The sequence below is a fragment of the Setaria viridis genome, chromosome 7 (assembly GCF_005286985.2).
Source record: "Setaria viridis chromosome 7, Setaria_viridis_v4.0, whole genome shotgun sequence".
In the NCBI taxonomy this organism is placed as follows: Eukaryota; Viridiplantae; Streptophyta; class Magnoliopsida; order Poales; family Poaceae; genus Setaria; species Setaria viridis.
The window spans coordinates 22,982,719-23,116,018 of record NC_048269.2 but is presented as its reverse complement, the minus strand read 5'-3'; the positions used below and the strand labels follow the sequence as shown (position 1 = coordinate 23,116,018).

General features: G+C 48.7%; 19 protein-coding genes, 2 long non-coding RNA genes and 1 other non-coding gene across 30 annotated transcripts; 14 read left to right on the top strand and 8 right to left on the bottom strand.

Moving 5' to 3' along the window:
* Nucleotides 1–207: 207 nt before the first annotated feature.
* LOC117863053 (aldehyde oxidase GLOX) lies at nucleotides 208–2,289 on the bottom strand. The gene has a single exon (XM_034746632.2). The coding sequence runs from the start codon at nucleotides 2,069–2,071 to the stop codon at nucleotides 374–376; it is 1,698 nt and encodes a 565-aa protein (XP_034602523.1). The 5' UTR covers nucleotides 2,072–2,289; the 3' UTR covers nucleotides 208–373.
* Nucleotides 2,290–10,748: 8,459 nt separating this feature from the next.
* LOC117863191 (VAN3-binding protein) lies at nucleotides 10,749–13,566 on the bottom strand. Its single transcript, XM_034746807.2, has 7 exons — nucleotides 12,948–13,566; nucleotides 12,791–12,862; nucleotides 12,635–12,703; nucleotides 11,785–12,142; nucleotides 11,479–11,670; nucleotides 11,265–11,372; nucleotides 10,749–11,156 (listed from the first exon to the last, which is right to left on the bottom strand). The coding sequence occupies exons 1-7, from the start codon at nucleotides 13,122–13,124 to the stop codon at nucleotides 10,942–10,944; spliced, it is 1,191 nt and encodes a 396-aa protein (XP_034602698.1). The 5' UTR covers nucleotides 13,125–13,566; the 3' UTR covers nucleotides 10,749–10,941.
* Nucleotides 13,567–15,491: 1,925 nt separating this feature from the next.
* On the bottom strand, nucleotides 15,492–17,726 carry LOC117865763 (uncharacterized). The gene has a single exon (XM_034750004.2). It carries the CDS (start codon nucleotides 17,643–17,645, stop codon nucleotides 15,798–15,800), a length of 1,848 nt encoding a protein of 615 aa, XP_034605895.1. The 5' UTR covers nucleotides 17,646–17,726; the 3' UTR covers nucleotides 15,492–15,797.
* A 3,272-nt stretch (nucleotides 17,727–20,998) lies between these two features.
* Nucleotides 20,999–22,598, bottom strand: LOC117865803 (zinc finger protein CONSTANS-LIKE 3). The gene is made up of 2 exons (XM_034750041.2): nucleotides 21,687–22,598; nucleotides 20,999–21,568 (listed from the first exon to the last, which is right to left on the bottom strand). Exons 1-2 carry the CDS (start codon nucleotides 22,311–22,313, stop codon nucleotides 21,215–21,217), a joined length of 981 nt encoding a protein of 326 aa, XP_034605932.1. The 5' UTR covers nucleotides 22,314–22,598; the 3' UTR covers nucleotides 20,999–21,214.
* A 2,259-nt stretch (nucleotides 22,599–24,857) lies between these two features.
* Nucleotides 24,858–29,739, top strand: LOC117865094 (la protein 1). The gene is made up of 10 exons (XM_034749175.2): nucleotides 24,858–25,016; nucleotides 25,118–25,196; nucleotides 25,291–25,443; nucleotides 25,752–25,894; nucleotides 26,212–26,360; nucleotides 26,840–26,917; nucleotides 27,011–27,347; nucleotides 28,281–28,428; nucleotides 28,950–29,028; nucleotides 29,425–29,739. The coding sequence occupies exons 1-10, from the start codon at nucleotides 24,954–24,956 to the stop codon at nucleotides 29,525–29,527; spliced, it is 1,332 nt and encodes a 443-aa protein (XP_034605066.1). The 5' UTR covers nucleotides 24,858–24,953; the 3' UTR covers nucleotides 29,528–29,739.
* Nucleotides 29,740–32,108: 2,369 nt separating this feature from the next.
* Nucleotides 32,109–33,704, top strand: LOC117864108 (ribonucleoside-diphosphate reductase small chain). Its single transcript, XM_034748121.2, has one exon. It carries the CDS (start codon nucleotides 32,514–32,516, stop codon nucleotides 33,528–33,530), a length of 1,017 nt encoding a protein of 338 aa, XP_034604012.1. The 5' UTR covers nucleotides 32,109–32,513; the 3' UTR covers nucleotides 33,531–33,704.
* Nucleotides 33,705–34,315: 611 nt separating this feature from the next.
* On the top strand, nucleotides 34,316–38,170 carry LOC117864110 (6,7-dimethyl-8-ribityllumazine synthase, chloroplastic). The gene is made up of 8 exons (XM_034748122.2): nucleotides 34,316–34,700; nucleotides 34,787–34,908; nucleotides 35,137–35,232; nucleotides 35,722–35,817; nucleotides 36,373–36,451; nucleotides 36,897–36,943; nucleotides 37,690–37,749; nucleotides 37,830–38,170. The coding sequence occupies exons 1-8, from the start codon at nucleotides 34,592–34,594 to the stop codon at nucleotides 37,866–37,868; spliced, it is 648 nt and encodes a 215-aa protein (XP_034604013.1). The 5' UTR covers nucleotides 34,316–34,591; the 3' UTR covers nucleotides 37,869–38,170.
* A 1,751-nt stretch (nucleotides 38,171–39,921) lies between these two features.
* LOC117862538 (ubiquitin-like-conjugating enzyme ATG10) lies at nucleotides 39,922–41,805 on the top strand. Its single transcript, XM_034746030.2, has 7 exons — nucleotides 39,922–40,284; nucleotides 40,409–40,462; nucleotides 40,562–40,612; nucleotides 40,858–40,957; nucleotides 41,041–41,138; nucleotides 41,253–41,444; nucleotides 41,521–41,805. Exons 1-6 carry the CDS (start codon nucleotides 40,129–40,131, stop codon nucleotides 41,442–41,444), a joined length of 651 nt encoding a protein of 216 aa, XP_034601921.1. The 5' UTR covers nucleotides 39,922–40,128; the 3' UTR covers nucleotides 41,521–41,805.
* A 117-nt stretch (nucleotides 41,806–41,922) lies between these two features.
* On the bottom strand, nucleotides 41,923–45,075 carry LOC117865956 (endoglucanase 12). The gene is made up of 3 exons (XM_034750233.2): nucleotides 44,691–45,075; nucleotides 43,860–44,167; nucleotides 41,923–43,750 (listed from the first exon to the last, which is right to left on the bottom strand). Exons 1-3 carry the CDS (start codon nucleotides 45,073–45,075, stop codon nucleotides 42,554–42,556), a joined length of 1,890 nt encoding a protein of 629 aa, XP_034606124.1. The 3' UTR covers nucleotides 41,923–42,553.
* Nucleotides 45,076–47,165: 2,090 nt separating this feature from the next.
* Nucleotides 47,166–50,003, top strand: LOC117865477 (uncharacterized). The gene is made up of 4 exons (XR_004642539.2): nucleotides 47,166–47,291; nucleotides 47,924–48,011; nucleotides 48,834–48,909; nucleotides 49,813–50,003. It is a non-coding gene; the product is annotated as an uncharacterized lncRNA (long non-coding RNA).
* A 4,562-nt stretch (nucleotides 50,004–54,565) lies between these two features.
* LOC117865426 (endoglucanase 12) lies at nucleotides 54,566–58,471 on the top strand. The gene is made up of 4 exons (XM_034749622.2): nucleotides 54,566–55,215; nucleotides 56,009–56,316; nucleotides 56,944–57,714; nucleotides 57,817–58,471. Exons 1-4 carry the CDS (start codon nucleotides 54,837–54,839, stop codon nucleotides 58,228–58,230), a joined length of 1,872 nt encoding a protein of 623 aa, XP_034605513.1. The 5' UTR covers nucleotides 54,566–54,836; the 3' UTR covers nucleotides 58,231–58,471.
* A 10,460-nt stretch (nucleotides 58,472–68,931) lies between these two features.
* Nucleotides 68,932–75,887, top strand: LOC117863589 (uncharacterized). Of its 7 annotated transcripts, none has more exons than XM_034747386.2 (16): nucleotides 68,932–69,187; nucleotides 70,071–70,172; nucleotides 70,274–70,921; nucleotides 71,033–71,345; nucleotides 71,435–71,581; nucleotides 71,686–71,774; nucleotides 71,840–71,932; nucleotides 72,205–72,331; nucleotides 72,511–72,575; nucleotides 72,651–72,822; nucleotides 73,447–73,644; nucleotides 73,738–73,785; nucleotides 73,868–74,014; nucleotides 74,942–75,024; nucleotides 75,155–75,270; nucleotides 75,373–75,887. In XM_034747386.2, the coding sequence occupies exons 3-16, from the start codon at nucleotides 70,335–70,337 to the stop codon at nucleotides 75,453–75,455; spliced, it is 2,268 nt and encodes a 755-aa protein (XP_034603277.1). In that variant the 5' UTR covers nucleotides 68,932–69,187; nucleotides 70,071–70,172; nucleotides 70,274–70,334; the 3' UTR covers nucleotides 75,456–75,887. The 7 variants fall into 7 exon arrangements, with proteins under 7 accessions (XP_034603277.1, XP_034603274.1, XP_072150940.1 ...); XM_034747383.2 differs by adding an exon at nucleotides 69,826–69,954 and having other exon boundaries at nucleotides 70,071–70,921; XM_072294839.1 differs by adding an exon at nucleotides 69,820–69,954 and having other exon boundaries at nucleotides 70,071–70,921.
* Nucleotides 75,888–76,280: 393 nt separating this feature from the next.
* On the top strand, nucleotides 76,281–78,669 carry LOC117863591 (uncharacterized). 2 transcript variants are annotated; one of them, XM_072294841.1, is made up of 5 exons: nucleotides 76,281–76,514; nucleotides 76,752–76,853; nucleotides 77,525–77,675; nucleotides 77,809–77,855; nucleotides 78,074–78,231. In XM_072294841.1, the coding sequence occupies exons 1-5, from the start codon at nucleotides 76,419–76,421 to the stop codon at nucleotides 78,089–78,091; spliced, it is 414 nt and encodes a 137-aa protein (XP_072150942.1). In that variant the 5' UTR covers nucleotides 76,281–76,418; the 3' UTR covers nucleotides 78,092–78,231. The 2 variants fall into 2 exon arrangements, with proteins under 2 accessions (XP_072150942.1, XP_034603278.1); XM_034747387.2 differs by having other exon boundaries at nucleotides 76,285–76,514; nucleotides 78,069–78,669.
* Nucleotides 78,670–79,518: 849 nt separating this feature from the next.
* TRNAV-CAC (transfer RNA valine (anticodon CAC)) lies at nucleotides 79,519–79,592 on the top strand. The gene has a single exon. It is a non-coding gene; the product is annotated as a tRNA-Val (tRNA).
* A 644-nt stretch (nucleotides 79,593–80,236) lies between these two features.
* LOC117862804 (uncharacterized) lies at nucleotides 80,237–81,193 on the top strand. Its single transcript, XM_034746326.2, has one exon. The coding sequence runs from the start codon at nucleotides 80,376–80,378 to the stop codon at nucleotides 80,955–80,957; it is 582 nt and encodes a 193-aa protein (XP_034602217.1). The 5' UTR covers nucleotides 80,237–80,375; the 3' UTR covers nucleotides 80,958–81,193.
* Nucleotides 81,194–83,765: 2,572 nt separating this feature from the next.
* On the top strand, nucleotides 83,766–87,945 carry LOC117865293 ((+)-neomenthol dehydrogenase). Its single transcript, XM_034749449.2, has 4 exons — nucleotides 83,766–84,081; nucleotides 84,219–84,480; nucleotides 85,996–86,178; nucleotides 87,254–87,945. The coding sequence occupies exons 1-4, from the start codon at nucleotides 84,044–84,046 to the stop codon at nucleotides 87,653–87,655; spliced, it is 885 nt and encodes a 294-aa protein (XP_034605340.1). The 5' UTR covers nucleotides 83,766–84,043; the 3' UTR covers nucleotides 87,656–87,945.
* A 1,260-nt stretch (nucleotides 87,946–89,205) lies between these two features.
* Nucleotides 89,206–96,117, bottom strand: LOC117864293 (26S proteasome non-ATPase regulatory subunit 2 homolog A). The gene is made up of 25 exons (XM_034748339.2): nucleotides 95,828–96,117; nucleotides 95,630–95,730; nucleotides 95,433–95,553; nucleotides 95,289–95,348; nucleotides 95,109–95,176; nucleotides 94,867–94,909; nucleotides 94,269–94,334; nucleotides 94,123–94,161; nucleotides 93,947–94,029; nucleotides 93,696–93,804; nucleotides 93,535–93,618; nucleotides 93,215–93,373; nucleotides 93,033–93,137; nucleotides 92,837–92,941; nucleotides 92,602–92,742; nucleotides 92,418–92,522; nucleotides 92,116–92,337; nucleotides 91,753–91,866; nucleotides 91,466–91,681; nucleotides 90,593–90,652; nucleotides 90,394–90,507; nucleotides 90,206–90,291; nucleotides 90,005–90,113; nucleotides 89,733–89,911; nucleotides 89,206–89,640 (listed from the first exon to the last, which is right to left on the bottom strand). Exons 1-25 carry the CDS (start codon nucleotides 95,903–95,905, stop codon nucleotides 89,568–89,570), a joined length of 2,640 nt encoding a protein of 879 aa, XP_034604230.1. The 5' UTR covers nucleotides 95,906–96,117; the 3' UTR covers nucleotides 89,206–89,567.
* Nucleotides 96,118–98,378: 2,261 nt separating this feature from the next.
* Nucleotides 98,379–99,763, bottom strand: LOC117863136 (uncharacterized). The gene is made up of 2 exons (XM_034746733.2): nucleotides 99,370–99,763; nucleotides 98,379–99,274 (listed from the first exon to the last, which is right to left on the bottom strand). Exons 1-2 carry the CDS (start codon nucleotides 99,423–99,425, stop codon nucleotides 98,545–98,547), a joined length of 786 nt encoding a protein of 261 aa, XP_034602624.1. The 5' UTR covers nucleotides 99,426–99,763; the 3' UTR covers nucleotides 98,379–98,544.
* A 20,664-nt stretch (nucleotides 99,764–120,427) lies between these two features.
* Nucleotides 120,428–124,021, top strand: LOC117863559 (uncharacterized). Of its 2 annotated transcripts, none has more exons than XM_034747341.2 (7): nucleotides 120,428–120,860; nucleotides 121,415–121,514; nucleotides 121,616–121,681; nucleotides 121,871–121,985; nucleotides 122,787–122,887; nucleotides 123,003–123,064; nucleotides 123,613–124,021. In XM_034747341.2, exons 1-7 carry the CDS (start codon nucleotides 120,646–120,648, stop codon nucleotides 123,719–123,721), a joined length of 768 nt encoding a protein of 255 aa, XP_034603232.1. In that variant the 5' UTR covers nucleotides 120,428–120,645; the 3' UTR covers nucleotides 123,722–124,021. The 2 variants fall into 2 exon arrangements, with proteins under 2 accessions (XP_034603232.1, XP_034603233.1); XM_034747342.2 differs by having other exon boundaries at nucleotides 120,434–120,860; nucleotides 122,787–122,869.
* A 375-nt stretch (nucleotides 124,022–124,396) lies between these two features.
* Nucleotides 124,397–128,108, top strand: LOC117863558 (probable transcription factor PosF21). Its single transcript, XM_034747340.2, has 4 exons — nucleotides 124,397–125,066; nucleotides 126,112–126,244; nucleotides 126,987–127,071; nucleotides 127,507–128,108. Exons 1-4 carry the CDS (start codon nucleotides 124,525–124,527, stop codon nucleotides 127,884–127,886), a joined length of 1,140 nt encoding a protein of 379 aa, XP_034603231.1. The 5' UTR covers nucleotides 124,397–124,524; the 3' UTR covers nucleotides 127,887–128,108.
* Nucleotides 128,109–129,239: 1,131 nt separating this feature from the next.
* On the bottom strand, nucleotides 129,240–131,944 carry LOC140223276 (cytochrome b561 and DOMON domain-containing protein At3g07570). The gene is made up of 4 exons (XM_072294829.1): nucleotides 131,444–131,944; nucleotides 130,822–131,221; nucleotides 130,434–130,732; nucleotides 129,240–129,730 (listed from the first exon to the last, which is right to left on the bottom strand). The coding sequence occupies exons 1-4, from the start codon at nucleotides 131,639–131,641 to the stop codon at nucleotides 129,494–129,496; spliced, it is 1,134 nt and encodes a 377-aa protein (XP_072150930.1). The 5' UTR covers nucleotides 131,642–131,944; the 3' UTR covers nucleotides 129,240–129,493.
* LOC117863557 (uncharacterized) lies at nucleotides 129,653–132,070 on the top strand. The gene is made up of 2 exons (XR_004642250.1): nucleotides 129,653–129,791; nucleotides 129,934–132,070. It is a non-coding gene; the product is annotated as an uncharacterized lncRNA (long non-coding RNA).
* The last annotated feature ends 1,230 nt before the right edge of the window (nucleotides 132,071–133,300 follow it).

The following is a 133,300-nucleotide window of genomic DNA, read 5'->3' as shown; positions in this document are numbered from 1 at the left end:
TTAATTAACATATCAGCAAATTAAGTATAGCTTAGTTAGTTGGATTTTTTGCGCTGGAATTTACCAACATGAATCCATGTGTACTCGATTTTATAATTAACTAATTTTTTTAATTGGTAGGCTGCTCATGCCCATCGATAGCCAGACAAATATTATGACTTATCTCAAAATCTACTTGTGAAATGTTAATAATGTTGTCATGAGAAATTCGTAAAATAGCTTGATGGTGTTACCAAGCATCTCATTAAATTTGAACTGATTACATGATGCATTAGAAGAAAGGTAACACACTTTATGACGACCATTCTCTAGCGACTAGCAACTCCTGAACGACTTCAAGATGGGATGATGGTGATGGTCCAAGTATCCGCCGTCACTGAATGCGGACCCAGATACCCTGGCTGGGAATGCGGCCATTCACGACGAACAGCATGTAGTAGCCCGGCGGCGCCAAGACATTGGTCGGCATCGTCACGGTCGCCACATAGGCGTCGGTCGGGAGTATCGCACCGCCGACCCCCGGGAGCTGTGCCTTGTTCACCTGGGCCTGCAAGAACAGCAGCCTCTGGTTCTGGGCGTACGTGTGCGTCGTGAACGACGGCGCGACCATGGTGACCGACACCACGGGGTCGAGGACAGGGACCCTGAACGGTAGCATCAGCTGATCCCGTGAGTTGACGTTCACCGGCGCGCCTGTCAGCGACGGGTCGACGATGTTGGGGCGGCGCTCGTCGTTGGAGGCGTCGAGGTAGTCCGGCGAGAAGGCCTCGAGGCTGAGCTCGGTGGGGTACTTGACGTTACGGAAAACGTATCCCTCGTGCGGATTGCTGCCGCCCAGCAGCACGCGGCCGTCGCGGAGGAGCACGGCCGAGGAGTGGTACATCCGCGGCCGCGGGGCGCCCGCCGGCCTCTGCACCTCGAACCGGCTCCCGACGGGAAGGTCCGGGCGGTAGATGACGGGCGTGGGGTTGAAAGTGTTGGCTTTCCCCCACCCGGCGATCCCGTCCGTGGCACCGTTGATGATGAGCACCTCGCCGTTGGGCAGCAGGATCATGTCCCCCATCACCCGCGGCGACGGCATGTCCTCCATGACCCATGCCGCCGCGGGGTCAGGGTCGGTTATCTTGATCCGGCCGCATGTCCTCAGCGCCGGGGGGAACTGCCCCCTCTCCACGGCGTCGTTGGAGCTCGCCGGCGCCCCGCCGCAGATGAGCACCTCGGCCTCGGTGGCGTCGGGCTTCAGGGGGAGCAGCACCGAGGAGCCCGCGTTGGGGTTGTTCCTCGGCGCGCCGTCGCCGAGCGTGGGGTACCTTCGGACGACGCTGCCGCTTTTGTAGTCGAATAGGATGGCACGGTTGTTGGAGAAGACGAAAAGGTTGCCGTCCACGTTGAGGTGCACGAAAGGGTACAGGTACTTGCTGTCCTCGTCAGTTTCAGACAAAAACGGCAGCGGCAGTAAGGTGGTAGCGGAAGGGCCTGCCTTTGGGTAGAACTCGTAGTTGGGCTGGTCCCGGCCCCCAACGATGATGGCGCCGCCGTCGGGGAGCTTCTGGTTGGTGGCGTACCACCGGGCCCCGGCGAGCACGTCCGGGTCCGCCAGCTTCTCGGACCAGTCGCAGGCACCCGCGGTGTCAGGCCCGGTGCACGCCGGCATGAGGCGCACCTTGCGGTTGCCGTCCTCCCACCCGCCGGTCTGGACGAGGGTACCGTCCGGCGCGACGTAGCCCGACGAGCACCAGGTGTCGGTGACGATGGAGAGCGCGCGGAAGGTGTTCGACGCGACGTCGTACTCGACGGAGTGCGCGGTGCAGTCCGTGCTGTTGTGGAACCACCGGTCCTGGGGGTTGCTGCGGCAGGGGTGACCAGCGGGGAAGGTGAGGTTGGACGGGCCGACGTTGGTGCGGTCGAAGAGGATCACGCGGTCGTTGTGCAGCAGCTGCATGTGCATCGCCGACACGCCGACGCTGTCCTGCAGGAGCTGCCAGCTCCCGCCGGCGGCGCTCGCCGGCGCAATGTTGCTGCCCAAGGCGAGGAGTAGGGCGAGGACGAGGTAGCGGAAGCCGAGCTCCATGGTCGCGCTGAGAGGGAGATACACCAGTGCTTGTGAGTTGTGTGCTTTGCTCGTAAGCTGTGAGCCAGTATTTATAGTACGTAGTTGGGTTGCATTGCATGCACGGCGACGACTTGGCGAGTCTTCTCTTCAACCAGTACGGTCTGACGTTCTGTTCCCTCGCTAGGTAGAGAGAACCCCCTACAACACTTGCATAGAAGCCTGTCAACGTCAGCATAACCTGAAGGCTATACGTCACTTGCCAATAAGCTGCTCAACGTCAGCAGAATCTACCGTGGTTGTGATGAATCGCCGGTGCTCCAATTTGAAACCGTTGCCCAGCATTGGCCATAGCATCAACAAGCTCGGATGGCGACTTCCATTCCAACACCAGCTCGCGGACATCTTGGCCATATCACCACCCAGTCATCTCTCTATTTTGAAGAAAGGAGAGAGCTAGCTCAACTGTATATATACGTTGATCAGATTTAACTCGTTCTCGGATACTTGATTTTTTATTAGCTATTTCTCAAGATTGGGATTTAAGGTGGGGGGGGGGGGGGGGGGGGGGGGGGGGGTTTCTGGGTTTGGAGGGTGGGGGTTACCTGTGTGGTCTTCAAGTTTAGAGGGAGCTCTAGGGAGGATCGCTATTGTTGAGGTGGGAGAGATGGTGGTGGAGTGGAGACGGTGTGAGCGCCGCTGGTGCTGGACGGAGGGAGACCTCGATGGACGGTGTCTGGCCCCAATGGATTAGCGTCGGGCCATGGTAGAGGGTTGTGGCGAAGGCTGGCGGAGCTAGGCAGGTGGTGTTGGCGATGGGGCATTACGCGTCGGGTGACAGGAATACGAAGCGGAACCGGTTACTTTCGTGTTCACTCGAATCAAAGAGATAAAGCGCGTGGGGAGGAGGGGGGATCCTAACGATCGGAAGCGTTGATTGAGGCTGAATCATTTTCCAATCGACCGATATGGAGACACTTCCCTGATCGATAGACACTAAACTCTTCCATGCATGCATGTACTTGTTTTGGAATTATTAGAATAGGCCATTTCATCTGACAACTTGCAGAAGATTTTAATCTGATCTAGTAGTGGCAGACCAATTTGAGAAGTGCCTTGGTCTATTTGTGATGAGTGATTGACTAGATGATGTGAGGCTTTACCGGTTGAGTCCATATTTTATCTGTGCATAATTATGCTAACGGCTAACCAGATGTTTGTGTAAACCATATGTTGTGTGTTGTGTCTCTTGGTTTGTGATGTGCAGGTATAGGATGCAACATGACGGTCGACAGCATGAGGTGAAGGTCAAGCGAAAGGTTCATACCGATATACTAGGGCTGTGAAGGGTGGACACGAGTAGGCTTGGACCGAGGGACCCGAGGAGTCTAGGCGGAGTCATGAGCGATCCACATGGTGCACGGAAGAGCAAGAGTACATGGACGATGATGGAGATGGCGTCGGTCGAGTCAAGAAGGATGGAGGCGAGTCGAGTAGGCGGCCCGGGAGTGGGAGTGAAAGATTTGGAGGTGTCGGAGGCTTGGCAGAGGCCGAACACACGTCAACATCAGTGAGTCACATTAGGTGTAGCGTGCAAAAGGGTTTGACCGTTTTGACCTCAAAACCGGGGATGAGTCACGCCTGTTGGGTGTGCAAGAGAGTTTAACCAGTTTGGCCTCAAACCGGAGGACGAGTCCGGTGTGGCTGAACGGCGTCGAGTCGGTGGACGCGTGGTACCATCGCGAAGCTTGCGTTGAGGCGAAGCTAAGTCGTGAAGGCGTCGGGTCCGTCTGATGTACGAGGAAAAAGTTGGACAATTTTACCCCTAGGGGTATTTGAGTTGTGTGCTTCATGTAAGGGCATTCTGGTCATTTTCTGGATGCCTATATATAAGTGGAGAGGGCTGTTGGCCAGCTACTCTTTGGACATCTCTTTGGTGGTAGACTACTCATTTGTTTGTAAGAGCCTTTGGTAGAGGTGTGAGGGAGGAGAGGTGAGGGATCTTTGAGTTGATCTTTTAGCCCTCCAAGCTTTGTTTGTGCTTAGAATTGGATTGTAACTGGACATGATGAAGTAATCAAAGAATCAATTTCGCGCTCAATTGCTTCTCCTTCTCAAGATTTGAAATTTATCTTTTTCGGTATTTTCGTAGGCATTTTTTTGGGGATTTCTTGTTATTCGCGTTTGGCTTCAAATCCCGTGAAATCTATTGGGGTTTTTTTTTGTTGGTATCCTTGTGAGGAACCTTTTTATGATTCCCCCTCAAATCCCTAACTAATTTGGTCTGGATTTGGATTTCCTCGAAATTCCCTTTCTCTTGTGTTCTTGACAAAAATCATAAAATTCAAGATGAAATCTTGATCTTTTTGAGGAAATCTTTTGGACGAAGACTCACTGCTTCTGGGAAAACCTCTGGCTAAAATTTCATGAAGTTTGGATATCATTTGATCGAGTTTCCCTTTTCTTTGGATCTTGACCCGCGCAGGGAAAAATAGGAAGTTCCGATTTTGCAAAATAGAAAGTTCTGGTTTTTGCAACTTGCTTATTTTGGGGAGATCTCTTGGGAGTAGACTCTTGACAGTCTTGGAAAGCCATGGTTCAAATATCGTGATTTTTGGAGTTTGTTTGATCGAGTTTTGCTATTTTTCTTGGAGCTCCTTCAGGTTGTTTGGGCAAAATCGGATGTTCCGGTTTTGAAAAGAGGAAGCTCCGGTTTTGGAAAATTCCCCTCCGGTTTTGGTTCTAGTAGTACCAGTTTTTCTCTAAAGCTTCTGTTCTGCTTTAGCTCTTTCTATGCTTGGTTTCGCTTTGTGTCAAGGGTTTTCTAGTATTGTTCCTTGATCCAGTAACATCTCATTTGGCTTTGTGGATCTAAAAATTCTACAAGAGATGTGTGTAGGGTGATTTTTGGATATGGGCTGAATTCCTTTGTTCAAGAAAAGAATTTTGATCGGTTTCCATTCACCCCTCTGATCGTCCATCTCGATCATTCAGGTAGCTCATTCATGTATGAGACTAGTGGACACTTTTCCTTACTAACTATACGATATTCTGGTACGTTTAGCTCGGCAATGCAAGGTGCCAAGGTCTCCCATGCAATGCATATGTGTGGTCATGTGGACGTACGTTGACGTAGCTAGATATTTTAATATTACCTAGCTTCCCACACCGGGGTTAGGCGGCCAGCGGGAAGGCAAGCCGGCGTGACTTGAAACTAGGAGACAGTAGATGTACGCGTCGAGTAGCTGAAGAAGGTGAGAAACAGGCAGACGGGAGGAAGATCCTTCTACTGCTGGTCTCGGCACGGAGACCATCATCAGTTTGACGCGCGTCGTCGTCGCAACGTTTTTACTATGTTACCATGGGCTACGGTACGCGCACTGCTACCCACTGACAAGGCGTCCACCGCCATCAAGTTGCTATTCATGGTCGTGCGTGACCATGTACGCGCACAAGCTAGACGCAGGGAGAGAGCAGTGGCGCCATTTACCGCCCCACTGCCCACCGTCGTCCCCCGGCCGCTCGCTCTCTCGATCGGTCCATGAGATGACTAGATCTAGATGACAGACTCTCGCCGGTGCAGTCGTCGGGGCGCCTGTCCTAGATTTTAAGGCTGGCACGGTGGTACTGGTACCCAAGCGGCAGTCCGTCCGATCGAGTTGGCATGGCGGGCCTCGTCAGTCGTCAGCATTGAGACCCGCGCGTCGTGGCGGACGGGACCGACGGGCCGGCGGCCGGTCCATTCCGTCCACACCGGCCACCGGCTGGCGAGGAGGTCCGCGCATCCATATGCGGACAAGCGCAGTGAGGCTGTGCCACTTGCGTATTAACAGCTAGCAACGGGAAGGACGTGACTATACTGCTGAGTTAACTGCGGTAATGGCCGGCCTACCGCGTACGCCGTGCTCGCGCCCTATGTCCCTAGCTATCAGAGTGTAACCATTGAGAAACACTCAACTGAAACAGGCAGAGCGATGGGTAAAAGAGAAAAATTACAAAGGGTGGCGGTTTACACACTAGTATAACGAAACCTATCCACGTTTCTTTGCTCGGCTTTCTTCCTCCCCTCAGGGTCCGTTTCTCTCCGCATTCATGCCGCTCCGATCCTCCGCCAGCAAACCATTGCGCAACGCAGGGTCCACCATCTTATATTAGACGGTCGGATGTTTATCTCATGGTTGAGTGCAACTTATACTCGTTTGTCAAATAGTTCGTCGCCTTTTTCTTTTTCTTTTGCCTCTCATCCATTTAGACCTGGATTGGAGCGGCATGTTTCAAAGTCAGGCACAAGATGAAATTGTTGTTCGGTTCGAGCCAGCTCAGGAAATAAACAGGCTCGGAACAGCCTTTCCACCTCCTCCACGGACCACATCTCCAACCCTCCGGATCGGAGTCGGCCCAGGTTTGAGTGAGTCATTAGGATCCACTTGATCCGGTCCATGAAGAGAACTGGATCCGTATTGAAAACATGTCTACCGAACGAGACCTTATTGTATATTGCCATCCTGCCATCCGTCCATCCATATTTTCATTTTCTCAATTTTTGTACGATCTAGTCATACAGGTCGAGACATCATTTTTCTCAATTGTGTGAACCTAGGTGCATTTGTGAGATGACTCGTGCTGTTGTAGATTGGAATAAATTGGCACTATCTAAAAAGCATTGGAACAAAATGAGACAAGGCAACAACCTCATAAACATAACAAATTTTATGAAACAGCACCCCGAAGAGCGCGGTTAATTTGGAGAATATCAGTATGTTTGTATGACATACATATGCGCTTATATTTTTCAGAAACACACGGTACATACGTGATGTGCTAGCATACACACACGCAACCATGCGTATTAGATGCTCACATGTCACTCACATCTATGGATGCTCTACGAGATTGGGCCGGTAGATCTTATAGATTAATAAAATCACCACAAGCCAAGGGTGGATCTACGTTCACTCGAGCGAGGGTACATAGGCCGCCGGCGCTTGATTTTCTGATTTCGATGGACATAAAGCTTATCTAGTAAAATTGTAAAGACACATAAATTAGCAGGCCGCCACTCATTTTTTTTCCAGCTAGATCCGCCCCTGCCACACGCGTCTTGTTTTCAATTAGCACGTGAAATAATAATTAGCCAAAAATACAATTGTGCTAATTCAAGAACTCAAACCAGATTCCACAAACCTAACAAAACGCTCATCAGTTACCAAAGTGTGGCAATTCAGATAAGAGTGTTTCAAATGTTTTCCTTCAGGGACATCTGTTGATAGAGATGATTCTCCATGAGGGCAGCCCAGTGTGTAAATCGATTTGGAGCGCAAAGTGCCGCAAAGTGCATTTCAGTTTTTACGTAGTTTCATGGCTGCAGTGTGTGCGGTCCCACAAGTGAACTACAGATGAAAAGGTGTATTTTTCATCCCTTAACTATTGCAAAAGTGTGACATTCACCCTTATATTTTATTTGATGCAAATTAACTCCTTAACTAGCTAAACCACCTTAGTTTAATAATAATTTAGTATCATACAACATCAGATTAGACCATGTAATCATCTTGCTAATCAATACTTAGCCACATTTTTTGTTAAGTCGATCGTTATAACAGTTGAGTGTGAATTGGTTCCGTTAATTTTTTCGAAGAAAATTATATGGTAGCTAATTTAGAAGGGTTACTAAATTTTTTGTGGACTTTATATTTTCGACCCAACATATTAAACCGCTAAGAAATGATTGTTCAAATGACTATGTGGCATAAACTATCATTACATTGCACTAAACCATTGTTCAACTGAGGTGGGATGCAAGTGCATCGATACAATTAGGTAAGGGATTGATTTGCACCAATTAAAATATTAAGAATGAATATCACACCTTCAAAATATATAAGGGATGAAAAATACACTTTTCCCAATACAGAACTATATTACTTGTTTTGGTACTTCTTTGTATCGCTACGGTGAAAGATTCTCGCCCTGTTCGCTTCAGCTTATTTAGCCGGCTTATCAGCCACCGAACAGTATTTTCCTCTCACAACAAATCAGCCGTTTCAGCTTTTCAGCCGGCTTATAAGCTGAAGCGAACAGGCCCTCTAGCTGCTCATCCCAGTCAAGAAAGAATATTTTAGGTAGCGTTTGATTTTGGGACGATGTGGGTTGGGTTGGAGCCGACTCACTTTTGTGGGTTGGAGCCGATCCATCTCATGTTTAGATGAGTGGGTTGGAGCCGACGTTTTTTTTGGTTAAAGGGGTAAAGAGGGTTGGATGGATGTCCTTTTAACACCGTTAGTTGAGGGCCCCACCTGTCAGCCGTGGAGCCCACCTGTCAGCCTCTTTTTTTCTCCCTCCCTTCCATCTTCTTCCTCCTCTGCTCCAGCAAGCCATCCTCCTCCACGGCTCCTCCCGGGCCGGTCCACGGCCGCCAGCGCGCCGACCCCCGCCGGCGGCTCCCTGCGCCGTCGGCTCCCACATGCACGCCGCCCCTCCCTCCCTAGCCACCTGCGCGCCGCCGCCCCTCCGGCGGCCCTGCTCCCCACCACGCTAGCCTGAACCCACCCCCGTTGGCCTGAGCTCCCTCCCCACGCCGGCCTGAGGGGTCGCGGCCATGGGGCGCCCGGAGGTGGAGGAGCTGCGCCGCGGGCCATGGGGCAAACGGCGGCAGGGTCGGGCGGGTAGCGGCGTCGTGCGGGCGGAGGCGGCGACGGGCGAGCGCGAGAAGACGGACGAAGACGCTGTTCATCTGGGTTGGACCGATCCCTTCATTTTGGGAGGATGGGATGAACCCGGATATTAGAGGAATATTCCTCTACTGGGTTGGACCTAACCTTCACCCTCTCCAACCAAATATGGGTCGAAGTGGGTCGGCTCCAACTCAACCTATTTCAACCCCAGAACCAAACACACGGTTAGTCAGCAGGCTTCCCATGGTTCGAGTTCGATTTACGATCTGAGGCCGAACAGTGAAGGCGTGACGGTTCGATTATTTTCAACACTGGAGTGGCCTTGAAATACAATTACCTATAGTTTTAGTGCTTTACCCAATTGATTTTTCATTCAGCCTAAAGTGCATTTGTGATATGAACTTTTTCCTTCTCTCCCTTTACCGTCGTGTTCCAACTTAACAAATGATTTGCGACCAAAGTAAGTAGGGTATTTTATAGTTTATATGTTGATAGATTTCATGAGTGAAATTTGTCACTTCCTTTTACCATGCATTGAATGACAATCCAATAATTTATATTAATCTCTATACGACCAACACCTTTTTCTTAGACTGGAATTAATATTGCAAATCACCACATTTTTTTAAAAAAAAATCTGTCATCTCTAATTTCTTAAGAACATTTTGTTTCCCTACATGCAAAATTTTATTTCATTGTCGGGGCATTTATTTTTTCCTAGACCAGAACATTGCAAATCTATCGACAGATAAATATACCATTTCTCAAAAGTTAAATGTTAAATGCATAGAAGTTAGTACTATCAGAGTAAACATATTTCAGTCGGTATAGAGCGAAATTATTCCTCTCCCTTTCATCTGTCTGATTTCATTTATCTCAAGATTAGGGTTGCTACATTGTATTGTTTTTATATTAGCCTAAAATTAAAAAACTATTTGCCATTTTGGTGTGATTATTGTTTATATTTTGCAAAATATACAGGAACCTAATTATGAATTTTTTGTATGACGCACATGTGATTTCCTGTTAGTGTGGCTGGCATTCCCATCATTTATGAGTCAATAATTCAAGAAAAAACTAGTGTCAAGTATGTGATGTCCATGCCTATTGCCTACAATCATGAAGCAAGGTGCCATATCAGACACAGAAATTAGTAGTCGTATATGAATATATCTGCTAAATGGCGTTGAATTAATAAGTGCAGCATAACTAGACATAGAATAATGACGCCATGGCTACGTTGAGTTAACATAATCTAATCATTATACCTCATCTGTCTCCACGTGCACAACTGACATATGATTAGCAAAGGTCAATCCAGCGAACTCAGCCGGTGTTCGCAACAAGCAGAGGGAAGGAACGTTATCCGGAAACGCAAGCTGCACGTTCATGTTCTGAGTCTCCCCCGCCGACCCACAACCCCCCCCCCCCCCCCCCCCCCCCCCCCCCGCCCAAAAAAAAAAACAAAAGGGAAGGGAGTTGTCGTTTCGTGGGCCACATTAAGCTGATCGAGAGCTTCTATGGGCTATCCAGTGAATCTCTGGCCCGTTTAGCAGACGGCCTTTTTCATGCTGAATGCCTGAATTGCGGCAGAGCAAGAGGGCATATCACTATCAGAGTCAGAGATGAAGTACGCTCGGGTGGCTGCTGGCGAGGGTGTTCGTCCAATCCGTTCGGGTTCAATCCCTAGGATCGGATCTAGATGCTTCACCGGGATTTTTTCCCAATTGCGCTCAGATTAGTTCTGAGTTCGCTAAGATACACACGCGTGCACGTAAGTGGTACTACCGTTTTCTGTGCACTGTATGTTTAGATCTCTCAATCTGTTCCATAGGCGTGTGTATGGACGCGCGCACGTGTATGTACGTGTGGTATGAGTATAGAGTGCGTTGGTCGTATGCGTCCGTACCCTTAAAAAATCAGAGTCAGAGATGAGATCGTCGCCATTCTTTCACCCTTTTCTCGCGGGGTAAGAGCGTCACCTTTCACGGGGCATCGTCAATAACATGTCTCTTTTAGTCCAGTTGGTGAATCGTTCGCCGAACGGGTAGTGCCACGGCAACGTCAAGTTCATGGGAATGAAACCGCGAACACAAATCTCTGATAGGTGCTAGTAAATACTGTATACAAGATACAATGGCATCGACACGCGTGCGGTCGTCGGCACGGGAGGATGCCGTTCGTGCCGTGCGCGGCGCCAGCCGGCCGGCCGATCGGTCAGTCCCGGCGCGGCGGCTCGTGCCTGGCGGAGACCACGGCGGTGGACATGACGAGCATGTGGCTCAGCGTGGCGACCCACCGCTTGTACACGCCGTAGTCGTCGGCGCGGAGCTCCACCTTGCCCTTGCTCGTCGACACCTCCACCGGGTACGTCGCGCCCTCGTCCGGGCTCGGCTTCTCCGGGGCGCACGGGCGCACGTCGCGGATCACGCCTGCGGGTGCGCATGGGCAGGTGGCTGGTCAGTTCGGTCTGTCCGATCAACTGATCGATCAAGAAAACAGGCGAGACAGGGAACGGGACAGATGCTGCTCGTTATTACTTTCTTTCGCGTGGGAGAAGGCCATGACCAGGTTCGTCTTCTTGATCCGCAGCACGATCTCGCCGCGCTTGTTCGGCGCCGCGGACACCGTGTGGAGCTTCCATTTCCCTGCAACCCATGTCATCGTCGTGTGCCAAGAGAACGCGACGCGTGTTCAGTTTCGCATGCATGCGGCAACTGGTGGCGTGGAAATGGAGTACATGGCGGCACTCACCGTCCGGCATCGCGACGAACAACTCGTCGCCCTTAGCGAGCGCCGCCCGGGACCTCGCGTGGTTGAAGTCGAAGTCGAGGTCGTCCTGCGACAGCGCCGGGCCGGTGTGGTGGTCCCCTCTCTCGTTCGGGCCGTGCCCGCCGCCGCCGCTGCCGCAGCGCCGTCCTCTCAGCGTCGCGGCGCCGCGCAGCGCTGCGACATGTCCGACGAAAGTAAATAAAGTTACTCCCAGGAATTCTTTTCAAGTCGTTGCGGCGCAACGATGCGGTCTGAAGAAGAACAGTGTGGGCGGGCACGGGCACGTACACGTGGCGGCGGCCGCGGTGAGCGTGATGACGTTGCTGGCGTCCGTGGAGGCCCTGGCGGCGTCGACGGCCGCCGCGACCTGGTCCCTCGTGGCGCCCGCGGCCTCGGCCACCTTCGCGCACTGCGCCGCCACGAGCGCGGCCGCGGACGCCACCGCCGTCTCCCGCATCCCCGCCGCGCCCGGCGGCGCGGCGTTCTCGGCGGCGATGGCGGCGAGCGCGGCCGCGACGCCGGCCACGGACACCGCGGCGTGGACCTCCGCCCGCTGCAGGCGCGCCTCCTCCTTCCGCTTCTGCTTCCGCTCCTTGACCCACTTCTTGAGCGAGATGCCGTTCCATGGCGCCATCTTGCGCGGGAGCTGCGTGCAAAGTTCAGAATTGTAAGATCTGGCAAGCCATCACAATTCACAAATAAATAGCAGCACATCTCATCATTTCCTTGATCTCCGTTGATGCGTATCTCGGAATAAAACGCTGTGTACTAAGGATTTAGAAAAAGAAGATTGGAAACGAGATATGGCTGATCATAACATCCTAATCAGATCGTTATCTTTCCCAGAACATGCTACTCAGAATGTGTAACAGACTGAACCATATTGGCCGGCCCAGAAGTACTACCAAAACCAATGGATTAGTACATGACCAAATTTCATGATCACAAAAAAATCCTTAAAGAACTCAAGATTAATCAGAACTCAGAAGGATTGAGAAGAGAGCCTGCAAAACATCTCCGTGCAATTTCAAGTTGTACAGTATGTGTTGCAGGAAATGATGCATGTTAGTGTAACTTCAGAGATGAACAGAACTAGCACTGGCTTTGACCCATCAACAATACGGTTTCTATCACTCACCCATTTCTTCTTGAGGCAGAGATCATAATCCAGTTCGGGATGAATTGCCTTCTGCAGCCATATCCATGACTGAAAAGGGAAGAACGCCAAAGCCACGCACTCGAGGTCAGGTTAAAACGAGTTTGCAAATGAACATCCCATCACACAGTTATGTACCTTCAGATCGTCATATTTCCATTGGGCCGTGCTGAAACTGCTGTTGTCAACCACCAAGCTACGATTACTTTTCTGCAAATTGTTACACACCTCAAATTTCATCCCCAGCACAATACACTGACAAAACATTTGCTACAGTTACTGAATGTACACTTACTGACAACAGGTCTTTCCGGTCAAGCGACATGACCGGATGCTCCACCAACGCCATCGAGCACTCCTTGGGTCCTGTCTGAAGAACTTGGATAGCCGAGCTGCACCACGCGCTCGAGAGCAGGTCCGTCGACTCTGGAGGCGGCTCCTCGTAGGCAACTAGGCCTCTGTCCGGCTCCATGGCCAAGGCAGGGCAGAAGCCAAGCTAATTCCCTCAGAAGCAGCTCAGGAAAGGCAAGGGTCAGAGATTTATAGTGGACGAGTAGATGTCACTCTTGGTAGCTGTGCAGGTGTAGCCTCTCTGTCTTTCTGATGCGCAACCTGCAGCCGCAGAGAATGTCTCAGTAGGAGAACCAGATCCTTGATCGAATCACTAGGATAGCTCCAACCACTAGAACCAACTTTTAGCTGTAAAAAACCTGAAACAGTACAGGTGTCACTGAGAAAGGCAGTGAGAAAAAAACTATAAGTACCAAATAAACAAGCATATTAGTGGCTTTTTGGGAGGAAGAGGAGTGGAGTAGATCATGAGCTTCAAGAATGCTTTAGCTGCACACAAAGAAGATGGAATCAAAAGGGGGGGACCTCGTAGGCTTTACAATAGAAAATTTGCAGCATAGTAACTGTCCTAGAACATTGAGGAGTTTGAGCACACACTTTTCGGTGCTGGATTTTATATTGTTGCCACCAAAAAAACTGCTGCAAAGAGGAGATGCTTAGCGTTTCAGTGCAATGATCCGATGTATTTTATTGTAAACCAAATCGAGTAAAAAGGCGAAGAGAACATGAGATGTTGGGCTGCCACTAGTGCAAATAATAGAAAAACAGAAAAAGGCAGCAGGATGAGGGTGTCATCCATACAATGTTTCGGAACTTTCGGGCATCATTGCCATGCGTGCAATACTGCAATGCTGGAGTGTAGACGTATACCTAATGGGTCGTAGATTGTGACCTGTAGCGTAGTATCTCTTAACGTCAGAGCACAAGCATCTAGTGGATGTTCAGTGCACTGGGTTTCAAAAGGAAGATCTCTTCCCTTAAAAAAAACAGAAAATCTCAAGCTGTAGCAAACTGTAGCGGAAGAACAATATGGTGATGCCGAGGGGTCCCAGTCTCACATCAATCCCTGTCCAATGTTAGTAAACATGAAAATGCTAGAAGCAAATCAATATACTGTATAACATTAAGTCCCAGAAATCATGACTGGTCTTCAAAATAAGGTGCCAAAGCATGTAAAATTATGCCTTGTAGGATTTTTTTCAGTTTTGAATATCACTGTGGTTATAAAAGTGAATGCTTCAAAGGCTGAAGTGAAGAACCGAACCTGTAATGCTTCCAGCAACCGTGCCAGGGTTGTCCCATATGGAATAATTGGCTCTGGCATAGAGCATGAAAGAATTTAATTAGCGGTGAATTATTAGTCATCAGTCCCTCAAGAGATGGCAGCATGATTTGGAAGTGGAATAGTGTTTGCAGATGATCCAAAGCAGCTGCCGTTGTTGAGGAATAGTTGAGCGGCTCATAATATTGCTTCTCCTAATCTACAGAGAGGGCAACAGAACAGTGGTGCCTGTCAGTTGGTGTAAATATCAAACCTAAAGCAAAGCTATGACTTTAATGCTAGTTTTTTGTCCGAGAATTTGGTTAATCTTTCCCATCTACCGTTGTCTAAAGAACATTCCAAGTGAAGCCTCTTATCCCTTATTTATTCTAATCTCATGTGTAGGCCTCTAATCCTGTCTGCTAATCATTCTCCTTTTGAAAATTTTGCTAGATAAAATTATATGTATTTATCACGGCAAGGGACCTTTTGATCAAGGATAGGATTATAGGAGTTCAGTATCTTCTCTTTACAACTCCTTTTGAATGTAAAGTAGGGGCTGCAGATTCTCGAAGGCTCTCACGGGAAATTTCCGAGGGAAGCTGAAATCATGTTAATTTGTCGGCATGCAATTCTTGTCACTGCTTTGAACAATCTTTTGATTGATAAAGGAAAATGGAATGTCAATTCCTGCTACACTAGTTGCGGCCTTGCTGGAGAATTAATTCATTACGCACTGAGGTAGATGTTCAGGAGGGGAAAAAAAACTCATTTGATAACTCAGCTAAAACTTCATACTTATAGCTTCAAGATAAGATAGACATTATTGAAGTTGGATAATAAACTAATTCCTAACATATCTTGTAGCTCTTCACAGCAATAAGATGGGCACCAGAGAACTAACAGCAGGTTTAAACATGTGTGCATTGAGCAAGCACATCAGGTAATCATTGAACCGCATAATCGTTTTCTCTCTAAAGGCAACAAATAATCATTTTAATGAATAAGCAATGTCGTTAGCTTGGATTTCCATTTGGATTTGTCATTTTGATAATAGAGCATTTTTGGAGTTGTCATCACGCCCTAATTTGCAGTGGTGCGGCTTTAGATATTACTATGCTAGGAGAAATTGGGCATGCAGTCACACGATTTCATTATATCAGACTGGTGTCATAACCAGAAAAATGAAAAACAATCCCTCATCAGAAGGCAAAGCTCAACTCCATATGAAGAAAGTATTTATCCTTTCCAATCTGAAAAGCTCAACTCCATTTATGAAGAACAGCCCATCAGAAATATAATAGTTTCTATTCTGAATGGAGGCTCATTAAACTTTTTGATAAGTATTACATGATTACTACTATTGCCTAAGAATACAACTTCAGAAATTGTCAACGACAGCTCAATATCCCTAATATTGTACAGAACCAACAGATCACAAAGGGTTTCTTATACCTCCTTCCTGCAATCTTGCATTTGTCTGGTGAAATAGCTACTCTGGAAAATTGAATACAGCATCGTATCATATTGAAACTAAACTATCTCACCATCAATAATATGGTGTCTCAACAGGACAATTTCCTTCACAAGATTCCTGTAAGTGAATGGCCGGACAGCGGCCCTTAGGAAAAGTCCTGTGTTTGCATCACTCTGACTTCCATCCTCTGCACTTCTGCTCCTTGTGGTCTCCTGCTCCTCCTCGTCTTCCTCAGTTTGTTCCTGCTCCATAACCATTGCATTTGCTCTGTCCATTTTCCATTCCATCTCTTTCTCAAATTCCATCTGCTGCTCAATGCGCTCATTTGATGCCTCAATGCTTGTCTTGACCAGCTTCTCCATTTTATCAGAACTTCTCATGGCGTTCTTCCACTGCTCATCCCAGTACTTTTCACTGTCCCCACTATTTTCAACAACTTCATCTGCTTCTAAATCCTCATTGGTATCGACCACATCCTCATCCTCATAATCACTGTATCCACCATCGACAACATCATCAGCCTCATCATCCTTGATCCAATCAACTATGTCTATTTCATCGTCATCACCAACATCATCATCACTCTCATCAGGCGCATCACATCCAAGCTCCATCTCCTCTAGTTTCACCTTCCACTCCTTGGTATAAGGATGCAGGAGCTCCATAGGATGGTTTGTGAGCAGGAATTCCAGGCATCGTGACTGGTCAGCTTCGCTCAGCCTTGAGTAAGCATTCACAACATCATCAACATAAGCCTTCGGGTTGGCCTTCACTATCCTGCAGAGACCACCAAAGTAGGTTGTTCGAATGACCTGACCATCCAGCTCAAGTTCAAACAAGAAATTGCCCTCTGTGGCAGGATCAACCAACGGGCGAAGCTTCTTGAAGAAATCCTCCTGCGGCTCAAATCGCGACTGGTACAGCGGCCGCTTGACGTATATGATGTCAGGGCGCGTCCAGGCCGCACATCGCGTGATGAGCTCGCGCGTCGGGTTGCCAAACCTGCCCATAAGGCTCCACTTATCAAGCCGCTCTTCCTTGCCGGCCTGGACGGCGACCTCGGCCGAGAGCGTCCACTGCTCCCAGGGCTTCTCGTTGGGGCGCCACCTGGGGTGGCGCACGAAGACCCAGTAGTACCGGAACCCGACGCCGTCGGCGAGGTCGTTGAGTCGGTGCGAGAACTGGTTGCACATGTCGAACTGCTCGATGCGGTCCCACTCCTCGTGGTCGTGGACCTCCTCCATGAGCGAGACGCGGTCGTCGGAGAAGCGGCCGCGGATGGGCGGGCCCACGACGATGCCGCGCCAGTGGTAGGGCCCGTAGCGGCCGTACTTGTACCAGTCGTGCGGGTGGCGGAGCCGCGGGTCGTCGGGCCCGTCCATGAAGCGGACGGCGCGGTCGTACCCCATCCCGATCATCTCGAGCTCCGCGTCGGTGAAGGTGTCCGCCTGGCCCGAGGCCGCCGCCGCCGCAGCGCGGCGCTTGCGGCGGTAGAAGGCGTTCTCGCCCATCCGGCGGCTGCGGACGCGCGCCTTCGCCTTGGCCTCCCGCCGCATGTCCCCGCTCCCCTCGATGCGGCCCCCGCCGCCACCCCCCTGGGGGTTCTTCTTCTTCTTGCTGCGGCCTGCGTGGGCCACGGTGGAGGGGGGCTCCGGTGGGCCTGGTGGCCGCGCCGGCGGGGTCGGGGAGGAGGGGAATGAGGAATCGGAAGCGGGCGCGGAGGCATGGATGGCAGCGGCTGCGGCGCGGGGTCTGGGTCTGGTGAACGGCGGAGCGAAAGATACGGGCCTGCAGCGGAAGGGGGAGGCGGCGGCGGAAGCGGTGGGGGGGAGGAATTGGAGGCCGGAGCAGAGGTGATGCGGGGGTGTGAGGCCGAACAGGGTGGGGGCTGCGCCCGGCGGCATGGCTGGGTTTGGCTTGGGTTTTGGGGGCAGCTGCCTGCGAAGTGCCGAAGTGTGTGAACTGTGAAGGATGCAGATTTTCCTCCTCTGTCACGATGAGGTGATGTAGGCTGGATTCGAAGGGCAGGCCGGGCTTGGAAGATTTAGAAGCCTCACGACGGGTTGTGGTTTTCCCGCGCAGATCGACCCGGCCCATAAGCTGGAGAAACTGCTCGGCCTTTTCTTTCTTTTTTTTTTGGCGATGGGACTGTTGTTTTGTTCCTTCTTTCGCTTAGAGGGTGCGGGACGCCATACATGTCGTATCGGATATTTGATACTAATTAGTATTAAATATAGTCTAATTATAAAAATAATTGTACAAATGGAGTCTAATTCGCGAGACGAATCTATTAAGCCTTGTGGTGCTACAGTAACCATTTGCTAATGATGGATTGATTAGGCTTAATAGATTCGTCTCGCGAATTAGTACAGGGGTTCTGCAGTTAGTTTTATAATTAGCTCATGTTTAGTCCTCCTAATTAGTGTCCGAACATCCGATGTGACCCTCCTAAAGTTTAGTACCAAACACCCCCTTGGGGGCGTTTGCTTCCACTAACTTATTTTTAGCACGTGTCACATCGAATGTTTAGATACTAATTAGGAGTATTAAAATGTAGACTATTTAGAAAACCCATTACATAAGTGGAGGCTAAACAGCGAGACGAATCTATTAAGCCTAATTAATCCATCATTAGCAAATGTTTAGCAACACATTGTCAAATCATGGACTAATTAGGCTTAATAGATTCGTCTCGCCATTTAGCCTCCACTTATGTAATGGGTTTTGTAAATAGTCTACGTTTAATACTCCTAATTAGTATCTAAATATTTGATGTGACGGGTGCTAAAAATAAGTCAGTGGAAGCAAACGGGGCTGATTTGGCTACTTGCTTTGCTATTCGAGGAACAATAGAGCTGCTCCGTCACATCGAACAAATTTTTCTTTTTTTTTCTCGAATAAGCAGAAGAACGGTGTATTTTTTATTAAGAGAAAAATATATTGTTTGTTCACCTAACGTGGAACAAAACCACAATAGCATCGAACATCGAAGTCTAGGCAAAAAAAAATATGGGTGATGCCATAACTCAGGCGCCTGAATTTTAGCATGGTCTAACGATGGGTTCTGATCCGTACAGCCCTTGCTCTCCTGTCTCTTGCCCCGCCCTCAAGCACCGTTCCCCGATGATAAGAATATCATCGTGTCTGCAAAAGCATGCCTAACTGTTTGATTTGAGTTGCTTATTATAAGCAACTTAAAGTTGCTTAAAGGTGTTTATTTGGAGTTGCTTATTTTTAGTCTAAGCTGTTTGGATACCCTTGCTTATGAGATGGACATTGTCATATTTGCCCCTTGTGTTGCTACCCTCCAATTTGCCTCCCCACCCTTCTTCTTCCTGCACTACCCGATCCTGGCCTCCGAGCCCCAGAACCAGGGTGGATCAGCACGGCGGCGGGCGGTAGTGGCGGCGGATGGCGTGGAGGCGAGCGGCGGGCAGGAGCGGCGACGGGCGGCGCGGAGGCGGGAAGGCGGGCGGGCGGCGCGGAGCCACGCGCGGAGGTAGGCGGCGGCGGAGGCGGGCGAGAGCGGCGGCGGATGGTGCGGCGGCGGGTGGCGCGGAGGCCGGCGGCGCGAAGGCAGGGGATTGGTGCTCGGTGACGGGAGAGGGGGGGAGAGAGAGGAGGGTAGGGTGCATTGAATGAGGGCAGGAGGTGTAAAGTGCACCTTTTACTCTCCATAAGCAACCCAAGAGTTGCTTATTTGCTTATAATAAGCAATCCCATAAGCAAAAGTAATTGGTTCCATAAGCAACTTATTTGCTTATTTTAAGTTGATTATGCATAAGCAACTCAAACCAAACAGGCCCTTAGGGCTTCCAGTTCCAAAGAACCTTTATACCTATAGCAAAACACTATGCTTAAAATTAAATAGAAACCGGTGAAGACAATATTTTTTACTTCACTGCCTCATAATAGTCAGAGTCGGTGGAGCCAAAACCCTACCAACACTACTGGGAAAAGCCCCATCACTGTTGGTTGGGAACCCCCTTTAGTACCAATTTCGCAACCAATACTACTAGTTCGATACTAAGGGGACCCTACCGGTACTAAAGGGGCATTAAAAAATAAAAAAAGGAAATTTCCCCGCCGCCCCTCCTCCCGCCGCCCGCCTCCCTCCTCCGCGTGCCCCTCCGCCCGCCCGCCCGACGCTCTCCGCCCCGCCGTCGCCGCCGCCGCCACTCCTGCCACCCGCCACCGCCGCCTCACCTCACCCTGCCGCTGCCACCTCACCTCGCCCCGCCGCTGCTCCTCACTGTCGGTGAGGGACGAGCGGAGGGGGGAGGGGAGGTGAGGCAGAGGAGGAGAGGAGTGAGCTGCTGTGAGAGAGAGAGAGAGAGGAGAGATAGATAGAGGAGGGGGAGACGGGATAAGAGTAGTTGGGTGAGAGTGGTCGGGGGATAAGAGTGGCCGGGTGAGAGATAGAGCTGCTGTGAGAGTGGCCGGGTGAGCGGGATGGGAACTTTTAGTACCGGGTGAGAGTTCCACCCGATGCTAAAGGGGGTCATGGGGAGCTCCTCGGAGACTATCTATCAGGCCCGATACTAATGCTCACATTAGTATCAGGTCAAAATGCAACTGATACTGAGTCTCGGGACGAATGCTCAGTTTTCCAGTAGTGCAAATAGTGCCTAGTCTAGACTATATGTCACCACAAAGAAAACAACTGGTTCCACCACTTCATAGATTATACTATGCACCTAGAAAAGCCAAAACGAATAGTACTTGGATAGTAGTGGATTGAAGTGGAATAAGAGAGATTGAAAGGAAAATTTAGTTCATTTTAGACTCAATCTCCTTCATTCCACTCCAATCCCTTTCTGTCCAAACAAGTCCACAGGGTTTTGGATCAGCTACAAATCTGCACTAAAAAGCCGGATTGTAGTTTAGATTATAAAAGTCTAATCACCAGTCATAATATGTTACTCCCTCCGTCCCAAATTACTATTCGTTTTGGTTTTTCTAGGTGCATAGTATTTACCCTTAGAAAAGCCAAAATGAATAGTAATTCAAATGCTATGCACCTAGAAAAGCTAAAATAAATAGTAACTTGGAGCGGAGGGAGTAGAACCCAGCTAACAGTAGATAATACATGGCCAAAAGTCCAACCACATATAACGAGAGACCCATATTTTTTAATATCCCATCTTTTTATTAATCCCTATCCACAATCCAAATTTACATAATCTCTATCCCATCAAACATGCCCTTAGTTAACACAACCATCTGACTAGTGATTACCAAAAATTACAGTTGCAGATTAGCAGCAGATGATAATATACATATATGATGGAATGATCAGGGATGAAGACAGCTTGGAAGTCCTCGTGGCTTCCGTGGAATCATACAGGTAATCAATGCTACGCGACAGCTTTGCATGCAAAGCATGCAGCAAAAATTACAGCCCCAACCCAAAGGTCGAGGCTATAGCTAGTGTACAACATGTCGGCGTTGCGTTTCGCTGCACCTGCACCGATCAATACGTGGGCACGACGCCGTAGTCGCCGTCGGCGCCCCCGGGGGCCATGAGCGCGGCCACGGCGGCCGCGGCGGAGGAGTACATCTCCTCCTCGTGCTCCTCCAGCGGCTCCTCCCCGTCCGCTCCGGCCCCGGCCGTGCGCTTGGCGAACCGGCCCTTGATGCGCGGCCGCGTCTCCGCGTACGCCTTGCGGGACGCGTACCGGATCGTCTTCTCGAACCGCCGGCTCTTGCGCTTCTCCCGGTATCGCATCAGCCGCGCCTCCCGCTCCAGGCCCCTGCTCACCACCGGCACTACGGGCGCCGCTCCCGCCGCCGCGTCGGGCACCACCGCTGCCTCCGACGATGACACCTGCAATAAATGATAGTTGTATCTTTTCGTCAGCACACTGAATAGGTTCGTCATGGGACTTGAACTGGTACGTGCTGCTACGGCGCCGACAGTGTTCGGGGATGCTAGGCTAGCTTACGCTGTGGTTCATCGAGTGGTCGGAGTAGAAGAGCTTGGCGCCGGTGAGGTCGAGCTCGGCCGGGCCGTTCTGGACGCCGATGGCCTTGATGTCGTCCATGGAGCGCGCGAAGTCGAGGTCGAGGTACGGATCGGAGTCCGCGAAGAACACCTCCGTCGTGGCGCTTTCTTCCTTGGGGCCGAGGTCGGGCTCCGGGAGGAGCCACGACGCCGCCTCGGCCTCGTTGCTCCCGTCGTCGTCGGCCACCTTGGGCATGGCTGCCGCGGACGAGGCGAAGGGCTTGGGCGCGTCGGCGAGCGCGCCGAAGAAGGGCGCCACGGGGAGGCGCTCGTGGCGGCGCGCGAGCGGGTTGGCCGAGTGGATGTCGGCGTCGCAGGAGGCGCAGAGCGCGGCGGCGTCGGCGCGGCACGTGACCACGGCCGGCGCGTGCTCGCAGACCTCGCAGAGCCAGACCCGCGCGTGGCGCGACCCGGCGCCGTGCGCGCGCGCGTCGCACCCGGCGCAGAGGAACGCCGCGTCCGCGCGGCAGTAGAGCCGCGCCGCCTCGCCGCCGCACGCGTCGCAGGGCCGCGCGCCCAGGCCCCAGTAGGCAGGGGCCCCGACCGCCGACTTCTCGTCGCCCTCCATCGCGCGCCCCCGAAGCGGTGCGCGCACGTCCGCTCACACTAGCTCACTCTCGGCCGGCAGCTCGTAGTAGCTGTTGGGGCGAAGCGATTCTCAGCCAAGCTTTCCCCACCCCCCGCGCTCCGGATTTGAGCTGTGCACCTGGGAGGCGCCCCGGGCGGGTCGTCGCCCTCCGACGCGAACGGGCGACGTGGAGGCCCGGCTAACCACGGAGGTCGCCGTCCCGGCGGGTCCGGGCCAGTTTGGTCGCCCGTGCCGCCCTTGCGGCCTTGCCACTTCACCTCACCTCGCCGCGTCTTATCGGGTTGCGTCCCGGTCCCCCTGCCGTGCACCGTAAAAACTCTGCACGGCGCCAGCCGGACGTGCGCGCGCTCGCGGTGAATCCAGCCAGCGGCGGCGTCGCTCTCGCGCGCGGCGGAAGGCTGCTGTGACGTGCTCGTCGTTGTCGTTGGAAAATCAGGCGGCCGTCGCGACATGGCAAGTGGGAGGGATGCTGACGGGGACGGGCGGGCCGCGGCTGCCACCGCGTCGGCCGGGTCCGGCCGCCCGATTCTCGCCGTGGGGGGCCACGGCGGCGACAGGTGGCGCCGCGCGGTTGGTCCCGGCGATCTCGCCCTTATCTCCAACGGATGCTCCTCCGGACATCGCAGCAGCCCGTGGCCGTGATGGAACGAGCTGGGCGGGCACCAAGGCCGTTTTGGGAAATACGCTCTCGGTAAGCGGATGCGCAAAGCTTCAGCCCCGGGTGCAGGCGTGCAGCTGCAGCTCGCAGGATGCTGGATGCGGCCGCAACCACAACGCTGGGGCCCGGGTGTCTCTACGGCCTCTGAAATCTGGACTCTGGAGGTGACGCGAAGAATCGACTTGTGTTGGCATCAGATTCAGAGCTTATCGGTCTATCCCGCGAGGCCTTGGGTTAAAACTGATATGTTCGACATCAGACTTGAACCCACGACTACAAAACAAAAGATGTCACTCCGTTTCAAATGGCTGGTCATTTTGAGTTTTCTAAGTTCGTGTATATTATTATACATGTAGACATACACTATATCTAAGTGCATAACAAAAATTATACACATAAAAAAGCTAAAACAATTTACAATTTGGAACGAAGAGAGCAGTTATTATGAGTCCTATGGAAGAATTTACAGGTCCATTCCATTCACATCGAGAGTGGACCCTTGGCCTAATATGTGAATCGGTTTTTTATAACTTTTGTGAACCGGGTTTGCCGAGCATAGCTGTCCCTGGATTCCATTCACACACATTTTTTTAGCCATTGTTATTTCTTCAATCAAGTGTGGTAAGAGAAAATGAAATTGCATCGAGCGTAAAAATATGAATGCGTAACGCCGGAGTGCTTAGTTCGACATAAGATGCCCTCGTCCTCCCCAAATATTGTTTTTGGAATGTTCTTTTGAATCCAACGAATTCAAAACCAAGCCTACTTAATTGTCATTGTGATTATAATAGGTCAGCTAGACCGAATAATCTCTGCTGGGTTGGTACCCGTGGAAATGCAACTCCCTCCGTACCAAATTAAACATAAGTGTTTTTAGTTTTTTCCCTAAGTCAAACAACTCTAACTTTGACCAATTCTATAGAAAAAAATAACATCAATAATACAAACAAGTTTGCTATCAAGCATATTTCATGATGGGTTTTATAAAACTAACTTGATATTACGTTTGTGTATTTTTCTATAACTTGCTCAAAGTTAGAGATGTTTAACTTAATTGAAAATGGAGAGATAACACTAAAGACTTCTCAAAAGCTTGAATATTTAGCATACGTATGGATAAACTTAAGGATCAAGCTATTCCACCCCACTACGGACCATCCTTTTCCACGAGTATATATACCATACACATATCAATCCATGTTACAACCTACCACATGTTGCAGACATGCGAATATCTCGTTTCCAAAAAGTTTTGGATGACCTTGTGAAAGGGATTAGCAAAAGGGATAAAAGTGGTAACATAAGAATGAGGGCACAAGGCATAGTCGGGCATCATTCTCCGATGTTGACGATCCCTGCGGATGTGGTATATGGGCCACCTATATGCAGGGAGGGGAGTAAGATGAATGTCTAAGTGGGGAAGAAGTAGAATTTCAAGGCTTTTTAGAACGTTTAAAGATCGTTTGTTTGGTTCTCGTCCACTCTATATACATCGCAACTACATCATAAACCGAACAACTACCGCAAAAATGGTGTGCCAAAGTTTAACAAATTAGGCAACTAAAAAAAGCCTAATGTTTATCGAGGGTACTTTACAATTTTGTCATTTTATGTTTACAACTGAACGTTTCAATTTTCATCTCACTCTACAACACCGTAGAGTTAGAGCAAATTTGACTTCATCTTGGTTTGCTACTATAGTTTGGTGTAATGGTAAGATATCTTTTCCTCTCGAGTCTTGACAATGCTAGTTCATTTCCTAGACAAATGTTCGGCAAAACTACAAAACGATGACAAAAAATTGTAAACCAAACTTTGGTAAAGGGCTAGACGGAGAATGAGTAGTACGATTTCTTTCAAGCCGCCCCCTCCTCCAATTTCCAATTCATAATTAAAAACCCCAAACTGTACCCGCCATCCTCCTAAAACCCTAGCGCCTTCGTCCCCCTAGCACGACAGCCATGGCCGCCGCCGCCGCCGCCGCCCCGCTTGACGAAGCCAAGGCCAGGAACGTTCTCCGCCAGGTTTGAGATCTCACACCGTCCTTGATTTGTGCGGTCCCGCCTTCCAATTCCTAGCGGTTTTAGGATCCCAATCGAACATTCCTTTTCCTCTTTCGCCGCAGGTGGAGTTCTATTTCAGCGACAGCAACCTCCCCCGCGACGGATTCCTGCGGAGGACCGTAGAGGAAAGCGAGGATGGCTGTAATAATTCCTCATCGTGTTCATCTTCATGCTCCTTCTAGTTTTTGTTGCTATGATGCTAATCTGTGCTGTTTTATTTTGGGCGATTGGTCAGTGGTGAGCTTGGCTCTCATCTGCTCCTTCTCGCGGATGAGGTCGCACCTAGGGCTCGAAGGGGAGGTGAAGCCGGAGACTGTGCCGGAGGAGACGGTGCTCGCGGTTGCCGAGGTGCTGCGCCGTTCCTCGTCCCTCCGTGTCTCTGAGGACGGTAAGCAAGTTAGCCGTGTTGTATTCTGCAGTTACAGTTAATTCTGGTGGCGAATAAATTTACACTTTGTTGAACCGGTTTATGTTCTTAGTTCACTTTTAGGTATGATACTACGTTTCAGATTTACAGTGGCCCTATTATTGATTCTGATAGATGTTAGACTAAACTTAAAATCATAATATGGACATTTGCTGCACAGTTCAAATGAAACAAAATTGAAATGGCTCACTTTAGCTGGAGTTATAGTATGACACCAATTGTTTGGTGCTTGCATCTTGTACTAGTGTTCAATCTTGTATTTAATGCAGGCAAAAAAATTGGTAGAGCTAAAGAGTTGCTGAAGCCAGATGAGGTTATAGAGCAAGTGGACTCTAGGACAATTGCCGCATCACCTCTTCCTTACAATGTAAAGCTGGAAGATGTTGAATCGTTTTTTGCTCAGTGCGGCAAGGTATGATATCTATGTGTTAGTACTGTATATTTTACGTAATGAAGGGGAAAAATGAAGCAAATATCAGGTGTCAGCAGAACTTTTATGCAAATAAAAACTGATACGTATGGGGATATTTCCCATTGCTAGATGCTTCGAGGATAGAATAATTCTTTCAACTTGAAATGTTCTGTATGAACTCACATCCTTGATGTTATACATCTGAGACTGAGATCAATGGATATGATAAGTTGGTGAATTAGGCAATTGCCATTCTAATAATCTTGCAATATGAAAAGTAATACTGCTATGTCGCTTGTTTACTGTTTGCATCACAGGTAAATAGTGTGAGGCTACCTCGACATGTTTCTGACAAAAGACACTTCTGTGGAACTGCTTTAGTTGAATTTTCAGAAGAAGATGAAGCCAAAGGTGTTTTTGAGAAAACACTTGTTTTTGCAGGGGTAGATCTGGAAATAAGACCAAAGTAAGCCAACTACTAGTTCAATTTGTTTTCTTACGAGATGCCATCTATTTAGTTAGAAAATGTTGTATCCATGCTTTTGAGTTTTGGCAATGAAGTTGCTTTGTTGATCTTAAACAATAAAATCATCTGGTCTCCTTGCGTACACTAAAAGACATGAGAACCAAGCCAGTCCTTGGACTCGGAACTTGGTTGTGGGAATTTTGAGCAGTTGGCATGCTCCCCAAAAATATTTTCCAAATTGTTTTTATTAATCTATTGTTTTGCTTATGTGAATCATACTTTGGTGGTTGCAGGCTTGCTCCCTTAGCTACACTTAGCTACATAATGTTAAGTTGTTTGTTCTGGTTGAATGACTCCAAAAATCGTTTCCCCTTATTTTCAGAATCAGGACTCTTGTGGCTTACAGTTTTTCATAGCGTCAAAGTTTTCTTTAAGTATATAGCAGTATATAACTTGTATCCTATGCTGAAATAATGAAGGAAAGAATTTGATGCTGAAAGAGACGCGAAGAAAGAAGCATATGAAAAGGCAAATCTTAACAAGAATAATGGTGAAAGGTAAATACACTTTAACTATAACATGACATACATTTTTCTAAAAAATATTCCCTGGAGTTCAATGTAACAATGTGAATCTAATATTTTCTATAGCTATCCAAAAGGTCTGATTCTGGCCTTCAAGCTGAAGAAAATTCCAGCTGATATTGGTACAGATCAAAATGGTGTGGAAAAAGTAGATGACGCCGAAGGTGCCAAGAAGGACGGATCTTCCAATACTACAGATAAATCAAGTACAGGGCATGAAGAGAAGGCCCCTGAAGGTAAAGGCGATGCGAGTGAAGAACAGTTGGATGGTGTTGAGATGCCGGCTGCTGGGGAAACTGCACAATCTGTTGACAAGGATGATAAAAGCCCTTCTGACAATGATGAAGAGACAATCTCAAGGGAGGACATAAAGGAAGAATTCACAAAATTTGGTATAGTGCGGGTAATTTATATATTTATCCCTTCTTTTGTTTTGTTTTATACCATTGGTGACCTGCTGATCTTTTCACATTTTTGTTTGCATTATGAGTGTACGTGACTAGCAAGTAACCCTCTTTCCTTTGAGATGTTTGCAACCCCAAACTTTCAAATTTTAAAACGATGAGAAGATACCAAGGAAAATTAGAAAATTCAAAGTATTAATGTTGTACATTTTGCATTCCACACCTTATAACAACTACCAGACCAGACAGTAATCTTCTACTAAAAAGGACAAACCCATTTCATGTTTCTTTGCATCATTTAGTGTAAACAACCACTCATTGTTATCCAGGAAGCATAAATTTGAGCCTATTTTGTTACTGATTTTCTATTTTACGGATGATCCTTCATTCATTTTCTTCCCGAAGTACTCATTGGCTGAACTTTTATGGATTTTCATTGTTACATGGTTATTACAGCTGTGCTTGGACAGCTTTTCCCCAAGTACTCATTGGCTGAACTTTTATGAATTGCAATATCTAATTCATCTAACTTTCAGTCACGAGCGTGTTATGGTTTAGTTTGGCCGAGGTTATTGTTTGATAATTTGCAAATAGCATCCTGATTACTTTAGCTCATTTGAGTTAAATAGAGCACACAGTGGCCAGTTGACAATACACAATAGTGAGTATAGACTGTAGTTAAACAAAATTTAGGCATTTAGCTATGCTATTCTGAGACAATTTAATAATTCCTTTTAAATTCTTACTTTAAACTGGCTTTTGTAAGCACATATTTGATCATAATGCTGCACATTTTAAGGGTATTGTGCATGCATTATGCAGTTTTATGTCCTTGTAGTGCGGTATCTGTTTTTTAAACAAAGTTTCTCTATCATATAGCATTCTTGAATCTTAATATATGTCTTACTGCTTTTTCCCCCCCCTTCTTGAAGTATGTGGATTTCAGTAAAGGGGATGATTCTGGATTTATTCGGTTTGAAGATTCCACAGCAGCTGAAAAGGCCCGTGCATTTGCAGCCATTGCAGATGAAGGTGGTTTGATTATGAAGGCCCACATTGTTACTTTGGAACCTGTGTCTGGTAAAGAAACTACATCTTCTTAGTTTCGGATTCGATAGCTTCTATTGATCTAATTGCTGCAACTGTGCATATATTTATTTTTAGGCTTCATAGTATCGTCTGAGTTAATGTGTGACAGTACGGAACATCATTCATCCTTGAAATATTATTGCTTGCATCCAAATCAGGGACAAAGCCGGGGGGGGGGGGGGGGGGGGGGGGGGCGGGTGGAGCTAAAGGGAGCCCTGGCCCCTTAAGGCTGATGAATTCCTATAGTTAGCACTTGTACATTCTGTAGAACTAGAGCCTTTCACATACTTGTTATTCGGCCCCCTAGATTTTTTTCCTATCTCCGTTCCTGATCCATATGGGTGTTTTGCCGAATCGGATTGTAAAAAGACCCTGAAATTGGTCTGTTGATACTCTCGTTCTTAGTAATCATTTAGTGTTTAATCAATTTAGCTTTGTAAGTATGCACTCACCCGATCCGAATTCTATTCTCAGTTACTGGTTTCATAGGCAACATCTCCAATCATATGCAGGTCAAGGTGAGAAGGATTACTGGAGTGCAATTCGAGGTGGTCAAGATAAATATAAAGACAGCCGAAGCAACAGGGGACGGTATGGTCTTTTTGCCATGGTTCTGTTCTCAGTTTTGTTCTCCATCTGGTACTTGTTTTAGTCTGAGTTTCATACTTAAGTTTAAATTAGGCCTACTTATTCATGTTTTACAAACAAGAAAAGCCTTATAAAGCTGAAACTAGGTGTTTTCTCTCTCGAATAATTTTGTCGCGAAACTGATTTCACTGACAGTAATAGAAACTGTAAAACACGTCGTAGAAAAATTCTTTGGTCTGGTTCAGTCTTGTACGTTGGAAACTGTAACAAGGAAAACTTGCATGGTTGTCATACTTGCATCTGTTGCATCTGTTTCAGTTGATTATCCTGTGCCATCGTTAGCTTTGTCACACTTGTCCAAAGATAATGATATGGTTTCCTTTTGTGCAAACTTTCTAGGGACTGGAAGAATAACAGAGGTGGAAGGCACTTTGGTGGTGGGAAGCGGGGGCGCCACTTTGACTCCCGTGATAGGGCCTCCAATAAAGCTCAGAAAGTTTAGCTTTAGGCTCTATATTAATAGGAAGGAAAACATATATGCTGATGCTGCGATGCTTTGGTCTGTACCTTTGGAAGTGGCATTTGCTGTTTGCGTTTTTTTTGTTCTTGTGAATGTTGGGCTGCGCACTTAAAGCGCCGGTTATGAATGAACCATGTTGACAATGAGGAGAAATGAAATGAGCACGGCAAAAGCTCGATACTGGTAAGTGGTAAGAGGAGGTAACTTGGCTCTCTGAAGTCTGAACTCTGGTACGGGTTCCATCACGGTAGGGCGACAGAAACATCACTTTTAAAAAGTTCCGTTTGGTGGTGTATTGCAGTGTGTGGTCTGTACGGTGTTATTTCTGATCCCACGTGTGTTCGTGCATGCGGAGCATTTCTCAAATAATCCTAGGCCATGTTTAGTTTCCCCCCAATTCCCAACTTTGACACTATGCAAAAAGAAGATTCCCCATCACATCAAACTTGCGGTACATGCATGGAGTACTAAATGTAGACGAAATTAAAAACTAATTGTACAGTTTTGTTGTACTTTGCGAGACGAATCTTTTGAGCCTAATTAGTCAATATTTGGACAATAATTCACAAATACAAACGAAACGCTACAGTGTGCTACAGTGCTGGCACAGTAATTTTGCATCTCCCAAATTTGCCAACTAAACAAGGCCTAAGTACACCGATGGCAACTTGCGGTCTAATCTCTTGTGTATCAACACGCAAAAAAAAAAGCTTGACACAGTTTATTTACAACCTCTGCAGTAGGTTGTTTTTGTAAGTTACTCCCTCCATCCTAAATTATAAGTCGCTTTGACTTTTTTTTTTGATACATTCACTTTGCTATGTACTCCCTCCATCCCAAATTATAGGTCATTTTGACTTTATTAGATTCATAAACTTTGTTATGCACTTAGATATACCCTATGTCTAGATGCATAATAATATCTATGTATCTATAAAAGCCAAAACGACCTATAATTTGGAACGGAGGGAGTATATAGATATAACAATATGTCTAGATGCATAGTAAAGTGGATGTACCAAAAAAATCAAAGCGACTTATAATTTGGGATGGAGGGAGTATCTTGTAATTCTAAAATCCCTTGATTCTTTTATGAAACAAATGAATGTTTTTTTTGAAAACTAAAACAAATGAATGTTATGCTTTGCATTGGAGCGATAACTCCTGCAATGAATCGGGAATACCATTTATAGTCCTAAAAATTTATCATTCGAGACCATTGCTAACGAAACAACCACTTTTCTCTCACCTCCCTCTCCTACGCACGGTAGAACATGCTACAACTGTTGCTAAAACGATATATGCCTGTGGCATGGGTATTTGATATCATAAATCACAAATAATAATAGTTCCAATTAAATTATTTTTTTCTAAACCCATGCCTGTGGCACTGTTAAATTAAATTTATTTTTAAACCCTTTTTTCATGTTTTTAGGTCCTGTTTGGCACGGCTCCACTCCTAAACTCCAGCAACTCCATAAAAAAATTCAGCCAAACACACCAACTCCAAAACTCCATGGAGTTGCCAACTCCATGGAGCTGTAGTGCAAATGGAGGTGGAGTTTTGGAGCACCTCTTTTGCTACTCCAGAAACCTCTCTTTTGAACCTCCTCGTGGAGTTGGTGGGTAATTACCCACCAATGCCACTGGTTACACAAAAAAACGTTTCATTCTATTCTCCCTTCTATTCTCCTGAGCCCCACTCGCCGCCAGAGCCCCGCCCGTCGCCGCCCCCGTGGTCGGCCGGCCCCACTGCTCGTCGCCGCCCCGCCGCCCGGCGATGCCCGTCGCCGCGCCCATCGCCGGCCGGCCCCGCCGCCCGTCCCCCATCGCCGCCCGCCGCCCGTCGCCGCCCGCCGCCCGTCGCCGCCCGCCGCCCGTCGCCGCCCGCCGCCCGTCGCCGCCCGCCGCCCGTCGCCGCCCGCCGCCCTTCTATTCTCCCGAGCCCCACTCGCCGCCAGAGCCCCGCCCGTCGCCACCCCCGTGGCCGGCCGGTCCTGCCGCCCCGCTGCCCGTCGCCGCCCGTCGCCCATCACCGCCCGTCGCCGCCCACCACGCCCGTCGCCCGTCGCCGCCTGCCGCCCATTGCCCGTCGCCGCCCGCCGCCCATCGCCCGTCGCCGCCCACCGCGCCCGTCGCCCGTCGCCGCCCACCCCGCTGCCCGTGGAGTGTCTCCCGTGTGCGGCACAGTGCAGTGGAAAAAGGGGAAGAAGAAGATATGATAGAGAGGATGACAAGTGGGGCCTTAATTGGGGGGCAACAACGGCAATCCATACTGAAATCGATCTTTTTTGGAGCTAAGAGCACCCATCTAGCCAAACATCCCATTTTTGTTCTGGAGTTTTGGAGCGGAGCTAGCTCCATGTGGAGTTTTGGAGTGGAGCAGCTCCACCCGGAGTTGGAGCCATGCCAAACAGGACCTTCGAGGAGACAGGCGCACAAAAACGATGTAGTAGTCCACACTGCAAAATAGAAGAGACCGAAACCAACCAGCCCACGGGAGCCCAACCGCATCCAGCCCAGTTCCCACCCCATCCACTCAAAACCCTCACCAGCGGCTCCTCAAGCCGCCACCACCCATGACCCATCCCTCGTCTCCTCCAGCTTCTCTCCCGCTCCCGCCCTCTCCAACTCTCCCTCCCGCGCCGCTCCCCCGCGCCTCGTCGCCGAAAATTTGCCCCCCGAAATTTTCAAACCACCTCTTCCGTGGCACGGCGCGCTTCCCCGTCTTCTCCTCCCTCGCGTTTCCCGCCTCCTTCCCTCGCAAGCCAGGCCGGCGCTAATCCCCAATTCAGATTCAAAAATCTCCCCCCAATTCGCCGCCCACTCCCCTATAAACTCCACCGCTTCCCCTCGCAAATTCGCAATCCATTCGACCATCTCCCCGGCGCCGAAATCCCCCCGATTCCCCCCCCCCCCCCACCCCTCCAGGACCTCTCGGAAGCCGAATCCTCCGGCCTCTGCGACGATGCCATCCGCGCCGGCGCTCGTGCCCGCGTGCGACGCGGAGGAGCCCCTGCTGGCGGAGTCGTCGGACCGCTTCTCCATGTTCCCGATCCGGTACCCGCAGATCTGGGAGTTCTACAAGAAGGCGGTGGCGTCCTTCTGGACTGCCGAGGAGGTGGACCTCTCCGCCGACGCGCGCCACTGGGACGCGCTCTCCCCCGACGAGCGCCACTTCATCTCCCACGTGCTCGCCTTCTTCGCCGCCTCCGACGGCATCGTGCTCGAGAACCTCTCCTCCCGCTTCATGTCCGACGTCCAGGTCGCCGAGGCGCGCGCCTTCTACGGCTTCCAGATCGCCATTGAGAACATCCACTCGGAGATGTACTCGCTGCTTCTCGAGACCTACATCCGCGACGGCGCCGAGAAGGACCACCTCTTCCGCGCCATCGACACCGTCCCCGCCGTGCGCCGCAAGGCCGACTGGGCCATGCGCTGGATCGACGGCGGGGAGCGCTTCGCCGAGCGCCTCGTCGCCTTCGCCTGCGTTGAGGGCATCTTCTTCTCGGGCTCCTTCTGCGCCATCTTCTGGCTCAAGAAGCGCGGCCTCATGCCGGGCCTCACCTTCTCCAACGAGCTCATCTCCCGCGACGAGGGCCTCCACTGCGACTTCGCCTGCCTCCTCTACGACCTCCTCCGCAGCAAGCTCGACGAGGGCCGCGTCCGCGAGATCGTCGCCGACGCCGTCGACATCGAGCGCGAGTTCGTCTGCGACGCGCTCCCCGTCGCGCTCGTCGGAATGAACGGCGGGCTCATGAGCCAGTACATCGAGTTCGTCGCCGACCGCCTGCTCATGGCGCTGGGGCACCAGAAGATGTACAACGTCGCCAACCCATTCGACTGGATGGAGCTCATCTCGCTGCAGGGCAAGACCAACTTCTTCGAGAAGCGCGTCGGGGAGTACCAGAAGGCGTCCGTGATGTCCAGCCTCAACGGCGGCGGCGCCGCGAACCACGTCTTCAGCGTCGACGAGGACTTCTGAGTTGTGACCGCGCGCGGCGTATTCTATTGCTCCGATAATCTTTATTTGCTTTGGTCGCTTGCTAATTGTAGTAGGAGTTAGTTCGTATACTGTTTCAGTTGCTGTGTTGCGGTTTCTGTTCGTCATGTAATGTAGTAATAATCAACTTCTCTATAAACTGGCTGTTCTTACTCATGGTGTTTGACGCAATGTCTGAAATCAGTACACGCTTACCCGATATTGATCCATTCACTGTGAGAGGCAGCTTGTCATGGCTGGCAAGATAAATCTTTGTTAGCACCTGCTGCAGTGCCGTTCTGTCGTTGGTAGAGCATTTAGTCAAGCAAATTCCCCAGTCCGTTCCTTCCCTAATTCCACTTGAAGACTCAATGTTCCCCACTGTAAATCTCATGCTAAACATTATTTCAATCTTTAGTATCATATATCTGATGTTTCAACATGCCAAGTTTTTCCGATGCTTGCAGTCTTGCACGGCTGTAGCTCATCATGAAGGAAAGCGGTATGGATTTGAGAATACATTTGACAGTTGTAATCTTGAGTTCAGAAAAAGGCTGAATTGCTTCTTTGTGTTTTCATCTTCAAGTTACTTTTGAACTGGAGCAAATAGAATTTGCTAGTATCATGATTTGTCACAAAAACGAACATTTTCTCTTAGCAGCTTCGATGCTGACTCGCTGTTGCGCCGTAGGAAGGCTTTGCTGCCGCCAGCGGGAAAGCCGCCTCATCCTCTGCTGGAACCCGTCGTCATCCCCAGGCCGCCACGCCTTCCTAGCTCCCTGCTCTCTTCACTCCAACCGCCGCCCGATCCGATCCAGAGCCCGCCGCCGGCGCGGCGAAGAAAAGAAAGGACCGAGACCGGGCGGTCACGATTTTTTTAATTGTAATTAATTAAGGACGTGGGCCCCACCTTAAGACCCACTTTAAGCCCTAGGCACCTTGCCGCTATCTTCTCAGGCTGAGGGAAACATTGCATGTCACTGACATCCGCCCCGCCCGCACCTGAGTAGTTGAGCAGAGCAGCCGCCGCCCGCCGGCCAGATCTTTGGGCCCACACCACGGCGATGGCGGCTCCTCCGGCGACATCCTCCGCGGCCGCGAACTCCTCCTGCGCCCGGCTGCCCGGCGCGCCCCTGAGGCGGGCGCCTGCCGCGGTCTCCTTCCCCTCCCGCCGTACGCGCCTGTGGCCGCCTCTTCAGTCCGCTGAACCATCTGTTTCCTACCTGTACTGATTTGTTCCTCTTGCTTACTTCGTGCAGCACGGCCGGCCGCTCTGGCCGCGCGCGCTGGGCCGTCGCGGCGCCTTGACGTGGCCGCCGCCGCGGGGCACCAGAAGCTCATGGGGTCGCTGACCAGCAACGAGGGGCTCAGGTTTGGCGTGGTGAGTTGAGCTCTGCTTAATCGAGAGGCACATGTACCTTTCCGGCTTTCCTATAGAACTGATGGAACATCGATGGCACTTTACTGAACAAAAGCCATGGATTCGCTCCGTTGTGGTTACTGACGTGCTGTTCTTAAAAAAAAAGAGCAATCGTTTTCCTGTATGTCCATCCATAGTTTTACCTTTGAATGCACGATTCGATGATTGTGATTCCTTATTTACTTGCAGGTTGTGGCACGGTTCAACGAGGTTGTGACAAACTTGTTACTGCAGGGGGCCCTGGAGACATTCGAGCGTTACTCTGTCAAAGCAGAAAATATAACAGTAGACATCTTGACTCTTTTGGTTTATTTGCAGCTGTTTATTGATATGCAGAAAATATAAAAGGTCTAACCCAAAGTTGTGTTGTCATCCTCCTCCCTGATGCTGCCATAGAGATGGTTTCATCATGAAGTCCCCATGACCCGGACAAATAACTCTTATTGGAAGCTATCAATGGATCATTTTGATCTGAATTTGTTGAGCAAGATGTAGCATGCTGCATGCCTAATGCTAGATGCTCACTGCTAATCTGGCACCAAATTGTATAAAGAATGTCCTTGAAATATAGAGCATGATGTGCATTCAAACATGAATACTGCTATTAATATAAAGCCCTTTGCCTGATTTTAGAAATCGCGTGTATAAAGCTGATGACGTATAAATTTATGCCCCATGGTTTGAAACAACCTTTGTACTGACCTGCATTATGAATCTAAAAAAGGTCCCAGAAACCTTTGGAACTCAAGTTCTCTAATTTAAATTGTTGTCTAGGTTGTTAGTGTTCCTGGAAGCTTTGAAGTTCCCATTACGGCACAAAAGCTTGGGAAGTCTGGAAAATTTGATGCCATTCTGTGCATTGGGGCTGTGGTAAGTTCATCAATTTTTGCATCACCTCCATATTACACACTTGAATTTATTGTTTTAATACATTCATATATGAACTGTCAATCTGCTTTTTAATTGAGTTCGAAGGGTTATTTTCCAAATACAACACAACAGTTCAATACGTATACCTTACCATCTAGCTTGATATTATGTAGCCCTTTGGACTGTGCAAATGAGTTCAAAAAATTTTAATAAACCTGTATGTTTTTACAGAGTGCCCTTTGAACATTATTGAGCTGATCCTTCTCTTTTTATTTTATATTGAGCGACAAAACGTTAAATTTTATCTGTTATAAGAACCAGGAAAATCTAAGAAGGAGCTGTATTCACCACTGTCAATCTGCTTTTTAATTGTGAAACTGTCTTTGAATGTGCACGGCATATATGAACTACTACAAGTGTGGATAAGAAATAACATACTGAATTACCAAATTACTTTGCATTTTAGTCCTTTCTAGTCACACTGATCATGGTGTTCCAGAACTTGGCACTAGCTGGCAATTTTTAATTTTATAAAGCTTTGACAACGGTTTGCAGATTAGAGGTGACACAACTCACTATGATGCTGTTGCAAACTCAGCTGCATCAGGTGTACTGAATGCTGGATTATCTGCTGGTATGTTGCTTTCAGCTCTTCCCCTCCTTTTGTACCATGCCAGTAGAGAACTTGATTTCCTAAAGCTGTTTCTGTCTCAGCTGGGGTGATTCCAAGTAGATTTATTCTTCTTCTTGTGAAATATTCAGCTGCCAAACATATTCGTGTAGCCAGTGAAACTTTTACTGATGTCCAATACATGTATCACAATATAGCTTAGAGAAATGTATGTATAAAGGTCAATACATGTGTGATACAGCTTAGAGAAATGTATAAAGGCCAGTACATGTGTCATATCGCTTACAGATATGTATAAGGGTTATTGTGAGTGACTAGTATGCTATAGAAGTACTTCACAGTATTCAGTGAAAACTTTGTAAGATGCTTGTCTTGTTTTTTCCTTTCCAGTTATTACATTCAGTTAACTATCAAATTCGGATTACTTATGGTTTGAATGATGATACAGGTGTCCCTTGCGTATTTGGTGTTCTAACCTGTGAAGACATGGACCAGGTAATGATTTGATTATTCATACATCTTATCGATTGTCCCATGCCTTTAGATCTTGTTTGGTAACCCAAGCCAAGGGTAATTGTCACTTTGTCAGCGGATAATGGATTTCTCACCCACATGCCCATATGTACAGAAACTGGCTGATTCTAGGCTGGACTTTTAATTTTTGAAAGTTCATCTATGTTTGACCTTATATGTGTCCATGTCATGTCTGTTTGAACTATTTTGTATGAATTTTTTAGTATTTGATAGTTTTGGCCAGTAAAAACCAGAAACCAGCCAAGTTGCAAGATTTTGACTGGTGACCAAAGTGCTTCTGAGCTCTTGTTCATGTGACCAAGCCATATGGTAACTTGTTCTGAAGAGTCATCATGATTTGTGCATGCTAGTAGGTCAGATAATTTCCATGAACAGTAAAGTAATCTGTCCATTTTATCTTGTTTCCGTTTCTTTTCGTTCTCTTGCCTTGTTGACCTTTCTGCATTCAGACTGGTGTTTCTCGCGTTTCTTTTTAATTCAAGGACATGCTCTTTCGTGTTTGAAAAAAAAAAGAGAGAGAAAAGAATCCAGGTCGCGCATAGTAACTAAGCAGAAGTCTCACACATACATTCCTTTGTGATGAAGAAAATGTGACGTGAATTATTTGACGTTTATTTAGTTATCAACCTCTTTTGAGATCCTGTGCACTAATTGCCTGCTTACCAAATTCCTGTTGAGAAAATGTATGCCAAATCGAAATATTGCAGGCACTGAACCGTGCTGGTGGCAAGGCTGGAAACAAGGGCGCTGAAGCTGCTCTTACTGCTGTAAGTAATTTTCTTTCTGCCAATTCAAATATCAATTAAACCTGCATTTATATCATGTGATGAAACTCTCTTTCCTGTAGATCGAGATGGCCTCTCTGTTTCGCCATCATTTAGGCTGACGTCTGGTGGTCTTGCAGTCGCAACCTTCTGTCTCATCCACGGCTACCAGAGTTTGAGTTTTGGCCAGTAGAGCTCTTCGCTGCAGGCTAGCGTTTAACCTGACGCTCGAAACTGGCTTGTCCGGATACTGACGCTTAATGTCGTTGTTGCCCTTCTTGATTCTTGATGGTTTGCAAGGCTCAAGAGGCCTATCGTTCAACTGTGATCTGCCACGAACTTGAGAGTTGGGACGATGAATAATTGCCGCCAAGTACCGCACGCGCTCATGAATAAAGCTTCATTTCTTTGTGTTTTTGAATAATTCTGGAGTGGCTTTACCTTTCCTTACCCATGTTAGAAAAAGTTGAAAAATGAAGGGCTTTGTACTGTACGCCAGCATAAGCTCGTACTCCAGTACTGGCTGTGGAGTCCCCTCGTTCTTCCAAATGTAGGTTCTCCATCTCGCACGGCGCGGACGACATTGCTACGAGCGGGCAGATTGATATGAGGAAATCCGTGGTGTCGCCGATGGCCCAGCTCCGGATATATATGGAGAGGAAACCCTGGATCCTGTCGGCACGGTGGCACCGCTTTCACCTTTCGTTGTTGGACTGAGGTGTTTGGTACTCCTATATATATAAATTAATTATAAAACTAATTGCATGGATGGAGATTAATTTACGAAACAAATCTATTAAACCTAATTAGTTCATGATTTGACAATATGGTGCTACAGTAAACATGTGCTAATGATGGATTAATTAGATTTAATAGATTCGTCTCGTGAATTAGGCTCCATTTATATAATTAGTTTTATAATTAGATTGTGTTTAATTCTCTTAATTAACGTCCAAATATTTAATGTGACATAAATTTTAATCCGCACTGGAGAACCCAACACCCTACTGATCGGATGGTGAAAGGCCACCCAATAACGGCTGCGATCTGATTTGTAAGGGGTGTTTCTAGAGAAAGCACGCCCAGTCCGTTTTCCCTTCCGTCGAGCCTGATCTTGTATATCGCGGTCCCCCAAAATTTCTTATTAGGCCTGTTCGCTTCAGCTTATAAGTCGGCTGAAACGGCTGATTTGTTGTGAGAGAAAAACACTGTTTGATGACTGATAAGCCGGCTGAATAAGTTGAACCGAACAGGCCCATTTTCGACGGAACTTCCCGAAAATCTCCGTTCCGGTGGTGGATGCGAGCGCAAGCCACCAGGTCACCAAAACGCATCTGGGAGAGCGCCTGCGCCGGGAGAAAGCTGGACACTGCAAGTGCAAGGTCCCGCTCGTGTGATTGGAGTCCAGTCTGTGGATCCAATTGGGATGCTAGAGAGGAACAGAAAGGCCGGCCTGTCTCTTCCGCTGCTTCGCAAGCATATGGCTTTAGTGAAACTTTTACTGACCCAAACATGTTCGCATAGTCAGTGAAACTTTTACTGAAGGCCAATACATGTATCGCAATGTAGCTTAGAGAAATGTACGTGTAAAGGCCAATACATGTGTCACATAGCTCGCAGGTATGTAACAGCTATATTTGCTCCTATTTATTAACTATATTTGGTACTAATATATTGTCGCATACAGATGCACCACCAAATAAAGTAAAATATCTTATTTTTGGATAAATTTTGAATCCTATAATGATTTATTTTTTAGACGTAAGGAGCATAGGTTGCGCACGTTTCAGCAAACTTCCTCGAATGTAAGATCCCCAACAACGAGTCTCTCCCTTGTTTTCCCCGTTGATCTAAAAAAGAACTATCAAATTTACTTATGGTTTGAATACTGCGGACGCTCTCAAAAGCTTCGTTTTTTTTTGTGTTTTTGAATATTTCTGGAATGACTTTACCTTTCCTTACCCGTTTGGACTAGAATTAGCAAAAAATCAAAATGAAGGGCCCTTACCCGTTTTACATGTCGACCCAAACACTTGGTCCCGTTCAAGGGCTCTTTTTCTGGGTGGAAATTGATTCACGAATAAAGGCTGCGATCTGATTTGTTAAGGGGTGTTTCTGGAAAAGGCACACCCAGTTCGTTTCCCTTTTCTCGAGCTAGGCACCCGAGTCTTCCCGTCCGGTGGGTGCGACCGTGCGAGGGCAAAGCTACCATCGCGCGGGACAAAGGGCGCGCGCCTGACGCGGCCGGGCTGGGTCGCTGGATCGGAGGCAAGTTGAGGGGGAGTCCCTGAGGCGTCTAGCGGCTGGCGCCGGGAGAGGGCTGGAAACCGTGAAGTCTTTCTCGCTTTCTTTGCCCCACCCGGACTCTTCCCCTGCCTCAAGATGGGAGGCTCCCCTGTTGGGGATGGGACTCTGTCCCTGGACGGCTTCAACGCCTCCGCGACGGCGCTGGTGAAGAGGTGGAAGGAGATCGAGGTCGACGATTCCCTCCCTGACTGGACATGGAAGCCCTGCAGTAATTTGGGGGTGCCGTCCCAGGTTTCTGCTCAACGATTCTCTCTGGCTGTATTTTTCGTAGCGCTTGCCTCTGTCTCCTTTCGATTCGCGCTAGTTTTCAGATTGCGTAGCGCGCTGACTGATAGATTTGCTTGTTTTCTTGCAGGTAGAGGGGTATCTGGCGCTGGAAGGAGTGTACCGCGATTGTGGAGGGAGCCAGGTGCGTAGTTTCTTTGCCTGTATCTGTATGCCTGTAAATTGAGCAAGCTGATGGTGGTAAAATGCTAAGCTTTCACCAAATCTTTTCCTGCAAGAGCAGATTGAGGAGGAGGACAGTTCTGACGGTGCAGACGTTGGGTATGATACTTGGGTAAGTTTTCACTGTACATTCTTCACTCTACGGTTCCTGTGACTTGTTATTGGCAGTACATTAGCTTGCTCTCAATTTTCACCATTCATATCTTCAGAATCCTGTTTTGGTAGACATCAATTTTGCCCAAGGGCTTATACGCGTGCTAGGCAGCAACTCAAGTTCGGTTATGATTTAGTCACTCTCCGTTTTACTCCAGTTCTGAAAGTAACTTGTACAGCATTCGTGGTGTCCTTCCTTTGCAGGTCCAGAGCTCTAGTGATAATATTCACGTTTATGATTTCCATGTTGTCTATAGCCACTCTTACAAGGTTCCGGTGCTATACTTTCAGGGTCATCGCTCTGGTATAAATTTCGATAACATAAGTGAATATTTACTTACTTTTACTGTCCCATTTGACTGCAAACCGTTCTGTTCTGTAACTTAGATGGGCAGCTGCTAACAACAGATGAGATAAAACAAGACCTTCCTTCCAACTCTCTTAAAGTATTAAGCGAGTCAAAGTGGACGTTTATTACTCGAGAGGTATGATGTGAATGGCTAGTACATTACTGTACATGATGATTCCAAAAATACGTATTTTAGTCTCATTCAGTAATCTACAGTCGGGATGGTTGAACTGCCTTTGCACTTCTGCAGGAGCACCCCCACTTAAGCAGGCCATGGTTCACCTTGCACCCCTGTGCAACCGGTGATTGGATGAAGCTACTTCTTGAAGAAAGTAAAGTGGCGTATGAGGAACAATCACCGCGATATCTATCGGCATGGTTATCTGTGGTTGGCCAGGCGGTTGGACTGAAAATCCCTCTTGAGCTTCATTGCAAGTCATAGGTTCACCCTTTTTCACTTTCAGTGTGTATGGTGATTGGAAGGGAAAGTTTTCACTTAGTACGTTGTGATCTATAAGGTCATGGAAGGAATGGAGTGCGAGAGTCTTCAGGAAGCAGAATTGGAACCTTTAGCGCTGCTGCAACAGATCAAGCTAGAGGGGGGAAACTGGATTGCGGCGGGAGCAGTTCAGTTGGGTTGCTTGTTTGTGATATAGTTAACATGCAGAGCACCCTTCGTTCACCAGTTGTAATCACTTGCGTAATATAGCTCTAGTCGATTGGGATGTTTTAACGCACGATTTGTCGTTGCACATTGTAACCTATGTTCTTTTCTTAGTATAAAGATGTGCTGCTCTCCTGCATATTCGAGAAAAATTATAAGGTCATGGATATTTCTGACTCTAGATACACTTGCCCGCCACCTTTCTGAAATGTTGTGGTAAATCTCTACTTTCATTGCTTCTGCTAAGAGTGTTACCCCATCCCTCCATTTCTATAAGACGTACGGCAATCCATTCCGTTGCCTCTCTCTTGATAAATTGTTTTCTTTCCTTGATGCTGAAATATACAGTTGTATAATATCGTCTGCTTTACATGTATGATAATAAGGAATTTCCAAAACCTCAAGGTACGTGAATGGAGGGTTTTCTTTTTATGATTCCACCAAATTTAGGGGACTCACCTGATACACCAAATCGATTGCAATTCTTCTTCCTTTTTTAAAAAAAAAAACTCAAATCGATAACGTTCACCTGAACTAGTACACTACGTTTGGGCTTTCACTGGCCGATGCTGGGAACGAAATGATGCATCAGCCAACAACACCGCAGTTCTGGACAGGCAAGAAGAAGCAAGGCTGCTGTCTGCTGAGTATCGGTCAATTGAAAGCCCAAAATAATTTATATGGGGCTCAAGTTACGCGAAAGGATCGGTGGCCTGGATGTATACGGCCCAGGCTTTCGCGGCGAACAGAGACAGAGCTATGTTTTCTCTATTTTTACTCGACGAGTGAAGGTAGAATCGTCTCTTCTACATCTACAGCAAAAAAGTCAGATAAAACCACCACCGTTCAATACGATACCCCAGTCACGCAACGTCCAATGGCATCTCTCACGGCTTCCACACGGGCGGCGGCGGCGGCGTGGCCGGGAACAACGGCGGCACGGCGGAGAACATGCTGTTCTTATCGACGGCGCCGACGCCGACGCCGCGGCCGCTGCTGGTGACGGCCAACAGCGCGGCCACGAGCCCGGCGTTGCCCGCCAGCGTCGGCTCGGTCTGCCCGAACGCCATGCGCGAGTCGTTGAACCTGTCCCTGCGGTCCGGCCCGCCCACCATCGCGCCCGTGAGCACGTTCGGGTCCCCCTTCTTGGTGTCCCGCCACCTGTACCCGCCGGTGCACGAGTACTTGACGCCGTTGCGCGGCGTCGACGCGCCCCGGTGGTGCACGTGCCGCGGGTACCTCTCGCCGTACCCCACCACGTAGCTCATCTTCCTCGGGTTGTCCCCAAGAATGTAGTTGAGCTGAGACCTGGCGAACGCGCGGAGGTCGTCGGCGGGCACGAAGTTAGGGCCGCAGTACCAGCCGGGGACGTTGATGGCCTCCAGATAGTCGGCGTAGAGCGCGGCGAGGAAGGAGTTGGCGACGGCGTACTGCAGCGGCTGGCCCCCGCCGTGGTTGAAGAGCGCGAGCCCGCCCCTGGTGAAGTTGAAGGCGGCGAAGCGCCGGAGGCACCTGCACATGTCCAGGTCGGTGGCCCTTTTGTAGCCGGCGAGCGACGGCTCGTAGGGGTACCCGGGGTTGAGGAACATGAGCAACCGCGACAGGAGCATGCCGGCGCCGGGGAGCTTGTTGTCCCAGCTGAACACGGAGAGGTCGGGGATGTCATCGAAGGCGTTGGCGTCTTCCGCGAGCCCCGGGCGGGTGGCGGCGGCGACGTAGCTGGCGTTGCCGGTGGCGTAGTACATCCACGCTGCGCCCCAGACGTGCTCGTCCCGGTAGCTGGTGGAGTTGTAGAAGGGCTCGATCTCCGGCCGATGGCTGGAGTAGGTGGCTTGCTGCTGGTTGTTGCTCGAGTCGCGGGTGGCGAACTCGTACATGGTGGCCGCGCCGTGGGCGAGCTTCTTGGAGTAGGCGTCGTCGTCGCGGAACGCGATTGAGGCGGCCGCCAGGGCCGCGGCGATCTCGCCGCCGAGGTCGGGGGCCGAGCTCACCGACAGGGAGGGGCGAGGGTACGCCATGTCCTCCGGCCGGTTCCAGCAGTAGTGGTCGTCCGGCGTCCTGCCCTTGACCTTTGCAGCACCCACCTGTGGCGCGAGCACCATCCAGATCAACACGTGACAGAGAAAGATCCAAGCGACCAAAATGTACTGATGCAAATTTCAGCATTTGAGAATTTAAATTAACAGCTACTACCTGAGCGTAGACATGGCCGATGCTGGAAGCGGAGGAGTTGAAGGTGCGGAGCAGGTAGTCCGTGCCCCACTTGATGAGCTCCCGGACATGGTCATACTCCCCGACGGCCTTGTACTTGGCGCTGTACTCGATCACCGACCAGCTCAGCAGCGTCATGGAGAAGGCCATCGGGAAGTGGAACTTGATGTTGTCGCCGGCGTCGTAGTAGCCGCCGACGAGGCCGCCCTTCACGTCCTTGGCGTCGGAGCCGTCCTTCAGGCCGGAGTTCCCGCGCCACGGGATGCCGTTGCTTCTCGGAAGCCGGCCGGCTGTCACGACGAACAGGTGATGTTGTCAGAAGGAAGGCATTTTGAATTTTTGAACAAATAGATTGGTTGTGGAGAATGCGTGACAAGATCATGATCGGCCATGTATCAAGTCGTACGCTGCTGCATCAGACTATGCATGGTAACAGTGAACGTGCCAGATTGTCGATTTCTGCAGAGGTTTGGTGAGTCGTGACAGCTAGCCGGGCAAAACATTCCATTTCTAGGGCTGCAGCTGCACACAGGTGTGCTGTGCACAGATCACTACGCGTGGCCAAAAAACGGCAATTCTCAAGGCAAGACGATTCAATTCCATTATTGCAGATGCGTCTGCAAGCAAAACGCGATCCAAATTCCCCAAGCTCTAATGCAGCGGCAGATCTACGCAGGTTTCTATCTACCGATCAAAAGGTCGCAACTTTGGCGAAAATTCTTCCGAAAATCCGATCCAAGAACTCGTCGTCGTTCGTGGTGGATACACGGTAGCTAGCATAAGCAGGAGACGGAGTGCGGCGGCGGTGCTCACATTTCTGGGCGTTGAAGAAGAGGAGCGCCTTGTGCAGCGCCTCGGCGTACTGATCCGGCGGCGGTGGGCGAGGAGTCTTGCGGGGGATGGACTTGGAGATGATGACGGGGAGGCCGACGAGGACGAAGCCGGAGACGAGGCCCCAGAACGCCCACCACAGGACCTTGCGCTTGACGACGACGCAGCCGAGGTCGACGTGCCGGTTCTTCTTCTTGGCCGGCGGGCCCAGCAGCCAGCCCTGCTGCGTCTCGTCCAGCTCGTGGCGGAGCTGCCGCGGAGACTGCAGCGCGCCGGGGTCGAGGTCCATGTTCCGGCTGTCGTCGTCCTCCGACGCCCCGTCGGTGGCGATCTCGAACGACCCGCCCCAGTGGTTCGCTGAATACATGGCTCACAGAGTCAGGGTCGCGCGGTGCCTTCCTGGGCTTGGATAATCGTATAAATGGAGGCCGGCGGGATGCCTTTGCGTCGCCGGTGAGCACTGAGTTGCTATTCACACCAGCCCCCCAAACCCCCAACGGTTCGTTTAGGTTGAGGGAATTGGTAGGAGGAGCTAGGATTAAAAAGGCTGAATTCGGATTTTATTTTTGCCATCTCAAACATGAGCTTCGCATAAATGCCATCATAAAGATCGGCTTCACAAATTTGCCACTTGAATAGTTGACATATTGATTTCATTACCATTTTCCCCTTTTATTGTTTTTTATTTATTTTTCTGTTACAAGTATATGAAATGACTAAAGTGCCCTTAGAAGCTTTATGCGAAGCCCATGGTGAAAATCCAAAATTCTCCCCTAAATTCAATTGGTCTGGTCGTGGCTATGTAAATTCTAGTGGGAAGAGAAAATGAACGTGAAATGCATCCTTTTGAACCTATGGGCAGAGGAGGGATTTGTATTTTTTACTCCCCTTTCGTCTCCCAACTGGCCATGTACAAGTTCTCCATGCACGTTAACATCAACTAGAGATTGGTATGTTGCACGGGCAGGGGAATAGTGTGGTAGTAGGAGTTCTTTGGTGGGCCTCTTCTAGTCTTCCGTGGGGAGGCGGATGTGCATTTACAACACTAACATCTGCAAGCTACTCATCTTGTATATAGTGCATGCTTAGTAGAAATATGGGAAAAATCATAGGTAATTTCGTGTGATCGTTCTTTCTGGGGAGGTGATTGGAATTAAAATATCAACTATAGTTCTTTCTCATATTTGTCTTGAAAATTGTATAATTGGTATAAAAATAACTATATGGAAGTAGATGATGACTTTTTTCGGTCGAGTTATGGAAAATTGATCGCAACATATCTGAATATTAACCCATAATAAAAAAACCATTGTATCTAGCATAATAAATGTTCTAGCAGGGTATATTTGGACCATATTTCTTTATTGCTTCAGAAAATTATGTAAGATATAAAATCAGTTACATTTTTGTCGAGCAGATTGTATCCTATATCCTCAACAATTTTCCAATTCGAGTTTGTTAGCATGTCAGCATGCTAATGCACTTGTGTACATAAGAAATTCCTTGGGTTATAGTACTTTGTTTCTAAATATATGACGTTTAGTATAAGATAATTTATCCGTTTGTAATTTCTACAAAACTTTTATTTGCTAAATGCACAAGGAGTTTTAAGCCGTCGGGCGCTATGTTTATAAGAAATTGGAAGTGTATGTTGGTAAACGTTGTGGTCATCTCTAGGTTGTGATCAGCTTGGTAACAGGGAGATGTTCGATCTTTGATGGCTTCAACTTTGCACCCGTATCTGAATTTATAGAAAAGAAGATAGACCCGTTGAGTCCAAATGGAAGTGTGCTGCTGTAAGAGGAAGATACGAGCTGTTGTAACAAACGCCAAGCAAACGCAGAAGGTAGAGAGTCTGTATTCTTACAGTTATTCGCCCTTGCACTGATTCTTTTGTTGAGTTTATCTCTGAAAGATGAGGACACAGAAATGCGGTAATCTTCTGGTTGCGCTTCTGACCCGGCTGAATGCCAATAAATTTGCTGAATGCATAAGCACGAGTGCGATTCTTGCAGCTTATTTTTCTTATTTGTCCTTACTTCTTTAGCGATAAAATAGCCATTTACTATCCATAACCATAAGTCAGTAAACAGAAAGCCCAAGAGGCCGCCGAGACCTCGTTTGCAGGGGCCAAATCTAGAACCATTTGAGAATCTGAACAATGTGATATATGTTCCGACATGATTGCAATTTACCATATTTGATCAAACTGCTCGTGTGTAGTACCATGTGCTCAGTAAATTCTGAATTGTTGTGTCAAACGTTCGAAATGGTTACATGTTCCTGGTTCAGCAGTTCGGATCATTCAGCAACTACTGTTGGAGCTTTGTGAATTGTGAACCACAAGCCCATCACGAACTACTTCCTCTATGCTCGCCAAGTAACTCCTACTTCAGCCTGAGCGACCCAGCGCAGCTTGGCCCATTACGCCATGGCCTTCTCCCCGCCTTCTGGAACCTACCGACCCCGTCCCGCCGGGAGGCTCCAGGCCGGCGCATCCGGGAGGGTCGTGGCTCGTCGCCCCCGCCCGACGTCGTGGTGACGCGCGAGCGGGGAAAGAACGCCAAGCTCATCACCGCGCTGGTGAGTACCCTCAATGGATCCTTCTGTTGTGCTCTTGTGTTGAAACCAGTAGCTAGAGTCCAGAGGAGGCTGCAGGAGGAATGGCTTGGACGTTGGTGCTGTAGCCTCCTTACTCATGTCCCGAGTTTGGTGAATTAATTAGGCGGAGGATTTTAGATGTATGACTGTACAAGGGCGAAATTCGGAGGTTAATCTCCTTTCTCTCCCCGAATTGGAGGCCAAAGCATAGCGCTAGATTGGGGAATCATACTGATTTCCCTTCATGGGAGGGTTGATTTAGGGCTTGCTATAGAGAATATCAGGGTCACATTTGTACTGTATGGTTCTGAATCCCGGGGGTTTAGATTCAGTCGGCATTTTGAATTGATTTTCTTTGGTTGATAAATGATAGTGTTCTTTCTTGGAAATTTTCTAGCATGTGATTCCTTCATCGTTTATTCTCTTTAGAATGAAGCCTGATGTCCATGCTGCATTGCTGATTCTGGTTAATTTTGGCTTCAAAGATTTCTCAGTTTGTGACGTGAATCCTGAATCGTGATGATATAATATTTTTCAAAACAGCATAGTTCCTTCTAGTTATTCGGCTGATTGCTGCTTTGCATTTACATCTATTTTCTAATTGGATTCTGTAGGAAAAACACAATATACGCTCTCTGGAACTTCCTCTTATTAAGCATGTTGAAGGCCCTGATACAGATAGGCTTTCAGATGTCTTACGTGGTAACTTACAATCTTTTCTTCTCGTGATTGGAACAACGTTCATAAAGGGATGGGAATAAGGCCCTTTGTTACTCTTATAGCATGTAGATAAGAATATACCTTGTTTAAAATTTTTAATAATTTTTTTGCATGTGGCATATTGGCATGTCTTCATCAAACAAAAACCAGTTCTTTTGGAAGTGTGGTGCAAAATTTATTCTCCCAATTTGTATTGATAAGTTTTGTACAAAAGTTTTTTTTTGCAAAGACAAGTTATGTAGAAAACTTTCAGTTATGTAGAAAACTTTCAATCGAAAAGTTATACATACTAGTTATCAACAAATAGTTGGTCTGTAAATATTTTTTTTCCCAATAGTCAAGTTGTATCTGAAAGTTTGCCACCATAGTTTGTTGAAATAAAAGTTTGTCCACAAAAGTTTTTTACAATAAATTGTGCTCAAAAGGTACACATATAAGTTATATGGATAATTTTTCTATGCAAGTTTTACATATAAGTTCCGCAAATGGCACTAAAGGTGTAGAAATTTTGTTATCTTACAAATTATTGTTCATAAATTTTTTATATAAGTTTGTCTCATGTTAATTGTATTCGTATTGTATGTTGTGTTATAATTACTAGTTCATAAACTCTACTCATATTGTTATATGCTTGTAGGATATATATTCAATACCTTTTTTTAATATGTAGTACTAATAGTGGTTTTATGTAATAAATAGTAGTATAAAAATAGCAATGCCCAATAGTGAGCAGTAATGTGGTAGTTTGTGGAGATTAAGTAATTGTTTTTTACAAATGCTTCTGTTTAATTCTCGGTTCTCAAGTGGCATGGATGAAAGCAATGAGTTTGGGTGGGCTTCATCAAGTGACAAGAATAATACTTCTTCATGTTGTGCAAAGGTACTTATGTGTATCAAAGTATATGCCAGCAAATAGTTTGGGTAAATGGTTAGTGGGGTATGCAGTGCAAGTGCTCTCTTGAAGCACAAAAGAAATTTTTTCACAATATTTTGACATAAAATTTTTCAGCTCAATAAGTTAGGCCAAGATATTGCTTTATATAATTTTTGCACATAAGTAATGCACATAATCTATGAGTTTAGGGAATAACATTTTTTCACAATTTTTTTTTGGCAATCTAGTCTTGTCAACAAGTTAGGCTAACATTTTATTTTTACACAATTTTTGCGCATAATTTTTGTAGATAAATTTTGGTAATGCCAATAAAATTGGACAAGAGATTAATTGATTTATCTTTTGCATAAGTTCTATACATAAATTTTGATAATTTCTATTTTCTATTACTTGGACAAAGCTTATATGTCAAATATTTTTTATAATACAATTTTTTCCATCAAAATTTTTGTATAGCATAAGTCATAAGTCATGCACATAAATTAGACGCAAAAGTTATTTTATTGTGCATAGAAGTTATGTGCCAGAAATTATTTATCACTATAAGTTAAATATCAAACATGCCTTTTTCCTTCATAGTTTTGCTTGGCATAAGTGGTATCCCATAAGGTATTCATAAAAATATGAATTATGCATGGTGTAAGTTTATACACAGAACTTGTAATGCAGTGTTAAGTTAAGGGGCGTGTGTGTCCACAAACATATGCTTGTCCCGGAAGAGCATAGAATATTCGATCTAAATGTACAACAAATTTTTATCCCGTAATATGAACTGTTTCCTTGTCAGATGGTGATGTTACATTGCCACGTTTAAACTAGGATCAAATGTTAAAAAATGCTTGGCCAATTTGGATAGAATTGACTCATATTTTTTAATATATTTTTCAGGACATGCATGAGAGGACGAATATACCAGACACCCTGTTGCCGTGTGATCACTTTTTTAATTTCATTTTTACTAGATATAATCCGTTTTATATTGGTTGTGATCAGGGAGGATAAAGTTATATTTTCCCTTTTTTGTGCATTTTTAGATGTATATTTTTTCAGAATATTTTACCAATTTTTGTGTGCGCATATTTTTTCTATACCAGTAAACCTTTTATTTAAAATTATTGTTGGAAGCAACTTTTATCACGTTTCCCCCACCCGTTTCTAATCCCACCTCTTTCCAATGATCCCGAATGAATTTGACCCGTTAAGAGAGAAATTTACCTTGGAAACCGTAAACGCACCGAAAAGCGAAACCTGGAGGTCGGAACTGGGGAGAACGCGGTTTCCAAAACTGGCTTGTCGGAGATCGGTCGCTGCGGACCCTCCTGGCGCACGACACCTTCCTACAACACAAAAGTTTTCTCTGTACACTAGATCCATCCGGATTACGGGTAGGCCCAGCGGGGAGGCCCAGCTTAATGTTTGTCGAAAAGGCCCGTATAGAACTGTGGCCTATCCCGATTTTGCAGGGGTAGGCCCAATTACGATGAAACGGGACCTCAACAAAAGGGGCTACAGGGCCCTACCCAGTTTCCGAACAAAAGACTGACTAGGAAGCTTCACTGTCGGTCACGGGCTCACGGCGAACAAGGAGCGGGGCGCGTCGCGTCCGCTCATCAAGTCATCATGGCAGTTGGCACTGTCGGTGACGAATTAAAAAAAAAAAAAGCTCTCCATCACTCCATGCAACGTATGCTCGCCTTCCTCGCCGTTCTGTCGGTGCGCGAGTATCTTATTTGCTCATGGCCTCATGGGTTAGTGCTAACAACTCGATAACCATATTCTTTTAGTCCGCGGCCAGTGGCATGTCCCCTTCAGTTCTCTCCCCTCATCGCCCCGTGCCTCCACTAATCAATCCGATCCGTTGCATACTCACTGTAACCGACGCCCGCTCAATACCACTAGTACCTCTGATTTTCTGAATGATTGGCAGGCCAGGGCTTGCTCAACTCGCACCAACAAAAACTCTGATTTAGCAGGTTGCTTCTGAATTTTTTTTTTCTTTCAGAACCGTATCTCCTCGCTAAATCATTGAGGCGTTGTGTCGAGACACCCACACGTCAGCCACCCAGTCGGAGCTTCAGTTCATTCCCTGGTGAAACATACGTTCTTGACCTTCACTGCGTGCCTGTGTACACCTTTTTCCGGTGAAACGTCGCTGTAGAGACGGTCGCTGGACGAGGGCTTTTGCCAGTTGCAATACGAAACTGGCTCTGGCTGGAAGATGTGTGTGCATCCAGCAGGCAGCCTCCTAGTGGCCATAGGAATTAAAAAAAGAAGAACAAGTTTCAGGGATGGATTGTATAATTGGTGCCAGCCTCTCGCCAGGCTGAACATATGGGGATGCCGGGAATCGTAAAGAAATCAGAGGAACAGGACGAAGGCCGCTGCCTGCCTGCCTCACTCGCATTCCATCATGTGTCCCCATACCATATTTGACCACGGCGAGATGGCGACCGACACACATCCGCACATGGTTGTTGAGAGCTTGCGAAACTTCTGCCTCTGATTACCGTCCTTGATCGGCGTGGCTCACACTGAAATCCTGACCTCTTGTGTCAGTCAAAGGAAGAATGACTGTAAGGCTTGTTCAGACTGAAGTTTCAGTAACTCTGGTGTTGATGACTGGAAGTCTGAATTTCTGTAACAACTGCAGCCTGAAGATTTCGAATCTAACTCTTCCTAAGCATCAGTAAACTCTGCCTGTATTTTTTTTTTTTGAAAAGCTTAACTCTGCCTGTAACTATCTGGAATCTCACTCAAGCAGCAACCAGCAGTGCCTTGGCAATTGGCACTAGCACTACTGCACTACGGGCAAACTGCAACCAACACAGTAGCATCTAGCATCAACCCACTCTCTCGGTTCGAGGAAACAATTCTGGAAAGGGGTCACAGAACAGGCACATGGAACACCAAAAGGTGATGCGGACAGATTGTTTCGGCATGTTACACACCTGCGAGCATGACAAAATGCTCCCTTAAAATACTGGCCATCATTTGGAGGTGAGGTGTGGAGAGTGGAGACGAGCAGATGCGATGCGATGCGACTATGCGAGCTCCATGGCCAGGCCAGTTCTCCTACCCATACAACCGCGAGACGGGATCGTCCCGTGGCGCGGCGTGAGCGGCAGCAGATCATAGGGGTACCCCACACGCAGCCGCCACCAGGCCGTGCTGCGTCCAGGCTCCAGTAGAACTAAAATCACGCCCTCTAGCTTAGATCTGGGTTGTTGGGTATAAAGGATTATGTACGTAATATCAAATATATATAGAATTAGATTGGAGAGCGTTGATATATTGAAAAAGTGTAAGAATTTTAGCTTGCAAATTGATCCAAACTGATTTCTTACTGCGGTTTCAAGATTTGATGTGTGGAAATATACTTGGCTGAATATAAGATGTGCGAGAGAAGGCTCCTTTTCTTTACTTACCATCTTGTCAGTTGGGTTGATGATTATCATTCCTATCGTTTCTATCTATGGTGCTGGTGGGTGCAAGTAGTATTAGGCAATTAAATAAGCTCGGTGATACTTTTCTTGTTGGTGGATTTGTTTTTTTCCCTGCTGGTGGATTTTTTTTCTTGTTGGTGGATTTTTTTTGAGTTAGTGTTGATGATTCACTCGTTCAAGGATTGTTTTTATCCAACTGATCTGATGAATGGATGCGTGTTAGTGTAATGGACTTTGTGCTAATTGTTCAGTATATTGTTTGTTTAGAAGGAAAAACATCCCAAACAGTTAATACAAGCAATTTTTTTTACCGGATTTTGTATTTCAATTTGAGACCAAAATTTGATATAGAACATGACGCATTGATAATTTGCCAAAGCAACAGATCCAATGCAATAAAGATTGCTGAAATTTCCTCACATTTTTAGGAGTCAAATTGAATCCATAAAAAGTCATACAGCGCATAAAAGTTGTCCAATTTAGATAATTTGCATTCAAATTTGCTTCATGGTTTTGAGCTGAACCCAACTATTGCCCTTGATCTATCTTTCGTACAAGTTTGCCAAATTTTGAAATTGTTTAAAGTATCCAAATAGAATTAAAAAGGAGAGAAAGAATATTGCATATTTGTGCATTATCCATATGAACAGAGTGACCAGTAAGTATTGACTTTCTCCCTAGCTTTTTTCCTCTATGTGCATATCCTTCGACAAGGCCTCTTCCCTTGGCAGATAGTAGGCAGTAGTAGTGCAGGTTGCTGCACGAGTTGTCGTGCCACTTGTCGTATGGACCATAGGTAAAGGGTATAGAACAACAGATTTTTTTTTATAATTGTAATTGAGGAGGTCGGTGTTTTACTGTCTATTTTCATCAGACGGTGAATATATATATGTATTTTTTGGCGTGGCTCAATGACTGATCGCTGCTGCGACCAGGTTTCGGTAAAGATATGCCCGCCACCAAACACGAACGCATGGAAAGCGATGTGATCTACGTACTACTGATCTTCACTCGGTTTTGGGGCCCCGGGCCGGCCTCGGAGTCAAATAAAACCATGGAAGTCACTGTGTCTGCAGCTGGCCCTCTCCTGTGAGCGTGAGCGCCGCTCTGGGCCTGTGGTGAGTGGACGGATGACGGATCCGGGATCCCAAGCAATGGCACTTCCAACGAGAAGCGGTTAAAGTTTGGCGGTCCAAATGATGGGAACTTTGCAATGGGTACACGGGCGCACGGCACACACAACTTTGGACTTATTACCCTTGTGGACACAAGAGGGTGTCACTCTAGCGCCGATAGAAGGTCCATGATTATTTGGAGCTTCTCAAATTCTCTTTCGGCCCGTGGATTGTATCGTGATACTTCTACAAAATAGATAGAGCATGAGTAAAAAATATATCAGTTAGTCTAGATTTTTTTACATGTGAATGTGTTTATGCTAATCTCACGAGTCATCTTCAACTTTAATACTCCCTCAGCAGGGGCGGATCCAGAACGGGGCTGCGCCCCGGGCTGAGCTGTTGAATCACACCTAAAATAGTCTAATTTTGTCTCCTAAACCTCATTTTGTTAGGCTAAACAGCACATAGGTTAAAGGGACTCCATGATCTCGCCCCGGGCTGCAGCCCGGGCAGCCCGGACCCTGGATCCGCCCCTGTCCCAGTCCACAAAATTGTAGGTCGTGTTGATTTTTCTATGCATTTAAATATAAATATATGTCTAGATATGTATATTTATGAATCTAGAAAATTCAAAACGACTCGCAATTTGAAACCAAGGGAAATAATACTATACTAGTATTGTATGAAAACAATAAATTTAAAATGCAAAAGTTGATAGATCCTGATGAATTTGCATCTAATATAAAAATAAATGATGCATGACAGACGAACAACATTTCGCGATTAAACTTTGGCCTTCACTGGTACAACTACGACCTGATTTCATTGCTTGTTTAAATCATAACATATACTATATTCAAGTATGGCACACGAGTCACGAGTTTCCATTTCTCCTTGGTACCCGTAGCTCAAGGAGAAATTTCAACAGAAAATATTATTGCGAAGTCGGCTAAAAGAGTGCAAAGTGTAGAAAAAGTGAAAACCCCAAACCACCCTGCTCTTTCCCTCTGCTACGCGGTCACAAGAACGAACCTCCCCTAGCAGGAGCAGGAGGAAGGCCAGCACCCACCCTCCACGGGTCAACCACCCCCCTCCTCCAGTCCTCTTCAAAACTCCCCACCCCGGCCACCTTGCTCAGTCCGCAACCCACCGCCAAGAAGGCTCGCGGCACGCCACCGCTCCCGCCCCGCATCGACCCAAAGCGCCCGGCCGCGCGGCCCCTCCACGCGCCGCTGATCGCGCGCGCGATCGATCAAGCCAACCAGCCCTGCCCAGGGGAAGGCGCGAGGCGCCGCGGCTCACCTCAGCTCCGCCGCCGGCCGGCCGGCAGCTAGGCGGCTAGCTAGCAGCCATGTACTCGGGGAACCAATGGGGCGGGTCGTTCGAGATCGGCGACGGTGCGGCGGAGGACGACCACAGCCGCAACATGGACCTTGACCGCGGCGCGCTGTCGGCGCGGCAGCACCACGAGCTGGACGAGACGCAGCAGAGCTGGCTGCTCGGCCCGCCGGAGGCCAAGAAGAAGGACAAGTACGTCGACCTCGGCTGCGTCGTCGTCAAGCGCAAGGTCCTGTGGTGGGCCTTATGGTGCCTCGTCGGCGCCTTCGTCCTCATCGGCCTCCCCATCATCATCGCCAAGGCCATCCCCCACAAGAAGCCCCGCCCGCCGCCAGATGACCAGTACACCGAGGTGCTCCACAAGGCGCTCCGCTTCTTCAACGCCCAGAAATGTGAGTGCTACTGCTCTGCTACTTTCGTCGATCTTCCTCTGCTTTACTTTTGTGCTACGATGGGTTCTTGAAAGAAAAACAAAAAAACTGAATTTTGGGTACTCTGCAACTGATGCATCTTCGTCGAAGTTACTTGCTGATCTGCTGGAACCAGTGTGGATCTGCCATTTTTGCTAGTTTGCTACAACCTGAGACTCTGCGTATCAAATTTGCTTGAACGTATGAGTAGAAAAATTGCTGCCTTTAATTAGCCGTGTTTGATCGGTCATTATCTTAAGCTCCTGCACTGTTAGATGTTGATGATCCAAAGCCGGAGAGCGATTGCAACCCCTAGCTAGCACGCTCAACAGCTGAGTACAGCTGCAACCCCACTAGTGGAATGTTCTGTCCTGTTTCCCCGTCACTACACCTTTTGCAGAAAGTGACGGTCTGAATCCGATGTGGGGGAGAAAACGCCCAAATCCCAATTGCTCCCGGCTGGAATCTCTGCACGTTCACTCACATGTAGGGCACCAAGTTGATCCATTCTTTAACATGGCGCAGAAAATTTCGTCTTTATGATCTGGATCAAATGTGCGTACAGATCTTGGTGAATAATTAGCCAGGATATCTTTCCGAATAATTTGTACTCTGTACCTGTAGATCTTTTATGCTAGTATTCTCCAAACTGTTCAAATTGCAGTACAGTCTTTCCTACTGCTGTGAGTTCTTTAACATACAGATCAAGAAATGTGGAGAAATGGATGCTGTTGAATACATCTAACAACATTTTGATCCCTCTTCTTCCTGACAGCCGGCCGGCTTCCGAAGAACAACGGCGTCCCGTGGCGCGGTAACTCTGGCCTGTCGGACGGCTCCGACGCCAAGGATGTCAAGGGCGGCCTCGTCGGCGGCTACTATGACGCCGGCGACAACATCAAGTTCCACTTCCCGATGGCCTTTTCCATGACGCTGCTGAGCTGGTCGGTGATCGAGTACAGCGCCAAGTACAAGGCCGTTGGGGAGTATGACCATGTCCGCGAGCTCATCAAGTGGGGCACAGACTATCTGCTACTCACCTTCAACTCCTCTGCTTCTACCATCGACAAGATCTACGCTCAGGTAAGGAACACTAGTCCAAATTCTCAAATGCTGAAATTTGCAGTGTGAAATGTTGATTACTTGTTGACATATTGTGACATTTTTATCTTGCTCTGAAATTTTACAACTAGTTTACAGAAATACAGGGATTATAATTAACTAGGTCCATAACTGGAAATTTAGCTCTGCAGTTTATTGACGGGCACACCTAACAACCTTTGACTTGGCACATGACTTTATCATAGATTATGGTTCAGCTTCCGAACACCTACATGTGCTTAACGGGCCACGCCATGTTCCTAGAAGAAAAAAAAATAGTTGCTTGCTTTGTCTGTTGTGTGATCCAGAACATTATTTTTTAACTTAACTGTGATATAGAACATGGCCGGCCACATGATAAGTACCCAAATGCTAGTAAATGTTGATCATTATTAGCACAAGATAATTTCAATCACTCCGAGAAAGTGAGAAACGAAGAAGTAATAGAAAATGAAATAACTTCGATTAATCGATTCTACTATCTAAAACTCACTCTAAAACATGTGAAGCAGTAATTACGGCAGCATCACACTCTGTTATGACTGACTGATTTGTGCACAGTGTGACGTCACGTATTGATCGATCTGGCTTGTGCTTAATTTGCTCCAGGTGGGTGTTGCAAAGATCAACGGCAGCCGGCCGGACGACCACTACTGCTGGAACCGGCCGGAGGACATGGCGTACCCTCGCCCCACCCTTGCCGTGAGCTCGGCCCCCGACCTCGGCGGCGAGATCGCCGCGGCCCTGGCCGCCGCCTCCATCGTGTTCCGCGACAACGCCGCCTACTCCAAGAAGCTCACCCAGGGCGCGGCCACGGTGTACAAGTTCGCGCGGCAGATGGGCCACCGCACCCCCTACTCCCTCCGGCAGCCGGACATCGAGTACTACTACAACTCCACCAGCTACTGGGACGAGTTCATGTGGAGCGCCGCCTGGATGTACTACGCCACCGGCAACACCAGCTACATCACCTTCGCCACCGACCCGCGGCTGCCCAAGAACGCCAAGGCCTTCTACAACATCCTCGACTTCTCCGTGTTCAGCTGGGACAACAAGCTCCCGGGCGCCCAGCTGCTGCTGTCGCGGCTGCGCATGTTCCTCAACCCCGGCTACCCCTACGAGGAGTCGCTCATCGGCTACCACAACGCCACCAGCCTCAACATGTGCATGTACTTCCCGAAGTTCGGCGCCTTCAACTTCACCAAGGGTGGGATGGCGCTCTTCAACCACGGCAAGGGCCAGCCGCTGCAGTACGTCGTCGCCAACTCCTTCCTCGCCTCGCTCTACGCCGACTACATGGAGGCCGCCAACGTCCCCGGCTGGTACTGCGGCCCCAACTTCATGTCCACCAACGACCTCCGCGCCTTCGCCAAGTCCCAGGTAAAAATTATTTTTTGGCTCAAGCTAGCAGACTGCATTTCTCTCTATATAGCTAATCGTTCCTGACAATTAATGGCGTCTGTTTGTTCTGTGATCGAGCAGCTCAACTACATTCTTGGGGATAACCCGAGGAAGATGAGCTACGTTGTGGGGTTCGGCAAGAAGTACCCGCGGCACCTGCACCACCGGGGCGCGTCGACGCCGAAAAACGGCGTCAAGTACTCGTGCACCGGCGGCTACAAGTGGCGCGACTCCAAGAAGGCGGACCCGAACCTGCTGACGGGCGCCATGGTCGGCGGGCCCGACAAGAACGACGGGTTCAAGGACTCGCGCAACAGCTACGGGCAGAACGAGCCGACGCTCGTGGGCAACGCCGGCCTCGTGGCGGCGCTGGTGGCCATCACCAACAGCGGCAGGGGGGTCGGCGTCACCGCCGTCGACAAGAACACCATGTTCTCCGCCGTGCCGCCCATGTTCCCCGCCGCGCCGCCGCCGCCGTCCTCGTGGAAGCCGTGAGGGAGAGCTATAGCTGCAGCTGCTGGTGCACCGGACGTTTAGTTTCAGCCGGGTTACCTGATCGGTGGTTCGTTTGGTCGTCATACGATTTTTGGTGATCACGTACGCAATTCTTTTGTACAATACAACGTTAACTTGTGAGCAAATACTGCGGACGGTGGCATGCATCATGCGTGACCTGTAGATGTTTCATGCATAATCGATTACGGTTAATGAATGGATACATACATATCTTCTCAAACATCATAATCTAGTATCTATTTACCATTCACCTTCAGCAAACTGCAACACGCGTGACAGATACTGTATATATGTCTATAGACAGAATTTAACTCCAAGTTCCATTAACAAGATTTTGGGAAACTGTTGAGGTAATCTTTAATATGTTACTTAAATAAATTAGATAGCAAATTTGAAGTGTACCACACCCAAGAACTCCTAAGTTACGTATCAACTAATAATCCGGCCCCTACTTTTTTTAGATTAATTGGATATATACCATTACAATTGTCACACTTTAGATGATATTGTAAAAGTGCCATTACAATTTCACAACTCTTGAAGATATACCACTACTTACCCCTTCAATGCGTTTATAAAAAAAATTTGGACTAAAATACCCCTATCTTCTTCTTCCTCCCGTCCTCTCTCCCCTTGCTCCCCGTTCTCTCTCTCCATTTCTCCCCAATCATCGCACCCGCTCCATCTCCTTCCTCCCTTCTCGCGGCAGCGAGCACGGGCTCCGAGGTGGCGAAGCTTAGGCTGTCAGGTGTCTGGTGGCCGCCGCCGCCGCCCCTGACTTCTCTCCTGCGCCGCCAGGAATCCCAGCCCTTACCTGGATGGCGGGGGCGACGGGAGAGCGGTGGCCTGCAACAAGACGGGAGCTCGCCGCCGTCTCCAAACCCGGCCCCCCTGCAGCACAACACAGTTTCTCACTTCCTTCCTCCCCGTCTGACAATGAGGCCATTTGGTGCCACGAAGCTCGGCCATGAGTAGTGAAATTGGATTTTTTTTTTTTGCCCCCTATGCCTAAGCTTAATTTTGGCATTGCTGGGTTTCATTCAGATAGTATATAGCTCGATGACAGCAGGGCATCCCTTTTGCTCTTGCGGAATTTGCTTGGGAACCACCACGCTCCTGCTTTGTAGAGGAGATTGACTTGCCCTGTTCGTTGATGCTAGTGCGCGGGGGCTTATCCGTTCGAATGGGTGCGGGAACATCGGCGGAGGCATCCTCATCTCAGCAGACCTGCGACAAAGAGAAGAACCGGGATGAATTCTTCTCGCCTGCGCTGTTGACGATTGGGGAGGAATGACGGATCTCAATGGTCGAGAGAGAAAGGGAAGAAAGGACAGCAGGAGGAAGAAGGCGATAGGGGCATTATGGTCAAAAAAATTTATAAACACATCGATGGCATATGAGTGTAATGGAATGCTTACAGTATCATGAATGGTAATGGCATATCTCCAAAGCGTGATAATTGTAGTAGCATGTATCCGATTAATTTTTTTAAAAGCAAAATTCACTTTTGGAACATGTATTAGTGCCCTTGGTGTATTTTGAACCACCTTTTAGGCTTTAGTAGCCCAAAATCAGTAGCAGGTTGCTAGGCAGCCGCAGCGCTGCAGTGATCACTGCCAAATAGTTGTGTAAGAATAAGGGGTCACTTGGGAAGGATTCTTCCAAAATAATTTCACCTGGCTTCTAATTCATTTTAGACTCGATTTACAAAACAATTTGATTGTTGAAGCGAAATAAGCTCTTCCAAACTGTTAATGCAAAATTTGGACCTCAAGTTTCTGCGTTGAACAACATGGAGGACTTAGGAAATCTGCTTAACTCCAATGCAGGCTCCAAATCAGCTTGCGAGTGGTGAAAGTCGTGCTAGTCAATTTAACCTAAAAATTGACAAGGTAAACGTTAAATTTTTGAGCCGATCACGGCGAAGCCTTTCGAACTCATGGTTACGACTGCGGTGTGAATAAATAAAATATTAATGACGTGTGCCATCGGCTATGTCAGCCGACGGGCTACGATAAAGCATTGTAACACAACAGCCATGAAGGAAGCTTTTGTCAACCATGATAAGTGTAATTGAACTTAGATAAGATAACACGAATGAGAGAGTATTGACATCAATCTAGTAACCTAAAAGATTAGAACACAACAAACAAGGACCTCTTGACTACCGCTTACAGGCTAATTAAGCTAATAAAACCTAATCAATGTCATGACCGTCATGACCGTGTAGTTGAACTCAGATAAGGTAACACGGTGAGGGGGCATTAATTTTGGCACATTAACTTAATCATACAAGCTCGCAGCAGCAAGGCCTCGTACGCGCTCCTATCGACTTAGTGATGTCATCATGCTTCCATGAGAAACGGATAAGATCCGACCGAAGCATCGGCTCTCAACAGCAGCATGATGACATTAGAGGCCTGACGATTAGCAATACGAGGGGTAAGGATAAAGATCTATCGTACCTAGCATATATAAATTAGTAAAAGCATGCGATATCTATCAGCCAATACGATTTGATAATTGTGAAAGTTTAAACAAAGCAAGGGAGCTGATGAAAAAAACCTAGCCAGATCTAAGCCGGTCGATAACTGTGAGTGCTTAGGAACAACCAAGGAGCCGATAAAGACAATCGAGATAGATCTAAGCAAACTTGAGAACTGTGAGCAACGACAAAGGCAAGCAGAACATTGGACAAAGCCTAGAAAGTTCTACTTGCAATCTAAGATAGCTCGATAACTAGCCACACAACAATATCAGAATATAAGACTTAACTTAGAAAGTTCTGATAGAGGTCGTAATGGTCGGGTGATGGTACTTACAAGCTCGCTTGAGATCAAAGCCGATGCAGCCTTGCGCGCTAGAAGGAACTCGTCGAATCTACTCTACTCCTACTCCTAGGGTTTTGGCGGCGTGACGCCGAAAGGTTGCATTTGTTGATTGATGATTCTTCATTACAAGGCTCACGTGTTTATATTTATACCCTGGAGCAAGCTAAAATCCTAGTCGATTACAACATAACTATTACAGCTATTTCTAAAAACTACTAAAGATAAATCTCCACACTTTTCCTTATTTGGTGGAGTCGATTTTGTTTCGGACTAAGCCCGCCTAGTCTTCCATCGGATTTTGGAATCCTGGTCAACTGCGGTTAATCTTAGTCAACACGGGTTCACGAACAGACCATTTTCTCTCTTTCATCGGCTGTCAGTACCTTATCCATGGTGGTTGACTCTAGACAAAAACTGGTGTCAACATAAACGGGACCTGAAAGCTATCTGTTTGTTTCAATTTATTGCTCATAAAAAGAGCTCGAAATCGGGGGAAAATAAGCATGTTATTAGCCTTATGATAAAAGATACGTTTGGAGGCAATAAGACATCGCCTTGAATATGCGTGTGTTGTACAACGCCATTGCCCGCCCCCTACTGCCCCCCTCCCCTGCCGTCGCCATGGAGGACGCCATGCCTCCACCAGCTGACACAACAGCCCCCATTTTCACCGCCCAAGCTCCTTCACCGCGCTGCCCACCCTGCTGCCTCCCAGCCCCGGATCTATGCTAACGGTGGCGCCCTGACCTCGGATCTGGAGGAGTTCCAGCTCACCCCCTCCACCACCGCCTAGATCCAACCGTCCCACCCAAGATTCGGTTCCGGTTGTCCTACCCAAGATTCGATGGAGTTTGTGCCGGATTTGCCTATATCCTAGCCTCCTTTGTCCTACGCAGATGCCGTGCGGAGCTGTCACCTCGACACCTTCAAGGAGGAGCTGCGGCGCCACCCACCAAGCCGACCTCCATTTACTGCGGATGGGAGTAATTGCTCCTCTCGTTAGGCTGACCGCCATGAGCCGCGAAGGGGAGATCTAGCCTGGGTTCCACCTGCTGCCTCGTGTCCCGTCAATCGCTCGCCGGACCCCGACTAGAGTAAGGTACGCTTGAGGTATTGGTGGAGGAAGAAAGAGCATTCAACTCCTCGTCTAGCATCGCGTTGACATGACGAGCCATCAAGCTGCGCCACCGGCCACCGCGCTCAACCCACCTTCCCAACCCTAGCTTCAGGTGCTTCACCTGCCGCCGGTCAGGCACAAGGCCGCCCAGTGCTAGGAGTGACGCCCACCGCCGCACCCTCACAGTCGACAGGAAGCACGGACGCCCCCGAAGCCGGCACCCTCATGCCCCCAAGACCGACAAGGCACGCCACCACAAGCGAAACCCCCACACCACAGGCATGAACCAGCCTCAACGCGCCCCGGAACTCAACGTCGCCCGTCATCGATAGAGCGTCGGGCATCGCCCTCGTCATGCCATGCAGCGACATGCACAAGCTAGCGGCCGGCCCATACCAACCGCACCATGCTCCCTCCTCCACTTCGACGCACGCCCACCGCAAGGATGGTGAGGATCGGTGACCCCTCCCCCAGGCCCGACGAGGTCAGCTACCTCGTGCCCACCTCCTTCGACCTCAAGCAGGAGGTCCGCGAGTGGGAGGGGACAACACTGGTGGTGAAAGCAATAAGCACACCGCTGACCACCGGGGCCAAGGAGATCGAGGCCGTCATGCTGGACGAGCTCTGCCTGCACTGCGGGGAGGTCACAGTGTCCAGGCATCAGCTGGAGCCGTTTCTTATCAAGTTCAACAAGGAGCATGCGGAGGCGGTGGCAAGCATGAGCCGCCTAAAGCACCATGGCATCATCATCAACGTTCAGCCATGGTGCCACCTACAGGCCGCCTTAGGGGTGGCACTGTTCTTCCGCGTGCACCTATACCTGGAGGGCGTTCCCATCCATGTGTGGAACCTGGAGTTGATCGACAGGATCGTGGGCATGATGTGCTCGCTGGACTGCATCGACACCAACCTTCTCCACCCTGACGACACCAGGACGATCGATCTCTGGGCTTGGACGGTGAACCCGAGCAAGATCCCTAAGTATCTCTGGTTGGTGTTCACTACTCGGGCACATGTGTCCTTCTCCACGACGCCACCGGAGCGCTGGCAGCAAGGGATCAAGTACTACATCATCATGCACCTAGGGTGGATCTACGACTACACGGGGACCTCCGTCGACCCGCACGGGCTGCTGGGAACAGTGCCGCCTAGGTGGCCATCCCTGTGCTGGAACGCCGCCGCCTAACCTAGCACAGGGGCGCTGTCGATGGGGCCGAGTCGCCGGCCTCGGCATTCCCACCGTTCAACATGCCACCGCTGTACCATGATCGGCGTAGGGACCGGCCTTCGCAGGTTGAGTCCTCGCACATGACCAAGGAGGCGGAGTGGGGTGATGCGTGTCAGCATGACAGACGCCAAGGCGACCATGACGCGCGTGGCGGCAAGAAGGTCTACAACAACAAACTGTGGCACCCGGACGACTATGATGATGACGATGGTGACCACCGTCGGGGCAGCTATCACTACAGCGGGCTGCACGGGGCTCAATCAGTGTAGCAGGAGCTAGTGTTCAGGCAGCACGAACGCTCCCCTCGACATCACGGTGGTGGCTGCCAGTACGAGGGCAACGCCACAATGCCTCGCCGTCGAGGGATCGGGACGACAATCCACGGCAAGACCCAGAGGTACTCAAGTTCCGGTTCTTGTTCAAGCTCCACTCTTCGTTGCCAGTACTGACAGTGTAGCTCCAAGAACTATCAATGCACCATGGCATCATCAACAAGGCCCTCCAAATTGCCAACATGCTGCAGTGCCGGGGTCTAGGGCGGCAGAGGCGAGCAATGAGCAGATCAATGCTACGGGGGACATTGGCGGGGGGATCCCGTTGACGTCGGTGTTCCAGCATCTAAAGCTGGGCACCTCTCCAGCAGCAGGATGCGACGGCTGGGGATCCGGCTCCCCAGACCCAGGAGGCATCCGCTCACCAGGGCGGCAGAGCCCCGACCGACATTCGCGACTTCTTCACTAAGCCGTCAGTTCCAACCCTGCCACTGGTGACCCCGCCTACAAAGGTGCCCCGGTAGTGCTAGGTCTACGACATGACAAACGTGCGGCACAGTACACGCCTGGCTAAGAAGCCGATGATCCTAGTGGAGGTGAAGGCGCATATCAACTTGTGCCGTAAGCTTCAGCTCCCCGGTATCGACAATCGACCCGATTGAGAAGGTCATCGCAGAATACGTTGCCATGTACAACGGGCTGCTGCCGGAACAGGTGGTGGCCGCCCTCTCCAAACTCTTCGGCCTCGACGACGACTACTTGGAAATGCTCGACGACGCACTCCTGGAGATGGTTGGACAGGAGGTTGATGACCTCCAGGCGAAGGTGCAGCAGGCCGAGGGAGCATAATGGTGTTCCTATTCTACTCAGAGCTCTATGGTTTCTTAGATGATTGCTTCACTTTCTTCTGCATTGCGGCGATGCCTCTTGCGAGTATCAAACTCGGTCACCTATTGCCTTTGGTTGACCATGGAGCATCTGCACGCTGCCTTCAGAACTTGTTCATGTGATGATTTGCTGCATTTTGTGTGTCTTCACCTGCCTAAGTCTATGATGGCAACCTCTACGTTGGGGATGGCTTCACCTCCACACTTGCTGTGATGTATTGTTCTTTTCCATGGCTGCACTAAATTTAGATGTTATTTGTTGGAATGTTCGGGTCCTGAATACAGTAGCATGGTGCGTGACTGTGCACGAGCTTCTCTCCTCGACACGCTGCCAGATAGCATGCTTCCAGGAGACTAAGTTGAGCAACATCGACGGCCATCTAACTGCGTTCTTGATGGGTATCGCCTTGACAATTTTACTTTCAAACCAACTGCGTGCACTAGAGGAGGGATCTTAGTGCTGTGGAATAATAACTTCGTCGATCTGCACAGCATCATCATTAGGCATTTCTCCATCTCGGCGACGGTAGAGCTGAAAGAATCCAACCTTTCCTTCCTTATGACGGTGGTCTATGGGCCGACTAGGGGCATGCTTAAACCCTCATTTCTAAGAGAGCTGCCTTGTTGCAAGCCCGATGAGGGAAGCAAATGGCTTCTACTCGGTGACTTCAATTTGATTTATAGAGCTCGAGACAAGAATAACACAAATCTCAACCTCGACCGTATGTGACAATTCAGGGTGACACTAAACTTTTGCAAGCTACGAGAAATACACCTGCAAAACAGCAAATACACATGGAGCAACGAGAGATGTCGGCCAACCATGTGTCGGCTTGATAGGGTTTTTGATAACAAAGAGTGGGACCTAACCTTTGAGCAACACGGATTGCAAGCGTTATCCACCACCTCTCTGACCATTGTCTACTGTTGCTAACAAGTCTCTCAGGGCCAAGGGTGCCGAGACCGTTCCACTTTGAGGATTTCTGGACAAAGCTACCAAGCTTCACCGAGGAGGTACAAGCGGTCTAGAAGCATCTGACGACGCATACCCAACCGGTGCAAATCCTCTATGAAAAGATGGCAATGACGGTTAGACACCTGAGGTCATGGAGTCAATCCATAATTTTGGATAATAAGCTCAAACTCCTAATGGCGCAAGAGATCATCCAGAGGCTAGCATCGCCCAGGACTCTCGGTATCTATCTTCGGCCAAATTTCGTCCAAGATAGGGGCTTAAATGCAGGGTTTTGGGCTATGCGGTGATTGAGCGGGCTAGAAAGAAGCAGGCTTCAAAGTCAAAAACATGAGAGAGGGAGATGCCAACACTAAGTACTTCCATTTAAAGGCTAACGGTCGATGGCGTATGAATCATATCGCCTGCTTCCAGGATGGAACGGGTTGGGCTATCTCTTATGAGGACAAAGCGTGACTGGCCCAGGCATATTTTGCCACTATGATGGCCCCACCACAACCTCGTGAGCTGGATTTTGACGGGAACGCTGTCCATCTCTAGTCTTTCGACCTCTCACACCTAGATGCACCGTTCACTGAAGAAGAGACCCTAGCTGTAATTAACCACACGGCTCCTGATAAAATGCCGAGACCTGATGATTACACGGGAGCTTTCTTCCGCGCCTGTTGGGAGATCATAAAAGGGGACCTCATGACGACACTCTACATGTTACACAGCTTGCGAAGTTTAAATTTTGACCTACTAAACATAGCAAACATAATTCTCCTCCTGAAGAAAATTGGACTAGAAAAGATCACTGATTATAGGCCAATCAACCTCATACGCAGCGTTGCGAAGCTCTTCACCAAGATGTTGGCACTGCAATTAGCCCCAACAATGAATGACATCATCTCAAAGAGTCAGAATACGTTCGTTAAGGGCTGCAGCGCAATATCCATGACAAGTTCATGTATGTCCGTAGTATGGCCAGACGATTCTGCCGTAACAGAGTGCCCATGCTCATGGTAAAGCTTGACATCCAAAAAGCTTTCAACTCTTTATGATGGGACTACCTTCTTTTGCTCTTGAGCCACTTGGGATTCCAAGTAAGGTGGAGGGATTGGATCACTGCATTGCTAACGACTTCCTCTTCTCAAGTGCTCCTCAATGGTATACTGGGCAACCCAATCATGCATGGTAGAGGGCTCCGTCAGGGGGATCCGCTTTCTCCCCTACTCTTCATTCTTGTGATTGATCCTCTACAACGGTTGCTGCAGCTTGCAACTGAAGCCGTTTTCCTCAGCAAGATCAGCTGTAGTCCCTGCAAACTGCGCACATCCCTATATGCAGACGACGCAGTTCTCTTCATGAAACCGATTAAGGCAGAGATCAACAACCTCACCAAGCTCCTAGAATACTTTGGGAAAGTCACCGGCTTACACTCCAACCTCCAGAAATCCACAGTGGTGCCCATAAAATGTCATGACCTTGACCTGGACGATATTCTGCAGAAGTTCCATGCTCAACGGGGAAAATTTCCAATTAAATACCTTGGCCTACCCCTAACAGTGCGACGCCTAAGAAGGGCAGACCTACAACCCTTGACAGATAAGGCAATTGGAAACTGAAAGCTTGGTGGGGATGCAATTTAACGCAAGCTGGGTGAGTTCAATTGACCAAATCGGTTCTTTCATCGCAACCTATCTACCTGCTTACGGTCATTTCCGCTCAGCTAAATTCTTGGAAAACCTTGACAAAATTCAAAAGCGCTTCCTCTGGTGGGGGATCAGGCAATGTCGGGCAGCAAATGCAAGGTGAATTGACCGACGGTGGGACGGTCGTTGCAGCTAGGAGGACTTGGGGTGCTCGACCTCACTTTTTGCTAGAGCGCTTAGGTTGCAATGGTTATGGCAGGAGCAAAACAAACCAGATAAACAATGGGCGGGTCTAGGAACACCATGCTCAGATACTGACAAATTGCTCTTCGCGGCCTGCACAACCATCATATCGGAGACGGTTCATGCCTATCCTTCTGGCACTCCGCCTTGGCGCAGGGGAAGAGGCCCAAGGACACCGCACCGAGCATCTATAGCACTTCTCGAAAAAAGAATCGATTTCTTCGAGAGGCACTCCATAACCGCATGTGGGTGAAGGACTTGAACATTCCCGCTTGTCTTTCAGTGGGACACTTACATGAATTCGTCGCATTATGGATTGAGGTCCAAGCAGTGCAACTTGAACAAGGGGAGCAAGACCGGGTAACATGGAAACTCACGCTATCCGAGGTGTACTCCTCGACTTCGGCTTACCATGCACAATTCTTGGGATCAGTGAGAACCGACCTTCGATGGCTCATCTGTAAGCCATGGGCACCGTCAAAATGTAAATTCTTCGTATGGCTAATTATTCGAAACATGGTGTGGACGGCAGACAGACTTGCCGCGCGGAATCGACCGCGAAATTCAAGGGGTGTCATACCCTGGACTAAACTTTAGTCCCTGTCACATCGGATATTTGCACACTAATTAGGAGTATTAAATATAGTCTAATGATAAAACTAATTGCATAAATGAGGGCTAATTCGCGAGAAGAATCTATTAAGCCTAATTAGTCCATGATTAGCTCATGTGATGCGACAGTAAACTATGCTAATCATGAATTAATTAGGCTTAATAGATTCGTCTTTTTAATTAGCTCTTGTTTATGCAATTAGTTTTATAATTAGTTCACGTTTAGTGCTTCTAACTGGTATCCAAACATGGATCACCTCAGTGTGCCTGCTGTGCAGGAGAAACTGCCCATCACATTCTTGCCGGCTGTCATTACTCAAAGCGCATCTGGGCCTACTGGCCAATTGGTTAGCCCTTGCTATGGAGGGGGTACCGGCGCGTGGATTTCGGTCCCTTATCCTTCTCGTGGATTGGGAAATCTGAGAGGCCAGTGCAAGGATTGTTGTTCAAGATCAAGGATGAAGCTAGGACCTGGCCAACGCGGGCGCCAAGCACCTGGCTGCCATGTTAGATGGGGCGTAGACCTCCCTCCGGATTTGTACAGTGTATATAGAGTTTTTTTTTCTTGTAACTCCTGTGAACGGTCCGCTGGGACCGATTACTTGTCATTCACTTCTATATTAATAGAAATGGCACCGTGTTGTTGCTGACGGATTACAATTTGGTGGGCTCCTGCCTGCCTCAAGGCCCTGTACGACAAGAGAAGAGCTATCCACCCCACCACCAGCCCACCCACCTACACCAGGCCCACGGGAGCAGCCCTTTTGGAATTTGATGACGGACTGGGCCTATCCCTCAACGCGGCGGGTCCCCAGGCCCCAGCCCCGCAGCCAATTCCCACCAGTTCAACGGCCCCTCCCCAAGACCGCTTCCCTGCCTCCCACTTCACTCGCAGGCAAGACGCTTTGCGTCGCTCCTCCGTTCTCCCCCGATCGGCGACATTTCCAGCAATCCGGTCGTAACGCGAGCTGCGCGCGACGCGACGCAACCGCCCATCCCCTGCGGCAGGCCGGCAGTCCACTACCTCCTCCCACCCCCCTCCCTCGGGCTCCCCCGATCCAATCCGTCCCCGCCACCAGCGCGGCCGCCGCGACGGGGCCCGACGCCCGGCCGATCTCCCGCCACCGCCAGCGGCCCCGGTGAGTGAGCCCGCCCCACCACGATCGGTTCCATTGACCGGCCCGCGGTTTGTTTCACCCTTCGCCCTCCCCATTCCTTCGGGACTCTGCTGGGTGGTGTGCGGGCGCTCGGCTGGTGTATCCGCGACGTGGATCGCCGCCTGCGCTTGGTCTCGGGCACGGAATGGTTTGACCGGACGTGAGGCGTGGTCAGTGGTTAGTGCTCGCTGGATGCCGGGAATCTGAAAATGATACGGTTTTAGATGTAAGGGATAAGGCGCAGCGTCCATAACAGCAGCAACCATAAATTCATAATTCGGCCGTATTGCGAATCTGTTGATGGCCTGCGCTTTCTTCCTTCCGTATTTGATTAGCGAGATGCTCACATATGTTTTACCATTGCCTACCACAAACACTTCTATAGTTCTATGATGAGTGCTATTGGTGTGCCACCCATGGAATTTGTTGACTCGTCTGAAACAACTATTGCTATCGTAGCTTTCAATGCAGTTGCCTTTAAGTGTTGTTAAAGAGACGTAGAATGCATCTTGGATGCTTTGTTGTCTGTATATGTTCGACAAAGTTGATTTTAGGCATGGATACTAAATTTGCCTCACTTGCTTGATATAAATATTTTTTATTGGCCAAACAAGAGCCAGATTACTTTCAGGTGGGTGCTTTTCCCTTTGTTGATTCCGTAAACTAAGAACTGAGGGAGATTTTCCACAAAACATACACATCTGGGTTTTAGACATTGAAAATGAGATGACACAGCCATGCTCAAAATGGTGAGTAGTATCTTGATCTTGGGTCATCTGTTGGGTTCGGTGGCCTAACAACCAGACTTAAGATTTTCATATGGTTCAAAGTTCATATATGATGTGGATTATTTTCTATTTTTCAGAATTTGTTTGCACCATGGAGGATTCATAATCCTATTGGCACTATTTGAATGGCCCTTATCACACTTACAGCTCAGTTGTTTTATGAGGAATGTAATGTACAAGTATGTTCCTAAGGATTCTGAACTATTAGTGCTATCGCGCAAGTCCATGAATGCTATAAATTTTCTATTGCCAAACTAGTGTGGTGATGCCCAAATTTTAGGGTTCTTCCTGGAAAGGTATGATCCTGGCATTTCCTTGAGAAAAGGAGCAAGTGAGCAAAAATGGCCTCGAGGGCTATCATCAGGAGGCGGAAGGACATTCTCCAGCACACTAATGTGCCTATTTTATCCTCAGCATCCACTAGCACAACTGGGCAAGGAAAATTTGGATGCGAGGTTAATCAGAGATATGAATGTTTGTTTTCAGAGGACAGCTTAGCTCATTCTAATCATGCTAAGGTGCAGCATACTTTGAGTAAGCAAAATCTTTATGGCCTCAGTAGTGGTTTCACATGTCGTCCAACTTTTGGGGTTTCTCCTCCCGGTTATGGCTCTAGAGCACAAAACTTTGTGTTCCCCTTGGGAGTCAGGTGTTTCCTGCAGTCAGTCCGCACCACATCAAACACAACTGGGCAACCTCAAGTTAATATTATGGGCAAGCAGAGTGAGGATGATAAGGAAAAGCAACAAAAAAAGGAGGCGTCCCCGGAAGAATGTGATCAGGCAGTGGAAGGATTAAGAACTGCAAAAGCAAAGGCAAAAGCTAAGCTGGAGGAAGTGCAAAAGACTGACCAATCAATCATACAGAAGTTCTGGGCAAAGCTTCTGGGTATTGGTCCTGCTTTGCGACTTATTGCTTCAATGAGCAGGTCTCTGTTCCTCTCTTGAAATTGAAGCATCACTCTATCATTCTATTTTGATGGATAGTTTTCTGTCTGCCTCTTCAACGTTTGACATATATTTACTTTTGTGGGTGTAAGAGCTGATTGGGCTGCAAATTTGAAGCATTGGAAGGATGAATTTGTTTCTACACTGCAGCATTATTGGCTGGGCACTAAGCTACTCTGGGCAGATGTTAGAATATCATCAAGACTGTTAGTGAAACTTGCTAGTGGAAAAAGCCTTACAAGGCGAGAGAGGCAACAGCTCACACGTACAACAGCAGATCTGTTCAGGCTAGTACCTTTTGCTGTGTTTATTATTGTTCCGTTCATGGAACTCTTGCTGCCAGTGTTCCTCAAGTTGTTCCCAAACATGCTGCCATCCACTTTCCAGGACAAGATGAAAGAAGAGGTATTGATCCAGATCGATCAGGCTGCGTTCTCAACAGAATTACTAAATGCTGACATGATTCATGAACACGTTGATTTTCCTACATACAGGAGGCACTAAAAAGGAAACTGAAAGCAAGGATGGAATGTGCAAAATTTTTACAAGACACTGCTAAAGAAATGGCAAAGGAAGTTCAAACATCACGTAGTGGAGAAATGAAACAGACCGCTGAAGATCTGGATGAGTTCTTGAATAAGGTATCATCCTCTTACATTCTGAGTTGGTAGCTTCAAGTTTAAAACACATACCAGTAAATGCTTTAGATTTTGTCTATTGTTGATGTACTCAAATTTGCATCTAGGTTAGGAAAGGTGGGCATGTCTCCAATGAAGAAATTTTGAACTTTGCAAAGCTATTTAATGACGAGCTGACTTTGGATAACATGAGCAGGTTGGCACTTCATATACTTAATCAAACTTAATAATACCAGATGCCTGATCAACCTTTTTCTGCAGACCTCGGCTGGTAAATATGTGTAAATACATGGGGATCCAACCTTTTGGTACAGACCACTACTTGCGATTCATGCTTCGGAAGAAGCTACAAGAGTATGTCTTCCAATTACCTCAGCATGTAGATGTCAGGGAAAGGAACAGATGTGATGGATGATCTGAATGTGTGCAATTTTTTAGTTCATCTTTAATAGTAAATTTGATTGCATTGTTAACATTTGATCATGCTTTTCTACTGCATATAAGATGTGAGCCTCTTGCATGAAGATCAACTAGAGACATTTAATTGTTGCACATTTGTGTTACATTTTATCATTCAGTACAACTATAGTGCACTTATGTTTATCAGTTTTTGTCCATGTTTTAAGCATTAAGAATGATGACAAGATGATTCAAGCTGAGGGTGTGGAGTCTCTTTCTGAATATGAGCTTCGACAAGCTTGTCGTGAACGTGGCCACCTTGGTTTGTTGTCAACAGAGGAGATGCGCCAACAGGTTTGCTCATTGCTACTTGCACATCCGAGGCTTTTTTTTTCATTGAAATTAGACAATGACATAAATTCTTGAGATATAGTAGGTGTCTTTAGTTTTCTATCTAATGATTATATGGGTGTTACTTTGCAAGAAGTATATCCGCTTAAGTTAATTATTCTAAACACTTCCTTTCTCTTCAGCTTAGAGACTGGTTGGATCTATCACTCAATCATTCTGTGCCGTCATCTCTTCTAATACTCTCGAGGTAATTTTGCTGGTAATGTCCTGTTGTGTATTGCTTCTATTCAAATTTTCACGTGTGTTTGAAAATTCCTGCCAGAGCTTTTACCGTGTCTGGGAGAATGAAACCTGAGGAGGCTGTTGTAGCAACCTTATCTTCTCTGCCAGATGAAGTTGTCGATACAGTTGGGACTGTACTGCCTTCTGAGGATTCTGTTTCAGAGAGGAAAAGAAAATTGGAATTTCTGGAGATGCAAGAGGAACTTATCAAGGTACTATGGAGTATAAACATGAATCATTCAAATACATTTTACATGAGTCTGCTTATCTCAATTCTTAAGCAGGGCTGCAGTGGCGAGTATCATAAAATGATGCCCTTCACTGTTCTTTATGCCAAATATTCTTAGTGAAACATGGAAAGTATTCTCTATTAGGCATGGCTTACAGAGACCTGTCGCTCTTCTCGCTTTCTTGTCTGCATCATGAAACTCCCTGCTCCTTGAATATTGCCCTGTTTTTTGTTTGAAAGTGCTTTTCAAGTGAAATAAAACATATCTTGAATTAAGGTTTAGCATGAGTTCACGTATCTTGCCACTGTTACATCCATTTAAAAGTTGCATAAATTCTTAGTCGTATCGTTTAGTAGTGAAATAAATTTTGTTCACCTTGTAATTACTTCCCCAACTTGAAGTTGTATATTTCATTTTTTATTTTTTTCTTTATGCAATTCAGCTGTCCAGTTTAATACGCTAGTCACCTATCCTTCTATGTATACTCTTTGGCTGAAGAATCAGCATAGTTATACAACTTTTCTGAATCCCACCATGGGATAATTCAATGTCATTTTGTCGACAATAAATTGTTACTGATGCTTTTGCATATTGAATAATAATCAGGAAGAGGAGAAAAAGAAAGAGAAAGAAGAGAAGGCAAAACTGGAGGAGCCAAAGGCTATTGAAGAAGATTTGGCTCTGAAGGAAATGACCGAACCTACTGCTAGGGAGGAAGAGGAACTAAAGAAAGCAAAAATGCATGACAAGAAAGAGCAGCTTTGTAATATCAGTCAAGCATTGGCTGTGCTTGCATCTGCTTCAGTATGATCAAGACACTTTCTTTGTTACTATTCCAATCCTGTATTTTGAGAAAAAAAATTGTCAACATAAACTCTACCTTCTCCTATCTTGCAGTCTGTTACCAAGGAGCGCCAGGAGTTTTTAAGCCTTGTGAACAAGGAGGTATGATTTGGTGTTGCACTGAACATTTATGCACTGTCTGTTTGCATAAGTTAATGTTGGACCACACTCATTTGAAATACAGATAGAACTATATAACAACATGCTTGCAAAGGAGGGTACAGATGGTGAAGAAGAAGCCAGGAGAGCATACAGGGCTGCTAGGGAGGAATCAGACCATGCTGCAGAAGCAGCAGTAGGGGAAAAGGTCTCTTCAGCATTGATAGATAGGGTAAGGAGTTCTTTTCTTCATCTAAATCTTCACAAGTTGATACATCCCAGCTAAAACTTATACTAGGAAACAGCATTTATCTTCAAGAGAAATATTTATTAATAACTGTAAATACTTATATCAGTTAATCAGTGACCAGAACAGCTTGAAAGCACATGGAGTGTTGGCTTATTTGTAGAATTTTTCATATGGTAGTTGTGAGCTCTAATTATTAGCGTATAAATGGTAATAAACTTTTCAGATATGTAGAACTGTAGAAATTTGTCACCAGATAGCTGTAATCAATCACGCCCATTGTTCTGATATGATTAGAGGAATGTAATAAACACAAATGGACTTCTTTCTAGAAGCAAATTGTTGTGGACGTGTTTTTTGGCAAGAAATACTCACACAAGAAGAAGAAACTAGTGTCCACAAATTAGGCTTCAGTTTAGTTATCCTTAGGGTTTATTCAGTTGCTTGGTTGTTAGTCGATTGGAGTTTGTTAGCTTGACGCTTGAGGTTAGCCGAGTTTGTTAGGGCCAATATGAGATCGGGAGAACATTTGAGATTAAGCAAGGAAATCATCTAGTCCACTTAATTGGGTTGTTTAGAGCCTCCTCATAAGGGTGAACACGCCTCCATCCCCTTGCCTATTCCTTCCACCGCATCCAGACAAAACATAAAGTAGTTGCTGCAAATTACTTCATAGACAGATAGAAAACAAGTAGATACCCTATGTGTTATGTACTAGTCAGTGCTGACTACTTTGTCAACTTTATTTGTATGCACTAGTCAGTTCTGACTACTTTGTTTATTTGTTTGCAAGTTATATGCTGAAAAATGTGCGCACACACCATCCTGATTCTTGTGTTATGCTTCAGAAGTTTTATACTGGTTGAGTAGTAAGCCTATCCATGTGACGACTTTATTTTTCCTGCATTTCAGGTTGATGCTATGCTTCAAAAGTTAGAAAAGGAGATTGATGATGTTGATGCTCGAATTGGCAATCGCTGGCAGCTGCTGGATAGGTAGGCTCATTGCGCATGCCTTTATTTTGGACCACATAGTGGGTTGCACACACCAACAGAGAACTGCGCCATATGCCAACACTGTGCACAAATTGATTTCAAGGCCATCAATATGTTGATTTCTTTGCAGGGACCGCGATGGCAAAGTGACTCCTGAAGAGGTAGCAGCAGCAGCAAATTATCTCAAAGACACCATAGGGACGGAGGGTGTCCAAGAGCTTATCAGCAATCTTTCCAAAGACAACGGTGCTTACATTCAACACTACTGTCTATCGTATTAGTGAAAAACATACGGCATATCTTCTACTTCTGCTATGTCGCTAAGCCTTTATGTTTTATGCCTTACAGAGGGGAATATCCTTGTGGAAGACATTGTGAAGCTGGCATCACAAACAGAGGAAAACAATGATCATGAAGAAGCGCCACGATGATGTGAACAGCAGTCACATTCTTGGCTGTTAGAACTCAGCGGTCCACTCATTTCGAGGGAACTTAACCCAGTGAGCTCATCTGCTCGTGGTTCCATTCGTAGATCAAAAGGCAGGACGGTCATTCTTTTTGTTCCGACTGGCTGCTGCGGAGAAAGTTTTGTCCAGTAGCATAGCTTGCTGTTACTGTCTGGCATTACATCCATACAGTTTTTTTATATTAACATACATTCACAGTTAGCACCGGTGCTGCCGATCACCAGGTGAAGTTTAAAACCGAGGTAAAATGGCAACTGAAATTTAGAACAGTTGCCCTGGAAATGGGAATAAGCTAGTGGAGCGGTCCGATCTTTTTCTCTGTAATATGAATAAAAGTATATGCACTGAATAAGCTTAACTTTATTGCTTTTTGAATGAGAATGGATTAATTTTGCAGTCTCAGTTTGTAAGTTTGTTGTTAATGGTGATTGGCATGCACATGGACACGATGAAATAAGGACGGAAGAACACGCTCGTCTTGGTCGAGTGTGTTAATCCTTGTGAAAGTATCATATGTTCAAACTCCATATCCGTTCATACGCACTCTCGTCTACCGCCGCGAGTATTCATCACAATCCTTATGAGAGGCAGTTTTTTTAACAAAAAACGAGGGTTTTTTAAAAAATGTCGAAGTCACATAAAACAATTGTGCGGTAGCATAGGTTGCATTCTTCCCTGCACCACTGCGGACCGTCGGATCGCAGAACCAGCGGCTCAGATTAAACCAGCAGCCCAGAAAAAAAGATAGCCCCCTTTCTCCCTGTGCGCCTCTCGGTCACCTTATCACCATCCAGAGTCATAACTCACGGCAGGCGCGTGCCACCAGGCCAGACTCTCCAGAGAGAAAGGGATCTCCACTCCCCGCCCCCGCCGAGGCTCCTCCGTCCTCCCCTTTTCCAATCCGGGCTCGGCGGCGAGGGAGACGAGATGGGGAAGAACCAGGCGTACAAGGCGATGCAGCGGTCGCGGCTGGGCTCCTCCTCCGGCGCGCCCGGCGCCGCGGACGCCCCCGAAGACGGCATGGTCGGTCCCCTTCCTCCCCTGCCCCCCCTTCCCTCCCCCTACCAGATCTCTGATTACCCCCTGCCCTTCCAAGCTCCAGATTGATCTGATGATTTCCACGGCGCTATTAGTATGCTGATATGTGATAAGAGTAAATAGTATCTGTTGAGGAATTTTTGTTAACCCTCCACCCACCCCACCCACCCCTCTTCCAACGAAAAAAAAAGAGAGAACTTTGTCTAACGAGGGCCGTCGCAGACGGACGGTTCATTTCATTCTCCAGAGTGGCATGCGGCGCGCCTGGCCAGCCTCAACAAGACGCACACCGTCACCTGGGAGGAGTTCAAGAAGAAGCAGAAGGTACGGTGGCGCACCCACTCACTTCCTTTGCATTAGCTTAAGTTCGTCTCTTGCTTGCATGTTTAGAGCAGGCTTACGTTCTTGTACTCCCAATAGTAACTGTTTCGACATGCTCCCACAGTACTGAATTATCTTTGTCTTGTGTTGATGATCCTGATTTCCTCATGTAAGCTTGAAAACATATATTGCCTTTGTGCTGTTGGAGACTAACCTGAACTTTGCATTGGCAGTCTAGTACATGCTCGCTCCTGTGCCATTCACTCTTTAGTCCCCTCTCTTTTAGTTTGCAGACTTCCAGTTCTCCATTGTTAGACACCGTCATACAAAGTTAATGCTAGTTTTGAGCACCATGTGCTCGAATCGACGGTGCTCTATCATACTATTTAGCACTCTATTTTCCTTGATTGACATGTAGAATTGGCTTGGATAATGCAAATTTCGAATTGATTGTAATTCTTGGCCAGTTTACATAAACAAACCTTATGATAATTCCAAAAGAGACCAATCAAGGCCTTTTCAGCAATTGTCAGGTTTTCTGCATTAGGTGCCACTAAACATATGGCGCCTGCTAATATTGACAAAACATGTGTAGTTACTTCAAGACTGTACCATAATCATCAAAGGTTTTTATCAGTACTTCTGTAGTTATTCATGATATTCATCCCTTTTAGGAAGATGAACTGAAAAGGGGTGAGCTGGAGGCTGACAAAGATAAAATGATGAGAGAGTACAGAGCTCAACTGGATGCAGAAAGAGCTCAGAAGCTAGCACATGGAAGAAATCACTCTAAGTCAGACTCAAAATCATTTTCTTCCAAGAAAGGTAAATGGGCAACCTGCCAGATGATGTTTCCTGCAGTCTTATGCACTAGACTCTGAATAATTCCATTGCTCCCCGTTTCTTAAATTTATTTCATATGTTGAATGGATCTTCTGACAAAGAATTCTGAAAACAGAGAGAAAGGATAAGGATGCAAAGAAAAGAAGTAAGAAGAGGAGAAAGGTAGCCTCAACTTCTGATCTGCTCTTATGGATATCATTGTTAGGATTTCACCTAATATAAACATGCAAAGTTGGGATATTACTCCCTAGAAGGGTTGTCCTAACCCAATAAAAAGACAAAAAGATTGTACTACTAAAATGAATCTTATGAGTACATTTGCTTACAGCAAGGAGATAAATTTGTTTGATATACTCACATTTACATTTTTAACAGCACAGAAGTTCTTCGGAGTTTAGTTCCAGCTCATCATCAGAATCGTCAAGCAGCGATGATGAGGACAGAGGTTCAAGGAAGTCCAGATCACGGTCGAGATCAAAGAGAACAAAGAAGGACTCGTCATCAGAACCATCAAGCAGCGACGACGAGGACAGAGGTTCAAGGAAGTCCAGATCACGGTCAAGATCGAAGAGAACAAAGAAGGAAAAGAAGCAGCGGTCAAGGTCCAAGCACACCGGCGGTGATAGTGAGGCAGAAGGCCCAGTTCGCCTCTCTAAATTCTTTGGGAAGTAAAGGCGTGGCTACTGTACCCAAGGGACGCCTCAATCAATTAGATTGCTCCTGGAATCTCCTTTCAATTTGAACTATACATCAGTGGATGTGGATGTACTATTGAATTCAGAATACTTCCGAATGTTTGAATTCCGGTTACCATGATGTTGTTCTCGAGTGCTATGAACGATTGGAGGGCTTGGTTAAATTGTATTGCGTCATGCGACTTGTAAGCAGCATGCAAGTCGATTGTTAAATTGTTGTACCGTAGAGGTTTGGTGCCGGTATTTGAAACATTGGGAATTCAAACTGTTATGTTTTTTTATACACTTCACACTTCAAAAGCCCTTTCTTCGTTTCTCTGTTTCAGCCTTTCAGGTTTTGGCCGGCTAGTCGCGTGCCCATCTGTAACAAATTTGTGCATTTATCTACAGTTCTCACAGAAGCTTGTGATACGCTCTCACGGAAGCTTTGCCAATAGCTTGGTATTGGACCTTAAATGCTAGTAATGCCCTAAATAGAGCCGTTGCTAGAGCGAGCTCCACTATCCTACATATACCCATAAGCTGAAAAACAAAGTCAATTTTGAAACCTAACTCTGCTAGAATAGAAACATATTCCTTTTAACATTGAACTATGAGGAAACACAACTATACAGCATGTACTATTTTATCTTTTCAGTACTAGAATAGAAAACTTTACATCTCATTAGGTACTTCAGTTAATTATTCGATGACTTATGGTCTTATATAATGGCAAGTAAAATTATACTATAGTTGGTTGCTCCCATTTCAAGGTGCAAACTCAGAAATTAGGGGGAAAAAAGCAGTACTTAGAGTTCAAAGTAGGACAATCATACAATTGCCCCCATTTCGCATTCTCTTATCTGCTACTATAGTCTCTCTGTAACATGTTAAAGTTTTATACAAATATTAACTTAAAAGCGTGACGAAGGGTAGCTCCCACGATAGAGTACACTAGCTATTTCTAGGAAGCGCAGGCCATGCCATGAAATTCTCTATGTAAAAGCTTGTTCTCGCATAAACCTACCTAATTGGATTGTCTGATGACAACAGTACTTGTGTTTGCAAAAGTTGGATGGCCTGAAATTCTAGGCGGAGTCTAGATTAGATATAGCAGGTAAATAAAATTTTCTTTTCTCCTTGTCCACAATGTCTGGGTGGTGTAGTTGGTTATCACGTTAGTCTCACACACTAAAGGTCCCCAGTTCGAACCTGGGCTCAGACAAAAGTAATGTTGTGATTTTTGTGTGTGTGTTTCGTTTTGCTGCGCCGTGACGTTAATATGTTATTTCTTACTGGGCCTAGCATTTATCACTTCCATGGGCTCCTCGGCAGATCTGGTGCCGTAGGTGGTCCAATACGAGGATGCTAGTGTTCGTACGGAAATCCTAGGCCCAAACCCTCGACAAATTAATCACATCGGCCCACGTTGCCAGTTACCGCGAAGCTCTGCAACGCTAATCTGCGCGGATCCCCATTTCACCACCTCTCGAATATCAAAATCAACCAACGATTTTAGTAAAAACAGAATGATTGTTGTTACTTGCAACGTTTTGTTTAAGCTCAAGCCACATTCGGCTCACGAGAAGCTTCTTCTTCGAAGCGGGGTCCACAGGAAGCTGCCAAAGTCGCAAGCAACGGGAAGATGCCCTACCCCGCTGCGAGGCGTCGCTCGCTGCTCGCTACCGACACGCGGGCCCGGCTCAGTCCAGTCCACGCCACGGTAAAGCCAGCTTGGCCGCGCGCCTCCAACGGCCGGCCGCGCCCTCGCTTTCCAAACTAGCCGTTGCGCGCGTTGCCTTGCGCCCGTCCCCGTCTCCTCTCTCAAACGGTCGGATCCAATCCCCCCACCCCCATTTAAACCTCTCCGCCATTGCCCTCCTCCTCACCTCACTCCACTCCACTGCCCTCCACTCTCCCTCTCCTCGCGCCTCCTCCCCATCCCCTCGCTCTTCGCTCCCTTCGCCCTCATCAGTCGCCGTCCCCGCGCGCGCAAGAGAGAGACGCCATGGGCGGCCTGTCGGTGATCGCTCCCCCGGCGAGGGACTCCGCCTCCCCGCAGCACCGCCGCGCGCGCCGCGCGTTCCTCGTCTCCAACTACCTCATCCTGGGTTGCGCCTCCGGGTGCGGCTTCCTCACGCTGTCGCTCCGCCTCGTCCCCTCCGTCGACGGCTTCCTCCTCATCCTCCTCCACGCGCTCACCGTGGCGGCCGCCGTCGCCGGGTGCGCCGTCATCGCGGCGCCCGACCCGCCCCGGGGCCGCTGCTACACCGTCCACATGTCCGCCACCGTCGTCGTTTCCATCCTGCAGGGCGCCGCCGCCGTGCTCGCCTTCTCCCGCACCGCCGACTTCCTCTCCGACGGGCTTAAGTCGTACGTCCGCGAGGAGGACGGCGCCGTCATCCTCCGCATGGTCGGAGGGCTCGGCGTCGCCATCTTCTGCCTCGAGTGGGTCGCCCTCGCGCTCGCCTTCGTCCTCAGGTACTACGCCTACGTCGACAGGGAGTGCGGCGGCAACCCGCTGCGCCGCAGCGCCAAGGTCGGCGGCGAGGACGGCACCAGCACCTGGCCGTGGCCCTTCCAGGTCTGAAGTGTGTGATCGGCCTTCGCTTATGGGTCGCGAGAAGATGAACTGAGAACCATGAGTTCTTGGAAGGAGAAAAAACTAGCGTCGGGTGTTGTTCTACTGATAGAACTATGTGCGTGAGGATGGGATGAGAAATTGTTATGTTATTCGTTTATTGGTTTATGTAGCGTGATGTAAAATCATATTGTTATGTTGTAACGCGATTACATATTATGAATGTGCAATTGCAGTCAAATCAACTCCTTGTCATTTTGAGCCTCCAAAGGAGTGACTTAGTCTGAATTTCTGACGAGATCTGGTTTACCAGCTAATTCAGGTAGCACTGTAGCAGCGCATTGAACCTGAGAATTTCCTGGCGAGAACCGAGATTTCGGTAGCACATTTGCCACTGTGTCTGAAATCTGGAATGCGATACGTCAGTTGAATCTCAAACCACGAATTTTCAATCTGAATCATCCGGATTTCTTTCCATGTAGCTGAAACAGATGAAGTGGCAAGCACCATCGGATGTGAAATTTCACTCTCCTGATTGCCTGTCAGATACGGTGATTCATTCTTTGGCAAAGTAAGATCGTGACAGCGATTTCACCATGACACTACTTTTCAGCGAACTATCCTCATTTCTTGTTCAGTATCTCCCATACATTCGAATTTGGTCGTGGATTGCTCGAACTTTCTTTTCTCAAAGTTTGTTCGAGAAAGACATCAGTCGAGCCAGCACTCAGCAATCCTTTTTTTTTCCCCCGGAAAGAAGAAACAAGCACATCAGCGGATCAGCCAACTCCGTGATCCATCAGGCAACAATAAATTGGCCAAACCACTGAGCTATCACGATTAACATCTCGAGTTCTTGACTGACCGGCGACAAGGCCCAATCTTCCCGTACGTGTGACTGCCCCGCGGCCGAGGTTAAAGGCTGTGCTTTTCTGCCGTGGCCACTTTGCCCCATGACCTTGGCTGGCTTGGTGCTTGGATAACTACTCTCTGGACGTGACACCGAGGCTAGTTTCACCCTTAGCCGAAGTTTCCTCTTTCACAAAGCAAGCCAAACTTTCACCGGTGGCAGCAAAGAAACAGAGGGTAATTTCGGTGAGGCTGCGTCGAAACGTCTTGCTATTTTGCTGGTCCCTAGCCCTGGACAAGGAATTCCACCGATTTACGACGACCCCAGGACGCGTTCCCCGGAGGAAATTTTAGCCCCCCGACAATGATGCCGGGTTTGACGAACCGTAGCGTGTTACTACGGCGGATTACGTGCCCGTCATGACGCCAAGTGGTGTCGCCACTGGCCTCGCGGGCAGCTGCTCTGGAGCCCGGGGATTGATCGGATCGGGCCAGCCACGGGCTCGGATTCGGCAGATGATGCCATCATGGACAGCCCAGGCAGGCCGGCACCCGAGATCGCGACCTGTTCGGGGTCTTTGGGTCTTTGAGATCACCGAACAAGCGTCGCCATCAGGCGTCTCATTTCACACCTGGTGACCAAAGCTAGCCGGACCGATCACACGCACACGTCGCGGGCCCCGTTCATGTGCCGTAGGCTGCCGGGAGAGCCGGAGGAATCATCATCAAACTGGCTGCGCTCAGTCTCTCAGGGCGTGATTGGTAGCCCAGCTCGCACCATCCAACGCACCATCCAGCTCCACACGGTGCAGGTTAGTTTTGATTAGTTGCTAGACCTGCATATTTTTGCTGCATGATCTCGTTCGGATTCCCCCTCCATCTTGACCAGCATTGCACGTAAAATTTGGTCTTCTCTCGCGAGCCAGGATAAGATGATACAGGTAAGATAATAGGCTCCACTTGCAGCCACACAAAGCAGCCTTTCATGCAGCAACCAATCAACAACTCTCTCCATCCTAGCTCAGACTATACGCAAACCAATCAAGTCTGTATGTATACTTCTGTACTGGACACGATGAGCCTGAATCTCGTCACCATCCTGAACCTCTCCTTGAACTGCAACCAATCACGCTCTGTGTCTCACACTGGAATCATCAAACTGGTTCCCGACGCGAGCGGAAAGTCCTGCCTGGTTAGGCAAAGCGCCTTTCTAGCTGAATTGGATCAGGTGCCGTTGAGCTGCTCCACGACGGGGGCATTTTTGTATGCCGGGGTCGCCGAACGCATGGTCGGCGTTGCCACTAAGTGACTAAACTATGCCATCTCCGTCCATCCTCGGCGGCCAGTAGTGCAGCGCTGCTAGCCTGCTACTAATAGCGACCACCTAACATTCTAATGCTGGCCCGTGACAGTGAATCCCACTCGCCGGTTACGATTAACTACTGTGCCCTAGTAGACCTTAGTGGTTACCCTGTCGCCTGACAGACTTGTGGCACGCACGCAATCTCTTCATCGCGAATGGACCCGCGAACTGCACTGGTTGACGCCCCCACAAAGAGACGACGCATGCTGTTGTCCCACGCAGTCCCAAAACGAACTTCTCGTTACGCCGTCGGAGATGTTGCCGTCTGCTGATCAAATCGAGCGCCGCAGCTACAACTGCAGGCTATGGAATTAAAATTTGCTAGCGGCATCTAGCGCGGCGCCGCTCGCCCGTCAAATCGTGGCACCCACCGGGTCTTATCTTTTGGTTTGTTTTGCAGGGCGTGACATGACGGCCGGGGCAGGCGGGACTGCGGGATGAGGTCACCCGGCGGAGTGGCTGGCGCGCGCGTACATACCAAACGGGTTGAATAATCGATCGTGCACGCTCGTCGCCGCCTCGCCGGCAAAAACAAACACCCGGTGCCGGAGCAGGTACGAGCGCGCGCGCGCCGCATGTGCAACTCATGTAGAGTAGTCATGTGCTCTGGAAGTCTGGATCGAGTCGAGTGGCTGTCCACTAGCCTGAGCCGGCCCGAGCTCCCAACTCGCGTGTGTACCTGTAGGCGGCAGCTGCAGGCTGCAGCCTGTGGCCCGCGCGCTCCGGCCGTCTGACTCGGAGGCGCCAGCGGCCCGGCGCGCGCGTGTATAAATATCTCCTCCGTCTCCCTGCCCCCGACGGCCACCCCGCGCGCTCCCCGCACGCCCGCGTCGCCTTACCTCAGCAGGAGGGCGCCCCCCGAGCTTGCTCTCCGCTGCGCGCGATGGACTTCTCGAGTACCAAGGAGACGCCTCCGGCCGGGTAACCTTTCACCACCTCCTTTTGCACACTCGTCCAGCTCGCGCGCATTCTTTGTGCTCAGCTCCCGGCGGGCGTGCCTGCCTCTGTCGCTTGGCCGCTAGCTTCGCTTGACTCCGCGTCTCCGCTCGCGCGCGCAGGGCCTGGTGGTCGAGGGAGACGGTGGCCGTGGTGACGGGCGCGAACCGGGGCATCGGGCACGCGCTGGCGGCGCGCCTGGCCGAGCACGGGCTCACCGTGGTGCTCACCGCGCGGGACGGCGCGCGCGGGGAGGCCGCCGCGGCGCCGCTCCGCGAGCGCGGGCTCGCCGTCGCCTTCCGCAGGCTCGACGTCTCCGACCCCGACTCCGTCGCCGAGTTCGCCGCCTGGCTCCGCGACGCCGTCGGCGGCCTCGACATCCTGGTAAGCGTGGTAACAAAGCGCCCCCTTACCAACCACCCCGTCGATTTCGCGCTGTGTTACGGACGGAGAGAGAGCGCGGCTCCTCTGGAAAGATTTCAGCAGGAAAGCCGCCGGCACGCGCCCGGTCTCCGCTCTCCATAGCCCAGACGCCAAACAGTTCCGTAACCATGATCCATCCCCTTGACGTACGACACACCAGCAGACATGCACCCGCATCCACTGCCCCCTCGATACGTGTCGCGACCCCTTAATAGCTCAGGGCTTCAGCAGGCGGGCCTCGCTCCGGATCAGGATCCCCGTCTCGTCTCCCATGATCCCATCCCATTACACACCGGCCGGCATTATTGCCGCGGGCGCCCGCGCCTCCCGCAGCACGGCAGCAGTGACGACGTCCCACCACGCCCACGCCCGCCCGGCCCCGGCCCCGGCCCCGGCGCGCACGCCAGCGACCAGACGAATCAAACCGTCACGTCGCGTTCGCGTCCGGTCCGGCCCAAAGGAAGGGGGCAGAGCGTGTGGCCAAAAGCCGCGCCGGGCCACCCAACTAGTACGCCGCCGCCGCCACCTCCCGACGACCTGCCCTTCCGGTTCCTGCATGCCTTCCCTTCGTCCTCGTTCGTCGGTCGCCTCCCGCCACGGCGCCGACGGACAGCGACGGCCTGTTCCGTGACGGCTGACGAGCAGGGGTCAGCTTGTTGCGAACTCTCGATTGGCTCCGGAGTCCGGAGAGACCAAACTGGGCACTCGACCGCGACGGATTTGGAGAGAATCGTAGGATTTCGATGCGAAATCCTACTGTTTAGGTTCATGTAGCTTTCGCCTTGGCTCTGGCTGCGGCCCTGCATCGGGCTAGCTAGTGATAGCGATCATCGGCCACACAAGTTCTCGCAACTTCTAGCATGGGCAACATGTTACTCGAACGAACCAACTTTCTAGTTTTCACCCTGGCTGTGACCTCTGCAATAAGATGATAGGCCCCAATCATTGGATGCGATGGCACGATCGTGCTGTCCTGCCTGAGCCAAGGTCTACTGTTGAGGAGCTATTGGCGTGAACAGTCCAGAGTCTGGGCCAGGGTCAGGCTAGGTGTGCTGGCGTCAATCATGGCTCGAGTGCCGGTCCATTCCCTGAATTACTCACTAATGAGACCATTCGCTGTGCACTCGAGTCGAGTTTGGATTTTTCAAGGTTTCAGTCCAAGCGGTCTCTATCCGGTTACCGTAGCCCACCGAGACATCAAACCGGGAGCTTTCCCACAAGTCCAGTTCAGACTCGACACTCCCGATGGAGAGGGAAAGTCATCGTCGTCGTCGCGAATCACCACATACCAGCCAGTGGGTGCTAGTGCTGTTGCCAATTGTTGCTCTGGCACTTGAAAAGCTATCGTGGAAAGAGCTGTTGCAGTTGTAGACCCTCCAACGGCTCCACTTTTGCTCTTTGGAGGAGGTCACTGAACTTTCCGGTGGTGCTGAAATCAAGTTTCGTCTTTTTGCTCTGTCTCGTTGCTGTGTGCAGGTGAACAACGCCGCCGTGTCCTTCAACGAGATCGACACAAACTCGGTGGAGCACGCCGAGACGGTGCTCAGGACCAACTTCTACGGCGCCAAGATGCTCACCGAGGCGCTCTTGCCTCTGTTCCGGCAGTCGCCGGCCACTAGCAGGATCCTCAACATCAGCTCGCAGCTTGGCCTTCTCAATGTAAGTGCCTCATCTTTTACAGTATTTCTTCAGATGACCTAGCAATCTTACTATTACTGCTTTCGTTCTGAAACAAATATAACGTTTTATTGTGAGTTTGTGACCCTATTCGTCACACCGTTAGAATCAATAAATGAAGACTACTTCAGGAGCTTTAAAAACATATTTTTTTTGCGGGTATTTAAAAACAGAGCTACCCTGTGCAACAGAAGTAGATGAGGATTATAGCATGTACAGCGCATTGCCTCTGTGTGCTTCTTTGTTGTACCTCACGTATCATTTGTAGGTGCAAGGAAAAGTTGATCGATGATAGTGACCCAAAGACTAAAGTTTCTGAGATTATTTCAAACCCTATTAGCCTGAGAGATTTAGTCGCCCATAGTCAACTTCTGAATCTTATCACTTGAGGAGCTTGAATTAATAGTGAAAACCATCGGTGTCGTTACCTTCTGCGTGTAAGAGCCAAGCTGAACTTGAAAGGTGTAAACTATCATGTGCAGGCTCTGGTTTGATGAAAATTTATTGACTTCATTGTTATTGGACCAAACTGAATCATTGGTATTCACAGCATACAACACATGAGCCCACATCAGTAAATAATAACAGAAGCAGCTAGTTAAAGAAAAAATTGGATGATCTTGAAGTGTGAACCGACGAGGCGACCTAGCTGTGGACATCTTGACAAGTATGAATTCTATCTTGAAGCATATCGCATCGAAATGCAGTACCCTGCCACTAGCTACTCGTACATTGTCAGCACCATCTACATATCTAAGGCCGTTTGAATTATTGTGCAGAGGCTGGAAATAGTAAGACATTTGAAATAGAGGACAAGGTGACGATAATAGGGAAGAAAAAATTGTAACAGCAGGAGGACGTCAGTGGCTCTCATCTAGTGTGTACGCGTCAGCTGACCAAAAAGGGAAATTTACAGCAGCAGCAGCAGTCTACACCATGTAGTACCTGTGTAGTACTGTAGTAGAATCCTAGTCACTCGTTTCTGTGCTATAACAAGAAAAGTGCCAATTCAAAATTGCCTGAAATTTTTGGTTCCATGCATGGATTCTTTGTGCAGAAGGTGAGCGACCCGTCCCTGACGGCGCTGCTCCTGGACGAGGACACCCTGACGGAGGCGGCGATCGAGTCCATGGTGTCGCGGTTCCTGTCCCAGGTGAAGGACGGGACGTGGGGCGGGCAGGGGTGGCCCAAGGTGTGGACGGACTACTCGGTCTCCAAGCTGGCCCTCAACGCCTACTCCCGGGTGCTGGCGCGGCGGCTGCAGGCGCGCGGCGCCCGCGTGAGCGTCAACTGCTTCTGCCCCGGGTTCACGCGCACCGACATGACCAAGGGCTGGGGGAAGCGCACTGCCGAGGAGGTGGCCGACGTCGGCGCGCGCCTCGCGCTGCTGCCGCCCGCGGAGCTCCCCACGGGGACCTTCTTCAAGTGGTGCACGCCGCAGCTCTACTCCAAGCTGTGACTATGATCGCCGGGCTACGCTACGCCGTCGGCCGCTGCGCGCCCCGGCCATGACACGACGGCACCAGGAGTATATAGCATTTGGTTTAGCTGCTCCTAGCGACTGCCTATGCAAAGAAGTCCATTCAGGAGAGTCTCTGGCTTTCCCCAGCCAAAGGTGCTTTGGTTGTACAATGCATCCAAACCATCCTGTCTCTGACTCTCTATCAGCAATCAATGTACTATGTGTTCTTAGCTATGTAAGATTTAGGACAACTTCTAAGCATTGGATGAAGCTGAATGATTGCTGTCTCTGCTTCTCTCTCCTTGTTGTTCATGGTTATTCTGTCAACTGGCGCGCGGATGGGCTTGTAGCCCAGTTATGAGCCGGCGGAATTCAACCCATTTTTCTTTTCTTTTTTCGCGGCTTTCGGCCTACTAGATTTGGCCCGGTCTTAAATGTCATCCAGTGTGGGGCAGCAGCAGCAGCAGCAGCAAGACACTGAGGGTGCGTTTGGTACTGAGGACGGGACGGGACGGGATGGGACGATCCCACTTCATCCCGTGTTTAGTTTGAAGACAGGTGGGACGGAGACATCCCTACAAGAGAATATACCTCAAAGATTCGGGACGCCCCCGTCCGGCAAAAACGAGCGGACGGGTTCGTCCCACTTCAACGCCGTCGCCTCCCATCTGACGGGCGAGCTCTGCGGGCGAGCGTGAAGGGCCGGCGGCGGGCGAGCTCCGCGGCGAGCGCGGGCCTCCATGGCCGGCAGGGGCCAGCTCCGCGACCCCTCCATGGCCGGCGGGGGCGAGCTGCGCGGGCCTCCATGGCACGGGGGGCAAGCTCCGCGAGCCCCTCCATGCCTGGCGGGGGCGGCGCTGCCCGACCCGCCTCCGACGAAGCCCGTCATAGGGGGCGGGACAGCCAGGGCCGGTGGCCGCGGGAGCTGCTTCGGCGGCGCGACCGGGACCTCAGGCCGGCGGGCGCGAGAGCTAGCTGGCGCTGGCGGATTGGGAGAAGGGGGCCAGTTGGAGAAGATAAAGTTGAGGAGAGGAAAAAGATGACACGTGGGCCCATGGATGACATGTGGATCCTACTAAAACCTGCAGCTAACGGTGTTACCCAGGACATCCGTCCCTTATTTTCAATCCATCGTACCAAACAAAAAATTAGGATGAATCTATCCCTCTCAACCAAACATCAGACAGGACGATCCCATCCCGAAAAATTAGGTCGGACCGTCCCATCACTCCTTGTCTCCGAACCAAACACACACTGAATGCACAGCATTAGAGCCTCACGAGTTCACATTTCACAACACGACTATCCAGATCCAGAGCACCGTTCCTGAACGAGCCAACAACAAAACTGCTATAACAGGTGCAAATTATAATGCTACTCGTTTTAATTTTTCTAGATTCATACTATTTACTATGCATCTAGAGATAATATATATTTAGGTACATGAAACCTATAAATTTTAAAAAGTTAAAATAACTTATAATTTTTATAATTTGAGATAGAGGGAGTACAACTTATCAAACAAAAGATCACACGAGTCAAAAAGCTAAAAAAATGCCACTGTGCACCACCGTATTAATGAGTCAGTTCTAAACATGCGCTCAGTAATTCCTAATTTCCGGTACATAGATATACAAATAAGCTGGCGGTAAAAGTAGACAGCAGCACTAACACCTACGCGTCCCGGTGTGCATACCCAAGTGGTATGTCATCACACAACCACAAACATGCGATTATGTCGGCTACGACTCTGGTGTGAAAAGCTACAACTCTATTTGATGAACCACCAGGAAATGCCGAGCAAGAGATGGAAGGGCATAACAAGGGTCCACATAGGACCGCCACCGGGGCTTATGAGGTTGCAGTGCAGGCGAGCCAGAAATCAGCATCATATCGATCAGGCAGTCTTTCACTCCTCGTGATATTCTGGGTTTTTCTTGAGAATTACAAAGCCCTCCAGTACTGGTGTCAGTGGAATGTATCTGCACATCGCAAACCAACAGTAATTAGCTTTCCTGGGAGAAACGTATACAGATGGTGTATAACACATTATTAGTTCAAAATTCATTATTACTTTTCAGTAGCTAGTTCAGCACGCTCCCCAGCTGCAAGCAAGACAGGTGTGGAATGTGTCTGGAAGCCCGTAATTGTTTTGGGCCTTCCTGCCTGACCAACAACATCGACAGCTTGCCCAACCCGGACTGGAACAGGCAGGGGCTTCAGATCCTCATCCACAGTCAACAGCATTCGAGGCTGTGTAAGTAAGCAGAGTAGAGTTCAACCACAATACCCAACAGTTTTCTATTGCATTGATAGATTTTGTGGCAATTGACTACTGAAACATACCTGCATTGCCAGGACAATAATGTAAAGGATGTAGTGATATTTCCCTAGGATGGTGGACTTCATATCAAGGCAGGCATGCAGAACAGTTACAAGTCCTCCCAGTGCCATCCTAGAAAGACCAAAAGGAAAACAGAAAAAAAGATTGAAGTGTAATCCAGTGGCATTCACATGTGAATTGGGTGTTCAGATATAGTCACTTACGGGGAAAGAAGAAACCGATCAGAATGGTATGGAGAAAGGGTCAACAAGCCCTTTCCAAGGTGAACGAGGCCCTGAGCAATTCTTACCTGATGAACACAACAAAATTAATCAACACATGCAACTTAAACACAACCAAGAAACAATTATAGTAAATGGATGCCAAATGATCATTGTGGAGCTATACTTACACAAAACAGATGAGCAGCTTCTTTGTAGTAATAACTTGAAAGGTTGCGAAGCATGCCAGCTATTCTGGCATTGTTTGTCCCAGCACCAATCAAACCCAATGAGATGATTGCAGCCTGGAGAAATTTTAATTAGGATGTAAGATATAGAGGATTAAGTAAGAAAGGAACGGGTAGGTAAAAAAATGTAAAAAATACGAACCATTGACACATCAGCATCTGCGTCATGACTCAATCTGCTCAATGTGTCCATCACATTAACCTGAGATGGCAAGTATTAGAAACGCAATCTTGCCTGATTGGGTATACAGTTTTGCAAAATTATGCAACCTATTCAAGTGAATGCACCGCTGAACAACCACTACATACATGTTCAAATCATCACATACCCAAACTGACTATTTTAATGGTTCAAAAGAAAAATAAGCAACAAGAAACTGCATAGTACAAAGGTAAGAACCTTGCATGATGTAGATCACAATTTGGTTTACAATATAAAAATTACAGTGAAGATATATGGCCACACCACCAATAACGAGGCCACCGTGCAAAATTTTACACACGTCATAGTGTCTTAAAGTAAATTCTGTCTTGCTTTGATATGATTATTCTATAATATGGCACTAGATCCAACTTGAAGCATTCAATTCTGGGCCTATATTAACAGTATTTAAGAACGAAAGTTTTAAATTACGAGAACAAATAACAAAGTTAGCCTCAGACCAAACATATATAGGCTTTATGGTCAACAGTATTTCTTAAAAAATGCCAATAATTTATCAAGACAGCACGCACACATGCTTTGTTGTGTGCACTGGTTGGTGCAAGTGCATCAAATAGGTTAGTACTCCACTTAACATGCAGCAACTGCATTCACATGGTCTCATTAGTCATTAGAGGGACATTTCCATGCACATGTAACACAATTTGGCCAATTTACAAACCTCCAAAAGGATTAAAGTATTAATGCAGTTTTAATGAAATCCAAGTTTTCCACTTCACTGATCAGGCATTTAATGATTTGAGCAGGATTTCACATTTCAGAGAGTTAGTATATAAGACCAGATCCACATACCTTGGGATTAGATATGCAGAGTATACCAAGGGCAAGAGGAACTGCCCGTCTAATATTCTGCTCGCCGTATTGCAAGAGACGCTCAAGTGAACGAACAGCCATTTCAGCTCCTAATTCTTCAGCCATAGCAATAAGAGCAATTCCAAGGACAGCTGGCCCTTGGTGTGTTTCGCCTTTCTCAAGATGCTGTGAGCAAATGCCAAGAAGTTTCTGAACCTGCAAGCAGAATTGGAAACATTTACAAGTTTGAAGTGGCTAGAAATCATTTCAAGGAAAATATTAAATACCTTAAGCACATTCCCTGTCCCGGCATATGCCAATGACATAAGCGTTACATCACAGTACTTCCCTATCTTCTCATCAAATGTTTTAGAGACCTCTGCAGTAGCCTCTACACTCTCCTGAAATAGGAATTGGGTATCAGCATTCTGTTAGCTAAGCACATCTTTGAGAGTCACTAAAGTGACCTGTAAAAGGGCAGGGACATACATCTAGACTACATTTGGAAAGTGGCATGTGGCAACAGGGTAAACAGAAATATACCCCAGATGGATATGCTTAACCAGCAACTTGTTTGAATATTATAACCTACTCAACAAAATTGCAAAAGTTTGAAATCAGAACTATCTCTCCAGGTTACTTAAAATTACCTGTTTTCCAAGATATAGGAGGCCAAGCGCAACGGGAAGCAACCGTATAATGGGCTCTCCCAACTCAGCCTCACTACGTTCCATCAAGGCAAATATGATAGGCTGTGCAATCTCTTCACTGCAAGAACCGACAAACACCAGTCCCAAGGCAATGGCTGAGAAAACCAAGACCTCGAGAGGTGATTGGGGGTCTCCCAACACAGCAGATAGATGCGTTTTAAGCTGAAATTTGCAAAACAATATAAATATAAGAAACATATAGCCAATAGTTGTGACAGTAAGACAAAGCAATAATTTCCCACCTCTTCTTTCTGGGAACCAGCATATGCAATTCCAAGACCCAATATTGCCCCAATACGGATGTTTGAGTCATCCTTGCCAATATACTCCATGAGAATAGCAAGCGCCTGGCAGAAAGGTTAGGGTATTAGATGGGTGAAAACGAAGATGAAGGCAGGAAGAGAGCAAGATGAGCTAAGCACATACAGGATCGCAATCATTCTTCACGCTACATGTGACAATTCCAATACCTAGCAAAGCTCCAGCAACAACATGAGTGTCATTACTATGCAAGTACTTGTCAAGCTGAGCAAGCCCAGAATCAGTATCCCACAGGAGAATCATTCCCTGGAAACAAGAAGTTATTTAACTATTATTGGATAGTTCAAATATAACAAGATTTTTCTGGTTAAATAAAACATAATGAATACTGTAATTGTACCAGACTAGCCGCTGCACTGGCTTTCCCGTGTTCCTTGTTCTTGAATAACCAGTTTCCAGAAGACCCACTGCTGGACGAATCAGATGGAGCAGTCATCAACTTGTCCTGCGCAAAAAATATATAAAAGAAAAAACTTAAGATGCACTATTTTCTCACAAATTGGACCACAAGCAACAGTTTTGTCTCAAAAGCTAACATGGCCAAACCCAGCATTCACAAATGCATTGACAAATGTAGCAGCCAGATTCTGTCTTGCAGAATCAAGACTGGAGCTGGCACCACGGCCATCAATCAAATGGACCTACAAATTGCACAACCACAATTATTATGGATGACTAGCGCCACCACAAATATGGTAAGCAGTAAAATATACATCACCTTGTATATATCCTCAGGAGATTTAGGCTCCATGACCTCAATATCGCGAGCAAGAGTAAGGTATCCCTCACTCAGCTTAGTATTATTAACTATTTCTTGCAAAACCTCCTTATCATTGTCATCAGCAGCTATCTCATCATCAATCTCCATAGCCAAACCCTTCAGAAGAAGAGAAATGATGGTTCAAAACCAGGGGGGAAACAAGCTCATAATGAGGTGCATCTCAGTGTCATGCGCTGATTAGTTGCCATGATTGAATATATGTGCACATATGGTATCTGATATACAGAGAGGAGACTGGGGGCAGAGGGGGGGCTTACATGGCGTGCTATGATGTATGAGAATTGTTTCTTGAGCAGAAAATCATCAGTTGATGTGTAGACTTGCTTCACATACTGCATGGACTACAGATATTTAAACGTGTTAATATGGATTTGGTTGCTAAATGAGGTGGTATGGCATGAGATACTCTTGTACTCACTTTTTCAAGTTGAAGGGCAATTTTCAAAGCACTTGCAAGGTCTCCAAACTTCATGTAGATGGTATATGCTATGTCAAGCGCCAACATATCATCTGGAGCAGGAAGAAATCTGCAAGTTTCACATTTAGGCACAGAAAAGTGTTCGTTTAATTTCAAGAAATTCATGTATATCTAGGTTCCACAGCGGTTACAAAATGGAGAGCGGAAGCACTACAATAGAAAAGCACACAAGTGATAAAAGAGATTCATACTTGGACGAACTAGTAAGATACAAGCAAGCTCTTTTGTAGTTTGTAGTGTCCACATGCTCAACTAGCAAATCAAGGTCTTCAACCTACAAAAAATGAAATTTATGCATCTATTTATTAGCAAGAAATATTTGGAGTGTGCTCTGAGAAGAAACAAGTAATTTAAGGATTGAAGGTACCTCCATCACAAGATCTACAGCTTCAGGTTCAGCATTATGCTAAAAATCAACGAAAGATAGAAACAAAATTAGCATAACTAAAACAACATTGTTCAAGATGAACAGAATAAATAAACATTCAACCATGAACTCTAATCCGAACAAACCTTCATGTGAAATGAAATAATTTGCTGCACAAGCTCCATTAGGGCGTCAATGGGCAAGTCATCATCCTGGAAACAATGAAAACCAGCATTAGAGGTTTGAAAGTTAAATAATGGAACAGAACAAACAGGGTCCACTACTTAATTCCATATTGCAGTCCACTATAAGAGAAATAAAACAAGAACAAGCAACACTAAAAATTTTGCAGCTATTTGCAATGAAATTTGATCGTTGTTACGAGGTGCATGGGACTCAAAAAAAAAGGTAGATAATGAGGGAGAATAAATATAATGAGACAGGAAGGAATGAAATGCAATTGTTTATAATATCAATTAAGACACATTGTGATTTTCAACTATTCAGCAATCAACACTACAAGCTCTAACTTGTGCGATTCAACATTCTAAAATTTTGATAATAAAAAAGATATTGATTACCAGAGGTTAGATGCGATAGGATATTAAGACTAAGAAACAACCAAACAACAAAGTTTAGAACTTTAAAAGGGTGTTAAACAGAAGAACCAGGTATGCTAAGTTATGGATGACACCCACACAAAAGGATTCAAGAATTCTATTATAGGATGAGTGAGAGGGCAACCTGACGCTTATGGAACTCTTGTGCAATCTCGCCAGCCAAATTTCTGTATAAAATTATTCCTTTAGAATCCAACAATATTGAAACAAAAATAGCACATAAACTGACAACAGAAAAATTGAGATATTGAAATACTCCGTAGAGCTTAATCAACAACCACATTTCAGTATGAAGCAACTATATGCAAAATATTTAGACTTCACTGTTTGGGAGAAAGATATTAGTTACTTCAGTTTCGTATATACCTTACATACTCGTGACCCCATGATCCGATATCACCTTCGGAGCCTAATAACCGGTACTTCAGACTCTCCTGAAATGTGGGAAATAAAATTTTAGGACCTGAGGTCAAGTGGAGTTCCCCACTAAAGAAGAACAGTTCATCTACTACAGTGGGGGAGATAATCACCACAGCAGGCACATACCCTTTCTCCCTCAACGGACATTGTCAAAGCTAACACCGATAGAATGTCTGCCATGTATTTCTGCGATACAGTAAGGCAGCATCAGTACTGTATGAAACCAATCTAAATCACAGCACAACTCGGTGATCAGCACTTCGCACGTACCTTCAGCTCAGACTCCGGCATGGTCTCAAAGTAGGACTTGAGGGCTCCATAGTGCGGGCGGAGAAATTTGAGCGGCTTCGGAACGGAAGTCATTGAGCTCGTGGCAGATCGGATTTCCTGTCTGAAATGGGTCACAGCAGTACTCAGCAAAACACAACCCTAGAACTAAAGAACTGGATCGGGTGTTAAGTGCATACCTCATGCTCTCGAGGGCGAGCTTCTGCACACCGGGATCGGCGTCCTGCGCGCGCAGGACGTAGAGCTCCAGCTGCTCCTTCAACGCCAAATCTTCCTCTGGCTGCAGCATACCAGCAACATCGAATACGTCATTGAGGAGAAACAAAACCACAGATCTAAAGCAAATAACCTAATTCTCGAGAGACGAGCGGACTCACCAGATCGTCGATATCATCCTTCTTCTTTTCCTTCCCCTTACCCGGCGGCGGCGGCTGCGAGGCCTCCGGCGGAGCCATGGCGGCGGCGGCGGCGAGGGAAGGTGGGCTTGGCTCCGGAGGCGCGACGGGACTATTTGGGGAGCGGAGCTGGAAGGGAGGTGCCTTCCTTTTTGGCGGGACTACACCGGAGGCGCGGCGGGACTACTTGAGGCGAGAAGGATGGAAGCAGCGTCCGTCCCCGGTGCCCGTCTTCCTTGCCCCTTCTGCAAGTAGTAGATGATGACTGCGCGTGTGCGTGTTGGCTGCGGCGGGCGCTTCCGAAACGAAGGAAGTCGCAACCAGACAGACCCAGACAGTGGGCCGGAGCAAGCGGCCCAAGGAGCCCAAATAACAGTTCGCGTGTGCAAGCGGCCCAATGCAGCATTGCTAGGTACAGGATGTTTTTTCTACGCGGGCTGGGACTGTCCCGTTCGCTCATTATTGAGCTAAGGCATCCTTCTCTTCTCGTAGCATCATGTCTTTGGATTAGTCATGTTCAGATTTCCTCTCAAAAAAAAAATCATGTTCATCAGATCCTATCCTAATGAAGGGGCCGAGTCAAGACAGGTCAATACCCAAATGTTGGCCCACTGCGGACTTTAGTCCGACCTGGGCCTTATTTTGGTCCTATCTTCGGTCCTACAACCCAATGACATCTCTTCCAAAAAAGATGAGTAGGTAAAGGAGTAACACTGTTCCTCTAAAAAAAACCCGAGGAGTTGTACACAAAGCAGGCCTAGCATTCTTTTAGAAAATAAAGGTTGCGACCAACACAAGTGGAGCTGATATCCTATACTAACACAAGTAGCAGTAGCTCGTTTGACAGTGGCATCAGAAGATGCCTGTTTATTTATTCTGAAATAATAAGCCAGTCTAGTGTAACAAGCTCGCCTCACACATTCTGTAGTGTCATTTAACACTAGTGGCTGTTAGCCTAGCCCTGTGGCCGCAACTGCCAAACGAGATTTGTCGAGCAGCGGGCGCCGTTTCCGGGCTTTCCGGGCTTTCTGAAAACAACAAGCCCACGGGCAAGTCCAGGAGGGTCCGCGCGGCCGCCGCGCTTAAAATGAGTATTAATTCCGAAAAGCACGCTTGCACGACCGAGCGAGGGTCCACTCGAGGTGATACGGATACAGGCAGGTGCAGGCTGGTGGACCTGGACGGCAAAGCTTGTGGGCCATGTCGGTGTAGTTTACAGTCCGCAGCAGCTGTGCTGCCCGCCCATCAGACTGAGAGAATCAGAGCGAGAGAAAGAGAGCTTCTTTTGCTTTTCCAGCCCAAAAGAAAGGGGACATCAATCATGAACGTCTACTTGTTGTACTCTCTCCCTCCCGAACCTTTTAAAACTAGATTAGCCGGGAGGAGGATCATATTATCCGCGGACGAATGAAGTACTACTCCTTGGTCCTTGCTTTTCCGCAGGGCCGGCCGGACCTCGCTGCACGCCAATATTCTAGGCCTCGTCCGCGACACGCTCGGACAATTGGGAGAGTGGATGGAAGCACGCGTCCCCGACAGCTCGACGTACCGCGACGGCGACGGCCGAACGCTCCCTCCTCCGGTCCTGCCATGCAGCGATGCCTACCAATCCGTGTGTCCTGTTCCTGTCAGGGCCTCGGCTCTCAGCCTGTGCAGCGATACCTACCTACCATCCGCGTGTTGTGTTCCTGTCAGGGCCTCGATGCTCAGCCGGCATTGTCTTCTCTTCTCTTCTCTTCCAGTTCCATCTACTCCCTAGACGCTCAAACGGCCACGCTATATTCGCCGCGCGTGACGGACGTCATAAGGGACGCGGGACGAGAACAAGCGCGCCATGCCACCCTAGTTCCTGATGCTAACACGCCACGAGCTCGTCTGCACCGATCGCGATCCCGCCGGTCGCGAGAGCAATAGCGTGACGCGCCACCGGCGGCCGATTCGGACCGTTCGCTCCTTAATTGTGCCGCGCGTACACGCACGCACACTACTGTACTCCACCTGCCGTACCGTGCCCAACGGATCGTCTTGGTCTCGGCTCACACGACTCGCACCGGCCGCGTCGCGCATTTACTACCGTGCACGGCACAAACCGAGCCACTGGATGGATGGCACCGGCTTCCCTCACTGGCGAGTGGCGAAGAGCCCCGGCCGCCCGAGGCCAGCGCGCGCTAGCGCGCGGCGGCTAGCCGTTGCGCCGGTTGCCTGCCGGCTGCCCGCTCATTTACTCTGCCCGATCGTTCGGTGTCGCAGGGCAGGCGTTTCGCCCGCCGCGCACGGTGAAACGCCACGACAACTCGTCGCCATCCGATTCGGTCGCCCTCGTTCGGCGGCCGCGCCGGCGTCAGCGTCAGCGTCCGGTGCCAGCCTGCCAGGACCAACCAACCCGTGCGCCCGGGATGGACAGGCAGAAGGAACGGATAGAGGCACACGGTCGCGAACGAAACGAAACGGAGCAGGAGCGGACGTGGTCGCGGTCACAGGCGCACAGGCGCGCGCCCTCGTCGTCGGCATCCGACGCTAGCTGCTCGATCGCTAGTCTGTTTAAAACTGTGCGTTGCTCCAGAATCTCCTCCTCCTCGCAGCGCATGACAGCAGCAACCGCGGAGGAGGAAAAGGACAAAGGAAGAAAAAAACACAGAGCCGACGGCGAAACCCGATCGAAATCATCACACGGGAGAGCCTCGCCGCGCCACGCCACGCTACGCTACCGCTGCCACGGAACTGTCCGTTCCCCTCCCAGCCGCAGTCGCTGCTGGCGCCGCTTCCGTCTCATCCTCGGCCTCCGACTCCGACTCCGCAAGCGCCATCCGGCGCAGCGGGCTGGGGCCCAGGCGCCGGCGCTTGGTAGCCACCGCGTGGCGCCGCCGGATCACCTCCATCTCGTTGCGCCGCCGCGTGGCCTCCTCGTCCACCACGAACCGCCGCATCAGGATGTCGTCCGTCAGGGACTTGCCCCGGAACACCCGCCGCGCGGCGCCCTCGCCGCCGACCTTGCCCGCGCCCGGCCTCCCTCGACCGCCGACACCCGCGGCCTGCTCGGCGGCCGGCGGCGGGGCCACCAGTGGGCTGACGCCGCACCCGGACGCCGACGCCGACGACGCGCGCGGGTAGCTGTAGCTCCGCCGCGGCGCCGCGTCGGCCTGGAAGCAGTAGAGCGACTCGCTGTTGTAGGAGGAGATGGGCGCGCACAGGCACACCCGCGTGAACGACGCCGCCACGTTCAGCGACGACGACTTCCGCAGCCTCCCGGGCCCCCCCGCCGCCGGCGCCGCCGCGCCCCTGCCTGAGGCCGCCGTCACCCCCGACGCCGCCGCGGCCTTCGTCGTCGCCGTCGGCGCCGCCGGCTGCTTCCAGATGAGGAGGAGCACCTCCACCGCGCGCTGGTACCACGGGGACTTGTGGCCGCCTGATCTCGCGCCGCCATCTTTTCTGCACGCACGGCAAGCAAGCATCGATCACGTCAGCCGACACGAAATCCTCCCCGGCGCTCGACAGGACGCGCAGCGCATGGATCACGAATGTACCTTGGCTGCCGTGTGTTCTTTGCCATTTTTTGCATCAAGATGGAGTGGAGAAACATCTGGGCTGGCGCGTACCAGTTGGCGTCGAGCGACAGGAGTCAGGAGGAGAGTGGAGAAGTGAGGTCACATCAAGCTGTTACTACATTCCCCCCGCTATGGGGAAGTGAAGTGAGAGGCGAGCTTCCACGGCATGGAGGCACTAGGAGTTAGTTAAAGGAGGGGGAGTTCGGCCGGACGCTGGAGCTTGGAGCCTGGACGGGAGGGCAGTTTGGTCATGTTGCCCTCTGCCGCAGGGTGTCAAAGGCTCAAAGATCTCTGGAGGGAAAGGCTGCGTGCCTGCATGACCCAACAAGGAAGGCTTTTTTGGGGACCCTTCGGAAACTGAATCATGCGAGCATGAGAGACCACCAAGTACTGGCCCTGTGTACTGCATTTCGCCGATATATGCTTGGCAGTGTAATATGACAGTAGAACTGTAGAAGGTGTATGTGCAAGGACACAGCTGCAGCCTTTTCACTCATTATTGCACTGAAGGCGTCAAATTATCGAGCCATTTCCACACAGAGAGCTACAGCAAGAATTTAAAATACCCCTTTTAGTATCATTTAGGCGCCATAGAACCCGTTTTGGTAGGGACTCAACAAACCATTTCCCTCCAGAAAGTGGAGTTCCTAACAAACAAAACATACATTCTAGAGTGAAACAGAAGAAAATTCAGACGCAAAATCAGAAATTTCTCAGATTCTACCGAAAAGCAGAAGAGCTTGTTTCGTGTATCCACACTGTGCCGCCCCTTATGCCCATCTCCACCATGATCCAGCAGGCTCCTGTGGCCATCATCCAGTGCCGCAAACCATAGTTCGGCAATGCAAACTTTGCTGTCGGCATGTAAATGCGCCCAATTGTCATTGTTTTCAGTCACCCGACGAGTAGGAACTAGGAAACGTGTGCCAACATTTGTAGAATGCCCATAATTTCGGGATAGACTCACAATATTGCGGAATTCCTGCATCATATCAAACAGATGTCCATAACAATATCTTACAAGAAAAGGATCCAATCCCAAAGCTTTTACAAGCTTGCTTAGTGCTTTTCGCTACCTCCCTTTTCTTTGATGCATGTTACCATGCACCGATGCGCATGTTTTTTTTTTCTTCAGCCATGATTCCTCCCAACCAATGAAGCCACCACACACGGACGGACACACCAACGGGCAACGGGTACTAAAAGTACAGGGCTACCGGTCTACTGAAATTGGAGGTAGTTGAGCTCACGAGCGATTTTATATTCTGCCGTGTTCGATCGAGCTGACCTGTCTACTGAAATTGGAGTAGTTCTCGATGAAAGCTCTAGCGAGCTGACCCCAGCTGTCGATGCTGCTTGGCGGGAGGTTTTCTAGCCACACCAGAGGGGTGGGACCCATCACTACCGGGAAATAGGCGGTCATCTGGTCGTAGGTATCGTTAGCGGCTTTCACCGCGGTGCTGTAAGCTCAAGATGGTAGGGTTGTAGCGGCCATCGTATTTTTCGTTGATGGCCGACTTGAACGAAGTGGGCCACTCAACGGCCCTAAGGTGGGGAGTGAAGGCGGCGAAACCATCGATCGTTGTGTCGTTGTCGTCCTCGAGGTTGTACACGACAGGTGGTGCCCTGGGACGTCCACCGTTGTTGCACCTGGGCGGGCAGGATGTAGGCGTCTTCAGGGGCACCGTACGTGCGGTCGTATTCGGCGCGGCAACGCATCTAATCTTCTTGTCATCAGCGGTCCTCCCGTTCCCCATCGCGGTTTGGTCTAGGGGCGCCGTAGTCACAGTCGTACTCGGCGTGACGGCGGAGCTCTACCTCTTCCCGCTCTCGGTGGTGGTTGTTGAGGTCGGCGCGGAGGTCACGGCGGTCGCGTAGCTCTTCACGAAGGTCACGTTGCCGACCTTGTCTGCCACAGTCCTCGCCATCGCCTCTCTTGCCACAGCGGCGGTTGTCGTGGTTGGTGGATGGGTTGGTGGGTTGCTCCACTTCCTTTTCACGGACGGTCTCCAGCCGACCTCCCGCGCGGTCGTGGTCGCCTCGGTGGTGGCCGAATCTGCTATGCCCGGATCGGCTTCGAGAGTGCCGGGTAGCTGTGGACCGGGAGTATGCTGACCGGTTGTGGGCTCGCTCTTCAATTTGGGCGTTGGCCGGATTCGTCGAAGTGGCTCCGAGTCTGAAAGGTTTTCCAGGTCGGCGAAGGCAGCCCCAGGTTAGCCTGGAGTGTAGTGAAGACGTTGTTGCTGGCCTCCTCGAGGTCAGCTTGTAGATTGCGGGCGCGCAGAGGGTGCCTGTGTCTGCCCCAGGCACCGTTCCGGTCGGCGTTATCACCGTCGTTGGCACGCGGTGGGTCGGGGTTGGTGACAGGCGGTGGTCACCACTGGTCACCTGCCGCCTCCACTCCCGCGTTAGCAGCAGGTTGTTGGCGTCGCTGGGCGTCGGCTTGTTCCTGTTAGCGTCGTACTACACGTTCCTGGTTCTTGGCGTTGCAGCCTACTTCCTAAGAAGAGGTTTCGCCATCCCTGGGTGGATCGTCAGCAGAGACCATAAAGGTTTCGCAATCTGGCGTGGAGGAGTTGCTCTGGTCGTTGCTTGTACAATGCAGGGGACCTGGAACTCACCACAATCCGAAAACTGGGTGGGTGCGGGTGGGTCTCCAGATTGGATCTGAAGGGACTGCGCGAGTTTGGTGGAAAACGCGGCAGCCAAGTTCTTTAGACCAAAGGGGGCGAGGGAAGGACCCTGCGCCGACCTTGTTGAGCGTAGCACCGTCTTGGAGAGATCAATGCACTAGTGTTGCTGATGCAATCTAGCCTCGTGATCAGGTCGGAGGGCGTGGGTGGACGGGTTGCAACAAGGATGTTCGGAATCCTCTCGGAGAGAGATCACCGACCTGCTGGGCAAGCGGCGTGATGATCCTCGGATGAAGACCTTGCTCCGTCAAAGTAGATCCGACGGATGCTGAGCTGGTGGCGGATGCCTAGTCGGTGGAGGAGGTGGTGGAGTCAGAGTCCACCGGCATGCTCCCAAAGCGAAGCTAGATCGGGTTGGCAAGGAAATACTTCATGCTCTCGGGGAAGATGACTCTAGGGTGAGATGCTATCAAGCTTGCTAGGGAGGATCTCACAATCACCTCTACCTGGTGCGCCAACTGTTGGATTTAGTAGCCCAACAGTCCACCAAGAGGTTACCCAAGTGGTTGATTTGTAGGCAGAGGGGATTGCGAAACCAAGAAGGTGATCGCAAGAACACGAGGGTTTAGACAGGTTCAGACCTTCGGAGAGTAATACCCTACGTCCTATATTTTATTGGTTTGTATTGCTTGAGAATTGAGATGCCCTCGGGAGGCGCCCTTAGCCGCCTTGTATAGGCTGACGACCTAGGGTTACAAGTCGGTTTGAATCTAATCTAGTCGGTTGTTACATGAAAAGCGATTTGAGTTAGATTACAACACGTGTCCCGTAAGATCCGGACTGATTTGTACTCCAAGTATCTTCACGTTCTTTACCCGCACGTTTTGGTCGGGCGGGCTCACTTATCAGGACCAGCCAGTATCCTAGTCGGTGGGTATGGGTACCCATATTCCTCAATCAGGTATGTAGCACCAGTACCACGGGCCGCAGCTTTGTTGTACTGTAACCTGCATCTTCAAAAGGATTTCTAGTCCTTTGTGTTGACTTGTCTGATATACTCTAGTGTACTTCCCATGTAGCCTTCCACATAGGACATGGGATGCATTTGTTAGCACTGAAATTAAGTAGGATTCAAGCCCATTTTAATTGTAGAACCAGTACCTTAAAGCTGCCTTAAAGCAGGTTTTGAAAGCTAAACTAACAACTTTTATTTTATTTAGAGAGAGAGGGAGAGAGGAAAGAAACAAAATCAACAATTAGGGGTGAATGACTCCAAGCCTAGAGCTGCCACGGCTTCGTTCGGCCGAGCCATAGGACCAAAAGCTTCCATTAAAATTTACGAAAAAATGAACATATACAGGGTCCATCGTCCCACAGTGTTACCATTTTTCTCTGATCAGTTCAGTAGTAGTCTATCAAGCTCAGCATCTTGAAAATTCAGGAGTGGACGAAACATGCACCGATGAACTCTCTTTCCTTCGGTTGATCATTCAACTAGTTTTCATGCTTGCAAAGACTTGTGAGCCAAAACCAGGCACTTGATGTATATACAACCAACTTCTCAAGCTCAACATGCTGAAAGAGTGGCGTGTCCGTATGGTTGGCGATAAGAGGGGAACAGGATGAGTATAGAAAAAAAAGCCTCCCACTCAGTTCCGACCGTGGAGTACGTAGGTACATGCATTACTACGTGCATGATGATTCGAAATACAAATAAACGGAAAAGTTGGATAACAATTCAAGCTGCTTTCAGCTACTCCCTCCGTTTCGAATTGTATGTCGTTTTAGCTTTTTTATTCATATATATTATTATATATCTAGATATATGTATGTCTAGAGTATAATAATATATATGAATCTAGAAAAGTCAAAACGACCTACAATTTGGAACGGAGGGAGTACTAAGTAATAAGAAGAAGCCAACCATTTCATATTAGCTTAACCTACGCTGGAAGTCAAGCTAATGATCATGCCCCCAGGATGTGCCCAGCTTTTCCCCTCAGAATTAAGCCAAAAGCAACATGCTGAGAAACCGCCGTCCATTGTACGTTTATATATATACATATATATCTGTTCGACTGCTCGTGCCAACCTCCTTCGCTCGTACTACTACTGATTAACCTTTTTTTAAAAAAAATCTGATAGAAAAGTTTGGAGCAACGCATGCCACACGTACACGCCGTCAAGTGCTTTATTGTAGGTTTGGTGAGGTGAAGGGTGATCAGGGATCAGTTAGTAGCAGCTAAGTTCAGGCCATGCATGCATGTCTCCCACTCTCCAAGATGTGTGTCCAACTGTTCCTCTCATCTTAGGGCATGTTTGGGAGGAAGGTGCTAAAATTTATTCTTGACTAAACTTTAGCCCTCCCAAATAGAGTGCTAAATTTTAGCCCTTTAGGGTGTTTTAGTGAGTGCTAAATTTTAGCACCTGTGTTGATAAAAGACTATTTATCCCTGTTTTCTCTCCTCTTCTCTACCCCTCCTCTATTTCTTCCTTCTCAAGTGCAAATCTTGCCCACGTCGTCCCGTGCTCACGCTGGCATCCCCGACTCCGCTGTCCGCACCGGCCCGTGCTCGCGTCGTCCGGTCCCAGGCCAAGAACCCCGTTTTCGTACCTACCAACCCGAGTCGCCCTTTCCCGCATCTGGAAGCTATGGTTTCCCTTCCCCGGCTCAGATTCGACTGGGCTGCGGTGGTGGCTAGATGGCCGAGCAGGGCGGCGCCACCGGGGAGGCCGGCGGCAGCGAGCCCCCCGCGCCCGCGCCTATCGCGGCACCACCGCCAGTCGTGGAGGCAGCGGGGTAGAGGTAGTTCCGGCCGTGCCGGCAGCGGCTTTAGCGACCGTCGCCGTGGTGGCGGCGTCCGGGGCGGTGACGGTGGCCGCGGCGCCGATCCCCATGGCCCTGCTAGTGACGCTGCCGGGCTCGCCGGCGCTTTCCTTCGACGAGCAGGTCCTCTCCTCCAACTCCGGCTTCGCCGAGGACCACCCGCAGGCGGTGCCTTCCGGCTCCGGGGGTGCGTCCGCGTTGGGCGACATAGTCGAGGAGAACGACACAGAGGCCGTAGGGGTCGGCGGGGCCGGCGGAGACCGCGGGGGCGGGCGGGGCCGGCCGGAGGCGGCGGGCGAGGTGGAGGCGGCGGGACCGGCGGGCGAGGCGGAGGCGGTGGTTCGGGCGAAGGAGGCGGGGAGAGAGAGAGACTAAGGGGAGGAGAGAGAAGGGAGGGGGCAGGGGGAAAGTGGTCCGGGGGACCACTTTTTAGTCCATTTAGTCCATTTTAGCTACCCCAAGTGACTAAAGGATTAGTGGTGGGCTAAAATTTAGTCCACCAGTTTTAGCTCACCTGTTTGAGAGCACAAGTAACTAAAATGAACTAAAGTAGAGGTGCTAAAGTTTATCACCCTCTCCCAAACACCCCCTTAAACAAACAGGCAGAAACAACATTACCTTCCTTTTCCTTTTTTCTAACAGTATTCTTCAACCTATCTGTTTCCCACCGGTTGATCACAACGATTTCCCGATCGATAGAAATGTCTGGAGCAACACATGCCACACGTACGAGCTCGAGTGTTTTTCTGTAGGGTTAAGGTGAGGTGCTGGGTGTTTGGATCCTTGGCTAGAGTTCAGTTCGGATCACATCGGATGTTTGGATGCGAGGATTAAATATAGACTAATAACAAAAATAACTGCATAAATGAGGGCTAATTCGCGAGATGAATCCATTAAGCCTAACTCATTTATGCAATTATTTTTGTTATTAACCTATGTTCAATCATCCTAATTGATATTCAAATATCAGATGTGACCCGGACTAAACTTTAGCCTAAGAATCCAAACACCCGAGACCGACTAGTGGCAGTTTAGTATTGAGACAGTTGCATGCAAATGCTACTGCACACGAACATGCTTGAAGTTTGATAATCTCCCCGGCCAGCGGCCGCAACCATGATGGTAGCCATGCCGGATCGATCGCTCGGAGGTTGTAGAAATAAACGGGGGAGATTGGGAAAAGTCATGCAGCTACAACGAAGCAAAGGCAAAGGGGAAAAGGAGTCATGATCGCTGCGACCTCGATCGCTCGATGCTTTGGGCCGCTGGCGAGAAGAAAGACGCATCATGCACCCGCGCTTTAGCTAGCTTTAGACCCTCTAACCACACAGGCTCTAAGCATGTCGCGAAAGCGGAGGGCATGCAGCGTGGAATCGGTGGACGCCGAGGGGAATCCTTGATGCGTGTGGATGGACCACTGCTGGGCGCGATTCGGTCCGGTGATATTCTCTGCAGGCTGGGCATCCAGGCAGTTGGATTTGGCTGGTCTTCATCAGTTTGATTCAGCTCATCGGCGCACTTTAAGTGGCCTCGTACTGACATGGCATAGGCGTAATTGCTTCTGTGTAATGAACAGTGGCTCGTGGAGTGTGTACAGGCTACGGCAGGGGCTTGCCCAGGATTTGTAGTGTGGGTATCCAAATTTTCAAATGGTAAAAGAAATTAATGCCAAAATCTAGATTTTAGCATCACAAAATAATTTGTATAACAACTAGAATGTATAACTCAGAGTTGAGCATTATATCCATAAATTCATAGGCTTGAGATCATAATTTCAAAGTGTTCAAGACACAAATTATTTGACAAAAAAATAATAAATATTCAATTTGAATACCCTTGATACACGCTAGGCCCGCCCCTGGGAGGGTTACATTAGGAAATATCGACAATGATAGTCCTTCAAGTTTTTAGATAAAATATAATGGTGCCAAGATGAGCTCGCCACCAGGCCGCTCTACGATCTTGGCATCTGCGTATGAATCCTATTGCTTCAGTTTTCAGATATGCATAGTCTTTACAGCTCGGGACGGATCCAACCCTGACTAAGGTTTTAAATTCTAACAGATTTAGACCCCATTTTGATAAGCCACAAAGACTCATACGCTAACAGCAAGTTAATTATGGATGTGTTCTTTGTTGTTCCTCCTCTCGTCAGCAATTTGTGGACGGACCTACCTGACGGAACAGTTCATTATCATGTTTTAGAAAAAAGTCTATGTAACCCCCAACGTATGGATGGTGGCTCACTCTGTTATGAACGACGTATAGAAATATGAAGTAAAGAATCAAGCCACAGAGGAGACACACGATTTAACGTAGAAAACTCCTCCAATGTGAAGGGGAAAAACCACGGGCACCAGCCAGCAACAATCTCACTATCTCAAGAGTTTTGGGTTACACGTCTATGGCGGCTTACAAGAGAATCGAGTCTCCACGAAACCCTAGGGTGTATATACCGTACCGTACGGGCCTCCGCTCCGTCAGAAGCCCGGCCTATTTCCTGGAGTGAATTTGGAACAACTCCAACAAACTCCACCTTGAGACAAATTCATCTTGTATCATAAATCAACCCTTCATCCTGAACATAACAAAGATAGAAAACCACTGGTGCCAACAATAGTCTCTTGGACTATCCAATTAAACCAACTAAGCTTGAGCACAGCTCAAACTTAGCAACAGGAACATGCTTTGTCATCATATCAGCAGGATTATCATGAGTACTAATCTTGCATACCTTTAGCTTACCTTCTTCAATCACATCACGCACAAAATGATACTTGATATCTATGTGCTTAGTTCTCTCATGGAATATCTGATCTTTAATGAGGTAAATTGCACTTTGACTGTCACAGTGCAAACTTATGCAAGATTCAACTCCACAAAGCTCAGCGTACAAACCTTTCAGCCAAATTAATTCTTTGCACGCTTCACAAATAGCCATATATTCTGCTTCAGTAGTAGACAAAGCAACAACTGAGTGTAAAGTAGCCCTCCAACTCACAGCACAACTGCCAACAGTAAACACATAACCTGTAAGTGATCTTCGCCTGTCCAGATCAGCAGCATAATCAAAATCCACATAGCCAATAAGACCCTTACCAGTTCTTCCAAACTTTAAACAGGAATCTGCTGTGCCTATGAGATACCTGAAAATCCACTGAACTGCCCTCCAATGTTCTTTGCCAGGATTAGACATATATCTACTAACAAGACTCATAGCATATGATAAATCTGGACGAGAGCAAACCATAGCATACATCAAAGACCCAACAGCACTAGAATAAGGAACCCTTGACATGTATTCAATCTCTGCATCTGTACTAGGACACTGAGCAGCTGACAACTTAAAGTGAGGTGCAATAGGGGTACTAACCGCCTTAGCATTTTGCATGTTGAAACGCTGAAGAACTTTCTTGATATAATTTTGTTGACTAAGAAATAGCAAACCAGATTTTCTGTCTCTACTAATTTCCATACCAAGAATTTTCTTAGCACTACCAAGATCTTTCATATCAAAACCACTACTCAATAGCTTCTTTAACTTAGTGATTTCAATCTTACTCTTGGCAGCAATCAGCATATCATCAACATATAACAACAAATATATAGGTGATCCATTAACATGCTTGATGTAAACACAGCTATCATACTTAGATCTTTTAAAACCGTGTGATAACATAAATGAATCAAACCTCTTGTTCCAAGCCTCCGGCGACGGGCCTCCGCTCCGTCAGAAGCCCGGCCTATTTCCTGGAGTGAATTTGGAACAACTCCAACACACTCCACCCACTAACCTATAAAATTGGGGGTTTTACACCTTAAACTAGTGAAAACCATTCATCTAACCCCCTCCCCCCCACCAAAATGGTTTTGCACCCTGGTTTTGATGACTTGGCATGCCATGTTGGATAGGGATAACATCTAAGGGGGTGTTTGAATACTAGGTGCTAAATTTTAGCAGTGTCACATCGGATGCTCGGGTATTAATTAGGAGGACTAAACATGAGCTAATTATAAAACTAATTGCAGAACCCTGTGCTAATTCGCGAGACGAATCTATTAAGCCTAATTAATCCATCATTAGAAAATGGTTACTGTAGCACCACATTGTCAAATCATGGACTAATTAGGTTTAATAGATCCGTCTTGCAAATTAGTCTCCATAATTAGTTTTGTAATTAGCCTATGTTTAATAGGCATAATTAACATCCAAACATCCGATATGACAGGTGCTAAAGTTACTCCATCTGTGCAATTAGTTTTGTAATTAGCCTATGTTTAATAGGTATAATTAACATCCAAACATCCGATGTGACAGGTGCTAAACTTTAGAAGGGAGTATCCAAACAGGCTTAAGTATTTTTGGGTCCACTTGTCGGTTCTTCGTAGACTCACAAATTATGCTAAAGTTACAGGATTTTCGAAGGGTCTTTTTGCAAAGATTTGGGAGCTTGCTCGTCGCTCCCATGGCTGACGGCGACTCTGAATGTTGGCCTCACCGGAGCTCCAGCAAGCCATGGGCGCCATTATTGGTGCAGAGAGTAGAGAAGAGGGAGAGGAGGCCTTGGCCCATGGGTGTGCTCACCATTCACCAAGGTCAAGCGACGGACGGCGTATATGAGCATCTTGGCGGAAGCTTGAACGGCGGCGGCGGGCGCGCCGCTCCGGCGGGGAATCGACAGTGGAGTGGGACGGAGGAGGTGCGCGGCAACTCGGCAAAGCTCATGGCGGTGACGCGTTGCTCTATGTCGGATCAATGATGCTGAATTTTGAGGTGGAAATCAGCGGTAAGGCTCGTTTTGGGGACGGATGTCTTCTCAAATAGCACGTCCATGCATGGACAGATTGGTCGGCAGGAGGCAATTTTGTTTAGTTAATAAACTGGCACTTTTGACGATGTTGGGCAGGAGACAAGGGCCGGCACAAGTGGCAGCATAGCGAGGAGATTGGTGGGGCTTGTGCGCGCAGCTTCGGCTGTAAACCTGAGATGGGCATGCACTAGGAGAAGCACGCCAGGATGGCACTGAGCTGGTCCTCTCCGCCGCCCTCGCACCCCGATGGGCGAATCGAGAAACCTCATGGTGGCACAACTCCTTGCCGTGGGCGGAGGCAGCGGCCTTACCGGAGCTCCATCTCCATGGCTGGACTGCTGGAGCTGAGGAAGAAGGATTACCTTCCCACTTACAAGCAGGACCCACATGCATGTCAGATGGTCCAGTCAGCAACTCAGTCCACCTTAGCATTCCAGTTAGCATTCCAGTGTGGCAACACCACTATCCAAGTCAGCAAAACCGGGTGCAAAACCACCTTGGGGTTAGGCGAATGGTTTTCATTAGTTTATGGCGTAGAAAATCATTTTTATAGGTTAGGTGTGAAGTGAGCCACCATCCATACCTTGGTTGAGCCTGTTTTACTCTGCAATGCTTGAGCCTGTGAGATCATGCATGCAGAGTGAGGGAGACCGCCACTTTAGCATGGCATCGATTTGGTCAAAAGATCGGCCGGCGTGGCCTGCCATGCAGTGCCGAGCCAAGACGAGGACGCTTTGCCCAGCCGGGAGTCCGGGACCGAGCGAGCCGGGGCGCGTGGAAATGGGTCTCAGCTCACCTCATCATCCTGCTGGCCGCTGGTCCTGGCAACCTCATGTAGTCATGTGTCGCCATGGTCGCGATACCGGTGCATGGAGATGGGGGCAGCTGGGGGGCAACCCGAACTTGCAGTAGGTCCGAGCAATCGAGCTCGCTATTCCTCTGGCCCAATCGCCGTGTCTCTAGTTCAGCAGTTCCCTGTCGTCTGTCGCGCTGTCTCGAACTGGTTGGGGGTCTTGGGGACGCCTGGATTGGATCCTCGGACGAGCACTGCCTGCCAGGCTGCGGGTGTGGAAGTGGTCAGCGAGGAGACAGCGCCGCGGTTTGACTGTGTTGGTGGTCTGGTGGGGTGGTGTGCCTCAGGCCTCAGCGCCTGCGCGGCGCGACTCGCCTGGGCGGGCCTGGATACCATTCGTCTGTTTCCTGATTCCGTCAGCCCAAACGCTTTCTTGCTGTGGGGCCGTATTACTTGTCTAGCTGGCTCGAATTTGTGAACCAAGGCCCAGTATCCACCCCCAATGCAACCTATGTCCGGCCCTTTTGTCTCCGTAAATAAACCAAGTTGCTTACTTGCTTGGTATGCTGTGTACAAGGCGAAGAATTTGGTAACCAAAATGGCAAATTATATTAAAGAAGAAGAACAAGGTCGATTACATACGTAGTAACAAACTGATTTTGCCCACAAGAGCAACTTAAAAAATTGCTAATCTTACCCCCAATATCTTTTTTAGAGAAAAAGAGAAAAAACAAACTCCAACAGTTCACCCAAACCTTCCCCAATTTTTTAGCGACGCTAAAAAACAGCCTGCCACCGCGTATATTTTAGCGTTGGCGTTCCTCCCCCAATCCTGATTCCTGCACGCCCACGCGTCCCTTCTGATGGGCCCAATACGATGATGTGGCCTGTTTTGAAATATTGGGGGTAATTTATTAGCTATCTGCTGTGGATTGATATGTTTTTGGGGGAATTTATTTTAGGAGAACCCCCAATACATAGTTTTGGGGAAGAATTTTTTGCGGTACTCTTGGAGTTGCTCTAACATTTACACACAGCCGTGTGGCTTTAACTGCAGGCTACAGATTTGAGTAATCCTTTCTCTACAGACAACCCCCTCCCCCCGTTTTTTTTTAAAAAAACTAACCGCCACTCGGGTATGTTAGAGCTTCCCGTAACCTGAATTTCTCTTCCTCCCCATCTGCACGCTCTTCTCAATTCCAGTTAAGTTACGATAAGATTAGGGCGTCGAGGTTAGAGGTTTGAGGTTTTCGAAGTGGGTGCTCACCAGCGGCCCTAGAGGAAAGGCTCACGGCGGTAGGCTGGCTCGACGGAGATGGCAGGCACGGAGGCGGTGAGGTGCGGCAGCGGGGGGCGTCGCCAATCGAGTGGTGGTGGACGACGGATGGGTGGTGCTAGGGCAGGGGACGGCGGCGGCGGCGGCGGTGGGAGGGGTAGGAAGGCGGCCGGCGCGGGCGAGCTAGGGTCCCGTCGGAGCTCTGCGCCGGCCGACAGGACCCTAGCTCGCCTGCGTCGCACGGGTAGAGGCACGTGAGGGCGGCGGGAAGAAGAAGTACGTCAGAGAGGGTAGAAAAATTAGGTGACGGAGCTGGTGCCCTTTTTTTTCTGCCTCCCCTGTTTTTTTCCTCCTCTCGTTTCGCTCTCTTCCCACGATTCCCCATTATTATTTTTCTCAAGCCATCACCTCCCCATCCTCGACGCGGCGCCGGTGACGCCTCCCCACCCCCGTCGCCGCCCATCCATCCCGCCGGCAGCTAGAGGACCGAGCAGCTGCCTGCCCTTACCTTATCTCCGGCCTCCAATTCAATTGGATCCGCCTTCCATCCCGCCAGCAGCATGTTACCCTCCACCGTACCCTCGCTCCCCTCCCCCAACTCGGGGCTCACCAGGCCGCACCACCACCACCCGCACCACATCTCACCAACGCCACAACAGCCTCTGCCTCGATGTCGCCCTTCTGCCGTTGTCGCCTCGATCTCGCCTGCCCGATGGTCGCCTCGGTGGTTGAGGGTCCACATCAAAGGGTAGCCCCGACGTTGTGCGGAGGAACTGGGACGCACTACCACGGCGGAGGCAGGCCCATATCAGGGCAGAACGACAGAGGAGACGGACGCTGTGATGGCTTCGGTGCACGTCCCCATGGAGGACGCGGCGGCGGCAACTTGATCCGGTAAGGCGAGGGTGCCTAGCTGCACCCATGAGGGTGGAATCGTGGACGAAGAAGGTCTTGCTCCCTTCGATCCCAACATAGGCAGGACCCACAAACGCAAGGTTTCTTTCTCTCGCTTAGGGGTGGCCATCGAGGCAAAGGAAACCTGACAATTTGGGTACCCGACATTTCAGATTCAGGTAACCCCGAATTGCTCGACTAAAATTAGCACTTCGCAGAATCCTCAGCAATTCATAATCATTTAGGTGGTGTTTGGATACGAGGTGTTAAACTTTAGCAGGGTCACATCGAATATTCGGATGCTAATTAAGAGGACTAAACATGAGCTCATTACAAAACTAATTGCACAGATGGAGTCTAATTCGCTAGAGAATCTATTAAGGCTAATGAATCCATCATTAGCAAATGGTTACTGTAGCACCACATTGTCAAATCATGGACTAGTTAGGCTTAATAGATTCGTCTTGCGAATTAGACTCCATCTGTGCAATTAGTTTTGTAATTAGACTATGTTTAATACTTCTAATTAATATCCAAACATCCTATGTAACAGGTGCTAAAGTTTAGCGGGCAATAAGAAATTTCAAAGAAATCCAAACAAAGCGCACTGGACAAGACAAGACATCCAATCAATTGATGAATTTCCAAAGCAAATTAAACAAGCAGTAAAAGCTCAAGCATCCATCGAACAGGACAAGGCATAAACATTCGAGAAGAGGAGCAGAGCATAAAAGATTATAAAGAGCAGTCACAGAACTGAATCATTAGATAGGATAGGAAGTCGCCGATGCCTCTGGCCCTCTGCGCTGACGAGCACGAGCTCCAAGCGAACCTGGTTCTTGCCTTCTCGCGGTAGATTGTGAGGTGGCCCAGCTTCCCGTCCTTTTGCAGGCTCGAGTACAGCGAGCTGGAGATGGGGACTGGCACTAGTGGCGGCGGCCGGCATGCGTCGACAACACGGGAGGCCGAGCCGCCGAGATGCAGCGCATGGGGAGGGGGCGGCGCGTGTTGGCGTGGGGATGTCGCTGGAGGATTGGGGGTTGGGGGTGCTATATGGGCCGTGGGAGATGGAAGGTTAGTTGGGCTGGGCTGCTATGCACGGCTGGGCTAAACATCGGGTTTTTCGGGCTGTTCGGGTACCGAAGTTCTTAACCCGAACAAACCTAAATATTTTCGTTTTTTAGACTCAGAAACCGGGTTCAGGTAATTCGGGGTCGGGAGTGCGGGATCAAAAAACATGAAAGAAATCAATACTCGTAGCTTAAGAGGGAAAGGGGATAAATTAGGCAACTTAAAATCCTTAGCCTATGACTTCTACTAGTTGCATCAAAATATAAACTAAATCATACTATCTAGATGTGCAGTCTACGATTGATTTAGTGTGAAATCCTCATCCCAAAATAAGTTTTACAACCTATAGCCAATTCTATCAAGATACTACTCTAGAAAAGTAAAGACACACAAGTACAAGTATGAAATGCGGAAACATAAGGATGGCATGTGGGGAAGTAAACTCTTGACACAAGAATTTATCCCGTGGTATCGGTAGGCACTAAGCCACCACTAGTCTACATTGTTGAAGCACTCATACAAGAGTATTGCTTCCCGGTCACCAAGTCTCTCCTAAGGTGCTCCTTGACTTACAACAAAGGCTCGACCACAAAGGCTCACGCCAAGTCCCTCGGTCACTTTGATGCCGTCTTCACTAAGGAGCTTCTCCACGAAGGAAGAGGGTCTCCACATCCCCTGCACAAGGTCATCGACGCTGCTCCACACCAAGCCGGAGGGTCGAAGATTGCCGGCGAGCCACCAGGGCTCCAAGGCGCTAGCACACCTCTTGTACAGCGGTGGTTCACTCTAGAACCTGATCACAAGGTCGGCACACCTTGCACTCACTCCTCTCTCGGCCTATCCTACACTAATCACTCTCCTAAGCTTGTGCTAACCCTTTGATGGATCACTTAAGCACTTTTGGTGGCATGGATGTGTTCTTGATGAGTCTTGGTCTTCAATGCATCCCAAGACACTCCAGCAACTCCAAATGGGTGAGTTGTGGGGGTATAAATAGCCCCAAGGGTTCAAAGAGCCGTTGCTCCAACGGCTAGTGAAAAGTATACCATCGGATGTTCCGATGGTCTATTTTTGGCCTACATCGGAACATCCGGTGCAACTAACCGTTGGACTCTCCGCACCTAAGTTCTTCACTGACACATCCAAAATTCATCAGACGCTTCATCCGATGGCACCATCGGATCATCCGGTGCTGAAGGATTTTTGCCCAAAACCTCTCTGGAAGTTTTTGAAGTAAATATGCTTCGTCCGATGCTTCCCTTAACCTAGCATCGTAACATCCGGTGGTCTAGGGTTTCCTCCCCTCTCTTCTGGCAATTGCTCCAACGCTACTAGAAAAGAGGCCATCGGAATATCCGATGGTCTGTCTTTGATTCAGCTTCTTTGCTGCGTACCAATTGTTCCGATGCTTGCTCCGACGCTATTCTGGGGGTCATCGGAACATCCGATGGTGTATTTTTCATTCCAATTCGTCCAATGCAAGCACCAAAGATACCGTCACTTGGTTGGTCTAGAATTATTTGAAATTTCTCTATCATTTAGATACTTTAATACCACAAAATAATCCTAGATATCATGACTTGGTCACTTAAATATCATAGCTTGAATACTCGAATACCACGACTTGGATACTCAAATAGCATGATTTGGATATCAAGAATATCATCATTTGGACCTTGCCATGATTTGGTTTGCATTCTTGGAACCTAGAAAACCTACAAGGTATATGCTAGACAAAACATTAGTCCCAATGACTATGTTATCACTCAATCACCAAAATCACAAACTATGATTTAATGAGGCCATATTTGGTACAAATCAACATGTCAACCGAGCATAACGAACCGGAGGAAACTAGAAGATGAACTGCACAGTTACAACATGGGGGAAATCTCATCGCTGGGGATGTAATCGTGCGAGAAAAACTGATTAAAACCAACTAGTGAACAAGCATCGTACAGGGATCGTCTACTGGAGTGCAATCACAAAAACAACGGATGAATCGATAAATTCAAACGAATCGCCAAACCCTACAACGGAAGCGCACCTGGGAGAAGCCGAATAGAAGCCAAAGCGGTAGCCCCCAGCTATAACGGGCGCGACTCCCAAAAATCAAAACACTGTATATGGCACAACGGGCCCACATGTCAGCTATAGAATAAACAAACAAATCAACACCGGCAGGCAGGGTAGAGCGGAGAGCGGAGACAGCCGCAGATGGCAGATCGGACGGCAAAAAAATCAAGCGCTGAGGAGCGTCAAAACGCTCGAGCGCCGTATAGATTGTCCGATTTTTTAAAAAGGTGCAAGAACATATAGTAGAGAGAATCTCAGACGTCTCGTGCAATGGCAACGACTTGATTGACGGATTTGGAGCCCAGAGAACCGAGCGATACGCTTGGCTGCGATTCGCCTGCCTGCCACTGGCGCGGTGCGTTCCGCAGCCCGCACGCCACTGCGGCCGTCGTCGACGTCGCCGAGGGCGCATTTTTCCCCCCGGTGACGGCCGGCTGGGCTCGCACTTGGTTGGGTTGCGCGGCGGGGAGGAGATCCTTCCTGGCCTCCTCCCACTAAGATAGAGATCACCGGAGAAGTATCTGTCTGGGGGTAAGCTCGCTGACCGCAAAAGCCGAGGGGAACAGGGTCCCGTCGCATCACGGATCATCATCGGCGCGGCAGCAGATGCCCGTGCGCACCGGACAAAAACGCGCCCGGATTCTGCCGGCCCACCCCGCAGATCTCCCTCGCGTCCGCACGCCGGGGTGCTCCCCTCCGGCTTCCGGGAGCCTGGGACCTGGGTGTGCGTCTCCGAACTTGGCATGTCCACAGTCATAGGACTCAAACTAAAAAAAGGTAAGCTGATTAGCTGTAGTCGTGTCTAAAAGTTGCAGAACAACAGGTATACAAAGAAGGCTAAACTAAAAAAAATATTTAAACCCAAGGGATCGAGTGCCTAGTTTTAAGTGGCAGCTAGCGACAATCTGATGGCCATGTTTCCCCTCGAGAGTAATAGCGACGAAAAAATGAACAAGGCAGTCGTGCATTTCACCGTCGACCGTGTGATGCGCACAGCCGCCGTGACAGCGATGCTGACGACGAGATGTGATGTGAGGCCGTGGAATATCGGAGAAAGACTTGTGGCTACGAGCTGGTTTACCGGTTTCTAGGACAATATAATCCTCCACCAACTGCGGGTGAGAACTGAGAACCCTTTCGTCAGATGGTACGGTTAGGAACAGTGGTTACAGGGATACGTGATACCGTGCGGGTTGTTTAGCAGGTAGTGTGAGTAGTGCGGCTGCTGGCGAAGATGCAAATTAATTAACAGCTAGCTAGAGCTAGGTTTTAAAATTGGAATCCTGCTGTGCGTCAGCGACACGACGGGGTCGTGTACGAGCCACCACCAACGTCTCTCGTTGCGAATCCCCTGCACAGAGATCTCGGAGAAGTTAAATCTAACGTGCTCCTACGCTCGTAGAAAGAAACGTGCTACGAACGACTACCATTTTTTTTTTTTTGCATGGGATCGGAGGAGGATGTGAGCAGCTTGCAACCGCTACCGGCCACATCGATGCTCCCGTGCAATAAAAAATGGGGCAAACTGCTCGCAACCCACGGCCCTCCTCCCACGCGATGTCCATCTCGTCGATGTACGTGCTACGTACGTAGACGTAGTTGCTGACAGAAATCGAAGCCGGCGGGAGCTCAGCAGCTGCGGCTTCGCCTGATGGCCCTGATCTCCTCCACAAGTCGGCATGCTTGGCTAGTTCTGCCGACAACAGCCAGCACCAGCGGAGGAGCAGTAGTAGTAGCGAGCAGATCACGGCTAGCTGGCCAAGCTGGGCTGGGCGTGCCACGAAGGAACGTACACCAGCTAGCGCAGCAGAGCTCGGCTGACCTCTGCCTGATGGCAACAACTCCAGCAGGGCGCGTCGAGGCGGGGGCGCGGGGCCTGGATTTTCTTCGGCGGGTCTAGCTGGCGCGAGCAGGCCTGCAGCGCGCGACATGCTCTGTAGCCTGTAGGATGTTGGCTGATTGGCTGCGAGTCCCGGCGCGGGCGGACCCGCCGTCCTCGGGAAACCCGGGATCTGCCGACGCTGCCGCGCTCGCTCGCTGCGGGATCCGCCGCCAGCATGGGAGCCACGTGTGCCCCGACGCTTAGCTGCTCGATCCCTTTGAGGCTTTGAGCTCCTGTTTGTCCTCGTGCGCGCGAGAGAGCGTTAACGACGGCAGCGCGTGATTTGCGCCGCCGGCGGCTCCGTCCTTGGTCCGTCACTGCTCACGCCATATACGCCGATCGCGATACGCGTCGCGCGCGCGGTTCCTCTCGCAGTCGCAGCCAGAGGGGAGGAGTTGGGACGCTGCTAAACTCTGCGCGGCCTCGTTTTTTTAACGCTTCTGAGCTCGATCGTGTCCTTTTTTGGTTTAAACTCTGCCCATCTCGGGTCCTGCCGGCCGGTGCCGTACCGTACGTGCGCCGTACCCTGTTGTTACAGCCTCACCGCGCACCGCAAAGTTGGACGGCCGCGGACCCATACCTTGGCCTCGGGCGGCGACGACCTGCCCGCGCCGTAGCGGGATGCCAGCAGACCATCTTGCGCTGCGTTTTATTGACCACGGTGCTTCCAGCTGGAAGGGAAGTATATCTATGTTTTAGGCTTTTACTAGCTCATTTTGAACTGAAAAAACGGGATGTAAAAACCCCCTAAATGCCATCTTGGTTTTTTTGTTAGGTTTTATGTTGCAACGCCCCACTAGTTTACTAACTTCAAACACAAAAACCACTTCGCAGCACATGTAGCTAACCAAGTCTATGCAATATACACCGAGATGGAGCCACCACAGGCTAATCTACCGAGATAGGTTCGCCGGTGCTTAGGTCTATGTAGCCATGTAGGGATAGAAATGAATAGTAGCGTGGTGGAAAAAGATTCACTTCACCTATCCAATTTGTCCTCTTAACCCTCAACAAAATTTAGACTCACCCTACTTCCCTGATCTATTTTCATTTGGTCCAATCTACCCTTTAATCATATTTCTCTTTTTTTTCTCTCCATGCATGAGTCGAATTTTGAAGTCAAATTTTGTGAGCAGATATAAGCATGATGCCTTATATAAAAAAGTTATACTAAAATTTTTCATGATTTTAGAAATATTTAATACAAAACTGATCTTAAATATACAAAATTATACCAAAATTAATTATGAAAAATTTCTAAAGTATTTCTCTATCATAGAGCATCAAGTTATAAGTGAAGTGACAAAATCTGAAATTAGAACTCAACTTATACGCGAAGAAACAAAAATGTTACAAAACTAATGGATGATCTCATCCGTCCGCATGATGACAGTTACCACAACTGGCGTCGACACGGGAGGACGCGACGGTTTCCATCGCGTCCATCCAAGGCCCCCCACATCTTGTATAAAAGTGGATACTATCAGTTTGAATAAAGTTTGATCGTTCCCTCTCAATTGTCTCTCGTTTACATTCATGCTCAAACAAAAAAAGAGATCTAATTAGGCTAGATTAGGCCAAATAGTTTAGGGGAGTAAAGTGAGCTTAAGTTTTGCTTAGGGAGTTAAGTGAACAAAGTAAATAGGTGAGGGGAGTAAAATAGACTTTTTTCATGAAAAATCATATAACTTTTTAGGTTTCTTATTTTTTTTATGAACCAGGGTGAATCAAAAAAGATGAAAGGAAAACGTGGAAGAAAATTTGCTTTTTATAAAAGCTGGATGATTTCTCTGTCAAAAAGACATGCATGGGAAAGGCGGGAATCCAAAACGAGTTAATGCAAAAGAAGAGGAAGCTAGTGGAAGAAATTTAAAGGAGTCAGGAAGCAACAAGGCCGGGCCAAGTTTAGCAGACAAACAGTAGTTGTGTTCGGTGTTGGGACCGTGACGAATTTAAGAAACAATAACATAGTATTTCATTTTCAATTCCAGTTTCTAATGTGACTATTTTGCCATCCGCTTCGTGGGTCTTTTGGGCCAATAATCTAAGATCATTGTCAACGAGGATTGGGCTCCTTTGATTGTTAGGAGATTTTCGAGAAATACATAAGCATGATAAATAAGGTGTTCACCATGTTGAAAACGGGATCATGTGAAAGTAGGTGTGATAACGCATCTCATATTTTTTTTAAGATCTCGTTTAGTTTACTGGAAATACCCAAATATGAAAACGGATGATATATACATAAAACACATTCTTAGTTATGCTTCTTCCTCATGTTGATAGTATCCTTCTTATAATAAGGAGTAAATTTCACTAACGGTTCTTAAATTTATCCCCAATTTTCATCATGATCTCACTACTCTCAAAATACCCATAACAATCCTTAAACTTGTCCCGAGCTCTCACCCTGGTCCCGGTACTCTCAGAATGCACAAAACAGCTTCTAAATTTGTCCCGAGTTCTCATCTAAGTTCATAAACTTGCCTTGAGCTCTCATCCACTAAAACTTTGAGTGGGATTTGAACTTGGTTTAAAATCCTCATGAGTTTTTGATCACTTTCGAATGGAATTCAAATTTAGTTTCAAAATACTCATGAACTTTGGATCAATTTGAGTGGGATTCAAATCCTAAAAGTTCAAATCCCACTTAAAATTGATCCAAAATTCATGGGATTCCCTCTCTTTCACAAAATTGCTAACAAAACTCACAGGAAAAAAGGCATATAAATATTCCTAAAAAACCAAAAAGGGCAGGGAAAACCGAAAACGGCATCCCTCGTACCTTGCGAACAAACACGCTACAGCAGCTAAAAAATCCCCCATTTCGATCGAAAGGAGCCCCAAAAGACATCGAAAACCCTCTTTATTCCCCTCATATCCACTCGTCGCGCGAACAAGAGAGCGTCTCTTCCCTCCCCAGCAACTCGGGCCAGAGAAGCAACTTCCCGAAGTGAGAAGCGAAACATTCCCCCGCTCCAATTCTGGTGACATGGGCGCCAACGGCCATCCGCCGCCGGCGAGCGCCGCCGCGCAGAACGGGTCCCACTCCGCCGGAGGAGGAGGCGGCGGCGGGGGAGGAGGAGGAGGTGGAGGGGGAGCGAACCCTAGCAACGGAGGCACGGCGGCGGCGCTCCGGCACGACCCGGGCTTGGCGCGGGAGTGGTCGCCGGAGGAGCAGGCCACCCTCGACGAGCTGCTCGCCAAGTGAGTCCGCCGAATTGCTGGGTTTTGTGGGTTTGGGAACGCCGCAGTTCGGGTTAGATGGTTGCTTTCGGTTCTGAATTCCGACTCTCGGATAGAATCGGCTGGTATTCTTGAGCAATTAGGCAGGGTTTGTACTACAAACTTAGCAAATTCAGTGAGATTGTATTTGCATAGTCGTAGATTGAAACAGTCGACGGCCTCCTTTTAAATTCAGTTGGAGCATACTTATTCCTAGTCATTTTTCTCATTCGAATGCTTCTCCTTGCAATGTAGTCAGTACAAGTTTGACTTAGTTGAAGCAAGTGGATAACGTTTTGCCCTTTGGTCACTCTTAACACATGTTTTATTCTGTCATACTGTGGAGCATGTGAACGCTTGGTAGTTATATAACACGGTTCTTATGAAGGACATCTTTCAAAAGGATTGTATATTAGGTTTGCATTTTGAGCTTGTAAGTAGATTGTTTAGACAACATCGTGAAGGTCTGTTAACTGCGAGGCCTGTTATTTTTTAATCTCGCATTTTCATTAATGTTCTTCGGCATTTTCTCTCAGGTATGCATCCGACGCGCCTGTCATTCGTTATGCAAAAATAGCGATGAAGTTGCCAGAGAAAACAGTTCGAGATGTAGCCTTGCGCTGCAGATGGATGAATGTATATAACATATACTTAGCATTTGCAGTATCATGATGCCTGGCCTCTGCTGTCTTTATCTTGTTTCAGAAATGATTTGAGGTAATTTGTTGAACCTGCAGAAAAAAGAGAGTGGCAAAAGAAAGAAAGAGGACCATAACTCGTCTAAGAAAAGCAAGGACAAAAAGGTGTCCTGATATTTTCCTGTCTTTAATCTTATTTTCATAAATGTCATAATGCAGGCTGGGAAATCTGTTGTTGACCTAAGTTCACAAATAATAGATATCTGGTTGGACAATCTGGCAATATGTCAGTATGTTCCAACTGTATACTACTTAAATATGAGATTTGCACTGACAACTACTCTGCTGATGCAGGAGAAGGTTTCAGATTCTTCATCGAAACCACCTGTACATATGGCTGGTAGGCCTAATGTTCCTCCATACCCTCTTCCAGTTCTTCCCATGGACGATGACGAGATCTCGTCCAAAGGTAAGTCAGATTGATATTTACTCCATTATCAGTATGGGAGTTCAACTGCGTAAAGAGCGATGTTTGCATGATAGGTTTGTGTTTATTTGTGATATTTCTATAACTTTAAAATGATGCCCTGGTTGCTGCTATCAAATGTTCACTTGTCATTTATAGCAAATTAGCAGTGGCATCCATCATGAAATTGTTTCTGCAATATCACAGAGGCATTGAGACCATAGACCAATTGATTCATCGTTTTAAAAATATAGTTGACCTGACATGTAAATTCAGCTGATTTTGGGCAACGCTACTGCTAAATACAGTGGAAGTGTCTGGAATATGCAGTTCTCTTTCATGCCTAACTTATGTTAGGGTTTGACAATTCACTGCATTTTAAAACATCATTTGCTGCTGTGACCTTTTTTCATATAAGTTTCCCTTAAATCTGATACGCATAATTAATTCAAATGATAATTTTATACCATAATCTTTCTCTACTGTATTTCTTGATAATAGGTGCTAGGAACATAGGCTGGTCCAGGACTCCCAGAATGTACTCCCTTTTTGGCATATGAACAGTGCATACTAGATGATATTCATTATTTATAGTTGCATGACATCTCTGTGTTTATTACATGATTCTGAATGTGTCAATACATTTTGGAAATCTAATGATATATGTAGGCACTGCTTGCTCGACATGTTTAAGCTGTTTTTTTACTTATGCATTTTTAAATTTGATGGAAGTTCTAGCTGCTTGAATCATGAGTGACTATGCGCTGACTTGTTAGATTATTCACCTTTTTTGCCTTTCTGCAGCCATTGGTGGACCAACAGGAGAAATCCTTGAAACCAATGCCCAAGTTTTGGGTCAAATCTCGATAAATCTTAGCAATATGCAGGTATCCTTTTACTTCAAGGTGATTTTTAATCAATGATTCGCCTGTATTTCTCTATTGACTATCTGCTCTTCCGAACAAGGCCTCTGTTTTTTTCCATGTATTTATTTACTTGTGGTTAATTTCTTTTTTTCAGATACAGGATAACATCTCACTGCTGTGCCAAACTCGGGATAATATACTCAGGGTCTTGAAAGAGTATGTTTTGAATTACTGTTGTGTTATAATTCTGAAATGGTTTAGTCATCTCATATTCCCAGTCACTTTTGTTATTACATGCTAATTTAGTATCCTTATTTACATCGTTTTAAGTAGTAGCTTCAGTTCAAATTTACATTTTTCAGAACACATACTATACAAGAGACATATCATACTATTGTAGCATTTGCCATTTCTTCTACCATGGTAATGCTTCATATGCGGTTATCGCAGTTTGGCAGGATAGTCCTTCTGGCAGTGTTAAGAGTCTATTGAACTGAGGAGATTACTTTCCAGTCTGGCAGTCCATAATTGGTCTTTTGATTCTTGACAGCGGACAAATGTTCTATGTAGAATTGATCTGCTTGTCCCTGTTTTTTACCACCATGAATGAGTTTGTAAACCCTTGAAAGGTCCAACAGAAACACATGCGCACCCCCTAACCAAGTCCATCCATGGAGCTTCTGGACTCTACTTGTTTTTTTTGTTCTGTCCAATTTCAACAGTTCTGAGATGTAAGTTCTGATTCCCATGCAAAACGTTTGCAGGATAAACGATGCTCCAGAGATCATGAAGCAGATGCCGCCGCTACCTGTGAAGATAAACGAGGAGCTCGTCAACTCATTGCTCCCCAGGCCGACGGTACCGATGCAGTAGTGATAGCGAGACAAATGTATCCTATGTAGTCCCAGGAGTTCTTTAGATAGGCAGCTGAAATAAAAATGCCAGCCCTGATGCTTGTTCGTTCGTTCTGTAGCTCCATCCTCTCACCTCTCCTACATGTTATGTTCAGTCTGGATGCTGATCACCCAACCGTCCCCAAGTCAGGCGGTTGGAACGTGTACCGAGTTACCAAGGGCTGCTTCTACAGCAGTATCAGGTTCCGACTCTTGGCATGTTTTGTAATCCATAGCTGTTTGCGTAATGTCATGGAATCGGAGTAGCCTTCAGCTGGAATTTTTCTGCTGTTTGCTTTTGGGAACCTACTGGTGCAAGTTGTGTAACCCTGGACATTGCACCCAGGGCACTGAACCTCGCGCCTTGTTCCAAAAAAAAATGAAATCCTGAACAGCTGAGCAAGGAGCCAAGGAGACCGCGGCTCGGAATCTTCGGAGGCCTCCAAGCCCAGTAGTCTGTGTTTCGGACCGGACCAGCAGCGGTCGAGCCCGCAGCTGGCCCCAACTCGCCGCCCGCTCATCTCGGCCAGAAGATTGGCAGATCAAAGGCGGCCCAATGGAGCAGCGGCGACGGCCACGCCACTCACGCCCCACGTCCCCGGTGCCCCTTCCCTTTTTTTCTCCGCGGAGTCAATGCCTCGGTCAAAGCTCAACGCGAGCATGTCTTCCTCCTGCCCCTCCCCCTAGCTCCACCTCCACCACCCCTCTCCTGCTCCCCTTGTCTCCCTGCCCCATCTTCCGCCGCCCCCGCCCCGGCCCTCCACCCGCATTCCCCAGATCTCCATGGACCCAGCCCCGCCCGTGGACCCTGCCGCCTCCTGCTCGGCTTCCACCTCCGCCTCCGCGGCGGCGCCGGGGGACGTCGCCGCGATGCTGCCGGACTCGCCGCCGCGGCGCGGGGCGGGGCACCGCCGCGCGCAGTCGGAGATCCTCCTCGGGGGCGCCGCGCTCCCCGACGACCTCACCTTCGACGCCGACCTCGGCGTCGTCGGGGAGGCCTGCGGGGCCGGCGACGAGGACGAGGAGGACTACGACGAGGACGAGGAGGCGGGCGGCGGCGCGGGCGGCAGCCGGATGTTCGAGATGTTCCTCGAGAACGGCGGCACGCTCCCCGGGACGCCGGTGCCCTCGGCGCATCCGCATCCGGCGGCGACGCCGCCGCCTCGGCCGCGGCACCAGCACAGCATGTCGATGGACGGCTCCACCTCCCTGCTGGGGTCCGCCTCCGCGGGGACGCCCGGGAGGGCGGGCGCTGACGCCAAGAAGGCCATCTCCGACGCCAAGCTCGCCGAGCTCGCCCTCGTTGACCCCAAGCGCGCCAAGAGGTGAGAACCTACCAACAAACCCCTATGAAGGAGGGCTTCCCCCCTTGTTTTGCTTGCGACTGCGGTTTATGTGTTGTCTGTCACCTTTGTAGTATTTCCGGTTGGTAATAACAGGGGAATATGATATTGGTTGCGGCGGATGTTTGACAAGGACTGATCACCCGAAGAGACTGTTATTTCTAATTTTAAAGACCGAAGCCTCCTTGAAAAGAGTCACATGATTTAGAATGTGAACGGCAGGGAAGTAGTGGAATCTGGAATCATACATTGGAATGTGACCTACTTGAATTTTTGGCCTAATTGTGATCCAACAAAATATAGTAGTACTATGGACCGTTAATATCACAGGCGAAAGGCATTCTGGTTCATTATTGATTCGTTAAGCAGTGGTAATTCCAATGAAACAAAACTAACATGCTGATCTTGATTGTTAAACAATCATAGTAGACCTCTCCTTTGCTAAATTACAGTTGAAAGGCAATTTTGTTCATAATTGGGTGATTAATAGGTTAATTAAATTGCAGTAATTATATTGGATATAACTAACATGTCAGATCTAGTTCGGTGGAGAACCATAATAGTTCTATTCTTCATGTTTGACAACCTCTTGGATTTGATTTGTTGTTTAACATTTATAAATTCTTGGTGATAATAGAATCAAGCTCTTCAATTTCCAGTTTTAAGAATAAATTAGTCATTTTAGTTGGTCAACTAGTCAGCAATGGGGTGTGACCTATCATGTCATTGTCAATAGATATTCATCCTTTTTCCGCCTTTCTTGTGGAAAGACTTCAGGAACGTATTCTAAAATATTTTGCACTGAGATTGTATCACTGTAATTTAGTAATTTAGATTTTTATACGCAGTAATTTGGAACAAAATTTGTGCTACATGCTACTGAGTCTGTTCAGTTCATGTGAATTCTGAAGGCATTTTACTGTATGATTAATTGAATGATTGTTCATGACAATAATCTCTAGATGTGTGTTGAAGTTATTCTAATTAGATTAAGTAATCTAATATTTACTTCTGTGACACATCTTAGGATCTTGGCAAACCGGCAGTCAGCTGCTAGGTCAAAAGAAAGAAAGATGCGCTACATTGCAGAACTAGAAAGAAAAGTGCAGACCCTCCAGTCAGAAGCAACTACACTATCAGCTCAGCTGGCCATGTTGCAGGTTCTTCACTTGTCTTTACCTTCTCACGAATTCTTGAATGTAGTGATGAGTTAGATGCCTACCTTTTGATCTGCAATTTGGTTATGACCCACAGTTACTTCTCAGTAGCATGAACAGTTAACAAGATATGAAATGACTAGGCAAATACATGCACGGTTTTGTGATTATTTTGAGCTTTTATCATCAGTTTAAATATAATAGAGATTCGAGACTTTGCTTCAATCCATTAACAACTTTTGTGTCTGCATAAGGCTATTACTTATGCAAGCTGCTCTCTGCATATCGTAGAAACCAAACTGCTTTGAGTATACCAATGTGGTATTATATTTTTTTCCAATGTTTTACTTGTGAAGCTTGTTTTGGAAATAGTAATAACTTGTGCTTTGCTTTCTGTGTTCCAAAATGCAAGATACTTTAGTAATGTACTCAGTCTTTTTTCTAACTTTGACTAAGTTTATAGAAAAATAACATCTACAATAAATATATGCATTATCAAGACATATTTCAAGTTGCTTTATTAACTAATTTGATGCTGTAGATGGTGGTGTATTTTTCAATAAACTTTGTTAAAAGTTAGAGAATTTTGACTTAGGACAAAACTAAAATGTCTTATATTTTTGGAACGGACGGGGTAACTCTTAACCTACATATAAGTTTTAGATGCTACTAATATAGTTGTAGCTTTTTAGAGAACTTGCCTCCCTTTTCTACAATTGTATAATTCATTATTCATATGATATAGAGAGATACCAGTGGTTTGACAAGTGAGAACAGTGATTTGAAGATACGTGTGCAGACAATGGAACAGCAAGTCCGGCTGCAAGATGGTAAAGTTCTGTTCATATAATTTTTCTTTGCGTTACAAATGTTAAGTGAACAAATTAAGGTTTTAGAGAAGAAATGGCAGTCATGTTACATATATATAACCGCAAACTACTTTGTTCAATTGCGTTACAAATTCTCATGCATGCACCAGTGAAATTTTCAATTGGGAGGATTGCTCTGAACTGTTCTTTCTGAAAAGTTCAGAGCAAATGTGAAGCATGATAAACTTTCACTGGTGCATATAATAAAAGAAAATGTGAAGCATGATAAACATTCATTTACAAATATTAACAGTAATTCAATGTAATTTAAGACTTAAGACAAATTTACCTAGAGTTTTGGTCATTGTGCCTATGTTTTAGGAAGTACCATAAAAGTTATTCCAGGAGATTCCTTTTCCATTTTTAGTATTGTAACCAGTCCTTGTCTACGTGCAGCACTGAATGACAGGCTAAGAGATGAGATTCAGCAGCTGAAGATTGCAACAGGACAGGTAAATGCCAACATTGGTAAAATGGGAAGCTTTGGTCTGTCCACATTTGGAGGCAATCCACAAAGTTTCCAGCGCAGCCATATACAGTCGCTTCTGGCTGCTCAGCAGCTGCAGCAGCTCCAGATCCACTCCCAGCACCAGCAACAGCAGACGCATTTGCAGAAGCAGCAGCAGCAGCAGCATCTCAGCACTGCCCAGCAGCACCAGCTGCTGCAGGAGGCGCTTCCATTTCCGGGAGACCTGAAGATGAAGGGGCTTGCTTTGCCATCACATGCTCCAAATGCTGGCGCCTCTGACAACCATGCTGTCAAGAGCGAACCCTGAGGATTTTAGCCTATGGATTCATGCCAGTTGTTGGTAATAATATTGCTCTATCTGACTGAGCGATTCATGCATCGGTTAGCGCGGTGTCTAGGTAAACTTCAAAATTGTCTCGAGGCACTTAGAATTTCTGCAGCCTGTAGCTCCCATTTGGTTGTAAGCTGTAGAGCTGATGAACTATGCTGAGTCATTTACCGTGCCGAATGTTGCATTTGGACCTGGCCATGACTTTTTGCCTGGAGCCGTTCTCGCATGGGTGCAAGAGCAAATTGTCAATGAGCCATTGCAACAGTTGACATCGAGGGCCTGAAACCGCGTGTCCGTCACACAAGATCAAGCTTTCCGTAGCAGCAGGTGTACCCTCCAGCTGCAGCAACTCGGCATGGACGAAAACGTTGCTGTCCACTTGGCCTGGAAACATGATGGTCTGGACCACGTTAGCCTGTTGATGATGCTAGCTGTCTGGCTGAGATTGTGGTCTGAACTGCACGCTCCGCTGGATTACCTGGGCTCGAACTTGTGGTGACAACGTCTGCGCCACGTGGTAAGGTGTCAAAGGGATTAGGGATCCTAGTCACCACGATCAGAAAGGCGATGAGCCTCGATAAACACTGGCCGTTTCAGTGATTTCGATGTGACTCTGAAGGCGACGAGCCCTCGAGGCCGCGAGAAGCATTCGCCGGAGACTCGATGTGACTCGTCGGCAACCTTTGCATGCGACGTGGGCTCAAGCACGGGGCGCGGCCGTCCCGCCGCGCGTCCCCGCGGTACGTGCGGACGTGCCGGCCGGTTATGGCCTTGGAGGAGGAGCGGCGGCTGTCGGCTGGCGTTCCGGACGTGCCCGCCATCAGGTGGTTCTCACGAGCCCGGCTGCCAGCGGACACGGACCCGCCCGGCCGCGCGCGCTCCGAGGCCCCAGCCCGGCACGCACCCACCCGTGCGGCACTGCGGCCTCCGCGCCACGGTCCGGCATGTCGCCGCGACCGGCGCCGCCCAGCGTCAAGATGCGGCCTTGATCTTTCTGTTTGTGGTCGGTGCTGGTGCACACGCAGCAGTCAACGTTACTCGAACAGCACGTAGTAGCTTCCAGCTGTTGCTCGTCTGAAACCGTGAAACGACGCATCAAGGCGATGCCCATCTCAGAGCAATGTTCAGGAATCAGCAAAATAGTACTATCATTGATCAATTCACGGTGGAAACGGAAAAAAAGGAAGTGAAGAACAAGCTATCGTCCAAAATGGTACAAATACAACACAAACACGACCATGTACCAATGTACAAATATGAATCAGAGCGTCCAGCTAGGCTAGAAACAGCAGTCCGCCCCCCCTGCTTCACATCCTATACCCCCCCCCCCCCCCCCCCCCCCCCCCAAAAAAAAACCCACAAATTTTAGCCGACCAAGCACGCCTTCCGAATGCACTGTCCAGTTGTGAGCTAAGGAACAAGAACAGGTGTGTGTGTGTCTGTGTGTGTCACTTCACTTCACTGGTCGTGAACGCTTAGTTTTCTTTTTTGCGTACGTCCATCAGTTTCGTCCTATGGCCACTTGTTCAGAATGTCATGTACCGGTACCGCTGCTGCCGGGGTGGAGCGAGCGCGCGACGGGATCAGTCGTCGTCGGCGTAGCAGCGCTTCATCTCGAAGGCGGCGACGGCGACCACCCACACGGCGACGAAGACGCCGTAGGAGACGATGTAGGCGTTGGTCTCCTGCGCGATGGAGAGGCCCAGGAAGATGTTGCCGATGGCCAGCAGGATCGCCGCGCGCCCGATGTTGTGGTGGTACCAGTTCCAGAACCGCCGCACCTTGGACGTCTTGTCCGGCCGCGCAAGAATCGCCATCACCTATTTTTGCAAGACCAAACCACAACACATCAGCAACGAAAAAGGCAACATCAGTCGACACGTACGTGCTCCATCCCTTCTTCTTCTAAAGCAGCAGTGATTATTATTATTATTTATTTTTTTCCCTGCGACAGGTAAATAGGTAATCTGCAGTTTCCTTCCCTAGGTCAACTTTTTTCACTCGAAGCACTTTTTTTTGTCAGCAACCGAAGATACCAAACAGCATAAGAAATTCAGCATGGCTGTGCGGAGCTAGATACTTCAGCCACTTTCTTGGAACCCATCTTCTGCCAGCTCAAGAGCACGCAACGCTGCGGTGCGCACTGCCTGGCGGTCTGGTCTCCGTTGTCAACGAACGTGCATGGAAGCCTCTATTCTGATTGCGTGGCTTCACTGGGCATGTGAAAATGCTCAACTCCTTCAGACTTCACTCCTAATTACTCCCACCAGTCAACAACTACAAACAAACCTGTAACACCATGCTGTTTATCCAGGCTGGCCTCGCGGCAGATTCCAATCCAGACCATACGCATGTGCCCAAGGGACCGAAAGTGTACACTAGTACGGACTTATCATCATTTATGTTCAGTTTTCCCCATGCTAGAGTTTTTATAGAGACTGTTAAATCTTGTTTAGTACTAGCAGTAACTCGGAGAAGGTTCTAAAATTTCCCTTTCTGCATTAGTGACTGCTAGAGGCGTACCTGGAGCGACGCCATGGCCAGGATGGCGATGCCGAGCGCCTTGTGCACGTCCACGTTCTTGAGCCCGTCCTCGTTGAGGCGGAAGCCGAGGACGACGGCCGCGATGCCGATGGCGAAGCCGGACACCTGGATGGCCATGTGGGTGTAGAACCAGCACGGGTCCAGCTGCCGGAAGTAGCGGGCGGTGATCATGCCGATGGGCATCAGCACGCCCCACCCCATCATGGCCAGCAGCCCGTGCTTCCCCTCCGGCGGGAACGCCGCGTTGTCGCCGGAGCCGCCGGCGTTGGAAGATATCCCTGCGCAGGGCGAAAATGAACGGCATCCTCTGTCACGCTCACGCATTTGGTGGCATGCCAATTGGAGGAAAAAAATGGCTAGTACATACCGGAGGTGTAGTTGAAGGCGCGGGAGGCCATGTTCTGGTGCATCGGCAGCCGCAGGGTGCTGGACGGCGGCAGGTTGCCGTCCGGCCCGACGGCGAAGATCAGGTACGGCTGCGGGTAGTCGGTGCTGAGCTGGAAGGCGACGTAGAGGCGGCCGGAGTGGGAGACGACGACGGACTTGTTCTTGACGAGCTTGAGGAGGCCCCTGTTCGGGGCGACGTCGTCGGGGCTCTTCCCGTCGAGGTAGTACTGCTTCACGGTGCCCTTGCCGTTGGACGCCCACCCGACGACGGCGCTGCTCCCGACCATGGCGCCCTTCCCCGAGAAGCCGACCGCCACGTACGAGCCCTTGTCCGGCGCCGAGAGGACGAAGCTCCACTCGCTCGGCGCCGTGTTCTTGTACTGGCGACACGCACGGGTTGGCAACACAACAACAACAATTCGGATCAGATCGGGTGAGCTCTCTCAGATCGACTACCTACTCCGAGCGAGCTCTGGAGCAGTGCATTGGCATCGGGATCTGGAACGAATCCGAGGAACTCCCAGCAGCGAGCGTTGAGCACTGACTTTGTAGAGGAAACGAAATTGAGGAATCGGAATAATGCGTGAGGCGGGCGGGCGTACCCTGAGGACGAAGTCCTGCTGCTTCCAGGCGGCGACGCAGCGGAAGGCCGTGGAGTCGAAGGGCACGAGGCTGGCGACCGCGAGCTTCGCCGCGCCGCACGAGTCCGTCGACGACGAGGACGACGACTCCTGGTGGCTGAGCGCGACGCAGAACCCGAGCAGGGAGAGCAGCAGCAGGCGCGCGGAAGGAGCCGCCATTGGCGTCAGTCGGCAAGCGCTGCTGCCCGCTAGTGCTTCTGCTGCTCTGCCCGGCTCCCCCCACACCTGTAACCTGTTCCTGGACTTGGCAGGCGCCGGGACAAGATTGGTGCGTGGAAGCGAAGGGATGGGATGGCCAAGGGACCTCAAAGGAAAGGGAAAAAACGGCGAGAGCCCCGGGGCCCGGGGGGTCGGACAATTTGGCAGGTCAGACGGTGCCGCCCGGCGCCCGTTACTCGATTTCCCCTCGCCGGCTCGCCTCGCGTATGTACTGTACTGTCTCCCGGGGCCGGAAGCCCCTGCGCGCGCGCGTGTATATATAAGTATCACCATGCCCATGTGGCCGGGTGTTTTACCCGGAGCCGGGCGGCGGTGTTCACCTAGGGGAGCGCGCACATGGCGGCAATCAAACGGATTTGCTAACTCCAACTTGGGCGTAAAGAAAACACGAAATCTCCTCGCGCTCTCACACGGGCACAGTCGACCATGACATGGTACATTGATGCTGGAACACTATGCTGCCAACTTTGCCGTGGTTGCTGCTGCTACCACGCCACGATCCACCACCCAGTAGTAAATCGAGCAGACGAGCTCGAGTAGACAAGGACACAGGACAGAGATGACACCTGCGCCTGCGTCCCGATCCAGCCGTTGGCGTGGGAGTACACACCACAACCAATGAACCAGGTCCCGTCCAACCCAGACCACCACACACGCGCCACGGCGCCAACATGTCGCTTGTCCCGTAGGGCCGTAAGAGCTAGTAGGATTACACGAGCAGAGATGGAGACAAAGCAAAGGAGGGGGAGGGCCTTTGCCGGCTTGCGGCTGTCCCTCGGCGGTGCTCGCCGGGGCTGAGCTGCCGAACAGCGAAAAGGGGGCGGAAAAGGCCGGGCGAACGCCACCGGTGGCGAGGTGGGGCCGGCAGCCGCAGCGCCCAACCCAGCGGTGTGCGCGCTCGACGCGATCGAGAGGATGGATGGATGAATGGTGGGGAAGGAAAGGAAAGGCTGGCCCAGGTGATTATTGCGCGCAGGAACAGCTCACGGTTTAGCTGCACGGATTAAAGAAAAGATGCGGGCGCACATGCGCCCTGCCGCGGCCGGATCCATCTCCATCCCGTTGGTTTTGGCTTGGGGGGTGATTGGTTGGGTGAATTTGGGTTGGCCAGGCCTGCGGGATGCAAGTTGGCTTAGTTTGGTTGGCTGCACTAGGGGTTAGACCTGGCCCGTGGAGTGCAAAATCGCCGCTCAGCCAGGCTCCCGCGATACGAAGAAGTTGGACGTTTCCCCGGAGCCAGGCTCAAGCGGTGCAGCGTGCGCATGTGAGGTGAGCCGAAAGAGGTTGGCGCGTGCACGAGCAGAACAGGCGGAAGAATTAACGTTACCGTCTCCTTTCCCGCCATCCATCCTCTCTCTGCTTCACCGCCACCCGCCATTCTTGTTCGCTTGCCATTCTCTGCTCTCTCGCTTAGGTGGGGATCTCCCCGGTCTCTTCTTCTCTCGTGCCTTCTGCTTTGTTCTCTTCTTTTTTCGAGAAATTGCTCTATTCCCTTCTCACCTCCTCTCTGCTATTGCTCTTATCTCTTCTCCCCTCCGCTCTTTTTTTGCAGTGGTGATTCCTCCGTTCTACCCCTGCGCACAAGCAAGTGGATTCTCC

Bases quoted from the DNA above. Each gene is read 5' to 3' on its own strand.
- LOC117863053 (XM_034746632.2), bottom strand. From the start codon at position 2,071: ATGGAGCTCGGCTTCCGCTACCTCGTCCTCGCCCTACTCCTCGCCTTG.
- LOC117863191 (XM_034746807.2), bottom strand. From the start codon at position 13,124: ATGGAGCCGGACAGAGGCCTAGTTGCCTACGAGGAGCCGCCTCCAGAG. The intron at 12,863-12,947 runs GTAAGTGTACAT...AACAATTTGCAG, and splicing joins ACCGGAAAGACCTGTTGTCA to AAAAGTAATCGTAGCTTGGT. The intron at 12,143-12,634 runs GTGAGTGATAGA...CTTTGCACGCAG, and splicing joins TCTGCCTCAAGAAGAAATGG to CTCCCGCGCAAGATGGCGCC.
- LOC117865763 (XM_034750004.2), bottom strand. From the start codon at position 17,645: ATGCCGCCGGGCGCAGCCCCCACCCTGTTCGGCCTCACACCCCCGCAT.
- LOC117865803 (XM_034750041.2), bottom strand. From the start codon at position 22,313: ATGGAGGGCGACGAGAAGTCGGCGGTCGGGGCCCCTGCCTACTGGGGC. The intron at 21,569-21,686 runs GTAAGCTAGCCT...CATTTATTGCAG, and splicing joins ACCACTCGATGAACCACAGC to GTGTCATCGTCGGAGGCAGC.
- LOC117865094 (XM_034749175.2), top strand. From the start codon at position 24,954: ATGGCCGCCGCCGCCGCCGCCGCCCCGCTTGACGAAGCCAAGGCCAGG. The intron at 25,895-26,211 runs GTATGATATCTA...TTTGCATCACAG, and splicing joins TTTTTGCTCAGTGCGGCAAG to GTAAATAGTGTGAGGCTACC. The intron at 26,918-27,010 runs GTAAATACACTT...TATTTTCTATAG, and splicing joins AACAAGAATAATGGTGAAAG to CTATCCAAAAGGTCTGATTC.
- LOC117864108 (XM_034748121.2), top strand. From the start codon at position 32,514: ATGCCATCCGCGCCGGCGCTCGTGCCCGCGTGCGACGCGGAGGAGCCC.
- LOC117864110 (XM_034748122.2), top strand. From the start codon at position 34,592: ATGGCGGCTCCTCCGGCGACATCCTCCGCGGCCGCGAACTCCTCCTGC. The intron at 35,818-36,372 runs GTAAGTTCATCA...AACGGTTTGCAG, and splicing joins TTCTGTGCATTGGGGCTGTG to ATTAGAGGTGACACAACTCA. The intron at 37,750-37,829 runs GTAAGTAATTTT...TCTTTCCTGTAG, and splicing joins CTGAAGCTGCTCTTACTGCT to ATCGAGATGGCCTCTCTGTT.
- LOC117862538 (XM_034746030.2), top strand. From the start codon at position 40,129: ATGGGAGGCTCCCCTGTTGGGGATGGGACTCTGTCCCTGGACGGCTTC. The intron at 40,285-40,408 runs GTTTCTGCTCAA...GTTTTCTTGCAG, and splicing joins ATTTGGGGGTGCCGTCCCAG to GTAGAGGGGTATCTGGCGCT. The intron at 41,139-41,252 runs GTATGATGTGAA...GCACTTCTGCAG, and splicing joins GGACGTTTATTACTCGAGAG to GAGCACCCCCACTTAAGCAG.
- LOC117865956 (XM_034750233.2), bottom strand. From the start codon at position 45,075: ATGTATTCAGCGAACCACTGGGGCGGGTCGTTCGAGATCGCCACCGAC. The intron at 44,168-44,690 runs GTGAGCACCGCC...TCGTCGTGACAG, and splicing joins CTTCTTCAACGCCCAGAAAT to CCGGCCGGCTTCCGAGAAGC. The intron at 43,751-43,859 runs GTAGTAGCTGTT...CTCGCGCCACAG, and splicing joins TCGGCCATGTCTACGCTCAG to GTGGGTGCTGCAAAGGTCAA.
- LOC117865426 (XM_034749622.2), top strand. From the start codon at position 54,837: ATGTACTCGGGGAACCAATGGGGCGGGTCGTTCGAGATCGGCGACGGT. The intron at 55,216-56,008 runs GTGAGTGCTACT...TCTTCCTGACAG, and splicing joins CTTCTTCAACGCCCAGAAAT to CCGGCCGGCTTCCGAAGAAC. The intron at 56,317-56,943 runs GTAAGGAACACT...AATTTGCTCCAG, and splicing joins TCGACAAGATCTACGCTCAG to GTGGGTGTTGCAAAGATCAA.
- LOC117863589 (XM_034747386.2), top strand. From the start codon at position 70,335: ATGGCCTCGAGGGCTATCATCAGGAGGCGGAAGGACATTCTCCAGCAC. The intron at 71,346-71,434 runs GTATTGATCCAG...TCCTACATACAG, and splicing joins AGGACAAGATGAAAGAAGAG to GAGGCACTAAAAAGGAAACT. The intron at 74,015-74,941 runs GTAAGGAGTTCT...CCTGCATTTCAG, and splicing joins CTTCAGCATTGATAGATAGG to GTTGATGCTATGCTTCAAAA.
- LOC117863591 (XM_034747387.2), top strand. From the start codon at position 76,419: ATGGGGAAGAACCAGGCGTACAAGGCGATGCAGCGGTCGCGGCTGGGC. The intron at 76,515-76,751 runs GTCGGTCCCCTT...GGGCCGTCGCAG, and splicing joins ACGCCCCCGAAGACGGCATG to ACGGACGGTTCATTTCATTC. The intron at 77,856-78,068 runs GTAGCCTCAACT...CATTTTTAACAG, and splicing joins GAAGTAAGAAGAGGAGAAAG to CACAGAAGTTCTTCGGAGTT.
- LOC117862804 (XM_034746326.2), top strand. From the start codon at position 80,376: ATGGGCGGCCTGTCGGTGATCGCTCCCCCGGCGAGGGACTCCGCCTCC.
- LOC117865293 (XM_034749449.2), top strand. From the start codon at position 84,044: ATGGACTTCTCGAGTACCAAGGAGACGCCTCCGGCCGG. The intron at 84,082-84,218 runs GTAACCTTTCAC...TCGCGCGCGCAG, and splicing joins AAGGAGACGCCTCCGGCCGG to GGCCTGGTGGTCGAGGGAGA. The intron at 86,179-87,253 runs GTAAGTGCCTCA...TTCTTTGTGCAG, and splicing joins CGCAGCTTGGCCTTCTCAAT to AAGGTGAGCGACCCGTCCCT.
- LOC117864293 (XM_034748339.2), bottom strand. From the start codon at position 95,905: ATGGCTCCGCCGGAGGCCTCGCAGCCGCCGCCGCCGGGTAAGGGGAAG. The intron at 95,177-95,288 runs GTATGTGCCTGC...CCCACATTTCAG, and splicing joins TGTCCGTTGAGGGAGAAAGG to GAGAGTCTGAAGTACCGGTT. The intron at 93,619-93,695 runs GTGAGTACAAGA...AAATATCTGTAG, and splicing joins TTGCCCTTCAACTTGAAAAA to TCCATGCAGTATGTGAAGCA.
- LOC117863136 (XM_034746733.2), bottom strand. From the start codon at position 99,425: ATGTTTCTCCACTCCATCTTGATGCAAAAAATGGCAAAGAACACACGG. The intron at 99,275-99,369 runs GTACATTCGTGA...CCGTGCGTGCAG, and splicing joins AAGAACACACGGCAGCCAAG to AAAAGATGGCGGCGCGAGAT.
- LOC117863559 (XM_034747341.2), top strand. From the start codon at position 120,646: ATGGGCGCCAACGGCCATCCGCCGCCGGCGAGCGCCGCCGCGCAGAAC. The intron at 121,986-122,786 runs GTAAGTCAGATT...GCCTTTCTGCAG, and splicing joins TGACGAGATCTCGTCCAAAG to CCATTGGTGGACCAACAGGA. The intron at 123,065-123,612 runs GTATGTTTTGAA...AAACGTTTGCAG, and splicing joins ATACTCAGGGTCTTGAAAGA to GATAAACGATGCTCCAGAGA.
- LOC117863558 (XM_034747340.2), top strand. From the start codon at position 124,525: ATGGACCCAGCCCCGCCCGTGGACCCTGCCGCCTCCTGCTCGGCTTCC. The intron at 126,245-126,986 runs GTTCTTCACTTG...CATATGATATAG, and splicing joins CTCAGCTGGCCATGTTGCAG to AGAGATACCAGTGGTTTGAC. The intron at 127,072-127,506 runs GTAAAGTTCTGT...GTCTACGTGCAG, and splicing joins GCAAGTCCGGCTGCAAGATG to CACTGAATGACAGGCTAAGA.
- LOC140223276 (XM_072294829.1), bottom strand. From the start codon at position 131,641: ATGGCGGCTCCTTCCGCGCGCCTGCTGCTGCTCTCCCTGCTCGGGTTC. The intron at 131,222-131,443 runs GTACGCCCGCCC...GCGTGTCGCCAG, and splicing joins AGCAGGACTTCGTCCTCAGG to TACAAGAACACGGCGCCGAG. The intron at 130,733-130,821 runs GTATGTACTAGC...CGCCCTGCGCAG, and splicing joins CGCCTTCAACTACACCTCCG to GGATATCTTCCAACGCCGGC.